We start from the raw sequence: 118,889 nt of genomic DNA on the forward strand, positions 1-118,889 counted from the left end.
CCATCATTCCATGTTGTCAACAAGAACGCAGGCCTTTTGAATAGACGCTGCTGATGCTGCTGCTCCTTCCTCTAGTGGCCAATGACAAGGCTTCTTCAAAGGTGAGGCTTATTTTTAGCCACCTTCACATCTGCAGCCGGTGGATAATAAGCAGCAGACAGGGGCGCAACAAAGCACAACATGAAGTCTGATAGGTTAAGAGGGTTTGAAGAAGCAAACAGGGGGCCTCTGCAGACAATCTGTGCCTTTAAAGAGAAAGAGATTTGACTGTGCTGAGGTATTTCCCGATAGGATTTATGGCTACTGTGCATTCTGTGTGTACTCTGGATGTATAGCTCCATATGAAGAATGAGTGACTGTTGGTAGAAGTGTCTCATGGGTAAAGGAAATGTTCTTTGAAGCAGCTGTGAAATGAAAAGGCTCGCTTATAGGATTCTTGTTATCAGATCAGAAATGCACATTTACCAATTATCCTTCTCAGCCTCGCCTCTGGAGATAAACTGTCAGAAAATATGTCAGATGTCAGGAAATGAGGAGGAGAATGAATCATAGGAATGGAAGTTATCAGCGGGATCTTATTACAGTGGGATGACGGCTCACAGCGGTGGTGTGGGGAGAGGAGATAGAGGCACAAATGGCAGCAGTGCCTCAGCTGGGTTCAGCCCGCCTGCTGAAACCCAGGGTGCAACACCATCACCAGACTCATCATTTAGCCCTGACTCTCATCTCACTCCATTCCAATGATGACTTCATCCCCATTACGTGAGTGTGCATAGGAAACAATTCACCAATCCATTGATTGTGCCGTCAGTGGATCCATTACAGAGCGTGTCCGTATACATTTTACTTAGACCGCCAATTCGACTGATATGCAAATGAGGGCGGCGTGACAGGGGGTCATTAAATCTTGGCGATTACGCACAGAAGTAATGGGAGGACATAATGATCCGGTGAAATGTCGTACAGATGGAGGGAGAGTGGGAAGACGGAGGAGAACTCAGAGTGACACGTTTTCTGAAAATAAAGGAATCACAAACTGTAACCTCTGATTCCATTGATTGGCTCTCTATTGATTTTTGCATCCATCCTATTGATTGTGAGTGGGTTCGCTGCTTTCCTTCCACTTTGTGTCGTCATATACTTTATTAGTGCCTTAATTCTCTAGATTGTAAACATGAAGCAAGGCATTGATGGTTTGAATGTTAAATGAATTGCAGCAGCTCAGATGGAAAGCACATCACATCACTGTTGGTAGATAAATAGTCAGATTTGTCAGACACAGCTGTTGTAAGTATTAACCTTACAATAATGGCTGCGTTCCATTTCCATGTTCCAGTGCCAGCACCCGGGCATTGTGCATGCTGGGGCGCTGGCACACGTAAACAGAATGGAGCCATCTGCTAAGTGTCAAAGTGTCGTCCTGTGAGAAAGGTGAGTTTGCGTTTAACCACTGCATGCAACCAAAGTGGATTTAATTCAGACCTTCAGATTTCCCCCTGTAATGTCTTTCTTCTGTCTGACATATCAAGGTCCCTCAGTGTGCCTCCCGCCGCTTTTACAGCCTCCCTGACGTGCTGGCAACAGGCCTGTTAACCCTTCATTAATCTCTCTCCCTGGCTTTTATCCCCACTTTCATGTTGATGTTTATCCCATTATTGTGGGTGCTTGACAATCGACAATCTCTCAGTAATGTAATCCAGAATCAAGATTACTAATGTGTTTGTGTGTCCTATCACATGCCTGTGTAGTGTCTTTGTGTTGTGTATCAATTGTGTGCATATTTTGACAGTGATTCCACACTGACACCATGTGGTTGCCATGGAGGAAGGGATTCATTTATGGTGGAGATGTGAGAGAGAATTGATGAGACAAAAAGATGATTGGGTAGTATTTTTAGTTTTTATTTCCTCCCATTTTTGCTGCATAGAGCCAGTGATTTTAAAAACACAACATTGTACACTACTGCCCTCTACTGCTCTAAATGATAGAATACATTGTTTGCTTCTAAAGTGATGCGCCAACCATTTTTCGAAATCCCATCTACCTTCTTCTTTAGGAAATTAATAATAATGCTAATCTTACTACATTATGTATAATACAACAAAACAAACATGTATTTTATTGATACAGACGATAGCCAGTGGAAGTCGGCGTAGTTTCGTGTTTGGCCAGCAGAGGGCACGCTGGAGCCCCTGAATGCGGCCGGAAATGACTTGCATGGAGCGAACAGCTGTGGGCGTTGTTTCAATCTTTACTCCAGAGTTTCGCTGGGTGTTGCCTCCCTGCCTGTCTGTCTGTCTTACAACTTAGGAATTTCACCCGGGGTGTCGCTGAGTTACAGAGACGAACCGGATCATTCCTATCAAACTAACCGTTAAAACTTCCCTCTCGGTTTTTTAGTCTTCTTCGCTTTGTTTTCACACCGCGTCCAGGAGACACGGGACCGGTTTGTTTGAGCTAATAACGTCGGCTAAGCTAAGCTAAGCTAAGTGAGCTGCTTGTAAACGTTTTCAGAGGCGTCCAATGCAGGCCATCAAGTGTGTGGTGGTGGGGGACGGGTGAGTTTGCCGACTTTATCATATTCCATATCTCGTAATGAAACAATGACGATACATAATCAAAGTTAAGCCTCTTCTTCGGCCCGTGTAGCAACAGTTGGCTAGCGGCTAACAAAGTTGAGCTAAAATGCTCCGCAGCGTAAAGCTCCTTGTTTTTATGACGTCCAAAGTAACTACAGCTGATAAACTTTACACTTAATTACAGCCCGGTGATGTCGGACAATTACGGCACTAGTTTTAATCTGCGGTATATAAAAAAGTGTATTTAGAATGAAGTTTGAATCCGTTTTATTTTACTTTAATTTATCCAGGGTTTCCCCCTTGAGTGTGTATGTGATGACGTATTTGTTTACACATTTAGTCCCCAAAGTGAAATTTTTATTTATTTTTAATTGACATTTTATATCAGTTTAAATTGGGCCTCATATAGTGTTAAATGGATGAGGTCATCGTCACCTTTGACTGGCAGGAACCCGGATGTGTTACCTGATAGATGAGTTGATCAGTAATCCGATCTCACTACGATTGCCAACCATCCATCCATTTTCGTAACGATTATTATTTCAATATTGTTTGGAATTATAGAAAAGAAGGGAGACTTTTGTGAGAAGCACATATTCTGTATTTCTCCTTTATAAATGACTAACATGACATCAGGAGCTTTAAAAGGGTAAAGATAGTTTGTAAACATTGAGGCCAGACTTTGTGTTTTTGTTGTTTAGAGGCATTTCATTCTATAATGTGTGTTATTGTCAGTCGCAACAAAGTCAGTATTTTAATTACTAGTCTTGCTTCAATTCCACTGTAGAATATAACTGTTGTCACGGCGATGATGCATGCAAATGAAGGAGTCTCCCTCCAGCTCAGTCATTGTGTTTTCCCTGTTAAACTTGTCCGTCTTTGTCTTCCTTTGTCCTCCCCTCTCCTCTCCTCAGGGCTGTGGGTAAAACATGCCTGCTCATCAGCTACACAACCAATGCCTTCCCCGGGGAGTACATCCCCACCGTGTAAGTCACACACGCATTTTGAAGCGACGCAGGTCCCCTCCCTTTCTTCACACACACACACACACACACACACACCCACACACACCTTCAGCCTGAGTGCTTCACATCTGCAGCGTAACATGAAGCCAAAGCCTCTGGCCAGCAAATCCTCCTGCATCTCTGAATACATTATTGAATTGCGTTGTTGCTCTTGTCTTGTTAAACTCTGTCATCTTTTTCCTCTGATTCAATGGAGGAAAATCTCTGTCTTCTTTTGGCTTCACACACACACACACTCACCCACCCCCAAACCGAGACAGGCTTCACTTCACAAGCTCCCTTTCCCCCCTGCAGCTTTGACAACTACTCTGCCAATGTGATGGTGGACGGCAAACCAGTGAACCTGGGCCTGTGGGACACAGCGGGACAGGAGGACTACGACCGTCTCAGGCCGCTGTCTTACCCTCAGACGGTACGCCAGCCTCACCTGTGTAGTTTGAAGGTTTTGCTCTTGTCTCTCATCGCCTCTTATAACAACATAATCGGTTGATGTAATGGAACCAGCTGGGTTGGTCGGACACAAACGGAGCTCGCTGCATTGAGCCATAAGAGACGCACACACACACCCACAAAGAACAACAGCTGGACTCAGACGGCTGTAGTGTGTAGACTGTTGTTGTGAACAATGTTTACACAAGCAGCATTTGCCCCCATCGCCCCGCCGCTGCTCTCAATTTGTCCGCGCTGAATCTTGAGTTGAGCGTGTGTGTGTGTGTGTGTGTGTGTGTGTGTGTGTGTGTGTGTGTGTGTGTGTGTGTGTGTGTGTGTGTGTGTGTGTGTGTGTGTGTGTGTGTGTGTGTGTGTGTGTGTGTGTGTCCGTCCTCAGCTAAGAGTAGAGCCTCGTCTCCACGGTACCTATACACTGTCTGGAGGACGTGAATGGGCCCTCTTGTTCGGCCCTGCGCTTCCACAACACACAGGCTTTTGTGCCGGACACACAGAGGGGAACAGAACTCAATCAGTCCTCACTCCTCACATACGGGGGTCTATTAATCCACACACATTTATTCTATACTGTCTGGTTAAAGATGATGATGTGTTTTTAAATGTCTGTGTCTTATGTAACGGTGTGTTCTCTACGCTCCCAGGACGTCTTCCTGATCTGCTTCTCTCTGGTCAGTCCCGCCTCCTTTGAAAACGTCCGAGCCAAGGTGAGAACTTCATATTGACCCTGATGTGGCAGAGCAGCTTCCTGACCTTCTTAGAGGTCTGGAGGCTTCAGAGCTAAATCTGAAACGCCAGAGCCCAGCTGCTCGTTCCCGCCCTCTGATCTGTCCCTCTGTCCTCGTCCCCCCCCTCCAGTGGTACCCTGAGGTGAGACACCACTGCCCCAACACGCCCATCATCCTGGTGGGCACCAAGCTGGATCTGAGAGACGACAAGGACACCATAGAGAAGCTGAAGGAGAAGAAGCTCTCCCCCATCATCTACCCGCAGGGCCTGGCCATGGCCAAGGAGATCGGTCAGTCCAGCAGTCCACCGCCATGAACGCATCGTGGTTTGAGGTGCAGATTTCCCGTTTGACCCCCCTGATCCCATTTCTCCCTCCCCTCAGGCTCAGTGAAGTACCTGGAGTGCTCAGCTCTGACGCAGCGCGGCCTCAAGACGGTGTTTGACGAAGCCATCCGGGCGGTCCTGTGCCCCCCGCCCGTCAAGAAGAGGAAGAGGAAGTGCACGCTGTTGTAAATGTGTCAGAAGCGCGGGCGAGTAGAGGAAGAGAGCGCGCGGTCAGAGGCTCATCTTCTCAGAAGGACGGGAACGGAGACGGTGACGGCAGAATTTGGGGATTTGGGGTTTTTACTTAGAATGGAGAGGATTTTATAAACGCATGTGCATCCACGTCACTCCTCTCCTCTCCCATATCGTGAAGTAGTCGTACTTGAAGGCTTATTTTATCATAGAATGATCCAAGATGTAACTCTATAAGCGACGGGGCTCCTCCGTGCTGCGTGCGCTTCTTCCTCGCTCCCCTCAGAGATTCTTGATGACTTTGATGAAGTTTATGTTTTGGCAGATTAAATGACGGACCCCCTTTATTTTGTTTACATCGGGACTCGACTGCAGCATCGCCAAACCCCCCTCCCCCTCCCCCGCCACGTCGAGTCATAACTCTATAGTCACTAAACATGTTGTTGATTTGTCAGCAGGTTTGTTTTTATTCCCCTGTATACACTACCAGCATTTGTTACTTTTGAAGAAAGAAAAAAACGGTTTTGATTGTTTGTGATGAACTCTAAATGACGGATAAAGAAGTGTTTGCAGCTGCTGAAAGGTGTGAGGGCGACTCTCAGGAGTGGAAGAACATAGGCAAGTGAAGGACAGGGCGGCGTTTTGATGTCTGGCGAGGGGAAAGTGCACCTCAAACTCGGTTGCTGACACAAAATCCTCCTCATGACGTTCTAGGTTCAGACTCAGTTTCCCCCCTGAAAAGCATCAGATCATGTAAACTCAGCGTAGTATCTCTATTAAATGTAGTATCTGCTCCATATCTCCTGTAATGCACCATGGCAGACAAGATAATGGCTTTATTCCTTCATATTCCTGCACGTCTCGTCCTCTAAACAGTATTCCAAGGTGAACGGTTTGGTCCACAGACGCTTTCAAGCCTCCAACGTTTCAATCCTCCGCCTCACGGTTTCCACGGCCACAGATCTAATACAGCCGATGCGTCTTTACTCTCCAGCGTCGCCTCGTCACGATCGCTGTTCAGGTCGGATCCATTCACGTCAGTCCACACACACACTTACACACTAACCTGGGTCTGAGTCGTTCAGTCTGACATCATCTGTTACTGTTGTGGCGCTCTGACGTTGTACATTCTGATCTTCTTCGCTGTTTCCCCCCTAAGTACACTATGTTTTGAAATGAGCAGTGATCAAAATGCTTGTGTGGTCTGGAGTGTCTCTCTGGCACAAAGGAAGTACAATTGGATTTATTTTCTTGCTAAATGTAGTTTTTAATTTGCTTAATTTTTAATAAAGCAAATAAATTCATTTTAAGTGACCTGGCGTTCTTCTTATCCTCTCTCTAAGCACATAGAGGCAGCAGTGTGAGGCTCTGTGGCTCTGCTGCTTTACTACATCCATGTCTTCTTCATGTCTGGGTGGCTTTGGACTCCCACTGATCCAGCACCAGCTTAGCAGAAACTGCATCCTGAATTCCCATTCCTGTCGGTGCAAAATCAAGAGATTGTTACAGGTACAAACATGGCAACCATGACAACATGAAACAGTCCAGCTTACCAAGGGATTTGAACACCGTCGTCCTCTCTCTGTGCGCTGGTTTGGTTCCATTGATGACTTCTCCGAGCTCAGCGAACACCTCAGCCTGTGTGAGAATAGATGCACAGTATAGACTAGACATGTTCCAGAGGCACACACACACACTCCCATCATCGTCGGTTACACTGACCCCGGACAGGATGATATCACCGGACTCTGCCATCGCTCCTTCCCTGCTGTCGCCGTACACCACCGCCTCCTTCATCAAGTCGTCGTCCAGCTCCCTCCAGTCCGGCCTGCACGCCCCCACCGCTGCTCAGCCACGGGACACAAACACATCAACGATACGCTCCGTTTTCAGATTTAACATGAATTTCTCCTCTTTGCTGACCCGTGTTGGTGTGCGTGTAGAACTGCAACTTATGTGAGTATAAATTTGTGATGCTGATCCCTCTTACCAGCCACGTGTGCTCCAGGTTTGACCCAGCGACCCAACAGCACCGGCTCCGTGGCTCTGGTGACGGTCACGATCACGTCCGCTCCCCTCACCGTCTCCTCCACTGAGTCACACACCCTCACGGGGCCGCTGACCGAGAGGCCAAGCTTCTCTGCTCCCTCTCTCCTGTGGTTCCACACACGGACCTGAACAGAGGAGATCCAGCTGCTGTGTGACTGCTCGTATGTTTGTAGCAAGATCACAGAACAGATTGAGCAAGAATTGACCCCTGGGGGACACTGTAGTTAGAATTACAACCAAATGCCATAAACCTGTTTGTGGTGTGTTCATACATCAGCTGATTCCTCTGTAACTACCTCTTTAAATGAGAACATTTCAGTGAAGACGTTGTAATGACTCAGGGCCTGGCTGCCACTCCCCAAGATGGCCAAGACCTCAGCTTTGGGCGCCATCAGCAGCTACCAGGGAACCAGAGACAGGTGAAGTTACAACAGAGCAAATCTACATACCAGTGAGTACAACGGCTGTGATCATACAGTGAGGGAACAGTTACTTTAGCAGATATGGCTGAGACTGCAGCCGTCCTCATGGCTGTGACTTCATGTCCATCTATGACCTGCAGGGACACACAGGGGGGACAGACGACTTCTATGTTTGTGTTTGTTTCTTGGTTTGTTTGTATGCATTCAAGGCCTTAAAGGGGTTTGCAGCACTCACAGCTTTGACGTTGCCATGCTCCGGATCCATCACGATCACTGTTGCTTGTATGGCAGGCAGAGTTGAACCAGCATCCCTCTTGTAGAAACACACCACCTTTGTGCTCAGGACTCCTTCATGCTCCATGTACGCGGGCATCAGCAACATAAACCTGTAATGTTTAATGCAATGTGTGTGATTGATTAAGATAAGATAAGATAAGATAAGATGACATTTTATTATCCCGAGGGAAATTACTGTTACAGTACAGCATGAAAAAAACAAGACCCATAAATCAGAAATCACCCAACTAGTGCAATAATGAAAAAGTGCAAGAATGCAAGTAGATAATAAGTACAAGATAAGTACAAACAATAAGGGGGTACGAAGTACATACAATGGGGGGAACAGTACATGACAGCATTAGGACATAAATAACTAATAATACTAATTAATAACTAATAAATAATGAACTTGACTGTCGTGCACAAACACACGAACACACACACTATTACCCGTTATGCTTCTGCAGGGGGACCGCGGTGCGCACAGGCTGTACCACCTCGCCGCCCCCCCGCCTGGAGAAGGTCCCCATGGCCTCCTCCAGCCGCGGGATCAGCTCCGTGTAGCGCAGCAGACGCTTCACCTCGTCCCCCCAGATGATGACAGGAGGCGCGGCCATGATTCTGCTCCTGTTGTCTGTTTATTTTCCGGACGTGATCGGACTTTTCGAAGTTCCAACTGCTGAACTCACAGGCGCACAGGAACTCGACTGTTCCTGTGCTTTTTGGAGGAGGGCCCCAAACGCAACAAGAATTTATAATTTATTTTATTGAATTTATTATTATAATTTGATTTATTATTTGTGTGTTACGGTGTATTTCATGCATAACTACACTTAACTTACTTGTCTTGAGCCCCACCCGGACCCTCAACAATAAAACTACGCCCAATCTAACTAGCTATTATTTTATTTCAGATAATTATTATTATAAATAGATCATTATTTTTATCTCGTTAACGTTATGTTACGTTTTAATGTATAAGTAAGATTAAAAGAAAAACCTTAACGTGTTTATTTATACTTTTGTTTCCTTGTTTTGCTGCCTTATGTTAATGAGAACAACGTCCGGTGCTAAGCTTCCGGTGACGCTAGTGCGCATGTGCGACACTTCACACGTGTGGTAAACGACAGAGCCACTTGTATGCCGAAGAGTCTAGCGAGTGTTTAGCGCGATTTAACGACACTTCTACGTCTTTACAGCGACTATCTTCTTTCTGTTCCCAAACTCGACTCAAAGAGGATTATCCTCCGTGAAGCATTTCGCCGAGAGGGCAGAGACAAAAGACAAACTAGCCGCAATGGTGAGTAGCGTTACGCTAATAAACCAAAGTTAGCATGCTAGGTAGCTGTTAGCTAGCTGCTGGGGGAATTAGTTCAGGCTGCAGAGTTCGAGCCTCAAACTCCGCGTTAGTCGTGTTTGTTCGCCCTGTTGCCGTTCTAACGTTGCTAATATGTGATTTTGTCCTCTTTTTGCGGTCAGACTGAACCCCAGGTGAACCCGAAGGCCTACCCGCTGGCCGACGCCACGCTGACCAAGACGATCCTGGATCTCGTGCAGCAAGCCGCCAACTACAAGCAGCTGAGGAAGGGAGCCAACGAAGGTGAGACACTGTACCACTACAAGGGGTTAATGGGATATGGAGATTGATCGTGTACATAGAGTAATGACTTAGTTAAATCAAGAGTTAAACTGTTGTAAAAGTTTATATGGATACACGTGACTGCTGCAACCAGAACACAGGCGGATTACAGATCAGTGCTCACTACAGAATCTCAATATGTTTGTATTGAAAGCCGCAAACATACCAAGCAATGTCTTGTAACTTTCTTACTGCAAACATTGGTTTTCTGGTCAGATTAAACATAGAATACTCAGGAGTTGTCATGGTGATCTGCTTAAACATTTGTGAGAAAGTTGTGTAATACAAACAGTATTGTAACACTCTAATCTGTTTCGCCCTCAGCCACTAAGACTTTAAACAGAGGCATCTCTGAGTTCATTGTGATGGCTGCTGACGCTGAGCCGCTGGAGATCATCCTCCACCTGCCGCTGCTGTGCGAGGACAAGAACGTCCCGTATGTCTTTGTCCGCTCCAAGCAGGCCCTGGGCCGGGCCTGCGGGGTGTCTCGCCCCGTCATCGCTACCTCGGTCACCATCAAGGACGGATCTCAGCTCAAACCTCAGATCCAGTCCGTCCAGATGTCCATTGAGAGACTTCTCGTGTGATTTCTTTTTGTTTTGTGTCACCGTGCGTAACAATCTGCTTGTTGAATGGGGAAGACCAACTTCAGAGTGAAGATATTCCCCCCTCTGTTTGATTTAAAAAGTTGTGCACGAAATGGAAATACAATTCTATTTTTTTTTTCCTTTTGTTACCTTTTGAGGACCTGAGTCCAAGTCAACATTCAAGTTTGCATAGTTATAAGCTGATTTTTAATAAAAACAATTTAATTTTAAAGTGTCTTCATCCTTTTCCTTGAATTCAGAGAGCTGTGTTTTGAGGTGTTTGGTCTCTTAACTAGGGCTGGGGCGGCGCTTGTGTAAGTATTTTATTTGTTACGCTATCAAAAACATATATCTGGACGCAGTCAGCAGAGGTCTGTGTTTGTAATGGTCTATTCAATCACATTCTGATCTTCCAACAAACATCCCCCCGACACAGGGGAAACTATTTTAGGGGCCAAAACTGTTTCCTGTGTTTGAGTATTCTATCAAATACACATGTAAATAAAAACCCACTTCAACATTAAGCTTCTACTGTGTGTCATGTATTGACACATTCAATACTTATATATAGTATAATAAATGATTTAACAATGGATATTCTACTTTGTTGATCTCCGTTTTCAGTTCTGTGGTTATTTAGCTGAGTCAGTTTCGCCCTCATACCAGCAGAGGGCGCTCGCTCTCACACAGCGGTACCATCGCGAGCAAGAACGAGGCTGGCTGAACCCGCGGTGAATTGTGGGTAGGACACAGAGCAGCAGCCATATTGCTCCAGCGTCCTGGCTGAAGGAGAGAACGGAGATGAAGGGGATCCGGGGAATTGGTCAGTTATCGGTAAGGACTCCGTTTAACACAACTAACGCACTGTTATCTACCGGAGCGAGAGAAGCGTCTCCCGGGCCCGGTTTGACCCTGAGAGTGTGGCAGCGGGCGTGAGACGTTCAGGGTCACGAGCCTGAGGCAAGAACCGGACAACAGCAACACCGGAGCCTTCAAGCCCTACAGACCTGCATTAGACCCGTAAACCCTCAGTCAGACCCTCTAAACCCGCACACGGGCCGCTGAAACCAACTAACCTGTTTACGTGCTTACAGTTAACCTAAGTGAGAGAGTGAGGCTGTGAATGTGTGTGTGAAGCTTTCCAATGTTGTCGATGATGTTTGATGGATCGTTGTGTATGTACCTGATCAGTCAGTGTGACGTCACACTAATGTTCACGTGTGTGTTTTTGTCAGAGGAGACTCTACGCCGCCCAGGCTGCCCGCACGGCCGAGCATCAGCATGTCGGGTTTCATCCGCAGGAAGTGCAGGTCTGTGATCGTTGACGTCTCATTCCTACTGTTGCCATGTTGTTTGCAATGGAATTGTGAAGGAGTGTGTGCTTATACACTTGTGTTGTGTGTCCTCCAGGTGACCAAGCTGCCCAGTGGACTGGTCATCGCCTCCCTGGAGAACTACTCCCCTGCCTCCAAGATCGGGGTGTTCATCAAGTCAGGCTGTCGCTATGAGACCCCTGACAACCAGGGGGTGACCCACCTGCTCCGCCTGGCCTCCAACCTGGTATGACATCATCACACAGGCCCATGTGTGATTCGTCTCTACTGTTTGGCTTCATAATGCGTGTTAGGGACGTGATTGACTTGCTGGCCGTTGACTGAGAGTTTGTGTGTTGCCTAGACAACTAAAGGAGCTTCAGCTTTCAAGATCTGTCATGGTGTGGAGGCAGTGGGAGGCAGCCTGAGGTGAGCAGAAGCCAAGGAAGTTAACATGGAGAGAGTAAAGCCATGCCTGCCTGTTCTTACCTAGGGGTGTGTGTGTGTGCGTGCTTCTCCCTGCAGTGTGACGTCAACCAGAGAGAACATGATCTACACAGTGGACTGCCTGAGAGACTACATGTGAGTCCATGGAGGGTAGATCTGTCATTTCTTTGAGAAAAACCTTCCGTCTGTATCTCTGACTCTGTTTCCCCTCCCTCTCCTCTCCTGTCTGTCTCTCTGCAGCGACACGGTGATGGAGTATCTGATCAACGTCACCACCGCTCCAGAGTTCCGGCCCTGGGAGGTGTCAGACCTCACGCCCCGGGTGAAGATGGACAAGGCTCAGGCGGCACAGAGCACTCAGATCGGTCAGCCATCACACACACACACACACACGCACACGCACACACACACACACACACACAGATTTCTGACCCGTTTACCAAAGGTTTGAGTTTGAGTTGACTTCTCTCTCTCTCCCTCTCTTCTCTCTCTCTCTCTCTCTCCCTCCCTCCATCCCTCTCTTCTCCAGGCGTGGTTGAAGCTCTGCATGCAGCAGCCTATAAGAACGTCCTGGGTAACTCCCTCTACTGTCCGGACCACATGGTCGGCCACATCCAGTCCCAGCATGTGAGCGCTCTGTCAGCACCTCACTCTTTATCTGATGATGTCATTACGCTCCATTAAACTCGTTTCTGCTCTCCAGCTGCAGCAGTTTGTCCAGAATAACTTTACGAGTGCGAGAATGGCTCTGGTTGGCCTCGGTGAGTGGCATGACATCATGAATGAATGAAGTTAAAAGCCGTTACCCACATAACTCAGGCTCACACAGTGAATCCTCTCCCTGCTCCCTCCAGGTGTGGATCACGATGTGCTCAAGCAGGTGGGCGAGCAGTTCCTCAACATCCGCAGCGGCTCAGGGACCACAGGGGCCGGGGCTCAGTATCGTGGAGGTGAGTGGTGCAGTCAAACTCCAGATCCAACCACTTCCTGTCAACCCCCTGTACGCCCAGCTGAGTTTCCTCCTCTTCCTCCTCAGGTGAGGTCCGCCTGCAGAGCACCTCCAGTGTGGTTCACTCTGCGGTGGTGAGCCAGGCAGCGACGGCGGGCAGCGGCGAGGCTGTGGCCTTCAGCGTGCTGCAGCATCTGCTGGGCGCCGGCCCGCACATCAAGAGGGGCTCCAACTCTACCAACAAACTGGTACAGGGTGTCGCCAAGGCAACCGCTGACCCCTTTGACGTGAGTAGTCGGCGGTGGCATTTGTTTGATGTCATGATTGTGTGTGTGTATTTGAGCTCCACATTGTTTTCACTTTGTCCTCTGCAGGTCAGCGCTTTCAATGTGGGATACTCTGACTCCGGCCTGTTTGGGATCTACACCATCTCCCAGGCTGGAGATGCTGGAGATGTAAGTATCATCAGCGCCCCCTCCTCTCCCCTCCCCCACCCGAGGGTCCTGAGCCAAGCCCACACCCGTACCTGTTCCCTGCTGCTCTCTTCATGTGTGTTTTCTGTCCTTGCAGGTGATCAGAGCTGCTATCGGAGAGGTGAAGGCTGTGGCTGATGGAGCAGTGACAGCCGCAGACCTCACTCAGGCCAAGTAAGAGACGCACGCACGCACGCACCATGTCTTTATTGTCAGTCAGTATCAATGCACAGGCAGCATGCACTGCCCTCCTGTGGCACAAAAGGTGTACAACACTTAATTAGAGACAAGACTGCAAGGCTTTTAGTGTAATTTCATCTCACCTTCCTTCTTCCTACTTCACCTTAGTACTTAGCAGCTCCCAGCCAATGATGAGCTCCTCTTTGTTCCCTGCAGGGCCCAGCTGACAGCTCATCTCCTGATGTCCCAGGAGACCTCAGAGGGTTTTCTGGACGCCTTGGGCACTCAGGCCCTGGCCGACGGCGCCTTCTGCTCCGCCGAGGAGATCTCTAAAAGCATCGACAACGTCTCCCTCACCGACGTCTCCAACGTAAGAATTTAGATCCTCTGCCCAGGTTTGGTCCACGCCTCGGTGTGTGTCCCAGTTAATGATGACGCTCTCTCTCTTTCTCTCTCTCTCTCTCTCTCTCTCTCTCTTTCTCTCTCTCTTGTGGCTGCTTTGTAATTCCAGGCCGCAAAGACGTTCATGTTGGGCAAGAAGACGATGGCGTCCAGCGGCAACCTCTCACACACACCCTTTGTCGACGAGATCTAACGTCCTTCCCCCTTGTCGCCTCGTATTCAACACGACTGCCATAAGAATGAAAGTAGATACTTCTCTGAGTTTAGGGAGAAGTGAGGTCATCGCCTGTCGTAACTCCGCTCTGAAACTCGTCTCCATGCTTGTTTAGGTATTCCTTGGTGCTGCCGTGTATTTTCAGGTGATGTCTCCCTCCTTGTGCATGGCAGGGTCATAGGTCCACATGAACTGTATAGCTGATGTAAAATAATGAATAAATTCTATCTACCTGACAGAGCTGCGTCGGGTCTGTTGTCTCAGTCTGGATGCCATTAAAATGTGAGTTTGCGCTCTAATTGCAGTGAGTTGAGTCTTTGTAGGTCAGAATGTGTAAATGTAAATGTGTGTATGCTGCACAGAGTGGGAGTCCAACTGTTTACCCAACTCCTTTACATAATTTCAATTTGCATAATCTGTGGTCAAAGGTAGCGGCGATGTGGGTTGATCGCGGATTTTCTCGCGAGATTTGACCAAAGCACACCAAGACGCGAGCAGAGTGGGGCAGAGCTGAACTGAGCTGAGGGAAGAATCAGCATCGCTCTGCACGGACAGGAGGGGCGACCGAAAGGCGTTTAGAGGCGGAATCGAGCCTTTTGAAGCTCCGGGGGGAGCGGGTTTGCCGTGAGCATGGGCGGCGGTTTGGCTGGTAGTTCGCCCAGCAGAGACGGGAAGCTTCGTTATGGAGGCAGAGAGCCGAGGAGAGCAGCGCACAGCCAGGAGAGCAAACTGCTGAAGGCTTGAATTCGCTTTTTGCTCCGCTGGGAAATTAATCCGCGATTACGGCAACACACGCACGCACACACAGCGATTTCTGTGGCTCGACCTGCCAGGATGGGGCGCTGCACCGGGGGGTAAGCTGATCCATGAGCCCGGGCGGCGGTCCTCTCTTCCTGGGCTGGAGCAGCAGCAGCGAGTCGGGCTGCTGGACTCTTTAAAGGGCTTGTTGTTCTCTTTTGTTACTCTCACCTGGGGCTCTAAAGCGATGATAAAAGTGGAGCACGCCGACCGCATCGCTGCAAGGATGTGCCCGGTGACGGGACGCGAGCCGCGGGTTTAGCCAACCGAGCCACCAGGGGGGACTTTCTGGATGTCCTGCGTCCCCGTTCGTGAAGGTGAGATCTCGGCTCGGACCCTCGGAGCTCCGTCATGGATAAACTGACTGTGATCTCAGGATGCCTCTTCCTCGCCGCGGACATCTTCGCCATCGCCAGCATTGCCAACCCGGACTGGATCAACACGGGAGAGTCTGCCGGTACGTTGACATCTTGGATTTCACTGTAAATAAACCATAATATTCCTCCAGCTAAACATAAACACCGTTACCTAGGTGATGATGCAGTTTGACTTTGTTGTGTAGATTTAAAGTTTAATTTGTCAAACTTATGGAAACAGGTGAGGAAAGCACCGGAAAATAATAATTCAACAAGCGAACTTTGTTACATTATTTACATGTTTGAACCGCAACAAGCCGTTAAATATATTAATTATATCAAGTAAATCATGTGTTTTGATGCTCCAAAGTAAGACAATACTACCAAGAAGAGCTGTCCCTGAATGCATCATTGTTAAAAGTCTTATTTCTTGACTAGTTACCGCAATCTGAGACTTGTGACTGCAGAGCAACACTGACCTCTGATCAGACACACAGGGGCTGAAAGGGTTAAACCATTTAGAAGAGTATCAAGTTCTCATATGGGATGAAGATGGGTCTAAGATGAAGGCTAATGAATGCATCATCTGCCTCACTCCGGTCTGCTGCTGCTGCTGTCCATCTCTGTCCTCCAGGGACGTCCTCGTTAGAAGTGCATGCTGGGAAACGATGGGAACAATAAGTGAAGAGTCTCTGGATCTGTACGACTCAGTGAGGAGAGGAGAGGCCGTGCAGGAGCCTGAGGAGCGTCCACGCGTCTGTTTACCTCTAATTCAGAATCTGATCCGCAGATGCAGCGTGTGTGTGTGTGTGTGTTCCTCATTGATTGCAGTTGCCGAGACACATTGCAGAAAGGGAAGTAGTGAGTGGGTGTGGCTGCAGCTGGGACACTTCTTCATGTTACACAGGATCTCAGAAAGCTTCTCCATTGTTCACGGGGCTGAAAGCATCACACACATCACACCGGTGGTCCAGGTGAAGATGGAGCCTGCACACACAAAGCTGCAGAAACACTTTAGTGTCTTTACAATCCTGTGTTAGGTTGATTCACGTGAACAGAACTTTAACTCCACCAGAGACCCCTAAGCCTGTGAGATTGAAGGGGCAGTGTGCTGTGATGTCACATGCAAAGTCCAGAAGCTAAACACTAACAGAGAGACTAACGATCTCGCTGCGTTGAGGCTTCTGCTCTCCAGGTCCTCTCAGGAGAAGATGCTGGGAAACCATGGCATGGACGCCTTTTGTCAGCCGTGAATGAGCCTGATAATGATAATGATTAGCTGGGGGGGTGGAAGTGTTTGTTAGTGATGTCGTGGGAGAGAGAGAGAGGAACACTGTCATCAAGTGTGTGTGTGTGTGTGTAAGTGTAAGTGATGGATGGAGTGGAGTGCAGGAATTTGTCAGATATTTTTTGGAATATCAGTAAACTCCAAAGTTCTGCGTTGCTTGACAGAATAACTGGCTTTTCTCTGGTGAACTGGTTTTCCTCTGCTGATCTTCCTCTCCCCCCCCCCCCTCTCTCTCTCTCTCTGTGTGTGTGAGATAAAAAGCAGCGGTATTGACTTTGTTCCCCACCCTGTCCTCTGAAAGCACATGTTGAAAGGGAACAGGATATCCTGTGTGTTGAAGGGGGACAGGGGGTCAGGCTGCAGGAGGATGTGGTGGAGGGTCCACGGCCCCTTAAGCTCCGCCCCCTCCCCCTGCCATCATTAAGTCTCGTTATATCTGCGGCTGTACCACGGCAGCGCTTATATAATCCCTCCAGCGGAGTGAGTACGCGTTCACACAGCCGTGATGAAATATGGAAATGCATTTGTTGCTGCTGGCCGGCTCTCTAAGCTTTGTGTTAAATGTTTAATGAGTCCATCTGAACCTGAGGAAGCATTAAGGACTCATCAGTGTCTGTAACATGAACACGGCTCCAGATTCTGCTGTCACAACAGTCAGCAGGTTTGATTTCAGGCCCCCAAAATGATCTGCTCCTGTTGGTGTAGGAGCCCGGCGGCTTGTTTCCATGACGGCAGGGGTCCTCGCTATCAGACGACCTCTGTGTCACCTGGGAGGTCGTTACGGCACCCCGGGCCAAAGTATCGCCAAGTGTACGCGGTTGTTATGAGCCGAGCGAGCTCATTAAAGACGTAAACACACTTGCTGATGCCGCGAGCTTATTAGTGTGTGTGTGTGTGTGATACCAAAGAGCAAAGTTAAAGTTCTATCACTCACATCCCTCTGAAATATATATCCTGCCCGTCTGAATCCTGTAACTCCCTCTTGGATCTGTTAAAGCCCGACCCGGAGCAGAGTTCAGGTCAGCAGCTCCACTTCAGTACTCCAGGTAACCATGGAAACGGCGCTTCTGCTTCCTGCTACATTCACGTAAAACGCATCTCATCTCTTATTTTTATGTGTGAGAACACGTTGGAGTATGTAACTGTCCACAGCAGCATCACTGTGACTCCGCCTCCTCCTGACCTCTCTCTCTCTCTCTCTCTCTCTCTCTCTCTCAGGTTCCGTGACCGTCGGCCTGGTCCGGCAGTGTCAGACCATCCACGGCCGCGACCGGATCTGCATCCCGCCCCAGCTGCCCCCAGAGTGGATCACCACGCTCTTCTTCATCATCCTGGGCATCATCTCCCTCACCGTCACCTGTGGCCTGCTGGTGATGTCACACTGGCGGCGGGAGGCCACGCGATACGCCCGCTGGATCGCCTTCATGGGCAGTAGGTCACGTTTCATTCTCTACCAAAATAAAATTACAATTTCATTTCAAATTAAAGCGTTTTCAAACATCAGGACGCCGCTCTGAGTGCACTAACGACCTCCATCTTGGCTGTAGAGCTCTGATTGATACTCAACAAACAAGAGGGAGAGGAGACGGAGTTTGTGTGTTGAGAGGAGCAGAGCAGCCGAGCTATTTACGGCTCTAAATATAGAAAAGCAGTGAGCCAGCTCCCACTGGAGGCTATTATTGCTTTCAAGGACACTTTGTCCACACACGGCGACCAGATTGAGGCAAATAACGGCAGCGAGCAGATGACGGTGAAGCGGTGAATGTTGTTTCTTTGTGAGTCGGAGCCTTTTGGCGCACACAGACCCTCACACGGATCCCCAGGGACCTGTGGAGCTGTGAGAAGCCTATGGAAGCTTCAAAACATGAAATGAGAAGTTTAGTTAGCTACAAACGCAGGCACTGTTTTCCAAAGACATGTCCACGGATTTAACTCCCTTTAATGCTGGAACCAACTGTTTGTGTTGTCCTGTCTGTCTGTCCTCTTCGTCACAGTGGTCCTCCTCTGCATGGCGGCGCTCATCTTCCCCATCGGCTTCTACATCAGCGAGGTCGGCGGGCAGCCGTATAAACTCCCCAACAACACGGTGGTGGGCTCCTCCTACGTGCTCTTCGTCCTCTCCATATTCTTCACCATAGTTGGCCTGCTGTTTGCCGGGAAGGTGTGTCTGCCCGGCTGACGTTCCCAAATCTCCCCCCTCTCTCCTGGTGAGCACCAGTTGGAAGTGTCGGCGAATCATCCAAGGAGAACACTGAAACCGGTGAATCGTCACGGTGCCCAGGTTTTGGCGTGTGTGTGGCCTCCGTCCGCCCATCTTCCTCCGTCCCAAATGGGAGAAGACGAGGAGGATCGTCCTCAAAGTGCACATGGACATCAGGAATTCCAAAGGGTATAAAGATGATGAACTCCTGTCCTCACACACACACTTAAGCTCCTCCCCCCGACTGCCACACCTGCAGCAGTTACACACTTTATTTATTTGTTTAATCGTACTTTTTTTAAAATTCAAACGATAATGTATCTATGTGTTTCCGCGCTGCCGCTACAGTGTGTGTGTGTGTGTGTGTGTGTGTGTGTGTGTGTGTGTGTGTGTGTGTGTGTGTGTGTGTGTGTGTGTGTGTGTGTGTGTGTGTGTGTGTGTGTGTGTGTGTGTGTGTGTGTGTGTGTGTGTGTGTGTGTGTGTGTGTGTGTTGGATCACTTTTTGCCTTAAGGAGAGGGATTCAGTTTCAACAACACACGCCGGGCTCAGCTTTTACCAACGGACCATCCTCCTCCTCATTGTCATCATCACGCGCTGTTGGTTAATAAGTATTAAACAAACGGGAGAATTTCTAATCGACATCGTCTCAGACTGATGATCTGAGCTGTAGGATGACGCTGAATCCGGAACCAAAACTTTCAACCCGACTTAAACACAAAAGCGACACATGTATATGCACGTCCAAACTGCGATTACGGCAAAACACCCATTACTGAAGGAGTCCTGTCGACGCCGCAAAGCGACGCGAATGTGTCAGACTCTTTACTCAGGCATGTAAACACAATCCGTTTCATTCAGTCCATGTGTTTGCATAAGTCGCATCTTTTGCCTTAATTGCAGTATTTAGTGCGTGTAAATGTGTGTGTGTATAATTGAACGATGTAGTGAATGTATTACTTCACCTTTATGGAGCTTTTTGTTGTTATTGTTGTTGTTTATACACTGTATCCAAATGACTTAAGTTAGTTTTCTATGTTCAGGCCGTTTTTGCTGACGTCATGCGCGCGTCACGTGATGCACATGGACGAGCGTGAATATATCATCTCATTAAAATCTCGATCACACGGTGTCTCGCAGATGTGTTTGTACAGCGACGCCTCACCACGGATCACGCCAAAAAGGTGGTTTAGTCTTAAAAAGCTTCAAAACAAGGCCAGTTTCTTTGTTTGAGTTAACTCAAAAGCGAGATATGGAAGATTGAAATCCCACTCGATTTCATCCTGCCAGTATAAGCTGAGAAAATGTTTAGGTTGCCATAGAAACATGTTTGACCAGTATTTTATCTGTTTCTCTCTATACAAACATATCGGCGCAGACGGTAGAAGTCTGTGTGTGTGTGTTTGTTTAAAGGTCGAGTCCCGTTCGCTCCATTCAACCAGCGTCTGACCTTCTAACCTGCGTCGCCCCGACATAAGAGAGACTATTTTAGGAGCCAAAGCGTTTTCACCGTGAGTGCACCCTGGTGTGTCCTTGATGCCTTTTCTTTGCTTTCAGAGAGAGAGAGAGAGAGAAAGAGATAGAGATAGAGAGGCAGGAGAATCTTTTGTTGCATGTTCTCACTTTGAAGCAAATCAGTAAGTCCATCTGAAATACTTTGTTGTACAGGAGGAGCACTAGCCCTTCAGCTGTGTCCTTGGCCAAGCTATGGGCCGTTGAATAAATTTAAAGTTTGATATGGGGCAGCTCTGACCTCATGACCCTGCCCCTCTGGGCTCCTGCCCTTCTAGGCCCCTGCCCCTCTGGCTGACTTTAAACCCACAAATTCAATTCCTAAAATGTTGCACTTACTGTCACATTTGCTCTTGATCATGAATGTTGTCCTAACGCTACTTGATTCAGTCCCTATGCTTCAGTATGTCCCCGATGTGGACTCCTCTGGTCCTATTGATCTGAACTGCTAGCTTTGATTCTGGGTGGTCCAAACGATTTGGTCCGTGGTTACACTGTCGTTTTGGGAAATCGGACCAAAAATTAAATTTGCCCGAAACTTACACAAGATGATACTCGTGTCCTGTAGATGCTGATTTTGAAATCTGAAATTTTATTGCAGACATGCTGCCACCCAATGGCGGTTTTAACATTTTTGGGGCAGCCATCAAATGATTTGATCTTCCTAGAGCTCTAGCCCTTTCCTTTGCCAAGTTATGGGCTTTTTACAGAAATGACCAATATGGTCCATGGTTACACTGGTATTTTGTGAGAATTTGAGTAAAAACTTACAGCAATGCACCCTCCTACCATCTAGATGCTGTGTTTGAAATCCTAGGACTCTTTCCTTTGTCAAGTTATGTGCTTTAAACAACATCTGTCCATCTGACTCACCAGAGCACCGACCCAACGGCTCTGATGTTGGGTCGGTGCTCTGACAGCCTGGTCTGGGACTCACAACCTTGCGGTCATGAGGCAACAGTTTGACTTTTTGACTGGAACTCAACATAGTCCTAATCTATGTGGTAGCAAGTTATCCCCAAAAAATTATTAGAAATCTGAGTGGTTTGAGGAACATTAGGTTAATGAAAACTGGCTTTAAAATTGACAAATATAATGTAAAGTTATGATTTAATAAATAATTTCTTCGCTTGAAACAAGCTGTGTATTCTCACAAACCACCACAAGATGTCACCCTGCCTGGTGTAGATGGAGAGTACTGCTAATGACTGCTCTACATTAGGCTCCTCCCATAAACAGGAGTGAAACCAAGATCACTGCGCCACAACTCAGCCAAGGAGGAGGTTCGACCTCAGTTTAGAGTTTGAAGTTCTACTTTATCAAAACATAGCAGTACTCTCTCTCTCTCTCTCTTGCTCTACACCAGGAAAAGGAGCCATCTTGTGGTGATTTGTGAGAATACACACGCTTGTTTCAAATTAACAAATGATTTATTCAATCACAACTTTACATTATATGCGTCCATTTTAAAGCCAGTTTACGTGAACCTTACAGTCCTCACACAACTGAGATCACTAAAGAATATATTGATATTTTGCTACCACGTAGATTTGAGCTATTATTGTTTTTTTTTAAATCCCATATCTTGGTTAATTGAAGAGCTAGAGCTCCAAACTTTTCAAACGCAGCATCTACATCAGCGGTCCCAACCCTTTTTGCGCCACGGACCGGTTTACTTCAGAAAATATTTTCACGGACCGGTGTTTAAGGTGTTGCGGATAAATACGACAAAATAAAATGATACGACCGGCATTTAAATATAATAATAAACGGGAATCCAATGTGTACTCGCAACTCTATCAGCAGCGTTCTCGTAACATCGCGCCAACAACATAACATGAGTAACATCCTCTCTGCCCCCTAACGCTCTCTGGTCGCTATGGTAACGTTTAAACATGCCTTAAACATAAGATACACCACAAAAACAAATGTAAAGTGCATGAAAAATACAACTTACCATAACGCTGAATCAGTGGGAGCCCTGAGCCTGTTTCTCTGTAAACAGACGGTCCCATCCAGGGCTAATGGGAGACACTGACACCCAGGCCCGGCCCTGGGCATGGGCGAACCGGGCGGTCGGCAGGGCGCCAAACTGCAATCCACATAAAGTACATTTAAATAAATATGTTAATAATTATTTTGACTTCTGGTCTGAATCTGTGAGTGTGAGATCATGACCTGTCGCCCTGAACCTGACCCGCTGTTTACAGTGAAAGGTGGGGGCAGGGGTAGCGGCCTGGCTGCATTGTGCGTCTACAACTAGAATAAGATGACTTTATGATGCACAACTTCACTACATAATCAGAGCTAAACCCAGGTGTGTTCTGATACATGCCCAACAGCAAAAACGTGATGTCCGTGATTTAAGCCGGCAACGGACGTTCCCGGCGCCCGCGCAAAACTGGTTCCGGGTTAAATATCGTCCAGACCCACTAATTATGTCGGACAGTGATCACGGTGGCCGGAAATACTCTAAAGGCAAAAACGTATTGTCCGTGATTTTCACCGGCAAGCGTGCCGGCAACGGACGTTTCCGGCGCGTGAGTGACCATGGTTGACCATTTCCATAACACCTAAAAGGAGGACATTATGCGGCATATCAATAAATTACCATGGTGTACATAGGACTCTGTTGTACTCTCATTTACAATATAATTTTGTGCGGTTTGAAGATGTTTGTCTAGCTGAATAGGAAAAAATATCAATGAAAAGTCCAAAAGTGTTTATTCACAGTATTTGAATTTATTCAATACATTGTGGTGTTCAAAAACTGACCACTGAGATGAATCTTTTGTGCCACAAAGCATAACATGTGTCGACTCAAATGTAAAAAACAAATAACAGGTCACATATAAAATAATAAAAAAATGCTTTTTTGAAAAGCATAAATAACCTTTGATGTTAACAACAAAGGAGATTGTAAAGAAAACAACATTAACATTCAACTGCTCAAAAAGTATAGCATTTCCAAAGTGCTTCAGTCATTTGGGGACTTGTCTTCAGTGTCTTCATCTGTATGTGTGTGTGTGTGTGTGTGTGTGTGTGTGTGTGTGTGTGCGCGCGCGTGTGTGTCAGTATTTGGGTCTCTTCACATGTAGCAGCTCAGGAGACAACAGCACCTCTGTCATCGTGGCTTCCAAGCCCCCACTGCCCCTCGGCCTGTTTATATCCTGCAGGGACTGGTACAAATAGCAAAGTAGCAAGAATACTGTTATCAACCTTCAAAAATCTGTATTGTTTTCAACCCAATAAATATGAATATTTCATGTAGCCCCTCAGTGAAATCATAAGACTTGTGTACTCACCAAAATAGTTGATTGTCTATCTGCAATACTTCTGTTCTTTCCTGGCTGCATCCAAGAGTTTTTTTTGTTTCCAATGAACTTCTTGTACACCTCTGTGCAGTAATAAGTGAAATTGACACACACTTGCGGAGCCTTGTTTACGTTTTTAACCAATGATATAGCGGATATTTATCTGACACCGCTCTTAGCCAATCAGCGGATCCGACATTGCGGGCAAGTGGACGCCGATACGGGTCCGTTTCGCGGGTCCGCTTCGGAAGCCGCGATACCTCCGCGGCGAACCCGTGGAGTCTTTTTGCTGTGTGGGTAGTGCCTAAAAAAGGAGGACAAATACGCGTCCGGCTTGGCATTGAAGCACATCAAGCACATATATGAACTTATAAACACCGCCGGACGCCGGACAGGGCATTGAAAAGCCGGACTGTCCGGCCTAGAGCCGGACGTCTGGCCACCCTAGCGTAGCGCGCATCATCCCCACAGTGTTGGCGCTATTGAAAGGTGGATGTCACGCACGCTTGTGTTGTTGTCAGACATAAAAAAAACTTTCATAATGAAAAGGTCAAAGCCCTCGGGTGCTGCTCTTAGAAAGCGACGAAAGGAGGAGGAGGAAAAACGGGCCCAAGGTGTGTCAATGTCAGTCATTGTCTTAAATAACAATTTAACGTGAAAATGCTTGTAACTTGTTGAATGATTGAATAAATCATTTGTTAATTTGAAACAAGCGGTGTATTCTCACAAACCACCACAAGATGGCCCCTTTCCTGTTGTAGAGCGAGAGAGATAGTGTACTGCTATGTTTTGATAAAGTAGAACTTCAAACTCTAAGCAGAGGTCGAACCTCCTCCTTGGCTGAGTTGTGGCGCAGTGATCTTGTTGTCACTCCTGTTTATGGGAGGAGCCTAATGTTTGGAAGTCAAGCTGTCTTGGTTTACAGTCGAATCCTACTTCCACCACTAGGGGGCGGTGTCTCCATGTGAGAGCAGGTAATCAGCAGGTGTAACCAGTGAACGAGAGAAAGCCGTGTTGTTGTTGTGTCGCTATCAGGTCGGTGTTGTGTTTGTGGTTCATATATGTGCTTGATGTGATACAAGATGTTACTGCGGTCTACAAACAACAGACAGGAAGTCAGGTGTTTATGTTCCTGCTGAAAGCTCAGAGCCGTTTAGCCTTCATGGCGACGCACCGTTACTGAGCCGTTATGGTGTGTGTGCGCCCCTGTGCGCGTGTGTGTGTGTTGTCTGGATGTGTGCTGCATTTATCAAGCTTTGGTATCTTAAGTGAATTCATCGCTCGATCCTAAGTGGAGCTGAAGTCCAATCTCCATTTTAACGCTTCATGTTTTTGAGATGTGAACACGTAGTTGAGATCCAAACAAGACATTACCATATACATTAAGTCGATTGAATAAATAAAAATATCCTTATAAAGTTATTTCTTTGTTCGCTTTTTCATTTCGGCCCCTGATGTCAATATATTGCGTTGACCTTGCATTTGTGCGCCCTCCGGTGGTTGAATTTGAGAAGACAATCATTTTCATTTTGGCCCCTGTTGTCAATGTACTATACTGAATTGACCTTGCATTGTCTCATGAGTGTGCGTGTGCGGATGGATTACTCATGGGTAAGAACTGTCCCAGCTGAATCAAAATGGGCTTCATATAGTTTCCACATTGTTCCACATCTTCTTTATTCTTGCTGTGTTTTAACCTGGAGTTGGGTCTGATCTGTAAACCGGCATCCTTCATGGCGGGCATCTGTGATGAGCGAGGCCAGGAGCTGATCTACGTCGGCCTGCCCATCACGGAGATCTTAAAGGAGGAGATGGGTCTGGGCGGCTTGCTGGGCCTCCTCTGGTTCCAGCGCAGGGACTGATCTGTCACAGGGTCAAATCCCTAAGCAGCACTCTGCACTGACTGTCGTCCTCCATAAGTGACGACCGCCATATTATTTACATCTGCATTAAAACTAAACACAAAGTGCTGCTGTCACCTAAAGTTTCCTACCGTTTCCGTCCTGTCTGTACGCAGATAAACAACCCGGACACGCGAGTGCAGATCCCGAAGGACTTTGTAAAGCAGCACTTCACCTGGGCTTTATTCTTGAGTAGCTGCAGCTCATCTGGTGTGAAGCGGGGTTTTCTGCAGTGACAGCAACCAAAAGAAAGTTTGACAGAGTAGACTGGACATAAGCAAAACACTCCGGGTGTCAGTGTCTCCCATTAGCCCTGGATGGGACCGTCTGGTTACAGACAAACAGGCTCGAGGCTCCCATTGATTCAGCGTTATGGTGAGTTGTACTTTTCATGCACTTTACATTTGATTTTGTGGTGTATCTTATGTTTAAGGCATGTTTAAATGTTACCATAGCGACCAGAGAGCGTTAGGGGGCAGAGAGAATCTTACTCATGTTATGTTCTTGGCGCGCTGTTACGAGAACAATGCTAATAAAGTTGAGAGTACACATTGGATTCCCGTTTATTATTATATTTAAATGCCGGTCGTATCATTTTATTTTGTCGTATTAATCCGCCACACCTTAAACACCGGTCCGTGAAAATATTGTCTGATATTAAACCGGTCCATGGCGCAAAAAGGCTTGGGACCGCTGATGTAGATGCTGCGTTTGAAAAATTTGGAGCTCTAGCTCTTAAATTAACCAAGATATGGGATTTAAAAAAAACAATAATAGCTCAAATCTACGTGGAAGCAAAATATCAATATATTCTTTAGTGATCTCAGTTGTGTGAGGACTGTAAGGTTCACGTAAACTGGCTTTAAAATGGACAAATATAATGTAAAGTTGTGATTAAATAAATCATTTGTTAATTTGAAACAAGCGTGTGTATTCTCACAAATCACCACAAGATGGCTCCTTTTCCTGGTGTAGAGCGAGAGAGAGAGTACTGCTATGTTTTGATAAAGTAGAACTTCAAACTCTAAGCGGAAGTTAAACCTCCTCCTTGGCTGAGTTGTGGCGCAGTGATCTTGGTTTCACTCCTGTTTATGGGAGGAGCCTAATGTAGAGAAGTCAGGATGTCTTGGTTTTAAGTCGAATCCTGCTTTCGCCACTAGGGGGCGGTGTCTCCATGTGAGAGCAGGTAATCAGCAGGTGAAACCAGCGAACGAGAGAAAGCCGTGTTGTTGTTGTGTCGCTACCAGGTCGGTGTTGTGTTTATAGTTCATATATGTGCTCGATGTGCTACAAGATGTTACTGCACTCTACAAACAACAGGCGAGAGGTCAGGTGTATATGTTCCTGCTGAAAGCTCAGAGCCGTTTAGCCTTCGTGGCGAAGCACCGGTATTGAGCCATTACGGTGTGTGTGTGCGTGTTAAATCCATGCTACGGAGGGGTACAGTAGTGTGTGTGTATGCAGTAGTGACTGTTTGTTGTGTGAATGTTTGTATACGTGTGTATGTGTGCCTGTGTAAGTGTGTGTGTGTATGCGTGTGCTGTTTTAAATGTTTGCTGTATTTCTCAAGCTGTGGTATTTGGATGCTGCGTTTGAAAATTTTAGAGCTCTAGCTCTTAAACTGACCAAGATACGAGCTTTTTAAAAACAAATGATTTGGTCCATGGTTACACTGTCGCTCTGGAAAACTGGACCAAAAACGAAATTTTCCCCAAACTTACGGAAAATGATCCTCGTGTCCTGTAGAAGCTGCGTTTGAAAATTTTAAGTATTTGTTATTATATATATTATATTACACTTAGACTAACGACTTTACTTTAATCTTACTGCTAATTTATTTGAAATATGTTCAATAAGTAAATATATAAATGACTTTTTGAGATGTGAACACATATCGACTTATACGCTAAGTCGATTGAATAACTAAAAATATCCTGTTTAAGTCATTTAAGGAAAATGGGACCAAACTTTTTTTTTTTTTTTTTTTTTTTTGTGATGTCAGCTCCAAATCAAAGAGACAAAAGAAACAAATTGAGGCTTCTAAGATTGGGTGGGCGGTGGCTCATTGATAAGGCACGCGTCTGGGAACCAGGCACACGCTCCGGTGCTGGTTCGCCTCCAACCTCGGTCCCTCACTCTCCAGCTGGTAGCTGGAGAGTTGCCTGTTACCCTCCGGTCCAGAGCCTGTTACCTTCCGGTCCCCGCGCCCACCTAGGCACGGAATCTACTGCACTCAGTCAGTCTGTCAGTGAGAGTGACAGACACATAGCGAGAGACTGATAGTCATAGTAGAACACGTCACGTAGATTTAGGGACACACAGTGTGTCGCTCGGGCTGCGTGGCAGGCACAGTTCTTGTGTCTGGCACCAGAACGAGTGATGCACTGTGATAGAACATATAGGAACACATAGGTACTGACACACAGACAGGCAGGCAGGGTGCGGAAGAGGAGGTGCTTTTAAATAAACCCACTAAGTGTGTCACTGAGAAATATAAATAGCAGAAAAAACTTGTGAAAATTTTTTTTTTTTAGCTCAGAGGGTTAAGCTGATGGTTGGTGATCACAAGGTTGGGAGTTCCCAGTTACCGGAAGGTAACAGGCTCCGGACCGGAGGGTAACAGGCAACTCTCCAGCTACCAGCTGGAGTGTGAAGGACCGAGGTTGGAGGCGAACCAGCACCGGAGCGTGTGCCTGGTTCCCAGACGCGTGCCTTATCAATGAGCCACCGCCCACCCAATCTTAGAAGCCTCAATTTTTTCTTTTGTCTCTTTGATTTGGAAGTGACATCACAAAAAAAAAAAAAAAGAAAGTTTGGTCCCATTTTCCTAAATTACTTCATATATGACTTAAACAGGATATTTTTAGTTATTCAGTCGACTTAGCATATATGGTCTTGTTTGGATCTCAACTACGTGTTCACATCTCAAAAAGTCATTTATATATTTACTTATTGAACATATTTCAAAGAAATTAGCAGTAAGATTAAAATAAAAATTTAGTTTTTGGTCCAGTTTTCCAGAGCGACAGTGTAACCATGGACCAAATCAGTTGTTTTTAAAAAGCCCGTATCTTGGTCAGTTTAAGAGCTAGAGCTCTAAAATTTTCAAACGCAGCATCCGAATACCACAGCTTGAGAAATGCAGCAAACAACAGCACACGCATACACGCATACACACACACACATGCACGCGTACACAGGCACACGTATACAAACATTCACACTGCATACACACACACACTTCTGTACCCCTCCCTAACATGGATTTAACACGCACACACACACCGTAATGGCTCAATACCGGTGCGTCGCCACGAAGGCTAAACGGCTCTGACCTTTCAGCAGGAACATATACACCTGACTTCCTGCCTGTTGTTTGTAGAGTGCAGTAACATCTTGCAGCACATCAAGCACATATATGAACTTATTAACACAACACCGACCTGGTAGCGACACAACAACCACACGGCTTTCTCTCGTTCGCTGGTTTCACCTGCTTGATTACCTGCTCTCACATGGAGACACCGCCCCTAGTGGCGAAAGCAGGATTCGACTTTAAACCAAGATTCGACTTACAACCAAGAAATCCTGACTTCTCTACATTAGGCTCCTCCCATAAACAGGAGTGAAACCAAGATCACTGCGCCACAACTCAGCCAAGGAGGAGGTTCGACCCCAGCTAAGAGTTTGAAGTTCTACTTTATCAAAAAATATTAGCAGTACTCTCTCTCTCTCTCTACACCAGGAAAAGGAGCCATCTTGTGGTGATTTGTGAGAATACACACGCTTGTTTCAAATTAACAAATGATTTATTTAATCACAACATTACATTATATTTGTCCATTTTAAAGCCAGTTTACGTGAACCTTACAGTCCTCACACAACTGAGATCACTTAAGAATATATTGATATTTTGCTACCACGTAGATTTGAGCTATTATTTTTTTTAAAAGCCCATATCTTGGTTAATTTAGGAGCTAGAGCTCCAAACTTTTCAAACGCAGCATCTACATCAGCGGGCCCCAACCCTTTGTGCGCCACGGACCGGTTTAATATCAGACAATGTTTTCACGGACCGGCGTTTAAGGTGTGGCGGATAAATACGACAAAATAAAATGATACGACCGGCATTTAAATATAATAATAAACGGGAATCCAATGTGTACTCGCAACTCTATCAGCAGCGTTCTCGTAACGTCGCGCCAACAACATAACATGAGTAACATCCTCTCTGCTCCCTAACGCTCTCTGGTCGCTATGGTAACGTTTAAACATGCCTTAAACATAAGATACACCACAAAATCAAATGTAAAGTGCATGAAAAATAAATCTCACCATAACGCTGAATCAGTGGGAGCCCTGAGCCTGTTTCTCTGTAAACAGACGGTCCCATCCAGGGCTAATGGGAGACACTGACACCCAGGCCCGGCCCTGGGCATGGGCGAACCGGGCGGTCGGCAGGGCGCCAAACTGCAATCCACATAAAGTACATTTAAATAAATATGTTAATAATTATTTTGACTTCTGGTCTGAATCTGTGAGTGTGAGATCATGACCTGTCGCCCTGAACCTGACCCGCCGTTTACAGTGAAAGGTGGGGGGAGGGGTAGCGGCCTGGCTGCATTGTGCGTCTACAACTAGAATAAGATGACTTTATGATGCACAACTTCACTACATAATCAGAGCTAAACCCAGGTGTGTTCTGATACATGCCTAAAAGCAAAAACGTGATGTCCGTGATTTAAGCCGGCAACGGACGTTCCCGGCGCCCGCGCAAAACTGGGTCCGGGTTAAATATCGTCCAGACCCACTAATTATGTCGGACAGTGATCACGGTGGCCGGAAATACTCTAAAGGCAAAAACGTGTTGTCCGTGATTTTCACCGGCAAGCGTGCCGGCAACGGACGTTTCCGGCGCCCGCAAAACTGGTTCCGGGTTCCTGGCAGGAACCCGGAACCAGTTTTGCACGTGAGTGACCATGGTTGACCATTTCCATAACACCTAAAAGGAGGACATTATGCGGCATATCAATAAATTACCATGGTGTACATAGGACTCTGGTATACACTCATTTACAATATAATTTTGTGCGGTTTGAAGATGTTTGTCTAGCTGAATAGGAAAAAATATCAATGAAAAGTCCAAAAGTGTTTATTCACAGTATTTGAATTTATTCAATACATTGTGGTGTTCAAAAACTGACCACTGAGATGAATCTTTTGTGCCACAAAGCATAACATGTGTCGACTCAAATGTAAAAAACAAATAACAGGTCACATATAAAATAATAAAAAAATGCTTTTTTGAAAAGCATAAATAACCTTTGATGTTAACAACAAAGGAGATTGTAAAGAAAACAACATTAACATTCAACTGCTCAAAAAGTATAGCATTTCCAAAGTGCTTCAGTCATTTGGGGACTTGTCTTCAGTGTCTTCATCTGTATGTGTGTGTGTGTGTGTGTGTGTGTGTGTGTGTGTGTGTGTGTGTGTGCGCGCGCGTGTGTGTCAGTATTTGGGTCTCTTCACATGTAGCAGCTCAGGAGACAACAGCACCTCTGTCATCATGGCTTCCAAGCCCCCACTGCCCCTCGGCCTTTTTATATCCTGCAGGGACTGGTACAAATAGCAAATTAGCAAGAATACTGTTATCAACCTTCAAAAATCTGTATTGTTTTCAACCCAATAAATATGAATATTTCATGTAACCCCTCAGTGAAATCATAAGACTTGTGTACTCACCAAAATAGTTGATTGTCTATCTGCAATACTTCTGTTCTTTCCTGGCTGCATCCAAGAGTTTTTTTTGTTTCCAATGAACTTCTTGTACACCTCTGTGCAGTAATAAGTGAAATTGACACACACTTGCGGAGCCTTGTTTACGTTTTTAACCAATGATATAGCGGATATTTATCTGACACCGCTCTTAGCCAATCACCGGATCCGACATTGCGGGCAAGTGGACGCCGATACGGGTCCGTTTCGCGGGTCCGCTTCGGAAGCCGCGATACCTCCGCGGCGAACCCGTGGAGTCTTTTTGCTGTGTGGGTAGTGCCTAAAAAAGGAGGACAAATACGCGTCCGGCTTGGCATTGAAGCACATCAAGCACATATATGAACTTATAAACACCGCCGGACGCCGGACAGGGCATTGAAAAGCCGGACTGTCCGGCCTAGAGCCGGACGTCTGGCCACCCTAGCGTAGCGCGCATCATCCCCACAGTGTTGGCGCTATTGAAAGGTGGATGTCACGCACGCTTGTGTTGTTGTCAGACATAAAAAAAACTTTCATAATGAAAAGGTCAAAGCCCTCGGGTGCTGCTCTTAGAAAGCGACGAAAGGAGGAGGAGGAAAAACGGGCCCAAGGTAGAGGTATGTCAGTCATTGTCTTAAATAACAATTTAACGTGAAAATGCTTGTAACTTGTTGAATGATTGAATAAATCATTTGTTAATTTGAAACAAGCGGTGTATTCTCACAAACCACCACAAGATGGCCCCTTTCCTGTTGTAGAGCGAGAGAGATAGTGTACTGCTATGTTTTGATAAAGTAGAACTTCAAACTCTAAGCAGAGGTCGAACCTCCTCCTTGGCTGAGATGTGGCGCAGTGATCTTGTTGTCACTCCTGTTTATGGGAGGAGCCTAATGTTTGGAAGTCAAGCTGTCTTGGTTTACAGTCGAATCCTACTTCCACCACTAGGGGGCGGTGTCTCCATGTGAGAGCAGGTAATCAGCAGGTGTAACCAGTGAACGAGAGAAAGCCGTGTTGTTGTTGTGTCGCTATCAGGTCGGTGTTGTGTTTGTAGTTCATATATGTGCTTGATGTGCTACAAGATGTTACTGCGGTCTACAAACAACAGACAGGAAGTCAGGTGTTTATGTTCCTGCTGAAAGCTCAGAGCCGTTTAGCCTTCATGGCGACGCACCGTTACTGAGCCGTTATGGTGTGTGTGCGCCCCTGTGCGCGTGTGTGTGTGTTGTCTGGATGTGTGCTGCATTTATCAAGCTTTGGTATCTTAAGTGAATTCATCGCTCGATCCTAAGTGGAGCTGAAGTCCAATCTCCATTTTAACGCTTCATGTTTTTGAGATGTGAACACGTAGTTGAGATCCAAACAAGCCATTACCATATACATTAAGTCGATTGAATAAATAAAAATATCCTTATAAAGTTATTTCTTTGTTCGCTTTTTCATTTCGGCCCCTGATGTCAATATATTGCGTTGACCTTGCATTTGTGCGCCCTCCGGTGGTTGAATTTGAGAAGACAATCATTTTCATTTTGGCCCCTGTTGTCAATGTACTATACTGAATTGACCTTGCATTGTCTCATGAGTGTGCGTGTGCGGATGGATTACTCATGGGTAAGAACTGTCCCAGCTGAATCAAAATGGGCTTCATATAGTTTCCACATTGTTCCACATCTTCTTTATTCTTGCTGTGTTTTAACCTGGAGTTGGGTCTGATCTGTAAACCGGCATCCTTCATGGCGGGCATCTGTGATGAGCGAGGCCAGGAGCTGATCTACGTCGGCCTGCCCATCACGGAGATCTTAAAGGAGGAGATGGGTCTGGGCGGCTTGCTGGGCCTCCTCTGGTTCCAGCGCAGGGACTGATCTGTCACAGGGTCAAATCCCTAAGCAGCACTCTGCACTGACTGTCGTCCTCCATAAGTGACGACCGCCATATTATTTACATCTGCATTAAAACTAAACACAAAGTGCTGCTGTCACCTAAAGTTTCCTACCGTTTCCGTCCTGTCTGTACGCAGATAAACAACCCGGACACGCGAGTGCAGATCCCGAAGGACTTTGTAAAGCAGCACTTCACCTGGGCTTTATTCTTGAGTAGCTGCAGCTCATCTGGTGTGAAGCGGGGTTTTCTGCAGTGACAGCAACCAAAAGAAAGTTTGACAGAGTAGACTGGACATAAGCAAAACACTCCGGGTGTCAGTGTCTCCCATTAGCCCTGGATGGGACCGTCTGGTTACAGACAAACAGGCTCGAGGCTCCCATTGATTCAGCGTTATGGTGAGTTGTACTTTTCATGCACTTTACATTTGATTTTGTGGTGTATCTTATGTTTAAGGCATGTTTAAATGTTACCATAGCGACCAGAGAGCGTTAGGGGGCAGAGAGGATCTTACTCATGTTATGTTCTTGGCGCGCTGTTACGAGAACAATGCTAATAAAGTTGAGAGTACACATTGGATTCCCGTTTATTATTATATTTAAATGCCGGTCGTATCATTTTATTTTGTCGTATTTATCCGCCACACCTTAAACACCGGTCCGTGAAAATATTGTCTGATATTAAACCGGTCCATGGCGCAAAAAGGCTTGGGACCGCTGATGTAGATGCTGCGTTTGAAAAATTTGGAGCTCTAGCTCTTAAATTAACCAAGATATGGGATTTAAAAAAAACAATAATAGCTCAAATCTACGTGGAAGCAAAATATCAATATATTCTTTAGTGATCTCAGTTGTGTGAGGACTGTAAGGTTCACGTAAACTGGCTTTAAAATGGACAAATATAATGTAAAGTTGTGATTAAATAAATCATTTGTTAATTTGAAACAAGCGTGTGTATTCTCACAAATCACCACAAGATGGCTCCTTTTCCTGGTGTAGAGCGAGAGAGAGAGTACTGCTATGTTTTGATAAAGTAGAACTTCAAACTCTTAGCGGAAGTTAAACTTCCTCCTTGGCTGAGTTGTGGCGCAGTGATCTTGGTTTCACTCCTGTTTATGGGAGGAGCCTAATGTAGAGAAGTCAGGATGTCTTGGTTTTAAGTCGAATCCTGCTTTCGCCACTAGGGGGCGGTGTCTCCATGTGAGAGCAGGTAATCAGCAGGTAATCAGCAGGTGAAACCAGCGAACGAGAGAAAGCCGTGTTGTTGTTGTGTCGCTACCAGGTCGGTGTTGTGTTTATAGTTCATATATGTGCTCGATGTGCTACAAGATGTTACTGCACTCTACAAACAACAGGCGAGAGGTCAGGTGTATATGTTCCTGCTGAAAGCTCAGAGCCGTTTAGCCTTCGTGGCGAAGCACCGGTATTGAGCCATTACGGTGTGTGTGTGCGTGTTAAATCCATGCTACGGAGGGGTACAGTAGTGTGTGTGTATGCAGTAGTGACTGTTTGTTGTGTGAATGTTTGTATACGTGTGTATGTGTGCCTGTGTAAGTGTGTGTGTGTATGCGTGTGCTGTTTTAAATGTTTGCTGTATTTCTCAAGCTGTGGTATTTGGATGCTGCGTTTGAAAATTTTAGAGCTCTAGCTCTCAAACTGACCAAGATACGAGCTTTTTAAAAACAAATGATTTGGTCCATGGTTACACTGTCGCTCTGGAAAACTGGACCAAAAACGAAATTTTCCCCAAACTTACGGAAAATGATCCTCGTGTCCTGTAGAAGCTGCCTTTGAAAATTTTGAGTATTTGTTATTATATATATTATATTACACTTAGACTAACGACTTTACTTTAATCTTACTGCTAATTTATTTGAAATATGTTCAATAAGTAAATATATAAATGACTTTTTGAGATGTGAACACATATCGACTTATACGCTAAGTCGATTGAATAACTAAAAATATCCTGTTTAAGTCATTTAAGGAAAATGGGACCAAACTTTTTTTTTTTTTTTTTTTTTTTTGTGATGTCAGCTCCAAATCAAAGAGACAAAAGAAACAAATTGAGGCTTCTAAGATTGGGTGGGCGGTGGCTCATTGATAAGGCACGCGTCTGGGAACCAGGCACACGCTCCGGTGCTGGTTCGCCTCCAACCTCGGTCCCTCACTCTCCAGCTGGTAGCTGGAGAGTTGCCTGTTACCCTCCGGTCCAGAGCCTGTTACCTTCCGGTCCCCGCGCCCACCTAGGCACGGAATCTACTGCACTCAGTCAGTCTGTCAGTGAGAGTGACAGACACATAGCGAGAGACTGATAGTCATAGTAGAACACGTCACGTAGATTTAGGGACACACAGTGTGTCGCTCGGGCTGCGTGGCAGGCACAGTTCTTGTGTCTGGCACCAGAACGAGTGATGCACTGTGATAGAACATATAGGAACACATAGGTACTGACACACAGACAGGCAGGCAGGGTGCGGAAGAGGAGGTGCTTTTAAATAAACCCACTAAGTGTGTCACTGAGAAATATAAATAGCAGAAAAAACTTGTGAAAATTTTTTTTTTTTTAGCTTAGAGGGTTAAGCTGATGGTTGGTGATCACAAGGTTGGGTGTTCGAGTCCCAGTTACCGGAAGGTAACAGGCTCCGGACCGGAGGGTAACAGGCAACTCTCCAGCTACCAGCTGGAGTGTGAAGGACCGAGGTTGGAGGCGAACCAGCACCGGAGCGTGTGCCTGGTTCCCAGACGCGTGCCTTATCAATGAGCCACCGCCCACCCAACCGTAGAAGCCTCAAATTTTTCTTTTGTCTCTTTGATTTGGAAGTGACATCACAAAAAAAAAAAAAAAGAAAGTTTGGTCCCATTTTCCTAAATTACTTCATATATGACTTAAACAGGATATTTTTAGTTATTCAGTCGACTTAGCATATATGGTCTTGTTTGGATCTCAACTACGTGTTCACATCTCAAAAAGTCATTTATATATTTACTTATTGAACATATTTCAAAGAAATTAGCAGTAAGATTAAAATAAAAATTTAGTTTTTGGTCCAGTTTTCCAGAGCGACAGTGTAACCATGGACCAAATCAGTTGTTTTTAAAAAGCCCGTATCTTGGTCAGTTTAAGAGCTAGAGCTCTAAAATTTTCAAACGCAGCATCCGAATACCACAGCTTGAGAAATGCAGCAAACAACAGCACACGCATACACGCATACACACACACACATGCACGCGTACACAGGCACACGTATACAAACATTCACACTGCATACACACACACACTTCTGTACCCCTCCCTAACATGGATTTAACACGCACACACACACCGTAATGGCTCAATACCGGTGCGTCGCCACGAAGGCTAAACGGCTCTGACCTTTCAGCAGGAACATATACACCTGACTTCCTGCCTGTTGTTTGTAGAGTGCAGTAACATCTTGCAGCACATCAAGCACATATATGAACTTATTAACACAACACCGACCTGGTAGCGACACAACAACCACACGGCTTTCTCTCGTTCGCTGGTTTCACCTGCTTGATTACCTGCTCTCACATGGAGACACCGCCCCTAGTGGCGAAAGCAGGATTCGACTTTAAACCAAGATTCGACTTACAACCAAGAAATCCTGACTTCTCTACATTAGGCTCCTCCCATAAACAGGAGTGAAACCAAGATCACTGCGCCACAACTCAGCCAAGGAGGAGGTTCGACCTCAGCTAAGAGTTTGAAGTTCTACTTTATCAAAAAATATTAGCAGTACTCTCTCTCTCTCTCTACACCAGGAAAAGGAGCCATCTTGTGGTGATTTGTGAGAATACACACGCTTGTTTCAAATTAACAAATGATTTATTTAATCACAACATTACATTATATTTGTCCATTTTAAAGCCAGTTTACGTGAACCTTACAGTCCTCACACAACTGAGATCACTTAAGAATATATTGATATTTTGCTACCACGTAGATTTGAGCTATTATTTTTTTTAAAAGCCCATATCTTGGTTAATTTAGGAGCTAGAGCTCCAAACTTTTCAAACGCAGCATCTACATCAGCGGGCCCCAACCCTTTGTGCGCCACGGACCGGTTTAATATCAGACAATGTTTTCACGGACCGGCGTTTAAGGTGTGGCGGATAAATACGACAAAATAAAATGATACGACCGGCATTTAAATATAATAATAAACGGGAATCCAATGTGTACTCGCAACTCTATCAGCAGCGTTCTCGTAACGTCGCGCCAACAACATAACATGAGTAACATCCTCTCTGCTCCCTAACGCTCTCTGGTCGCTATGGTAACGTTTAAACATGCCTTAAACATAAGATACACCACAAAATCAAATGTAAAGTGCATGAAAAATAAATCTCACCATAACGCTGAATCAGTGGGAGCCCTGAGCCTGTTTCTCTGTAAACAGACGGTCCCATCCAGGGCTAATGGGAGACACTGACACCCAGGCCCGGCCCTGGGCATGGGCGAACCGGGCGGTCGGCAGGGCGCCAAACTGCAATCCACATAAAGTACATTTAAATAAATATGTTAATAATTATTTTGACTTCTGGTCTGAATCTGTGAGTGTGAGATCATGACCTGTCGCCCTGAACCTGACCCGCCGTTTACAGTGAAAGGTGGGGGGAGGGGTAGCGGCCTGGCTGCATTGTGCGTCTACAACTAGAATAAGATGACTTTATGATGCAAAACTTCACTACATAATCAGAGCTAAACCCAGGTGTGTTCTGATACATGCCTAAAAGCAAAAACGTGATGTCCGTGATTTAAGCCGGCAACGGACGTTCCCGGCGCCCGCGCAAAACTGGGTCCGGGTTAAATATCGTCCAGACCCACTAATTATGTCGGACAGTGATCACGGTGGCCGGAAATACTCTAAAGGCAAAAACGTGTTGTCCGTGATTTTCACCGGCAAGCGTGCCGGCAACGGACGTTTCCGGCGCCCGCAAAACTGGTTCCGGGTTCCTGGCAGGAACCCGGAACCAGTTTTGCACGTGAGTGACCATGGTTGACCATTTCCATAACACCTAAAAGGAGGACATTATGCGGCATATCAATAAATTACCATGGTGTACATAGGACTCTGGTATACACTCATTTACAATATAATTTTGTGCGGTTTGAAGATGTTTGTCTAGCTGAATAGGAAAAAATATCAATGAAAAGTCCAAAAGTGTTTATTCACAGTATTTGAATTTATTCAATACATTGTGGTGTTCAAAAACTGACCACTGAGATGAATCTTTTGTGCCACAAAGCATAACATGTGTCGACTCAAATGTAAAAAACAAATAACAGGTCACATATAAAATAATAAAAAAATGCTTTTTTGAAAAGCATAAATAACCTTTGATGTTAACAACAAAGGAGATTGTAAAGAAAACAACATTAACATTCAACTGCTCAAAAAGTATAGCATTTCCAAAGTGCTTCAGTCATTTGGGGACTTGTCTTCAGTGTCTTCATCTGTATGTGTGTGTGTGTGTGTGTGTGTGTGTGTGTGTGTGTGTGCGCGCGCGTGTGTGTCAGTATTTGGGTCTCTTCACATGTAGCAGCTCAGGAGACAACAGCACCTCTGTCATCATGGCTTCCAAGCCCCCACTGCCCCTCGGCCTGTTTATATCCTGCAGGGACTGGTACAAATAGCAAATTAGCAAGAATACTGTTATCAACCTTCAAAAATCTGTATTGTTTTCAACCCAATAAATATGAATATTTCATGTAACCCCTCAGTGAAATCATAAGACTAGTGTACTCACCAAAATAGTTGATTGTCTATCTGCAATACTTCTGTTCTTTCCTGGCTGCATCCAAGAGTTTTTTTTGTTTCCAATGAACTTCTTGTACACCTCTGTGCAGTAATAAGTGAAATTGACACACACTTGCGGAGCCTTGTTTACGTTTTGAACCAATGATATAGCGGATATTTATCTGACACCGCTCTTAGCCAATCACCGGATCCGACATTGCGGGCAAGTGGACGCCGATACGGGTCCGTTTCGCGGGTCCGCTTCGGAAGCCGCGATACCTCCGCGGCGAACCCGTGGAGTCTTTTTGCTGTGTGGGTAGTGCCTAAAAAAGGAGGACAAATACGCGTCCGGCTTGGCATTGAAGCACATCAAGCACATATATGAACTTATAAACACCGCCGGACGCCGGACAGGGCATTGAAAAGCCGGATTGTCCGGCCTAGAGCCGGACGTCTGGCCACCCTAGCGTAGCGCGCATCATCCCCACAGTGTTGGCGCTATTGAAAGGTGGATGTCACGCACGCTTGTGTTGTTGTCAGACATAAAAAAAACTTTCATAATGAAAAGGTCAAAGCCCTCGGGTGCTGCTCTTAGAAAGCGACGAAAGGAGGAGGAGGAAAAACGGGCCCAAGGTAGAGGTATGTCAGTCATTGTCTTAAATAACAATTTAACGTGAAAATGCTTGTAACTTGTTGAATGATTGAATAAATCATTTGTTAATTTGAAACAAGCGGTGTATTCTCACAAACCACCACAAGATGGCCCCTTTCCTGTTGTAGAGCGAGAGAGATAGTGTACTGCTATGTTTTGATAAAGTAGAACTTCAAACTCTAAGCAGAGGTCGAACCTCCTCCTTGGCTGAGATGTGGCGCAGTGATCTTGTTGTCACTCCTGTTTATGGGAGGAGCCTAATGTTTGGAAGTCAAGCTGTCTTGGTTTACAGTCGAATCCTACTTCCACCACTAGGGGGCGGTGTCTCCATGTGAGAGCAGGTAATCAGCAGGTGTAACCAGTGAACGAGAGAAAGCCGTGTTGTTGTTGTGTCGCTATCAGGTCGGTGTTGTGTTTGTAGTTCATATATGTGCTTGATGTGCTACAAGATGTTACTGCGGTCTACAAACAACAGACAGGAAGTCAGGTGTTTATGTTCCTGCTGAAAGCTCAGAGCCGTTTAGCCTTCATGGCGACGCACCGTTACTGAGCCGTTATGGTGTGTGTGCGCCCCTGTGCGCGTGTGTGTGTGTTGTCTGGATGTGTGCTGCATTTATCAAGCTTTGGTATCTTAAGTGAATTCATCGCTCGATCCTAAGTGGAGCTGAAGTCCAATCTCCATTTTAACGCTTCATGTTTTTGAGATGTGAACACGTAGTTGAGATCCAAACAAGACATTACCATATACATTAAGTCGATTGAATAAATAAAAATATCCTTATAAAGTTATTTCTTTGTTCGCTTTTTCATTTCGGCCCCTGATGTCAATATATTGCGTTGACCTTGCATTTGTGCGCCCTCCGGTGGTTGAATTTGAGAAGACAATCATTTTCATTTTGGCCCCCGTGTCAATGTACTATACTGAATTGACCTTGCATTGTCTCATGAGTGTGCGTGTGCGGATGGATTACTCATGGGTAAGAACTGTCCCAGCTGAATCAAAATGGGCTTCATATAGTTTCCACATTGTTCCACATCTTCTTTATTCTTGCTGTGTTTTAACCTGGAGTTGGGTCTGATCTGTAAACCGGCATCCTTCATGGCGGGCATCTGTGAGGCCAGGAGCTGATCTACGTCGGCCTGCCCATCACGGAGATCTTAAAGGAGGAGATGGGTCTGGGCGGCTTGCTGGGCCTCCTCTGGTTCCAGCGCAGGGACTGATCTGTCACAGGGTCAAATCCCTAAGCAGCACTCTGCACTGACTGTCGTCCTCCATAAGTGACGACCACCATATTATTTACACCTGCATTAAAACTAAACACAAAGTGCTGCTGTCACCTAAAGTTTCCTTCCGTTTCCGTCCTGTCTGTACGCAGATAAACAACCCGGACACGCGAGTGCAGATCCCGAAGGACTTTGTAAAGCAGCACTTCACCTGGGCTTTATTCTTGAGTAGCTGCAGCTCATCTGGTGTGAAGCGGGGTTTTCTGCAGTGACAGCAACCAAAAGAAAGTTTGACAGAGTAGACTGGACATAAGCAAAACACTCCGGGTGTCAGTGTCTCCCATTAGCCCTGGATGGGACCGTCTGGTTACAGACAAACAGGCTCGAGGCTCCCATTGATTCAGCGTTATGGTGAGTTGTACTTTTCATGCACTTAACATTTGATTTTGTGGTGTATCTTATGTTTAAGGCATGTTTAAATGTTACCATAGCGACCAGAGAGCGTTAGGGGGCAGAGAGGATCTTACTCATGTTATGTTCTTGGCGCGCTGTTACGAGAACAATGCTAATAAAGTTGAGAGTACACATTGGATTCCCGTTTATTATTATATTTAAATGCCGGTCGTATCATTTTATTTTGTCGTATTAATCCGCCACACCTTAAACACCGGTCCGTGAAAATATTGTCTGATATTAAACCGGTCCATGGCGCAAAAAGGCTTGGGACCGCTGATGTAGATGCTGCGTTTGAAAAATTTGGAGCTCTAGCTCTTAAATTAACCAAGATATGGGATTTAAAAAAAACAATAATAGCTCAAATCTACGTGGAAGCAAAATATCAATATATTCTTAAGTGATCTCAGTTGTGTGAGGACTGTAAGGTTCACGTAAACTGGCTTTAAAATGGACAAATATAATGTAATGTTGTGATTAAATAAATCATTTGTTAATTTGAAACAAGCGTGTGTATTCTCACAAATCACCACAAGATGGCTCCTTTTCCTGGTGTAGAGCGAGAGAGAGAGTACTGCTATGTTTTGATAAAGTAGAACTTCAAACTCTAAGCGGAAGTTAAACCTCCTCCTTGGCTGAGTTGTGGCGCAGTGATCTTGGTTTCACTCCTGTTTATGGGAGGAGCCTAATGTAGAGAAGTCAGGATGTCTTGGTTTTAAGTCGAATCCTGCTTTCGCCACTAGGGGGCGGTGTCTCCATGTGAGAGCAGGTAATCAGCAGGTGAAACCAGCGAACGAGAGAAAGCCGTGTTGTTGTTGTGTCGCTACCAGGTCGGTGTTGTGTTTATAGTTCATATATGTGCTCGATGTGCTACAAGATGTTACTGCACTCTACAAACAACAGGCGAGAGGTCAGGTGTATATGTTCCTGCTGAAAGCTAAGAGCCGTTTAGCCTTCGTGGCGAAGCACCGGTATTGAGCCATTACGGTGTGTGTGTGCGTGTTAAATCCATGCTACGGAGGGGTACAGTAGTGTGTGTGTATGCAGTAGTGACTGTTTGTTGTGTGAATGTTTGTATACGTGTGTATGTGTGCCTGTGTAAGTGTGTGTGTGTATGCGTGTGCTGTTTTAAATGTTTGCTGTATTTCTCAAGCTGTGGTATTTGGATGCTGCGTTTGAAAATTTTAGAGCTCTAGCTCTTAAACTGACCAAGATACGAGCTTTTTAAAAACAAATGATTTGGTCCATGGTTACACTGTCGCTCTGGAAAACTGGACCAAAAACGAAATTTTCCCCAAACTTACGGAAAATGATCCTCGTGTCCTGTAGAAGCTGCGTTTGAAAATTTTAAGTATTTGTTATTATATATATTATATTACACTTAGACTAACGACTTTACTTTAATCTTACTGCTAATTTATTTGAAATATGTTCAATAAGTAAATATATAAATGACTTTTTGAGATGTGAACACATATCGACTTATACGCTAAGTCGATTGAATAACTAAAAATATCCTGTTTAAGTCATTTAAGGAAAATGGGACCAAACTTTTTTTTTTTTTTTTTTTTTTTTGTGATGTCAGCTCCAAATCAAAGAGACAAAAGAAACAAATTGAGGCTTCTAAGATTGGGTGGGCGGTGGCTCATTGATAAGGCACGCGTCTGGGAACCAGGCACACGCTCCGGTGCTGGTTCGCCTCCAACCTCGGTCCCTCACTCTCCAGCTGGTAGCTGGAGAGTTGCCTGTTACCCTCCGGTCCAGAGCCTGTTACCTTCCGGTCCCCGCGCCCACCTAGGCACGGAATCTACTGCACTCAGTCAGTCTGTCAGTGAGAGTGACAGACACATAGCGAGAGACTGATAGTCATAGTAGAACACGTCACGTAGATTTAGGGACACACAGTGTGTCGCTCGGGCTGCGTGGCAGGCACAGTTCTTGTGTCTGGCACCAGAACGAGTGATGCACTGTGATAGAACATATAGGAACACATAGGTACTGACACACAGACAGGCAGGCAGGGTGCGGAAGAGGAGGTGCTTTTAAATAAACCCACTAAGTGTGTCACTGAGAAATATAAATAGCAGAAAAAACTTGTGAAAATTTTTTTTTTTTTAGCTCAGAGGGTTAAGCTGATGGTTGGTGATCACAAGGTTGGGAGTTCGAGTCCCAGTTACCGGAAGGTAACAGGCTCCGGACCGGAGGGTAACAGGCAACTCTCCAGCTACCAGCTGGAGTGTGAAGGACCGAGGTTGGAGGCGAACCAGCACCGGAGCGTGTGCCTGGTTCCCAGACGCGTGCCTTATCAATGAGCCACCGCCCACCCAACCGTAGAAGCCTCAAATTTTTCTTTTGTCTCTTTGATTTGGAAGTGACATCACAAAAAAAAAAAAAAAGAAAGTTTGGTCCCATTTTCCTAAATTACTTCATATATGACTTAAACAGGATATTTTTAGTTATTCAGTCGACTTAGCATATATGGTCTTGTTTGGATCTCAACTACGTGTTCACATCTCAAAAAGTCATTTATATATTTACTTATTGAACATATTTCAAAGAAATTAGCAGTAAGATTAAAATAAAAATTTAGTTTTTGGTCCAGTTTTCCAGAGCGACAGTGTAACCATGGACCAAATCAGTTGTTTTTAAAAAGCCCGTATCTTGGTCAGTTTAAGAGCTAGAGCTCTAAAATTTTCAAACGCAGCATCCGAATACCACAGCTTGAGAAATGCAGCAAACAACAGCACACGCATACACGCATACACACACACACACACATGCACGCGTACACAGGCACACGTATACAAACATTCACACTGCATACACACACACACTTCTGTACCCCTCCCTAACATGGATTTAACACGCACACACACACCGTAATGGCTCAATACCGGTGCGTCGCCACGAAGGCTAAACGGCTCTGACCTTTCAGCAGGAACATATACACCTGACTTCCTGCCTGTTGTTTGTAGAGTGCAGTAACATCTTGCAGCACATCAAGCACATATATGAACTTATTAACACAACACCGACCTGGTAGCGACACAACAACCACACGGCTTTCTCTCGTTCGCTGGTTTCACCTGCTTGATTACCTGCTCTCACATGGAGACACCGCCCCTAGTGGCGAAAGCAGGATTCGACTTTAAACCAAGATTCGACTTACAACCAAGAAATCCTGACTTCTCTACATTAGGCTCCTCCCATAAACAGGAGTGAAACCAAGATCACTGCGCCACAACTCAGCCAAGGAGGAGGTTCGACCTCAGCTAAGAGTTTGAAGTTCTACTTTATCAAAAAATATTAGCAGTACTCTCTCTCTCTCTCTACACCAGGAAAAGGAGCCATCTTGTGGTGATTTGTGAGAATACACACGCTTGTTTCAAATTAACAAATGATTTATTTAATCACAACATTACATTATATTTGTCCATTTTAAAGCCAGTTTACGTGAACCTTACAGTCCTCACACAACTGAGATCACTTAAGAATATATTGATATTTTGCTACCACGTAGATTTGAGCTATTATTTTTTTTAAAAGCCCATATCTTGGTTAATTTAGGAGCTAGAGCTCCAAACTTTTCAAACGCAGCATCTACATCAGCGGGCCCCAACCCTTTGTGCGCCACGGACCGGTTTAATATCAGACAATGTTTTCACGGACCGGCGTTTAAGGTGTGGCGGATAAATACGACAAAATAAAATGATACGACCGGCATTTAAATATAATAATAAACGGGAATCCAATGTGTACTCGCAACTCTATCAGCAGCGTTCTCGTAACGTCGCGCCAACAACATAACATGAGTAACATCCTCTCTGCTCCCTAACGCTCTCTGGTCGCTATGGTAACGTTTAAACATGCCTTAAACATAAGATACACCACAAAATCAAATGTAAAGTGCATGAAAAATAAATCTCACCATAACGCTGAATCAGTGGGAGCCCTGAGCCTGTTTCTCTGTAAACAGACGGTCCCATCCAGGGCTAATGGGAGACACTGACACCCAGGCCCGGCCCTGGGCATGGGCGAACCGGGCGGTCGGCAGGGCGCCAAACTGCAATCCACATAAAGTACATTTAAATAAATATGTTAATAATTATTTTGACTTCTGGTCTGAATCTGTGAGTGTGAGATCATGACCTGTCGCCCTGAACCTGACCCGCCGTTTACAGTGAAAGGTGGGGGGAGGGGTAGCGGCCTGGCTGCATTGTGCGTCTACAACTAGAATAAGATGACTTTATGATGCACAACTTCACTACATAATCAGAGCTAAACCCAGGTGTGTTCTGATACATGCCTAAAAGCAAAAACGTGATGTCCGTGATTTAAGCCGGCAACGGACGTTCCCGGCGCCCGCGCAAAACTGGGTCCGGGTTAAATATCGTCCAGACCCACTAATTATGTCGGACAGTGATCACGGTGGCCGGAAATACTCTAAAGGCAAAAACGTGTTGTCCGTGATTTTCACCGGCAAGCGTGCCGGCAACGGACGTTTCCGGCGCCCGCAAAACTGGTTCCGGGTTCCTGGCAGGAACCCGGAACCAGTTTTGCACGTGAGTGACCATGGTTGACCATTTCCATAACACCTAAAAGGAGGACATTATGCGGCATATCAATAAATTACCATGGTGTACATAGGACTCTGGTATACACTCATTTACAATATAATTTTGTGCGGTTTGAAGATGTTTGTCTAGCTGAATAGGAAAAAATATCAATGAAAAGTCCAAAAGTGTTTATTCACAGTATTTGAATTTATTCAATACATTGTGGTGTTCAAAAACTGACCACTGAGATGAATCTTTTGTGCCACAAAGCATAACATGTGTCGACTCAAATGTAAAAAACAAATAACAGGTCACATATAAAATAATAAAAAAATGCTTTTTTGAAAAGCATAAATAACCTTTGATGTTAACAACAAAGGAGATTGTAAAGAAAACAACATTAACATTCAACTGCTCAAAAAGTATAGCATTTCCAAAGTGCTTCAGTCATTTGGGGACTTGTCTTCAGTGTCTTCATCTGTATGTGTGTGTGTGTGTGTGTGTGTGTGTGTGTGTGTGTGTGTGTGTGTGTGCGCGCGCGTGTGTGTCAGTATTTGGGTCTCTTCACATGTAGCAGCTCAGGAGACAACAGCACCTCTGTCATCATGGCTTCCAAGCCCCCACTGCCCCTCGGCCTTTTTATATCCTGCAGGGACTGGTACAAATAGCAAATTAGCAAGAATACTGTTATCAACCTTCAAAAATCTGTATTGTTTTCAACCCAATAAATATGAATATTTCATGTAACCCCTCAGTGAAATCATAAGACTTGTGTACTCACCAAAATAGTTGATTGTCTATCTGCAATACTTCTGTTCTTTCCTGGCTGCATCCAAGAGTTTTTTTTGTTTCCAATGAACTTCTTGTACACCTCTGTGCAGTAATAAGTGAAATTGACACACACTTGCGGAGCCTTGTTTACGTTTTTAACCAATGATATAGCGGATATTTATCTGACACCGCTCTTAGCCAATCACCGGATCCGACATTGCGGGCAAGTGGACGCCGATACGGGTCCGTTTCGCGGGTCCGCTTCGGAAGCCGCGATACCTCCGCGGCGAACCCGTGGAGTCTTTTTGCTGTGTGGGTAGTGCCTAAAAAAGGAGGACAAATACGCGTCCGGCTTGGCATTGAAGCACATCAAGCACATATATGAACTTATAAACACCGCCGGACGCCGGACAGGGCATTGAAAAGCCGGACTGTCCGGCCTAGAGCCGGACGTCTGGCCACCCTAGCGTAGCGCGCATCATCCCCACAGTGTTGGCGCTATTGAAAGGTGGATGTCACGCACGCTTGTGTTGTTGTCAGACATAAAAAAAACTTTCATAATGAAAAGGTCAAAGCCCTCGGGTGCTGCTCTTAGAAAGCGACGAAAGGAGGAGGAGGAAAAACGGGCCCAAGGTAGAGGTATGTCAGTCATTGTCTTAAATAACAATTTAACGTGAAAATGCTTGTAACTTGTTGAATGATTGAATAAATCATTTGTTAATTTGAAACAAGCGGTGTATTCTCACAAACCACCACAAGATGGCCCCTTTCCTGTTGTAGAGCGAGAGAGATAGTGTACTGCTATGTTTTGATAAAGTAGAACTTCACACTCTAAGCAGAGGTCGAACCTCCTCCTTGGCTGAGATGTGGCGCAGTGATCTTGTTGTCACTCCTGTTTATGGGAGGAGCCTAATGTTTGGAAGTCAAGCTGTCTTGGTTTACAGTCGAATCCTACTTCCACCACTAGGGGGCGGTGTCTCCATGTGAGAGCAGGTAATCAGCAGGTGTAACCAGTGAACGAGAGAAAGCCGTGTTGTTGTTGTGTCGCTATCAGGTCGGTGTTGTGTTTGTAGTTCATATATGTGCTTGATGTGCTGCAAGATGTTACTGCGGTCTACAAACAACAGACAGGAAGTCAGGTGTTTATGTTCCTGCTGAAAGCTCAGAGCCGTTTAGCCTTCATGGCGACGCACCGTTACTGAGCCGTTATGGTGTGTGTGCGCCCCTGTGCGCGTGTGTGTGTGTTGTCTGGATGTGTGCTGCATTTATCAAGCTTTGGTATCTTAAGTGAATTCATCGCTCGATCCTAAGTGGAGCTGAAGTCCAATCTCCATTTTAACGCTTCATGTTTTTGAGATGTGAACACGTAGTTGAGATCCAAACAAGCCATTACCATATACATTAAGTCGATTGAATAAATAAAAATATCCTTATAAAGTTATTTCTTTGTTCGCTTTTTCATTTCGGCCCCTGATGTCAATATATTGCGTTGACCTTGCATTTGTGCGCCCTCCGGTGGTTGAATTTGAGAAGACAATCATTTTCATTTTGGCCCCTGTTGTCAATGTACTATACTGAATTGACCTTGCATTGTCTCATGAGTGTGCGTGTGCGGATGGATTACTCATGGGTAAGAACTGTCCCAGCTGAATCAAAATGGGCTTCATATAGTTTCCACATTGTTCCACATCTTCTTTATTCTTGCTGTGTTTTAACCTGGAGTTGGGTCTGATCTGTAAACCGGCATCCTTCATGGCGGGCATCTGTGATGAGCGAGGCCAGGAGCTGATCTACGTCGGCCTGCCCATCACGGAGATCTTAAAGGAGGAGATGGGTCTGGGCGGCTTGCTGGGCCTCCTCTGGTTCCAGCGCAGGGACTGATCTGTCACAGGGTCAAATCCCTAAGCAGCACTCTGCACTGACTGTCGTCCTCCATAAGTGACGACCGCCATATTATTTACATCTGCATTAAAACTAAACACAAAGTGCTGCTGTCACCTAAAGTCTCCTTCCGTTTCCGTCCTGTCTGTACGCAGATAAACAACCCGGACACGCGAGTGCAGATCCCGAAGGACTTTGTAAAGCAGCACTTCACCTGGGCTTTATTCTTGAGTAGCTGCAGCTCATCTGGTGTGAAGCGGGGTTTTCTGCAGTGACAGCAACCAAAAGAAAGTTTGACAGAGTAGACTGGACATAAGCAAAACACTCCGGGTGTCAGTGTCTCCCATTAGCCCTGGATGGGACCGTCTGGTTACAGACAAACAGGCTCGAGGCTCCCATTGATTCAGCGTTATGGTGAGTTGTACTTTTCATGCACTTTACATTTGATTTTGTGGTGTATCTTATGTTTAAGGCATGTTTAAATGTTACCATAGCGACCAGAGAGCGTTAGGGGGCAGAGAGGATCTTACTCATGTTATGTTCTTGGCGCGCTGTTACGAGAACAATGCTAATAAAGTTGAGAGTACACATTGGATTCCCGTTTATTATTATATTTAAATGCCGGTCGTATCATTTTATTTTGTCGTATTAATCCGCCACACCTTAAACACCGGTCCGTGAAAATATTGTCTGATATTAAACCGGTCCATGGCGCAAAAAGGCTTGGGACCGCTGATGTAGATGCTGCGTTTGAAAAATTTGGAGCTCTAGCTCTTAAATTAACCAAGATATGGGATTTAAAAAAAACACTAATAGCTCAAATCTACGTGGAAGCAAAATATCAATATATTCTTTAGTGATCTCAGTTGTGTGAGGACTGTAAGGTTCACGTAAACTGGCTTTAAAATGGACAAATATAATGTAAAGTTGTGATTAAATAAATCATTTGTTAATTTGAAACAAGCGTGTGTATTCTCACAAATCACCACAAGATGGCTCCTTTTCCTGGTGTAGAGCGAGAGAGAGAGAGAGAGAGTACTGCTATGTTTTGATAAAGTAGAACTTCATACTCTAAGCGGAAGTTAAACCTCCTCCTTGGCTGAGTTGTGGCGCAGTGATCTTGGTTTCACTCCTGTTTATGGGAGGAGCCTAATGTAGAGAAGTCAGGATGTCTTGGTTTTAAGTCGAATCCTGCTTTCGCCACTAGGGGGCGGTGTCTCCATGTGAGAGCAGGTAATCAGCAGGTGAAACCAGCGAACGAGAGAAAGCCGTGTTGTTGTTGTGTCGCTACCAGGTCGGTGTTGTGTTTATAGTTCATATATGTGCTCGATGTGCTACAAGATGTTACTGCACTCTACAAACAACAGGCGAGAGGTCAGGTGTATATGTTCCTGCTGAAAGCTCAGAGCCGTTTAGCCTTCGTGGCGACGCACCGGTATTGAGCCATTACGGTGTGTGTGTGCGTGTTAAATCCATGCTACGGAGGGGTACAGTAGTGTGTGTGTATGCAGTAGTGACTGTTTGTTGTGTGAATGTTTGTATACGTGTGTATGTGTGCCTGTGTAAGTGTGTGTGTGTATGCGTGTGCTGTTTTAAATGTTTGCTGTATTTCTCAAGCTGTGGTATTTGGATGCTGCGTTTGAAAATTTTAGAGCTCTAGCTCTTAAACTGACCAAGATACGAGCTTTTTAAAAACAAATAATTTGGTCCATGGTTACACTGTCGCTCTGGAAAACTGGACCAAAAACGAAATTTTCCCCAAACTTACGGAAAATGATCCTCGTGTCCTGTAGAAGCTGCGTTTGAAAATTTTAAGTATTTGTTATTATATATATTATATTACACTTAGACTAACGACTTTACTTTAATCTTACTGCTAATTTATTTGAAATATGTTCAATAAGTAAATATATAAATGACTTTTTGAGATGTGAACACATATCGACTTATACGCTAAGTCGATTGAATAACTAAAAATATCCTGTTTAAGTCATTTAAGGAAAATGGGACCAAACTTTTTTTTTTTTTTTTTTTTTTGTGATGTCAGCTCCAAATCAAAGAGACAAAAGAAACAAATTGAGGCTTCTAAGATTGGGTGGGCGGTGGCTCATTGATAAGGCACGCGTCTGGGAACCAGGCACACGCTCCGGTGCTGGTTCGCCTCCAACCTCGGTCCCTCACTCTCCAGCTGGTAGCTGGAGAGTTGCCTGTTACCCTCCGGTCCAGAGCCTGTTACCTTCCGGTCCCCGCGCCCACCTAGGCACGGAATCTACTGCACTCAGTCAGTCTGTCAGTGAGAGTGACAGACACATAGCGAGAGACTGATAGTCATAGTAGAACACGTCACGTAGATTTAGGGACACACAGTGTGTCGCTCGGGCTGCGTGGCAGGCACAGTTCTTGTGTCTGGCACCAGAACGAGTGATGCACTGTGATAGAACATATAGGAACACATAGGTACTGACACACAGACAGGCAGGCAGGGTGCGGAAGAGGAGGTGCTTTTAAATAAACCCACTAAGTGTGTCACTGAGAAATATAGATAGCAGAAAAAACTCGTGAAAATTTTTTTTTTTTAGCTCAGCTGGTTAAGCTGATGGTTGGTGATCACAAGGTTGGGGGTTCGAGTCCCAGTTACCGGAAGGTAACAGGCAACTCTCCAGCTACCAGCTGGAGTGTGAAGGACCGAGGTTGGAGGCGAACCAGCACTGGAGCGTGTGCCTGGTTCCCAGACGCGTGCCATATCAATGAGCCACCGCCCACCCAACCGTAGAAGCCTCAAATTTTTCTTTTGTCTCTTTGATTTGGAAGTGACATCACAAAAAAAAAAAAAGAAAGAAAGTTTGGTCCCATTTTCCTAAATTACTTCATATATGACTTAAACAGGATATTTTTAGTTATTCAGTCGACTTAGCATATATGGTAATGTCTTGTTTGGATCTCAACTACGTGTTCACATCTCAAAAAGTCATTTATATATTTACTTATTGAACATATTTCAAAGCAGTAAGCAGTAAGATTAAAATAAAAATTTAGTTTTTGGTCCAGTTTTCCAGACCGACAGTGTAACCATGGACCAAATCAGTTGTTTTTAAAAAGCCCGTATCTTGGTCAGTTTAAGAGCTAGAGCTCTAAAATTTTCAAACGCAGCATCCGAATACCACAGCTTGAGAAATGCAGCAAACAACAGCACACGCATACACGCACACACATGCACGCGTACACAGGCACACGTATACAAACATTCACACTGCATACACACACACTTCTGTACCCCTCCCTAACATGGATTTAACACGCACACACACACCGTAATGGCTCAATACCGGTGCGTCGCCACGAAGGCTAAACGGCTCTGACCTTTCAGCAGGAACATAAACACCTGACTTCCTGCCTGTTGTTTGTAGAGCGCAGTAACATCTTGTAGCACATCAAGCACATATATGAACTTATAAACACAACACCGACCTGGTAGCGACACAACAACCACACGGCTTTCTCTCGTTCGCTGGTTTCACCTGCTTGATTACCTGCTCTCACATGGAGACACCGCCCCCTAGTGGCGAAAGCAGGATTCGACTTAAAACCAAGATTCGACTTAAAACCAAGACATCCTGACTTCTCTACATTAGGCTCCTCCCATAAACAGGAGTGAAACCAAGATCACTGCGCCACAACTCAGTCAAGGAGGAGGTTCGACCTCAGCTAAGAGTTTGAAGTTCTACTTTATCAAAAAATATTAGCAGTACTCTCTCTCTCTCTACCAGGAAAAGGAGCCATCTTGTGGTGATTTGTGAGAATACACACGCTTGTTTCAAATTAACAAATGATTTATTTAATCACAACATTACATTATATTTGTCCATTTTAAAGCCAGTTTACGTGAACCTTACAGCAACTTAGTTTCTCACCACAAAGGGAGAGCACTTGGTCAGCGGTCAGAGTAACTTTCATCTCTACGCTGTGTCGTATCAAAGGTATTTGGAGGACTGTACACTTATATTATTCACATTTAAGACACGCTTGTTTCACCTGTTTATTTCCTGGTCTGAAATGGCGACAACGCCCCCTACTGGCGAAAGCAGCTGGCTGAAATGTGATTTTTAAACATAAAACAAGTATTTCAAATCACAAAATGCCAATGCAATGCTTGTTTGTAACACATTTATACACACACACCGTGCCCATCTCATATCTGCTTCTTGACTCATTCGTCTTGCATGTATTGTAATGATTAAATCAATGTATGTGGAGGATCAGGAAGGAAGGTGCTGTGAGGCGATCTAGTTTGTCTCCCTGACCTTACTGGAGGACACTCAGCTGGAGGCATCCAGGTTGAAGAGGTTCAAGCAGGACTATTGACATTCAGTTGACACATGTGGTTGTATTAAAGGATTTAAACAACTCCAGGTGGGAGATATGCCCAGGGACTATGGTTAAAGGTCAGGTCCTCCCAAAAGACACAGACTGAAAATACTTAAATGTAGTAATGTAAACCTTGGGATCATTACTTAATACGTAATCATGAGATCAGCGACTACATTATACCTCTGTACTCTTACTGTTCAAATGACTACACGCCCTTCTCCTGTTCAATAAATACACAAGCCCACTGTTGCTAACTCCTCAGTAAGGAAAGTCGCTATAAGTTGTCCTAAAAGTCGCCAAATGACACACTCACCTAATTTGCACAATTGGCTGGTTGGGTGTAATTGTAATGGACGCTGGAGGAGAGAAGGTGGACAGTAACTGCAGAAACGATACGTCAGTCTCCAAAACACCAGAGGTCTCCAAAAGTCTCCAATAACACCAGAAAAAGTCGCTAGTCGCTGTCTAAAAAAAAAAAAAAAAGAGTCGCAAAGTGGATTTAGAAAGCCGCCAGATTTGACAAGAAAGTCGCTTAAGTGGCAACACTGCTCAACACGTTTGTCTGTTTACAATTTCGGGACGCATGGAACGTGCACCCGTGTAAGATTCCGTCGGCAACACCGTTGGTGACTATGGTTCCTACCTGGTCACAGCAGCTCCTCATTTTAGCCAGAAGTGACATCACAGTTTTCGTTTTGAAAATAAAAATGGTAGTGCTCCTCTCTCGTTAAGATTTAACATACGTATTTAATATACAGCGGTGTCAGGTTTTACAGACATTAGGGGTCAGTTGCACTTATGATATTGAACACCAGGGGGAGAGCTTGTGTGTTATCTCATCGCTTTCGTATATCACGACACAGTTTACAGCTAACCTCTGAATTTATAGATTACCATTATTTGACAGATCCTTATTTTAGAAGCTCAGGATGACTCACTGGCAAAAATGTACTGTCAATGATTGTATGTAATGTATGTCAATCACTATGCCAGAATGCAGGATAGTGCAAGTGTGATAGTACAGAATGCACAGCATGCGCAGAAACACACATTTGTGTCGGCTAGCACATCTAAAACAAACTGTGTAACCATGGATCAAATCGTTTGTTTTTATAAAAAAGCCCATATCTTGGTGAATTTAACATCTAGAGCTTATTAATAATAATAATTTCTTATTCCCACATTTTCAACAGCAATTAAATCTGAATAGAGGGTCGATTATATATGATGACGTAATTATTATGGAAAGGCAATACTTTAATTTACTGCAGTGATCACAACATTAAATTAAAAATCGTTTGAGAACTCGCCCATGTTCTCTGCTGTTCCTTCCTCGCCACATGGCGAAGTAGCTGGTGTGGATGAGGGTTGATCTGTAAATTCTGTGCCAAACACACACACACCTAAATAGAATCGACTTGGAGTCTAGTGATGAATTGACTTGAAAACGCCAACAAAACAACAGAAATTTGTTGTTTAAACAAATGTTATGCTAGCCAACAATAGCACCAAGCATCTCGAACGGGGAGAGTTCATTAGAACTTTATCTTTATAACTTCTTCTTACTACACGGTTTACAACAGGGGCCAAAATGAAAAAGCTTGTCTTCTCAAGTTCAACCACCAGAGGGCGCACAAATACAAGTTCAACACGGTATATTGACAACAGGGGCCAAAATGAAAAAGCTTGTCTTCTCAAGTTCAACCACCAGAGGGCGCACAAATGCAAGTTCTACACGGTGTAACGACAACACGGTCTAAAATGAAAAAGATTGTCTTCTCAAGTTCAACCACCGGGAGGCGCAAAATGCAAGGTCAATACAGTATATTGAGCCAAAGACTGTTTTTTAGGTTGTGGTATGTAACCCTACGAGTTTTTCACAAATTTCAAAAAGTGCGAAAGCAGGCTATTGAATAGAATAGAACAGCGTTTATTTTCATTGTACATGATAATACAACGAAAGGCATTTGTGCTGTGCTTGAATCTTTGAACAGTGATAAATAAACAGCAATAAACTATAAATAAACAACTATAAATAAATAATAAACAACAATAAATAAACAACACACAGTTCCATTCATACATTAAAACATAAGTGGTCCCAATAGCTCAATTTGTCTCATATGACATGTCTGACAACACCATGACATCATGACATCATAAGACATCATATGACATCACATGACATCACATGATATCACGACATCCCACATGACATCATGACATTCCATATGACACCATGACATCACAACATCACATGACATCACATGATATCATAGCTGAAGATGACCATAGCTCAAGATGCCCAATATGTCCAAGATGCCCAATATGTCCTTATATGTACCAATATTGCAATTGACTTTTGGGGTACTAACTTGTCTAATGTTTGATTTTGTTTAGTTCACTTATGGCCCTTACAAAGAAGCTGTTCTTCAGTCTGGTGGTGCGCGTGTTCAGTGATCTGTATCGCCTTCCAGAGGGAAACAGACAGAACAGGGAGTTACAAGGGTGGGATGCATCTTTCAGGATGGTGTTGGCCCTGTGGAGACAACGTGTCTTAAAAATGTCCTCCAGAGAAGGCAGGGGAAGTCCAATTATTTTTCCTGCTGTTTTAAAAGTCCTTTTGAGTTTTTGGCGATCTGCCTCGGTGCAGTTTGCATACCAAGCTGTCAGACAGTATGTTAGGACGCTTTCCATACAGCATTGGTAGAAGGCCCTGAGCAGCTCTGCAGACAGGTGGTTCTTCTTCAGTGTGCGGAGGAAATAAAGTCGCTGCTGCACCTTTTTGACAAGGGCCGAGGTGTCCACAGTCCAATTAAGGTCTTCACTGATGTAAGTCCCCAGGAACTTGAAGCAGCGAACCCTCTCCACCTCCTCTCCCCTGATGACAAGAGGATGTGGTCCTCATGGTGTCTCCTGAAGTCAATGAGTTATTTTGTCTTTTTAATGGTCAGTGTGAGGTTGCTGTCCATGCACCAGTCTGCCAGCTTGTCTATTTCCTCATGGTAGTGGGTTTCATTCAAAATTCATTCCTCCTTAGCTTAGAGAGTAGAGCTGATAGTTGGTGATCACAAGGTTGTAAGTTCAAGTCCCAACCTTCACACATCAAATAGAGACAAAGTCACACATGCAGGCTTTTCACAGAAAGAGGAGCCAAACTCCAGAAGCTCTCTGACCTCCTGGGAGTATAGACTTGAAGATGTTTGGCCTCTCATCTGCAGGGTTTGGTCCAGGTCCTCGGTTGTGGGACCTTGAAGCAGCTGCTGGTGACAGAGAAACAAGAATAAAAGATAGAAATATGAGATCAACATAATGATCATTCATTCTTCCTAATCTCCTTTTTCCTCTTCAGGCATCCCAACATGCTGCCCAGTGCTTTGTTAGAAGATGACGTAATGATAATGGACCCGGTCAGAACACAGTGACTCATACAAAACTCTAATGTTCATCAGATTAATGTCCCACACACATGGACCTAAACATGAAGCATTACCATGGAGATTAGACTTCAGCTCCACTTAGGATCGAGCGATGAATTCACTTGGAAATACCAAAGCAGCAAACATCCAGAAATCTGATGTGGAAACATTTAAAACACACACACACACACACACACACAGACAAACATTCACACAACAAACAGTCACACATACTCACCAAACCCCATCCATCACCCCCGCACACGCCCCAACCCCAACCCCACACCGATTCCTTGTGAGGAGGGGGTTTCTGGGACTGTTCCACCGTTTTCACCTTATAAACCAATCACATTTTTTATGTGCCCCCTGCTGGTGAAAGCAGGATTCGACTTTAAACCAAGACGAATTCAATTCATGAAATGTTGCGTTCATGTCACATTTGCTCTTGATCTCGAATGTTGTCCTAACGGTACCTCATTCAGTCCTTTGTATGCTTCAGTCTGTCCCCGGTGTGGACTCGGACTCCTGTAGATCTGGCAAATGTCATTTTTGGTCCAATTGAATGAATTAAAAGGCTAGAGCTCTTACATTTGAAAACACAGATCTACAGGACACCATGATTGTTTTCTGTAAGTTTGGGGCAAATTACATTTTTGGTCCAATTTTCCAAAATGACGGTGTAACCATGGACCAAATTGTTCGATTGTGTGAAAAGCCCATATCTTGGACAAGGAAAGAGCTAGAGCAGGGCTGTCCAACTCAGTGAACAGTCCTCAAAGTCCTTGTGTCACTCCCCTCCCCGACAGGAAACGAGCTCAGCTCAGTTGTGCTCTGGGTGGCCTGCTGTTGTAGTGCACTGCAGGTCCTTGTAGGCAGGAGAATCTAAAGAGTCTCAGAAGCGTCCACTGCCTACAAGGACCTGCAGCAGCAGTTGTGCCAGACTTTCATGAATCAGAAGCATGAGCGTCTGGCACAACTGGACAGACTCTGTGGAGTCTACTGGCTACAAGGGCCTTCTGTGCACTACTACAGTCCAGCTGCTCAAGTCTGAATCCCCATCAAATACAAATTATTTACATTTAAGTTTCCGAATAAACACATCAACAATTTTATTTTGAATTGTTCAATGAATTTAGGCGAATGAGAGGGGAAACATCTTTAAGTCTTTTTTTTTTACACATGCAATGTTTAATATAACACACAATTCCACAATTCATACTCATTCAATACAAATGAAAGTATATACAGTCCACAACAAAAAGACAAATGTGTGCAGTGTGTGTATGCACGTCTAACCTTTACTTGTAACTAAAGTCCATTCGCCTCTCCTTCTAGACAAACATCTCTATGACTTTGGTGTAAAAGTCCTCTCTATCTTCTTTTAGTTTTAAAAGTCTCTCTGTAATAGAGTTTACTGCCAGGGATGACTTTGTTTAGGTACCCACAATGCCATTCGTCTGTAACACCTGAAGAAGAACAATAGCAGAACAAGCCTGCGTGCTTACACACACACGCGCCCCCTTCAGGGAGGGAGAGGTACTGTCTCAATTTTAATAATCACATACAAAAATATACGTTAGAAAACAAATATAAAATTAGCATACATGAATACAACAGACGTGCAGCCAACAGAAGACAGACACTCATATAGAGATGTATTAATGTATACTTTAATGTAGTATGAGTATGTACATTCAAAGCCAATACTGGTGACCCAACATTTTATCCTTTGATGTGTCCAACGACCACATTTGCAGTGGCGCCATTAGCTGGCCCCTCCAAAATAAAATAAGTTCCATCAATGAAAATCCAACAATTCAACTATTCACAGTCCATGCATTGGAGTAGAAAGACAAAAGTGCATAAAGAAAAGCTCAGTTTGCTTCACTCCGATTTACTCTGATGTGCTGCCGAACATAGAGAGCATTTGAGCAGCTTGGGGACTGAGTTGGGGAATTGTGTCGGGGAGGAAACAGAGTCATATTTTGACTTTGAGCATTACTTGAGTTCAATCAGCTCCATTTGGCGGTTGGTTGGTGCGCGTTCCACGGCAACTTACATTTCTGGGCTTCAAAGTCGACAAATCGCCGGGCAAACTCGGCGCGTTACTCGGCAACACGGAGGTAGAGATCTGCTCTTTCAAGGTTTGGCAGCACGGAAATTGGCCTAAGTTTCCTTGCAGCATTCGAGTGTCCCACAGGCACAACTTGGTTTGAAAAGCCCCGCCCCTGAAGCTGCAGGTAGCACAGAGATGGGTCGTGATGTCACACAGAACGCACTCGCAGAGCATTCTGGGATGTGTAGTATTAGATATTATCTAGCGGGCCAAATATAATCACACTGCGACCCTGAGGTTGACACCCAACCCTGCTCTAGCTCTCAAATTCAACAAGATATGGGCTTTTTAAGAGAACAAACGATTTGGTCAATGTCACTGTCATTTTAGGAAATTGGACGTAAACTTAAATTTGCCCAATCTTATAGAATATGATCCCCATGTCCTGTAGATGCTGTTTGAAATTTAATTTGAGTTTTAGTGTCAGAGACAAGCATTCGTCGTTTTATGGTGTAAAATTAAAACTGCTATACACAAACTAGTCATGGTGAGAAATGTGTTTGCAGCAGTTAAGTGCTTCAGTAGCACAACTCTCCCTTCATAGACGCCAAACACGCTCCAATCTTCCCAACATTCATCATCTTGCCATGCTGTAATAAAAATAAAATAAATGATACGCAAACAAATTTTTGTAGTAAGGTTGAAAACTTTATTTTTTTGGTCATTGTTATTTTTTTATTTTTTTTGTCTTGTCCATTTTTTTATTTATACTTTCCTATTGGAGAGAAGAAGGGCAAGGGTGGTTGTAACTACTGGATCAAGTTTTTAAAAAACTGCTAAAAGTCCTCTCTCCTCTTCAAATTGCTCCTTTCATGCTGTGTGATCTGTGTGTGATACATGCACTGCATTGATGGCATCACAATCCTATGAAAGTTTTTATTTCCCATTTGTTTCATGGTAAAATCCCACAAGGCTAAAAACGTGATGCTGGAAGTGTCTACTGCACTCGTCACCTGTTGTCCCCCTCTCCAACCGATCTATGCAGCGTGACTCCTTGCTTCTCCAAAAGAGGAAGTTGGAGAGGAGAGCAGGACGCAGCTGGGGTTGGACGACGCTTCCGCTTGTCTGCCATCGGCAACATCATTCATACGTTATAAGATCCTCCTCGTCTCAGGCTGAAACGGAGGCGGTACTGATGAAAACATCACAGCAAGAAGAATAAGGTGCTGAGTGACTTTAATGTCCTCTTCTCTCCATCCTGGCAGTCTTTGTGTGAGTCACGTTTAGTCTGGGCCTCACATCCAGGAGGCAACATGGATGATTCAGAGGATGGGGTGGTGGCTCAGGATGTCAGTTTCCAGTAGGGTGGAATGAAGCAGGGTGTGTTTGTACCTGCATTGCTGTCGGAGATGAAGAAAATGTTGATCCTTCAGCAGAAATACTATTTACTGAGACCCAACCACAGTTTGACATGGAAAGTGTGATAAATTCATATTTTTATTACATTATGACTCATACCTTGTGCATGTCCTATGTAGAAGTGTTGGTGTGGCCCTTGTTGAGGTCCATGCTGAGGGTGCTGGGGCACTGAGCCGGGCCCTTGCTGGGGCGGTGGTTGCAACATGACTAACTGGGGCTGACCGTGGCTTCCAGAGTGGTGGGGACCTGACATGGCGCCCTGCACGTGGGCCTGAGAGGACGGCAGACGGACAAACCAAAGTTAGATGAGAAATAAAGACGCATCAGACCTACAATGATTAGTGCTTAGTACCTCATGACTTGTTGTGTAGGTCAACAAATGCTCACATTACTTGCGTGAGAAGGAATGTTCACAGTACAGCAGGAGATGCACAAGAGGAAACATACCTGCGCTAATTGTCCCAGTGGGTATGTGGGTGGGATGCCCTGGTGGCTGTGGATGCTGTAGCCCTGGATGGGGTAGGAGCCCTGAGGAGACGTGTGGCCTGGTGGCATGTTGGGCGGGGTGGGTGCAGACAGGGGACCGGAGTGGTACAAGGACTGGGGCTGTGGGCCTGACTGGGCATTCTGCGGAGGAGATGTTACCATTAGACATTTCAAATGGACCATTAAAGGATCACAAAAGGTCCCGGATAACTTGGGAAACCCAAGCTGTCGTTTCAGGTCATCTTACTTGTCCGGGGCTTGGTGTGGCATGCTGGGGTGGGGGCTGGTTCCCTGTTGGGGTGCTTGAGGGCTGAGGCTGATGAACTGCACCTGAGTGATGGGAGAAGGACTGTGGAGCTGCAGAGAAAGGACAGACAGCTTAGTCAAGGTCACCTACCACCCTTCATTGGGGATCTGAGACAAGGTGTTGAGATGTTCCACAAAGTATGGGAGCAGTGAGTGACATTCCACCTTGGTGCTACCCACCATATATGCCTTGCTGTTGGGCCTGCTGTCCATCTCCCTGTGAAGGGAACTGGGGGCCTCCTGGCGGTCCCAGGGCCTGTGGGTGGGGTCCACCGCCTTGACTGATCATCCTGGCTCCACTCTGAAGCATGGAGTACACCTGCAGGCGGGAGAGTGGAAACTTTATGAATGTTAAATGTGAATTTTAATTGTATTTGTTGAATTACTGTTAAATGTTTGCACTCCTCTCTAAATAATGAGCAGGAGTTACATTTTGGCATATTGTTATACATAATGAATCATGAAGGTACCTGTCCAGGGTAGGGTGCCATCGCCTGAATGACCTGCTGCTGACCGTACTGCTGTGGGTTGTACTGAAGGTAGGACTGAGGGTAGGGGGATGCGACCAGAGGGGCTCCAGCTGCTGATGCTGCAGCTTGCAGCATTTGAGGAGCTGAGGTACCATGGTCGGAGCGTGGGGCCACCACTGAACCTGGGTGAGCAAAAGGTGACCGGTGAGATCTTAGGGTCACAATCCTGAAGCTTCAACCTCTTCAAGCACAGCACATTTACCTTTGGTCCTTTGGTATTTTCCCTGGCTAACTGTAGACATTGTGTACTGGTACAGTGGAGGAGGCTGGCAAGAGACGCAGAGTCAGAACAGGTGTAAGATAACGCTCTCTCACAAGAGGGTTTCAGATGAAACATTAATGTGGATGGTCAGTCTGGGTGTGGATGTACATGTACCTGCACAGAGTGGATCTGAGAGACATAGGAGAGGTAGGGGGCGTTGTAGAGTGGTCCCTGTCCACCTGGGTGTGGAAGGACCACCGGGCTTGGAGGCGTGGGTCGAGGTGGTGTGGGCGCAGTGTTGGGCTTCGACTGAGTAACAACACAACCAAATGTAGATAAAACTGCACGACAATTACCAAGGAAGATTGAAAGGTATTCTAAGGTCTTACCATAGGCATCTGTGGCTTGATAGGATTGAACTCTTTAGCATTGGGGTTTAGCGTTGACTTCTTAACTTGGCTAGAAACACAGAAACACAAAAACGTTGAGATATCCAGATCACCGGGACAGGAATGTGTAGGAATATTTTCATTTTTTTTATGACAAAAATCTGTCATCATATTTGACTTACTCGGCAACAACCTCCGGCTCTGCTGACTCGGGCCTAACTTCCTCGCTTCCCGGGGTCCTGGCCGGCTGAGGGGCAGCTGGTGACTGCCTGTCTGAAGCCGGTCCTGTGGTGGCAGATACTGTGGCCCCGGTTGCAGCAGTGGTTGAATCTTCGACAGGCGCTGGAGAAGAGCGCGGCTGAGGCTGGGAAGGGCCGGGAGCCTGAGTTTGGGATTTGGGCTCTGAGACGGGATGAGCGTCTGATGAAGGTCTGGCAGCAATGGGCTGGTTGGCCTCACCGGAGGCAGGAGGGGTTGCTGCTGCTGGAGAGCTTGGAGAGCTCGAGCTGCCTCCACTAGGCTGGAGCTAGAGAGAAGGAAAGAACAAAGTAGAGTCCATGTGATGAGGTCCTCAACAAACAGGATTTTGTGTATTCCAGTAAGGAATTCAAATGCCATTTCCATTTTTATGAGGTAGTCAAACTGAAAAAGGCCAGAACACAGAAGACTCAGGCCTTTCCTTTGGTCACAGATTTAATCTCTTCATGCTTCATGGAGAGGAAACTGAACTCTTACCCTGAATTCCTTGCCAAATTTACGTAGCTCCTCAATCTGTGTCCTTTGCTGAACTGAGGAAGCTGGCAGAGCAGAGAGGAAACAAAGGTTATAACATTTCAAGAAACACAGGGGATAACAGACACGGCACAACTATTCACTTTAGCTCTACGATGAGGTATAAAAAAAAAAGTATTTTGAGGATTTCTTCAGCCACACACACCTTTAGTATTTTTGCCTTCCTCTGTGGTGCTGGCGCTCTCAGCCGCGTGTTCTTTTGCAGCTTCTTTTGCAAGGATCTCATTCACTGTAACGACAAAACACACAAAACTAATGGCTGAGTATATCTTGTAAGAGTATAGCTTCATCTGTTTTCAGCATCAAGACCAACACAAGATAAAAGGAGGGACAGTACCGTCAACAGGGAAGAGAGGCGCGGGGCCAGACGTCTTCTGGGGAGGCAGAGGGGCAGATGTGTCCAAATAAGGTGTGTCCTGGGAAGAACCTGATTTTGGAGAGCGAGTGGCTGCAATGCACAAGGCAACAATGCCACAAGACTTATTCATCAAGAAAACAGGAAGGAATTTCAAAAAAAAAACCAAAAAGCTGGATTTGAGGACAGATTCCTTACCTGTGTGTGAGTTTGGAGTGCGGGCTGTTCTGCTTGACTGAGGAGGTCTTTGGGCTTTGGGAGATGTTCTAGTAGAGACTGATAGGGATGGGAAAAGACAGATCTTACACCCTTTCAAATGGATACTGGTTGAGCAACATGCCACAGTTTTTGGTAAAGTAACATTTCTGACAGTATTCGGCTCACCTCCATTAACAGGCCTGCCAGCATCAGACAGCGAGTGTGGGAGCGAGTGGGAATGGGGGACAGCGTGTCCATGTGGGCCGGGGGGACTGGCCGGGGAGGGAGCAGCAGAAGCAGACGCTGCAGTTGCTGGTCCCCCGGGAGAGGCAGGAGTGTATGTGCTTGCGGGGCCAGAGCCAGGTGCTGGGCTGGGGCTTCCCTGAGGGTGGTGGGGAGCATAGGCACCGCCGCGGCTCGACAGGGGGCTGCCTCGCTCTGAGGGAGTGACCCCGGGCTGGGGTCCGGAGGCAGATGGCAGTGATGGTCTGGGGGAGGAGGAGGATGGCGGGTTGGACCGGTAGCCTCCACTTAGGCGACTGTGAGGTGGGGGTCCACCAGAGCCTCTCTCTGCCCGCTCCCGTTCCCGGTTTATCTCTCTCTGGCGCTGAGGTAATGGAATGTACTTGCCTTCCCTGACAGAGGAAGAAGGAGGACATGTTACAGATCAAAAAAGAAAATCTGTCCAAGTAATAACAATGACTTGAATGCAGCATGCAACAAACAACAAAAGACAATTCACCAAGACAAAATTATCTCACACACATCTCAAGTTGCAGGAGTTAGATAACCGACAGGGTGGAGTGTGGATTTCACAAAATGAGGTTACGGTCATTTTTATTCACATTTCCATTCACATTTCATACAATGCGCGCCCATCTCACCTGTTGCCGGCTCCAGGACTGTCCCGGCCCCTCTCACGCTCTCTGTCGCGGGGGCTCTCGCGGCCCCTCTCCCGGTCAACTCCCTCCCGCACCACAGAACTGTACTTGTCCTCCTCGCTCTTGCCCTCGTCGTTTTCCAGGTTAACCCGATGGCGATACTGCGGACTGGACTCGATCTCGCTGGCCAGACGAGCGGCGCGTGCCTCCCTTTGCCTGTAGTTGTCTGAAGTTCCCTTCTCCAGTGGCACGCTGAACAGCAAAAGTTGGGGAAAAGAACAAGATGAAGAGGTGACAGAACCAATTGTCCAGCCCGTTGTTTCATTCAACACTCTTCTCAAAGACAGTGGGTCCATATGAAGACTTACGTGTACATGGAGAGACTGGAGTCATATGTTGATGTGATTCCATATTTCATTTCATTGTACCGGAACATCTCATTGGCATCCCAGCCGTTGGACTGAGGAAGAAGAAAAACAAGGATATGAGTTTGTATAAGACATGTAGTGTGTAACGCATGGATAAATAAGAGACTGAATATTTAAAAATGTACAAATAAAAATACATCACTGGCCGATCAATGTTTCTGTGTGTCACACTGACTTACTGCATCGTTTTCCAGATCATAACTCTCTCCATTGCTGTCACCTCCCTCCCATCTCTGCAACACCTTCTCCTTGTGTTCTCCATTCACGCGGGTGGAGCTGATGCCGGAGTCTGTGAACGTGTCTAAAAGACAGAGATACATTGTCAGACAGCGCTTGGTTCTCTAACCATCCGTGCATACATTTGAGCTTTTATGACACATTTGTCCGCCCCTACACACTCATGTCGCTTCTTGCGTCAATCGATACATCAGGATGTCATTGAAGTCTCTTGATTGTGTCAACTGTGTTGTCATTTATGACATCATTATAGGGGTTGGTGTTCCATTCATGATGTCACCAACCAGTGACATAAGCCACGATGTCATCATGGGGGGTGCTAGGGAGGTTGATGTCTCCCACTAATATAATTTGGTAATGCAAATAACACAAACGTACGCACACACTCCAATTATAGTAGTTATAATACAATATAAGAAGATAAAAGTAGGATGAGCTCTTAAACAAATTACACAGCCCTCTTCCCTTCTTCACACAAGACTCAACATTCACATGTGTGTACCTCTGGTGGCATAGTTGAGGTCAACATCTCTGCAGACCATAGTAACCAAGTCTGATGGGCTGAAGATCATGGTATCAGTGATCTCCTCTTTCCGAGGTAGAGCTGAGCCGTCCTCCTCGGTGCGTTTGTGAACTGCGTCCACTGCCAACTCGCACTGAAGACAAAAGGCAGGAAGCAAAATGTTCAGAACGCTGCTAACAAACATTGAACAACCCATGAAAATGTCTTACCAACGTTTACTTCGACAGCTTCATTAATTGTTAGACAATTGAACAGACAAGATTTGTGATTCTTACTCTGGAGCTGAGAGTCTTGAATATGCCCTGAAATGCGTTGCCATTCTTCACCCTTACGTCACAGGTAGATCCCTAAGAGAGAAAAGCGTCTTCTTTACAAAATGGGTTTTAACAGGAAGCACAGACTGTGGATAAATAATACTTCAACAAATAGTAAAACATTTGCGGATCAAGATTGCCGGATAAAGTCAGCTTTTTGTGACAGTGTGTGCCTCACCAGCGCCACATCATGTAGAAGAGTACATCAGGGTTTGTGATCTCCAGCTAATTGTATGACTGAATGCTGCTGTAACCTCACACAGGAGGCTTTAGGATTTTTTTAACGTTAGATCAGCCTATATCACTTGTCATGGGTTGGCGTTGCAATGGCGTTGCAATCCATGAGTTTAAGGCCATACTATAGAGAATAATAAGCACTTAATAGTGTGAGAAAGACAATGATTACAATCCACGTGACTTACCACAACAGCTGTAAGGAAATGAAGCATTCTAGCATTGTTGTACACACCCTCAAACACCTGATGGAAAAGAGGTTCCACAAAAAATGCTATGAAGCCATTTCAAAAATAATACACCACACTAGCACGATATTTTAACAAACATGACTTGCTAATCACTGTATAGCAGTAAGTAAAAGTATAAGGACTGAATCCACTGTAAGGTCGGGAAGAGTAGGGCGACTGCATGAAAAACTGTAAATTCTGCAATCCCATCTGAGAATAAATAACCTTAAACAAAGTACGGGACCATAGATGTTTCTGATTTGCCATTCAAGCAGTGTGCACTACGTGTTGTGTGATGGCTTTCCAACTTTTCCAAATCATGATACTCACGGGAGTTGACTGGAATGGTGGCTTTGCAGAATTTCGATTCCTGGAAGAAACAAGACCAGTAACCCAGTTAGAACATGTTTACCTCCTCCAAACTAATAGGTGTTGCTTCTTACTCAAAGCAGCATTACTCACATTCCACATTTTAGATATTGGAGGTCAGGAAGATGACCTCAGTAGTTTGAGGTTCTATACAGCCCTCTCACCAATTTGAGCGAAAATAACCACACAAATTCATTCATTCACTCATTTTCATTTACTGAAATGCTACACAGCTCTGTGTTATTGCAGGATTTGTGCCCCATACGCTGTTCCACGTAAATGGAATGATATTACTGCTCAGCATACACCGACACAAAATAAAGACCGACAAATATTCAGAACGCACATTCATTTAAAAAAGAGCGCTTGTAACATTGCCATAGCTTTAGAAATCTACAGTGTTACGTGAGTACACGCTATCGACAAGATTCTGATTTTTTTGAAACTAATATCGTATTCATAAATGATTAGGCCTTTGATAGGGTCACGTTAGTTTGTATCACGTGCATGATTAATTGTTCGTTTGTTTCCCCAAACTAAAGGCCTACCACGATTTTTTTGTCGTCGAGTTCAATGTGTGCGCCCTGATTGGTTACAACTTCATGTCCATCTCGCCAAAGGCAACCCAATTGGACTAGAAAGAAGCTACATTTAAGTAACGCCCACTCATGCACACAGCGCTTTAACCGGTAGGCCTCGGGACCTCGGGACAATCCCCGGACTGTCCTGCAAAGAAAGCCCCAGACTACTCACCTCCCAGCCTGTGTCCTGTTACCGCTGTTGATCCCGCTGGCCGGGGAAGACATCCCGGCAGGGCCCGAAGTTCCGTTTGACGCTTTTCGTCCGCCCGGTCCGGACTGCTGTGGTTGCTTCAGCATTGCGAAGCACAAGGCTGTACTAACTATAAGCTAACTTATAAACACCGATAGCCTCTGATGTCGCTGCTTTAAAAGCGACCTATCTTTAGCTAAATCACCTGTTCCGAAGAGCGCAGAGCCGGTCTAACCCCAATGCCGGCTATTGTGGCTAAGCTTACTAGCTGGATACCAGTCGCTTGTGGCCTACACACTAAAAAGGCAAGAGACTTCGCCGGTCTAATTAACCGTAGCGTCAAACGTAGCCAATATTCCTCCGCACCTATGCCGAGTATGTGAAAGTAAACTTACGCAAATTAATCGAACCTCCGTTTGGTTAGCAACGGCTAGTTAGCATTCGTTAGCATTAGCTCTGATCCTCAAGCTCACTTCGGGTGCTTTCCCTCCGGGATTTACTTCTCTTCTCTCTGCTGTTACGACTCAGCTCCGGCACCGACGACCCTTCCGACAAAATCGAGGTCTTAGCGTAGCTTGTCAGGAGCTTTTAAAAGGTAAAATTATCAGGTTTCGGGCTGAAAACCTGCCGCGGTTGGTCAACACCACCTCTCGGTTGGCTCTCTTGACTCAATCCGCGCGCGGCTGACTGGAAACCGGCTGGAAGGGAAAGGGGGAGGGGGCGTTGACGTGCGCGTGCGCCTTTGACCTACTAGTGCGCGCGCTCACGTGGCGCTTTGACGTCTTAATAAATGTCTAATTACAAATCAATGTTTACTTGCTTTTGAAATAAAGCCGAGTGGAGGGTTTACACTGTACACGTGGCAGCCACCGTAACCACACAAACTGCATTTTTGTTTCCTTTTATGCACAATGTACTGCATTTAATCTCATTACGTCTGATGTGTTTAAGGTCTTGAGTGACTGAGTTGCTGCTGTTCTTTTCATTTGATTCGTTCAGCATAACAAAAGCCCGCGAATGATTCAATCTACTTGATTAGAAACCATCAGTGCGTGTATACACAGGATAATACGGCTCTATGATGACAAACAGCATGGCAGCCTCCGGAAGGAGCGTTTGTCCTTTCTAGACGAGTTGTAATTTCACATGGATCTATCTGATTAATAAACTACGTTAGTCTCTTGTCCAAGAAACTGGTGAGTAACGTTTTAGTACGCACAAGACTCTGTTTAAACATTAGACAATGCTTTTGTACACACGAGACGAGTTAAATAGACTATGATCTACTTGAGAACGTGCGACCGCTGGCATTATCTATCCTATTTTACTTTCTTGGGGGTGAGGGAATCATCAAACATACAGATGTAAAGCTCATGAAACATGCTGGCCTCAAATAAGTCCCGGGCTAATTAACGGTTGCACTGTGATGTCCACACTTGTCACCATTCATTCTGTCATTTTACAGGTGTGTGTGTCTCAAATGCTGTCTAAGAAGCTTCCCCCCCTGCAAAGCGTCCTCTTGTTGGTTTCTAGGAGTGCCAGTAACCTTGCCAGACACAAGTATGATGTCATTGTGGTTGGTGGGGGCCACGCAGGGACAGAGGCAGCCGCTGCAGCCGCCAGAGTTGGAGCTGAAACCCTCCTGGTCACCCAGAAAATACACACCATTGGTGAGACCAAAGGCTTTTGTGATACAGACAACGCACTCCATCTCGCATCTTACTCAAATTGCAATCAATCTCACCACATTCCTCTGCTGTAGGTGCCCTGTCCTGTAACCCATCTATGGGGGGAGTAGGGAAGGGCCAGCTTGTGAAGGAGGTAGATGCTTTGGATGGGCTGTGCGGGCGAGCAGCGGACTCGGCGGGGATTTATTTTTCCATCTTGAATCGTAGCAAAGGCCCTGCTGTGTGGGGTCCAAGGGCCCAGCTGGATCGCCAGCGCTACCGGGAATTCATCCAGGTATCACACACTCAGATGTAGAATAATGAGTTTGAATTTTCCCCTTCTGACTTCATTAAGTTGCTTGTCCTTCTGTCTGTCTGTCTGTCTCTCAGTTGGAGCTGCTGTCAACCCCCAGGCTGACGGTGTTGGAAGGATCCGTGGAGGAGCTGCTGATAACTGAACCAAACCCAGATGAGGCCGGACAACACAGAATCACTGGGATACGTTTGGGTTGGTAGGATTTTTCTTTTACAGAGTTTTATTTTGAAGGACTTGGGTTGAAAGATACTCTAGCAAGCCTTTATGCATTTACACTTCCTTCATCATCTATACATCATCAGCAAACGGAAGCCAGTCGATATCAGCCGACTCTGTGGTGATTACTACGGGCACTTTCCTGTCCGGCTCCCTCTTCATGGGCCAAACCACTTCCCCCGGGGGTCGTATGGGAGATGCTCCGTCAGGCACTGGACTGTCCCAAACTCTAAGCGAGAGGTTGGGGCTCAGGATGGGTAGGCTAAGGACCGGCACACCGCCCAGGATTGAGAAAGATTCAGTGGACTTCTCCCTGGCTCAGCTTCTTCCTCCTGACGAACACCCCACCCCATTCAGCTTCCTTAATACCCACGTACGCTGCAAGGTTAGGACACATTTGAGCTTGTCACACAATAAACGAAGACTTATTCTATATACTTCTTCATGAGTTGATGAATGTCGGTCTGTAGCCTGAAGAGCAGCTGCCCTGTCACCTGACGTATACGACCCCCGGTGTAGAGAGAGTGGTGAGGGAGAGCATTCACCTCAACTGCCATATACAGCAAGATGCTAAGGGCCCCAGGTACACACACACACACACACACACACACACACACACCCACCCACCGACCCACACACACACACACACACACACACACACACACACACACCCACCCACACCCACACCCACACCCACACACACACACAAACACACAAACAGTCGGTGTATCTGTGATGTAATAGTTGTAGTAATGACGCTGTGGGGAGTATACACTGTTTATGCCACCTCTTTCAGATACTGCCCCTCCATCGAATCACGAGTCCTGCGGTTCCCAGGACGACAGCATCAGGTGTGGCTTGAGCCTGAGGGGGTGACCTCTGACCTTTTGTATCCCCAGGGTCTGTCCATGACCATGCCCCCCGACGTGCAGCTCCGCCTCCTCAGAGAAATCCCACCGCTGCACAGAGCAGAGATCCGCGTACCTGGTAACTTATCAGACGAGATATTAATCAGAAATATGATCAACACTCGGCTCCAGACACATTTAATTACAATCCCTTGATGGTGTCACCTAAGATAGTGTTGAATGTTGTTTGGTCTTTTGGGTTTGTCCAGGTTACGGTGTGCAGTACGACTTTGTGTGCCCCACTCAGCTGAGTCCTGCTCTTCAGGTGAAAAGCACCCAAGGGCTCTTTCTGGCTGGGCAAATCAACGGGACAACAGGCTACGAAGAGGCGGCCGCACAGGTAGCTGTTTTAATTATACTAAACTAACTAACTAAAAATTAAACTTTGTTTTTCCCAACAGGATGAGTCGTTTTCTGTCTTACAGGTAATACTGGTAGTAGTTTCTGTGAATGTGAGTCGGGGGATGGGAGGGGCTAAATTCCTATTGACTTGCAAACATTTTGGAAGCTGCTTTGAATTCTAATTTGGTTAACAATGGACCCCCACTGTTCTGGGACTGTTGGGAGTTTCCTCTGTCTCTGTGTTGAGGTTTGCATGTATTCACCTTTACAATGATGGGATTTGCATTTCGGAGCATTTGTTTTCCAGGCTTGAGCAGTCTAACAGCTTGCGTTCTGAAGATTTAATGCAATCTTATGTTTGTCCAGACAGATTTCACACATCGTGCTCTCCTAATAAACAACACAAACACCAGATTGCCTTACAGATTCTCTGATATGATGCAGGAATTGTTGGAAACCTGAGGAGCGTTCTTTTCTTTTTCCCTTTCCCTCTTGGCAGGGCTTGTGGGCGGGGGTGAACGCCGCTCGCCAGGCGCTCTGCATGCCTCCAGCGGCGCTCTCTCGAACAGAAAGTTACATCGGAGTTCTGGTTGACGATCTGGTGAGTCGAGGCGTCACGGAGCCCTACCGCATGTTCACCAGCCGGGCAGAGTTTCGCGCCTCCCTGAGGCCTGACAACGCTGACCTCCGCCTCACTCTGAAAGGTTGGTACCTTTTGGCTGAATGTGTTATTAAGACATTTGACTTAAAACTGGTCTCACTCGGGTAACTTCAGCCGTCACAACAGTTTGTTAAGCTTTAGAGAGATCATAAATCCTGCTCTCCTCCTGTTGTCTTTTACTTTCTGTCCTCTCACAAGCTTTCTCCTCCGACAGGGTTTGAGGAGGTCGGATGTGTGTCCTCCACACGCTACCAAGAGGCCGTGAGAGTGCGGGACAGTCTTCACGATGCACTCTCAGCGCTTCAGTCTCTGGCTCTGTCCAATAGCAAATGGACAGAAATACTGGGAGACATTGGCATAAGTGAGAGGAAGACGAACGTCGCCCTGACGTAAGTGATGGACACATAACAAGACAAGTGTCAGGGCTTCAAACGTTTTGACTTTTCATCTAAGGATACAGTCAGAAGTACATCTGCTGTTAATTTGAGATCCTGTGTGGCTTCTTGTCTTTCAGCGGGATGGATCTGCTGCGGTACAACGAGGTGACCTTTGAAATGTTGGCAACCTTCTTCCCAGAACGTCTTTCAGCCTACATGGAATTTGCCCAAAGACTTAAAATAGAGGGTAGAGACACAGATTACACTGACATGATACTACTACTTCAGCATACTACTGTTTCTCTAAAAACAAATGTCTCCCGATTGTCACTCAGCTGTGTACAAGCCGCACTGTGACCTGCAGAGGAAAGAGATAGAGAGGATTCAGAGGGAGGAGAACATGTCTCTCCCACAGGACATAGACTACATGTCCCTGCCTGTGTCTCTGTCTCTGGAAGTCAGAGAGATTCTAGACAGAGTTCGACCAAGCACAGTGAGTCTGAAAATACAGAATGTGCTGTAATGCAAAATGAATCCAATGCGGCAATGAAACAGCCTTGTACTGTAATGACAAAGCCCCTTTCACATCTGTTAATGTCTCCCTTCTTCTAGCTGGGCGCCGCTACACGTTTACAAGGTATGACGCCTGCTGCGATACTCCATCTCCTCAGATACGTACGCCAAACGGAGCGACAGGAGAGAAGAACGCACAGAACCCGACCTGAGCAGAAGGAGGAGAGAGAAGGGGAGTTGTGTGCTAGAAATGTGTCTCTACCTCAGTGAAATGATGACTCATCAAACAGCTTGTAACAAATGTTTGTATTCTGAAAATGTACAAAAAATAAATTATGCTATTTCAGTGTCCTATTTACATTTACAGTTTTTACTGAATAAAAGAAATGTTATAACTTTAATACGCTGCGTAGAAAGCAATTACTTCTAAACAACATTTCTCTAAAATGAGGAAGAAAAGGTTTGAAATCAAAAGGAGAATTCTAATACTGTGATCAGAATGAACAGCACAGCGCTCAGCGTGAGTTTGTTACTTTGGCTCCTATTGATAACACCATAGTCGAGCTCATCAGCTCCTCGGGCGAAGAACCCAAATGGAAGCTTCCAGTGAGGCTGTGGCGAACCTCGAGGGGGTTGTGGGTAAACTGTAGTGTCTGCAAATATCACTTCAGTCGTCAGAGTGAGTGGAGACGACAGAGGACACTGGAAATGAAAGAAGGAGAGAGGCGGCGTTTACACGAAATGACACGTGACACATACGCCTTTTGATTGTGTTTCTGAAAAACAAACAAACATCTTGGCACGTACCTTGACCTTCTGACAGCGGAAAACATATTTGGCCCCTAGGATGTAGTTCTGGGGATGATCCAGCAGGCCCTGGCGAGCCCACAACACTTGGACAGAGAGGGAGTGCGGGAGAAAGCAGCCAGAGTCACAAGTTTCCTGAGAGAGGGACAGAAAGAAGCAAGAGAGACAAGGCTATAAATTCAAACTTCGGCTCTTACTTTTATACAATTTAGTGAACAACGTTTGCAGCATTTGCTTCCTGATCTGTTTGTCCTGTCCAGGCTGAGGAAAGCAGAGAGAGTTTGGGTCGTCTGGGTCCCGGTCGTTGAGCCAAACGGGGCCACAAAGGACTTCATTGTTATTCAAGTTTGATGGTGTTCAAGTCAACAATGTCTCACACACGCTGCACCAAGGAAGACAGCACTTACTATGTGTGAATGTGTAAGGTCAGAGGTCAGAGCTATGCATGTATATACTTCCTGATTGGGCCTTACCTGTGAGCTGACGGGACATTCCTGTGTGATGACTCGTGTCCAGTCTGGTTGGGAGGCAGAGTTCATTGCGATCAGGTCCGGAGTAGCAAGGCCCTGCAATATCCCCTGAATTTGGGAACGCAGGTCTAAGCAGTCAGTAGATTGGGACCTGGATCAGCACGGACAGGGACGGACGCGTGGATAAAAGGGAACACACTTTGCCACTGCGTCATCATAATGAAACGCTCATTTTCACAGAAAGCTCACCTGAATGTACAGCCGGTGTTGATGTTGTGTGTGAAGAGGATGGGTGCTCGCGTGCTGGGGTCAGAGGAACACTCGCCGCCCAGTGACACCCCCATGATGGTCAGCTGATTCACCGTTAAGGAGCCACGACACACGGATCGACACAAAGCCAGCAGCCGGTAGAATGAGCCTGTGCTAAACGGGAAGTTCCACAGGATGAAGGCTTGTTTTGTAAGGATACTGGCTTCACTGCTTCATCAAAGCGACCCATGGCCGGTGAGCCCACTATAAGTCCGACTGCAGGAAACGGTCCTTGAACAGGACTGGGCGTCGTGTGCTGCAAAAGAGGAAGTGGCATTGATTAAATTCAAACAAAGTGTTCTGTGATAATATTTGAGAAACCGCGTCTTCCACTGGCTACCTGGAATTGAAAAGAGTGTGTTTGCGACAGTAACTGATTCAGCATCACGTCAGCTAAGACCACGTTCACTGTTGCGTACGCCAGTTCCCCTCTGCTTGTGTATCCGATGACAAACTCCACCTTCGGGAGAAACCGAAAGGAAGGATGTGAGTGAGATGCAAGTGATGTGATTCAGAACCTGGAGATGAAGAAATGTTAGAAATCTCCTCCACTCACATGTTTCACCACATTGCTGCAGGAGTCTGCTTGTCCACTTGGTGAAGGCCAGTCGGACTGTGCAGCCACCGCAATCTGAAATAAAGTGTTTGTACAGCTTTGACATTTACCTTTTAATTCATCCGACACACAAGTTGACTGCTCATGGACTTCAGTAGGAGTGTGTGTGTGTGTGTGTGTGTGTGTGTGTGTGTGTGTGTGATCAGGGGAAGTCGTATCAGCGACTCTTACCAGGAAATCTGATACTTGTGCAGTCTCCGCTATAGGAATCTGCAATGAAAAGATCCACATTAGACGATCTGTGGCAGGATTCACACCAGGGCATGCATGGACCACAGGGAGACACACTGACCTTGATCAGACTAAGGTCAGACACGTAGGAGCGGGCGTTGAGGCTTGGGTCAGAAGTGCAGGACTGGAGGGTCACCGTGCGGGTACAGGACGACGACACAGACCTCATGAACTCTGAGGGAAGAGGGAAAGAGAATTTAGAGGGAAGTGAAAAGCGTGACGTAAAGGGGGCTCATCAGATTCTGAGGGACTCCCTGGGGGCCCTGATCTGTGAGATTCTGAACTCACGAGCGGGGTTGCGGTCAACGCAGGATTTGGAAGCTGCCCCCGGTGACGGCTGACGAAGGACGCCACGCACAGACAGATTGGAGAAATACGTCAGGATGACATCGTCAACCTACAGGAAATTGAGAGTGTTAGCAGATATGACTATACGAGCAGATAGACTTTTAGCACAGCGTTTCTGTTTTTGTTACCCTGTAGAAATTTCTGGTGTGGACGCTGGCAGCTGTAAGACCTGGAGATGAGAAGTTGAAGGAGGACCCTAGAGTCGGGTACTGCACAGCTGGGACAGGTTGGGCTGCTACAGCTTTCTCTGCAGAGAGGGGTCGGAAAGAATACAGATGTTCTAGATGTCATACTTGTATTTTAACATAATTATAAACATGAGAAAGGCAGATTTACCTTCAGGACGAACACAGAATAAGGAGTCTGTGACGGTGACGAGAGATGGATTCACGTTGGCTCTGAACATCAGCCATTTGTCTATACAAGCTCCTGATCTATAAGGCAAAGTTCACACTGAGGTTCAGTACTTCAACCGTCCACGCTGGAGCAGGAGAGCATAAGAAGAAGAAGAACACTCACAGCACTTTCTCTGAACATCCAGTGAAGACAGCGTCCAAATCAGCAATACCACAGTCCCCAATGTCACAACAGCAGCCGATGTCACAGAAACCTGGGGTTAAATCGCAGAGACAACCTGAAGAGACAAGTATTAGATTAGTCAGGATGTTGCTTTGGTTGTTTTGATGTAGGATTTACTATTATGGGGTGCACAGGTGGCACGCGAGGACAGCAGCAAGGAGTTTGAATGCTCAAGTCACTAACAAACAACACTCAATGGATGGAAAGAATGAGTGTGTGTTGTACCCTGGGGAGTTGACAAGGGAGGGACTGTAGCTGTAGTGGGAGCTTCAGATGCCGGCAGAGCGGTGGTTATCGGGACTATAGACCCGGGCAGAGCGCTGGTTTCCGTGGTTACACTGAATGGCAGAGCTGTGGTTATCGGGACTGCAGACCCGGGCAGAGCGGTGGTTTCCGTGGTTACACTGACGGGCAGAGCTGTGGTTATCGGGACTGCAGACCCGGGCAGAGCGCTGGTTTCCGTGGTTACAGTGACGGGCAGAGCTGTGGTTATCGGGACTGTAGACCCGGGCAGAGGGGTGGTTTCCGTGGTTGTAGTGACCGGCAGAGCGGTGGTTTCAGATGGAGGCACTGTGCTGGACTTGTCAGAGGGGCCGCGGCTGTCCGGGTCCGGAGCAGGGTCCTCCGACCTGGGCGCCTCTACATCCCCGGAGTTCTCTTGGACGGTCACATTCAGCTCTGGAGCGGCTCCGTCCTTCGGTCCACGTGCTGCGTGGGCCAAACGTCCAAACAGGACGAGAAGTACGCAAAGAGCCCGACACGGCAGGCGAAGCTTCATCTCCTCAGCGCAGACATGCCTAACAGACGTTAGCTAGCTACGTTCAATGAAGCTATTTGACAACAAAACTCTGTGTTGTCGCAAGCTTGCCGTTTCTAAGGAAGTTACCACAGCGACTTCCGTTTCTAGGCTATTACCGTAAAGCACGCAAAGAAACGCACTCATAAACACAGAGGTTAACGCAGTTCACTCTAAAGTCAGGGGCGGTGTAAACGGCTCGTCGTAACGTGGTTCGATTTGTGACACTTCTATGTGATAAACCACCCGGAGAACAAAAACGAAACTGCGACCTATTCGAATTTCAAATCGACATAACACCTCTAGATGGCAATGTTCCGCCATTTTAATCCGACTCCTAAAGAAAACGTGGATAACTCGGATTTGGAAAATATCTCAACAGTGCCCCCAGAGGCGCCTTGTCTTTTGCTATGAACTTATTATTTGCAACTCTTCCTCAACTCAACTTGTTTTTTATAGATGTGCTAAAGCAAAAGAGGATTCAGTTAAGGACTAAAGTTGAAATTTATTGTTCAGAGCTTTAAAGAACTAGAGAAGACACAGCAGGGCCAAAAGGAATAAAGTCTACTCTCTTGATTTCTCTACTCTACATACAGTCGTTTGTTAGAGCTGCTGTTTCTCTAATCAAGTAAAGGTCATAGGTCATATTTAAATACAGTGCAGTTGAGCACACCAGCTTTGGGTTTAGAGCACAAAAGCTTCACAATAGTTGACATAGTTATGTTTAGGTTTAGATTAGTGGTGGCTATGGTTTTCCTGTGTTTTTGTTGCTACCTCTCATTACAGAGGAGCACGCACAGGTGTAAGTAATTTAAGTGTAATCTTGGGTTGCGATGATGTGAAGATGAAGGAAGGAAGGATCTCCGCTGACACTGCCCAAGGCTTAAGCCGTTTACCTTCTATGTTATTAACTCACTTCACTCACTTGTCCAATTTAGACTGGCCTGAGGTACACTTCTCCTTTGTCCATTGTCAGCTGTACGGCCTTCCCTAGTAGAATGAATATACGTTCTTATTGAGATGCTAGATCACAGCAAAATACACCACATATTGTAATTAAAGATGTCCCTGTACCATTCAGTTTGCCAGGAAACCAGACAGGAAACCAGACAATTACCAGACACAGGAAACCAGACAATTACAAAACTCTGATCCAAACTGTCGTGCTGCCATTAATAAGGTTATCAACCCACACCTGTTTGTTATTTGTTAAACTAGTCCCTGTTATAAAGGGTCTCATGAAATTTCATAACCTGATATAAATAAAAAATAAAGATTTGAATGTCCCCTGGTACCTGATTGGTGAATGAATAACAAATGAGCATGAATACATCAAACACATGAAACTATTCTCTGCACATCTGTCAGGTCTGTTCGTGCCGATTGCTTTGTAATAAAAAACATCTCATGAAAATCTTTGCATGCAATCGTCAATCTATAACCAAACAACACGACCTGCTGCCAAGTCTGCTGATTCACACCCTCTGAGAATCCTGCTTAGTCACCACTGTAATACCTTTTGTATTGTTCCACTGCAAATAATGTCTCACAAACCACGCCTCTATTTGTGCACGAATTATAATTTGGATTTTGGAGAAGAAGGACCAAACTATCAACCCAACTTTCTCGACTCATCATCACTGCAACATCAGATTAGTGTTTGAAACTGCTCTTATATTCCTTAACCGCTTCATTCTTTCACTTTTAATGTTAATAAAACACCTCTGTAATAAACAGTAACAGAGGTGGTTTAACAGGTGGACTTTGTGTGTTTGTAATAATCCAGAATAAACTTGTTGTAGAGGCTATACATTCACTGCACTGTTCAATAGGTCACTGCACGTCACTATCAGTGTTAATATTTGTTTGAATATGTCTGGCTGGCTAATGATTGCGCACATTTGCAAGTCAGTGCCTCTAATGGAGCTGCAGTATGCATTTTCACCCTATATACAATCAAGCATGTACAGTTTCCTCTCTGCAAATTGGAATTACAACATGGAGCTCTTTGTCAAACTGCTATTATTATTTCTTTTTATGTTATTGACTTTGGTTCAAAGTTCTTTCTGAGCTATCTTCCACCATTATTTCAACAAATACTGTGCCAGATCAGATTAGACAGTATCAACAAACAGACCAGGCCTCAGCCATAGAGACGCGTTGGAGTAAACAAATGTAGTTTTATACTCAGCTGGAGTGTTTTTATGGGTGTAGCGCTTCAAGTTCCGTGTCTCAGATGATCACGTGTTGATTAATCTTTTCTGTGGTATGTGGACCTCTTGTAAGTCCCTCCCTGTTTCTTACCCCAAAATGTCGGACTGAGCAGTGAGATTGTGAGCAAAAGTGGAACTGGGAGAGTTATGTAAGTGCACTTTAGTGTGGAGTCAGTCAGTCAGACACAGACAGCTGGACAGAGTGCAGAGTGAAGGACTGGGAGATCAGGAGGGAGAAAGTCTACGCACACATCATCTTCTGTTCAGATAAAGAAGAATAGAGGATAGTGTGATCGCTGTGATTGAAGGAGGGAGGACATGAAGTTCTAGAGATCTGCATAAAAGTTGTATACGCGGTGTGAAAAGAGTAAAGCAGCGAGAAAGAGCGACGATCAGCTGAGAGGCGCGGCTAAAGAAGGAGGCGAGGAGGAATCAGCCCATCAACCTTGGTCCTTCAGTGGAAGTGTGAAGCTCTTCGGGTCCAGTCATGTCACAGGTGAAGACTCTGAGCTATGGCGAGTCCATCGAGAAAGCCGGAGACACGCTGTCTCGCTTCCCTCTGATCCCAATCAGAGGAACTCCTCTCATGTCCCTCATCGCCGAGAACTTTGACTCCATCTGGGCTTTCCGTCCGGACCCCACAGACCTCCTCATCGCCACCTACCCCAAAGCAGGTACAGGCAGGGGCGGAGACTGACGTCGTCTTCTTCTTCTTTTTCTCACTCCAGGGGTTGCAAGTTGGAAGATTGAGCTGGTTAAGAAACAATTTGTTCTATTTATTTCAACTTCACTGTTATATTTGTGGTTGTGTGTAAGGGACCACGTGGACCCAGGAGATAGTGGACCTGCTTTATCACAATGGAGATGCTGAGATGTGCAAGAGAGCCCCCACACCTACGCGCAGTCCATTCCTGGAGATCTTCTCCCCAAAGCCCATCCCCTCAGGTGTGTGTGTGCGTGCGTGCGTGCGTGCGTGCGTGCGTGTGTGTGTGTTTGTGTGTGTTAATCTAATAATTAAAATGTATAATATTTCAATTTATAACATTTCAACAAGAATAAACATTATTTAAATATCTTGAAAATGTATTGTAACTAAATGTCTTTTATAGAATAATGTGATAAATGTCATGAATTGATTATTTTAAAAGGAAATAATGCACTTGGATACAGATATGTCACTGACTGATGCATTCATTGAAATGTACCTCACAGGTCTGGACCTTTTAGAGACGATGGATCCCCCGAGAATGATCAAGACTCATTTACCAATCCAGCTGGTGCCACCTGGGTTTTGGGAAAACAAGTGCAAGGTAAGACACTACAACAAAGCCTGAGGTTACTGCAGGTGTGCCATGAACTGGATATCTGATCAGCACCTGTAAATCCATCCTCTGTGTGTCTCCCTGGTCGCGTGTGTAAAGGTTATCTACGTGGCACGCAATGCAAAGGACAACCTAGTGAGCTACTACCATTTCGACCGCATGAACAAAACCCAGCCGGAGCCCGGACCCTGGGAGGGCTACATCCCCAAGTTCATGAGAGGAGAGCGTAAGTACAACATTCCTGAGTGTCATCTTACCACAAGGGAAGTATTGTTTCCGCAGAGCAGAACCAAACAGAAGAGACACCTCGAGACAACAACAGCCTTAATGTTCAACTGTGACGTTAAACATCGTTACACAAACTCCTCAACCACCTCCAGGGAACCTGAATTCAAAGGGAGGCCGTTTGTCAAGAGTGTTGTATCTACTTCTATCTTGACTTAATCCATAGAGACCCATAAAACATTATCAGATGTCATAAAGAGTCATAAATGTAAGTTAATCAACCAATCAACCAAACTACTCCTGCACAGCTGATGCCAACGTGCCCCCATGCACCCCCAAACAGGAGACATAACAATTTAAGGTGGTTTTATGGAATCCTATCAGGAAGTAAGTGACTGAGGTGTCCATGGTGTGACTGTTGTCTCTACAGTGGCGTGGGGCTCCTGGTATGGCCATGTGAAAGGTTACTGGGAGGAGAGAGAGAAGAGGAACATTCTTTACATCTTCTATGAAGACATGAAGGAGGTGAGGATGTTCCATGTAGTTTGTATGCCCCCCACCCCTCCCACTCTCTCTCTCTTTCTTTCCCCCTTTATCTACCGTCACTTTTATTCCCACAGAATCCTCGGCGAGAAGTGGAGCGTATCATGCGGTACCTGAACTTGTCTCTCCCTGACGAGGCCATCAGCCGCATTGTGGAGCTCACGACCTTTAAGAGCATGAAGGAGAACCCCATGGCCAACTACAGTTGCATCCCCAATGTCATCTTTGACCATTCAGTCTCTCCATTCATGCGAAAAGGTATTCACCTCCGCCTAGTCTTTGGCAGAAAAACATGGTCAGCACTTTAAGCCAAACAGGGTCAAGGTCAAGGACAAACGCAACAGGTCTCCTCTTTGTGTGACACAAAGAGGAGACCCCTACATTTATTACACTTCCATCAGATTGTATCAGATTCAGACATTTACGATCATCCAACCCGAGTCCAGTGGCGCCCCCTAGCTTCAGTCTGTAGAGACTACATGGACTTTATGGCCCACAGATGCAAGGGAATGTAGTGTGATTATTTCCTCAGCATACGTTAAAGAGTACTTTGGATTGTAAAATGTCTTTTCCACCTCTTGTGTTTTCTAGGTGAAGTGGGTGATTGGCAAAACAGTTTCACCGCCGAACAGTCACAGCTGTTTGATGAAGACTATGAAAAGCAAATGAAGGGGGCCAACATACCATTCAGGACCCTTATCTAACAGGGCTAGGTCTCTCCTCTGCTCTCCTCTGTGACCCAAAGACCCAACAAACTAATCCACGAAAGGCCGAGACGCTGTGAAGAAAAATCAAATCTGAGTCCGACTCACTTTTCCCCCCATGACCGAATGTCGATTTTTGTGTACATATACGACAAAAAAGTACAATAAAGATGTTCTGCACAATACAAATGCATGGGTTCATAATCATCACTTTATTGCAGCTTATCACGTAAACAATATATAAGACCAAAAGTGTTGTGAGTGATTTGGATGTGCCCATTTATGTCATGAGCCCTCCGACAAGAGTCCGCTGACCGCATTGGAGCCTATAGAGAACGCTGGCAGCTGGAGGCATGTGGCTTTTCTGCCCATATGGAGTCATTTTGCAACCCTACACCGCACTGTACAGAGTCTACCCGGCACGAAGCAGGGAGGCTGCACGGGACGCCAGCAACAAAGACTAGAATAAGAGTAATGAGCTGGAAAAGTCACAATCATATGAAAATGGACAGAGGACACAAAAACACAACAGCTGAGAATATCCAAGTTTAACAAAAAAATCTCCTTTAATACATACTTTATTTCTTAGAATAAAATCTTAAATATTTGAATCTTTTCTTCACAGGGATTCTTCCCGCCATTCCAATCCAATCTCCTTCCGTATATAGAGGCTATTTTACCTGGATTTTTTTGATATGTTTTATTGTTTTTTTTGTAATTTTCCTTTATTTTTCTCTCCTCTCTCTCTCTCTTCTATCAGTTGGTATACTAGAGCTCCTCTCTTTGGTGGTGATCTTCTCTCTCACTCGCAGCTCCTCTGCGCCAAAGATCCTCTTCCTCTACATCCCTAAATAACCTAGTGGATGGAAAAACGTGATCAGTCAGAGCGGGGAATTGATTCCGTGCACAGCGTCGACAGTAGAAACAGAGGCCAAATTGAATGGAACTGTACTTCAACTACCTGTACCAGCAAATCCAGGTACATTAAACATGCTTAAACATTTTCCTCTCATCTGCAAAGGCCAGTATGCTAAAGACTTAAACACTTAAATATTCCAGTTCCATGGAGTTTATCTCTTGACATTCAGTACGATCAATTTCTTGTCTATAGACAGATTATCAGTCTCAAAACATTCTAGTAACTCTTTCACATTGGCCCTTTAAGTAAACTTCAAATACAAGAAGGGACAAAGACAATATCAAGCTGATCTCCACCAGACGAGACTCTGATCCAAGTTCTACCAGAGACAAAGACCAAAACACAAACCAGGACCAGTTGGACTCACGAGTCAAACGCACAACAGGAAACGTCATTCACTGCATTGTCAACATGAAGACATCACTGCAGGGAAACGAGCGGACAAGTACGCTCTCCGAAAAGAGACTGACGCACTCCAACAAGTAGACAAAATGATAGATACACACAAACACGTTGGAATACCTTGATTTAGTTACAGTCTAATGATGGTGGGTGGACTGAGATTAGTCTGTAAATGAAAGAAAGTAGGGAAGTGTGTTAATGAGGGATGGAGAGAAGTAGTCATGGGAAAGATTAGATGTCATTAGGACGGATCATTAACTCAAGATGAGTACATAACTTAACATAACAAGTTAAGTTATGAATGAATTAAAAATGGATGATTCAACATGAAATGGCATTGAAGTTTTGGAAGTTTGGATGTCGGCGAGGGTACTTACACTCAATGTAGTTACGGGCGACGAACTTCAGCACCTCATCAATCAGGATGACGGGGAAGGAAAGCTTCAGCACCATGAGCCACTGCTCGACGTTCAAGTGGGTCAACTTGAAGATCATCTGAGGGAGAGAACACAGGGCTGAGAACGTGCAGCTGACAGAGAGGGAACATGGCCCTGCTGGAGTTTGACAAAAGTCCAGCAGGGACAGGAAAGTGTATGAGTGTAGAGAGCACAGGAGGCAGACGTACGGGCAGAGGGTCAACATAGATGATCATGAAGTGGAGGGACATGGAGAGGGTCATGGCAGACAGCAGCCAGAAGTTGACCCATGGGGGCATGCGGATCAGAGACTGGTTCTCAGACAAGCTGGGGAAGGATGAAGAAGCAGGATCAGTCTCAGCTTATATACATTGAGGTGTCAGATTTTGTTTTATTTTGCTAGGAATGTTTTTAGAAAGAAGATTTCGATTCCGACCTGTTGAGGGCGTTGCACATCTCAATGGTGACCAGCACGGACAGGGCCATGGTCATGGGAGGAGCGGCCTCAAAGATCTGGCACTCCAGGCCGGCAAAGTCCTCGTTCTCATCGTGGCACTGCATGAAGTGGGACTGTGGGGGAGAGAGAGAAACAGAGAGAGACGCGGTGTGTGAGTGCTCGTGTTTGTAAGGAAGAGAGAGGGAAGAGGAGGAGGAGGAGAGGAGAAACACTCACCAGCTGGTAGTAGGAAACACCGGGGCCGGTGGGATCATACATGAACCACCAGGCAGCACCACCAACGGTAGCGGCACCGACGTATCCTATCAACGAGAGGAAACGGTGTGTATGAGTGTGTGTGTGTGATTAGTTAAAAATCAATCACATTACAAGAGCCGCCATGGAAGCTTCAACAAAGTCTCACATACCGCCAATAGCCATGTATCTGAAGAACAGCCAGCCAGAGATCAGGGGCTCCTTGGGGGAACGTGGGGGCTTGCCCATGATGTCCAGGTCGGGGGGGTTGAAGCCCAGGGCGGTGGCGGGCAGACCGTCAGTCACAAGGTTGACCCACAGCAGCTGGACGGGGATCAGAGCTTCTGGCAGACCCAGAGCAGCGGTCAGGAAGATACTGAGGAGAGGAAAGGCAAAGGTGAGCCAGACGGACAAACCAAAGTCTGTGGCGGCGATTGTGAGTGGAATCGTAGTGCGTGTGTGTGTTTGTTCACTCACCAGACGACCTCACCGACGTTGGAGGAGATGAGGTAGCGGATGAACTGCTTCATGTTGTTGTAGATAGCTCTGCCCTCCTCAACAGCAGCCACAATGGAAGAGAAGTTGTCGTCAGCCAGGACCATCTCAGAGGCAGACTTGGCAACGGCGGTGCCAGAGCCCATAGCGATGCCGATCTCGGCCTTCTTCAGGGCAGGGGCATCGTTCACACCATCACCAGTCTGGGGTGAGAGACACGGAAGCGTAAGTTAGACAGACACCTATGTTTTGGAGACATAACGAAGAGGGGAAAAGGGAACAGACGACCCTGCAGAGCTCTTACCATGGCAGTAATATCATCAAAACCTTGCAGGAACTCAACGATCTTGGACTTGTGGGCTGGCTCCACACGGGCAAAGCAGCTAGCTCTGTGAACAGCCTCAGCCTGCTCGTGGGAGGGCAGGTCGTCAAACTCGCGTCCGGTGTAGGCCTTGCCGGTAACATCCTGTTCCTCGGTGAAGATGCCAATACGACGGCAGATAGCGATGGCGGTTCCCTTGTTGTCACCTGAAAGAAGGAGAGGTGGCGGGGAGGTTCAGAGGAGAGCTGCAGGCCAATCCTACGGCCGGATCAGAACCGAACACTTTCCCCTCCGCTCATACTGACCAGTGATCATGATGACACGGATTCCAGCAGCTCTGCACAGCTCGATGGAGCCGGTGACCTCCTTACGGGGGGGATCCAGCATACCCACGCAGCCAACAAAGGTCATGTCAGTCTGGGGAGGGAGAGAGAGAGGAGAGAAGCGCGTCAGTCTCATCCATCTACAGGTGTGGCCTCATTCAAAGCGCCACGCAGGCGTTCGGCTCTCACCTCATAATCGATAAACTTGGTTGAGTCCTCGAGGTTCATCTCCTCCACCTTCAGTGGGGAGTCACGGGTGGCCAGAGCCAGACAACGCAGGGTGTCGCGGCCGGTACCCCAGTCCCTGATCACAGACAGGATCTTCTCCTTGATGGCGTTGGTCAGGGGGACGCGGGTGGTTCCAACACGGACGTATGTGCACCTGTCAATCACACCCTCTGGGGCGCCCTGTGGGAGACACCAGGTGGAGAGAACACACTTTAAACCTGACGCACAACGACGGGTCTCATTTTAGCAGCACAGTCAAAAGGAGCAGAAGGAGGAGCAGAGAGGAAGATTACCTTCACAAACATCTTGGCACCACCGTCTCCTTTGCCGGGGGTGCAGTACACAGACATGGACTTCCTGTCACGGGAGAACTCCAGGGTGAAGTTCTTCCTCATGAGCTGCTTGACGACCTGTTGGATGGAGAAGAAAAGAAGTTTTGACGGTGAGAGGAGAATTAAAGCTGAATTAAAGATGAAAATAAAACTGAAAAACAGGGAGAGGAAACGTACGACGCAGCAGGCGTTGGCTCTCTCAATCTTGGACAGGTTCTTCACGTTGCTGTTGAACACGTTCATCTTCTCAACCAGGCAGCACAGAGCGGTCTCAGTGGCCTCACCGACCTTCTCATAGATCTTCTTAGACTGAAGTAAAAAAGAGGAAGAGGGGGGGAAAAGCGGTTAGAGCTGTGAAACCAGAGAGAGAAGATGAGATCTCCAACCGTTCAGACGCAAAGATCTGAAATGTTCTTACCTCGTTGTAATCCAGAGAAGAGTCATTGCACAGAGCGCAGATGGTGGAGAGCTCAACCAGGCCGTCATAGGTGCTGCAGTTGGTCTTGGCACCACCCTGGGAACTGGAAGAGAGAAGAAGAAATGAGGAAATGAATGAGAGGAGCGTTGGTTTGGAACGTTGGACGTTCGGTCGTCTAAAGCCAACTTACACTTCTCCCTCAGGGGTGTACTTGGAGCCGGAGATGTCGAAGGCATCAAGGTCAACGTGGTCGCCATCGACGTTCTTGACGATGAACATCTGCGGGCGAAACAACAACACAGAGAGTTGTCAGTGTGTCCCTGTATGATGTCATCTTTCAGTAAAGCCTGTGTGACGCTGTTGACCTCACCTTGGTCACACACATCTGGTTGGTGGTGAGGGTGCCGGTCTTGTCGGAGCAGATGACAGAGGTGCAGCCCAGGGTTTCCACAGAGGGCAGGCTTCTGACAATGGCGTTCTTCTTGGCCATACGGCGGGTGCCCAGGGCCAGACAGGTGGTGATGACAGCGGGCAGACCTGGGACGCATCAGGGAGAGTTAGGATTATGATGGAGAAGACAGACAGTGTTTGTCCCTAACGGTTTTGTCACCCTTGTCCTTCGCTCACCTTCAGGGATGGCGGCCACAGCCAGAGCCACGGCAATCTTGAAGTAGTAGACAGCGCCACGGATCCATGAGCCTCCGTGGACGGGGTCGTTGAAGTGGCCAATGTTGATGGCCCAGACGGCAACGCAGATCAGGGAGATGACCTTGGACAGCTGCTCGCCGAACTCGTCCAGCTTGGCCTGCAGAGGAGTCTTCTCCTGCTCGGTGGCGGCCATCTGGTCACGGATTTTACCGATCTCAGTGGACACTCCGGTAGCGATGGCGACGCCGATGGCCTTGCCAGCGGCGATATTGGTGCCCTGCGGAGAGCAGAGGAAGGAAGGGTCATGAAGGAAGGAGCTAAGGAGAGGACAAAGTGATGAAGGAGGGCTGCAAAGTTGACAAGACCCTTAGGGGGACACTTACAGAGAAAAGCATGTTCTTCTTGTCCTGGTTGACAGCTCTCATGTCGGGCACGGCTTCAGTGTGCTTGATCACACTGACAGACTCACCTGAGAGAGAGAGAGAGCGAGAGAAAGAGAGAGAGAGAACAGATAATCAGTCAAAAACGCCCCAAAGGACACAACACAGAAACACACAAATCACACACACACACACACACACACAGAGACAGAGACACACAGTTTTGTTTGAACCTTACCGGTGAGGATGGACTGATCCACACGCAGGGTGGTGGAAATGATGGCAATGATCCTGATGTCAGCGGGGACTTTGTCACCAACTATGGAGAACAACAGACACATTGTTGAAATGAATCCTTATTGTTCCTACAAAAAGGCATTAAAACACATTGATATTTGCCAAGAAGACGCCTTTATTAAACATCAATATAAGAAGGCAGATGGACGATCTTATATGTGCTCAGCTCTCTGCAGGCCATTTTAAGTCTCACTCTAAGAAATCCCCCAACATGTCTAAATAGAGGAAAAGGTGTGTGTGTGTGTGTGTGTGAGAGGAGGGGCGGGGGGGGAGTGACAGGTGTACTCTGACAAATGGACATAAGTTGCCCTTAGCAGGGGGGGGAGGTGGAGGAGGAGGAGGAGGAGGAGGGGGGGGGGGGGGGGGGGGGGCAGGTGCTGCTGAGGGTATTTATATTCATGTTTCTGTTTTCCCTCAGTCAGCATGTTCTCACAGCCGTGCTACTCCATCGTCCCTCACTGTCATTGCCTTAAAAAGGACAAGGACAAGGAGGCTTCCCCCCCCCCCCCACACACACACACACATCAGCAGTGTCTCCTGTATAACAGTACATGGTTGTCTCTAAGTGTCTGCTTACCGGACACCTCGACCATGTCTCCGGGGACGATCTCCCTGGCCTTGATCCTCTGCACACTCTTTCTGTCAGAACGGTAAACCTTGCCCATCTCAGGCTCGTACTCCTTAAGAGCCTCGATGGCGCTCTCGGCATTGCGCTCCTATGTCACACACACAGAGGACACAACCGAAATCAGTACAAGTCATAACGTTCAAACACACTGCAGCAGAAATGTACGGCGCTCAGCTTTGTGGGCAGATTCATAAGATTAGACGCATTGTTCAACATTATGTCATTGTGGCCTACTGCAACTATCAATACACTTACACCAATCACACACTGATACACCCCATCAACCATCATGGCCGACTGAGTTGATATGCACGATTCCAATTTAGGAGAAAGATGTGACGGGTGTGTGTGAAGGTATTTCCGTATCTATAATGTTATATGTAGGTGAACCTGAGTGTGTGTAGAGTGTGTAGTCTGACACACACCCAGATTCCTTTTGATGTTGGGCTCTATTACAGTTTTTTAATGAGAAAGACAGACGATGGGGTCGAAATCCAACCCTTGGCAGCGACAGAGTGCAGCGCGGAGCATTCAGCTGCGATCCAGGCGGCGTTCCCTCGCTGGCTAACGTCTGACAGCAGTGCCAAGTGCTTAACGGCGTGCATGCATGAGGGGGGGCGGAGCTTAGAGAATCAGCTGCTGTCAAAACAGACGTCTCAGTCAAAACACAAACTGAGACACTGCAAGGATTCAATTGAATATTGTGTTTTTTCTCAGAGGGCGAGAGACGATTCTGCATGATCAGGAACTAAAGAAGGAACTTATGTAAAGTGTTGTAATGGAGTAATGGCTGAGCGGAATGCAGCCGGGGCTCAGTGAGGCTTCGGTTTTACCTGCATTGGATTTCAAATACCATTGCTCAGTTAACATTGGGCGAGTGTTGTAACCGCAACATCACCGACTATTCTGGGCGTCCAGTTGTAAAAGTGATAGCCTTCCGATTGAGCAACCGCATGTGTGGGTAGAAAACAAGGTAGTAACTCGAAACCCCTGTTCATTCCCTGTCACCGTGGCGACGGATCTGTTGCCTATTGCTTAACACGGCGAGGCCTCTTCACTGACCTGCCACACTCCGACGACGGCATTGGCGATCAGGATGAGAAGGATGACGAAGGGCTCCACGAAGGCGGTGACGGTCTCCTCACCTTCCTCAAACCAGGCCAGCACCTGAGGACAGAGGGAGAAGAGCGGCGGGTTAGAAGGGAAAACGCTCCGACATCGCTGGATTTTACCTTTGAAACTTGTGCATATGAGACAGGAGGATGATAGAAGGGTTTAGTTTAGCAGGATTTAAATATTCTGGATCTCCTCATTTAACCCTGAACAGCTTTGCACTCACGGTGTCATAATGTGATTACACAATTGTTATTAATTTGATCTCAATGTCCCATAACCACCACCCACCCCCCCCCCCCCCTCCAAGCCCCCTCAAGCTCAAAGAGACTTCAACCGTCTCCACCGCTTCCAGTGGAGGCTCCTCGTTCCTTCCTTCAGTCCTGACCTTTCCCGAAGGATTCAGTTTCTGCCCTCAGCTTGGGTCTTTCTTAAAATAAACCCTTACCCCTCGGCCCCCCTATACTTCCCTGACCCCCCGTCTCTCACTCGCTCCTCAATATTCGCCTTCTAAGGCCATCGTGACAGCTGCCCGAAAGGGGTGGAAAGCTGGGGATGGGAATTAATACACCTCCTACAAGCCCTCACAATATGTCTCCCCCCCTGGCCCCCCACCTCCTCCCAAGTTCTCCTCCTTAAAAATACATGGGGGAGGGGGGAGGGGGGAGTGGAGCAGGCTAAGAAGTTGACTGATAAAGTGAGAAGTAATGAGTCGATGAGTTTGTGCAGCAGGTTTGCTATATTTTAAAGTGGAGAGCAGTGGAGACGGAGATTACTACAATGTGGCAACGAGGTGGCAACAACAAGGAGACATGCGTTTAGGGTACAAACAGAACATAAACCATGAAGTGTTCGTGCTCAGTCACAAATCAGATGAAACGTCTCCAGACTACAAGGAGGAGCGTGGCTCAGTGTGAGGAGGGCGTCTGCTGGATGCCAGGGGGGGATTTGCTGCTGCTATTATGTCGGCTACAAATCAAACTACTATTGCTTAGGTTCAAATCAATGTGACAGGAGTGAGTAAATACTATTACAGGCACTTTGTTTACTTACAAATGAGATGCAGGCAGCCAGCAGCAGAATCCTGACGAGCAGATCCTCAAACTGCTCCACAACCAGATCCCAGATGCTCTTACCTGTGTGTGTGTGAGAGAGAGAGAGAGAGAAAGAGAGAGAGAGAGGGGGAGGAATCATTAGATAATAGTCAGATCAAACAAATATGATCACTGAAACATGTGAGTAAGTGAGTAAGTGTGTGTGTGTGTGTGTGTGTGTGTGAGTGTGTGTGTGTGTGTGTGTGTGTGTGTGTATGCTTTGCTCAGACCACATCAGCCATCAGTCATGATACCATCATGACTGATGGCTGATGTGGTCTGATAATGAGCCGGATCATGTTGGATCCTGGTCATGACTCGCAGCTTTCCCAGACATTTCACAATTGAAATGTTGCCGGTGTGTTTTTATTACCCCCCCCCCCCCACACACACACACTTAGATTTATATGCTGTGGACAAGGGGCCAGGTCAGAGGTCACTGCACCCGACAGGCACCGGGGCTCCATTTGACACCATTTTTTTTTTTTCAATGTAAGTGTGACTGGTTGAACACTTACCCTCCTCAGCTGGCAGCTCTGGAGGTGGACAGCACGGTGGAGGAGAGAGGAGAGAGGAGAGAGAGGAAGAAACAAGAGAAAAGGAAAGTTAGTGGAAACAATTCAATGTCGTCAAGGCAACAAGAAAACACATGAAAGCAGATATAGACTTGATAGATCTGCAGCCTTTTAAAGTCCCTATGTTGAGTCTGTTTCAAAGTTCAATCCTCAACCAGTCAATACCTGAAATTTAAACGCAATCAAACCATTGACCGATTATTACCAATTTGTACTAAAGAGTTAATCGTAAATGTGTATTGATCAGCGTGTCAGGTGACAGCAGTGCGCAGGCAAAATGTCGCAATCGCACCATGGCAACTTGGGTTTCAAATGTGCCATTCCACCGATTATTGATTAGCGATCGCATTCCCGTTCGCTTCGCCGTAACCCATGTAAGGACCTCCCCCTTTGTCACCCCGGCCTAAAATTATCCGCCTCTCCTGTTAACGCCCGCCCCATATATCACCCAGGAAGCTTCTTGAGCCATCACCTGTCTCTCTCGCTCTCCAGCCATCTTCTTTTGCTATCTTTAAATAGCTCTTCAAAGCCCTCAAAGTCTCTGCTTCTCAATGTCTCTGCATTTCTACCAGCTGTTGCAACTCCTCTCTAAAAAAGCCGCCCGTGCAAAAATCTCAACCCAACCCCGAGTCAGCGCTGTCACTGGAAACTCAGAACTGTGTTAAGTCCCTGCCAGACACTCTGCGTTAAACTCTACCGATCATTGTGTGTGTAAACACTCAGAGCTCTTTCTTTTTTTTAAACTGTGCAGCGAGCAAAGATCTAGTCTATCAGCTACTTTGAGTGGATTTCCTCCATCAGTTGGCCTCCAAACCCCCCGCCGCCCCATCTCCGCCGCCCACACTCTCACCATTGTAGCCATACTTGTCCAGGTTCTTCTTGAACTGGTCGGGAGTGAGACCGGACACCTCGTTCACCCCGAAGTAACTCAGGCATTCTGCCGAACTCTTGGCGTGTGCGTTCTCCATCCTTGTGGGATAGAGGGAATGGGCTTCTAACCGTGGCTTATCCGCGCTCTCTTACTTCTTCTGCAGCTTTTACCCTTGGTCCACCACCCTATCCTAAAAGTGTGGCACCCTGCTGTTCAGGAGTGCTGGTCTGACAGAAAGAGCGAATTAGCACAAACATGTTCCCGGTTTTATACCAGCAAGGAGCCCGGGATTGGTAGACACCCCCATTGACACACGCCTCCAAATTCCAGCATGGGAGACATGGGGGTGTGTGGGGGTGAGGGGAGGGGGGGGGGGGTGAGGTGGTGGACTTGGACAGGAACTAAGGGCAAGGTTTGGATTTGGAAAGGAGGTAGGCTGGATGGTGGTGTTGCACAGGCTGGGGAGGGGAGGGGGGAGGTGGGGGGTACCGTGGATGAAAATGAGATCTGTTTTTGGAACATGCATGGTCAGTGGAATAAGAAGAAGGGAGAAGGTGAGAGAGTGAGACAGGAGATCATCCAGAGTGGAGGAGGAGGGGGGACTTTGAGTGACGGCTCAACTGGTTTCTGCTGAGGAAGGTGGCCAGGCCGCAGAGAGAGAGAGACACACACACGCACACACACACACACACAGGCCGAAGATGGGACAAGGAAAAAGATGGATGAAGGTTAACTCAGTGCAAACACTAATTTTAGACGAAAATGTTACGTTATGCAAGCCGGTGCATGGACTCATTAAGTTAACGAGAGAAATTCCCCCGGTGCAGGGAGGCAGAGCTGCAGCATCGCCTGCTGCTGCCGCCGCTGGACGGCCTAGGCTGTGATAGGAGACATTTAGCAGAGACAGACACGGAGACAATACATGTTGAGAAACCCGGTTGAATAAGACGGTGCGGGGGAAGGGAGGAGGGGGAGAGAGAGAGAAGGGGAATGAGAGAAGAAAGAGGAAATAGAATCTGTGGCTGAGGAATGAATGCAGTGAAGGGAGGGGGACGGGACGGGGACGGGGCCGGGAATGCCAAGAGGACAGCCAGCTCCGTCACACTATCCGTCCACAGAGGAGAAACCCCGACCGCAGATACGGGGGGGATCAGGTTTTATTTCTCTTTTTTTATGAGGAAGGGATACAGCACTGCGAGGGCGAGCTGAGTAGTCGTGCGACAGTTGATCCGGACGCGTAGGTGCGGCCCAGCGGCACAATGGCCTCTTGTGGTGGAGGCCGGACTGCTGAGGTGTTTGATTGGCGGAGACAAGCCGTCGTCAACGTTTGGCGGCTTTGGGACGCAACTAAAATGTAAAGATTGAGGGATGGAGCTGAATCTATTTTTTCCTCTGAATGTTACGCAAAAGTTCTTCAAAATTTTAAGAAAACCAATCAAATCAATACACAGCACATTCACCACTCAGCAGATCTGGGATCCAGTCAGTCATGATGTTGGGCTACAGTCAGCTGATTTATTACTTGTTTTAAGAGCCATAAACAGCAGTAAACAGGCCGCTGGGTGGTGCATGCACTGGAATCCAAGCTGCTCGAGCTAATCAATAACCTGACAGGAGGAGCAGTGGACACACACATGCCGCTGCTATTTACTGCATATGGGTTTTCACCTCCCAACTGTCAGATCAATGTTAATCATTCTGTTCCAGTGTTGAGTTATTTAATGGTTTGGTCATTTTGGCCACAGGTGACTCGGCTTCTTTCCTTACTTCTCTCGTGTTTCTTTGTGAAATTCACATCCGTTGGGTCATTCGTTGGCTCTAAAATTAACCCTGACGCCCCCCTCTGCTAATGGATAGCCGTGACTTGCTCAAGGACACTCCAGCAGAGTGAATGCTTTAAGTCGTAGAGGCTTTAACTCAGGTCCTCCCAGCTGTCCTCCGGTCTCGCTATTCACCAGGACACGAGACACCAAATCATTAACAAAGGCAAGAGACCAACTGAGCCACCAGAGCAAATTGTTAAGTTTGACTTTGTAATTAATCAAAACATACTCAAGAGGACAACAAAGGCTTTAAATTCATTATCAGATGGGTTTGCAAAGGACAGACTAAACTCACCCCCCCCCCCCGCCCCTTCAAACCAGCTCACAGGTCATAGGTCACATCTTGGGATCTCATGAAACCAAATCTGAACATCGGTCCAAATATCAATAATCAAAACCAAATCAGCAAAGCCAGAAACGGAAGAAGCACAGATCCAACCTAAGTGTGTGAGGCAAAGGGACTAGAGACCTAAGGAGGGCGCTGTGCTGCACTTTCCTCAATTTGCTGAAGCTTGAAACCTTTATTGAGAAAGTGGGAATCATTTGCAAAGTCACAGCGAGCAAAGACGATCCAGACGAGTTTCCCATTTGAACACTTTGAGCAGCAGTAACAGCCAAAGCAAATAAAAACTAAAACTTAAAAATGTACACTTTTCTAACTGTTGTGTTTGATACACACACACACACACACACACACGTGGCCGTAGCTCATGTGTGTGTGTGTGTATCAAACAGGAGGACAAAGGCTCTCAGATGATTGAGGTGTTCCTGCTCACTCCACAGTCACATTACTAAAAAGGGAAGTGGTCTCCTGTGCTGGAGGTTTGCAGGGGCCCATCAGCTGCTGACACACACACAGACCCCCCCCCCCCTGCCCACCCTCCTCCTTTGTGCACCTAAAAGGGTCTCGCCTTTTTGGTGCACAAAGGTCAATTCTGTCCTTATCAAACTGTGGCGTACAGTGAATCAGCCACCATGCAGAAAATGAAAGAATGCAAAATCTGCAGAGCTCTATTGGCTGCATGCAGAGTGGAGAAGTATTAAAAAAAAGTCTGCAGGTGTATGTAGGGAATGCAATAAGACCGACTGGAATACTGACGATTACTTTTGCAACTATAATCAAAGAGAGTGACGGGGAGGAATGTAATGATCGGTCATTATTATGTAAGCACACAGGATCCTTCATGTAACTCTGGACTCTACACTTGGATATCTACACCCAATCCCAAAGAGTCTCTGCGTGCGTCGTGATCTACGCCGGCCAAGGCTAAATATAAATCAGCGCCCGGCCTCCGCAAGTCAGAAACGCACTTGGCATCCACTCTGTATTCATTTACTTTGTGTCTTCGACGATATTTAACGCCAATATTTTTACACTTCTTTAGCTCTGCCCGGCGTCCCCACCCATCTGCTTCGCCCACCCTCTTCCCCGGGCCTCAGCTGTTGTGCAGCCGTTCTGACCTCTGAGATTTGGGGGGGCTGTGATAGGGGTCGGCCTGTCAGTGTCTCCCTCAGGGCAGAGCAGTGACATTTAACTCAATATCCCAGAAGGATTGGGTTTCTCCCTCCTCGTCCCCTCTCCATCTTCTGTCTCTGTCTATTGGTGATGTGTCAGTAACCAGTGTGTGCAGCGAGTACTACAGTGTCACCCATGCAGACTGGGGCACCCATCAGCCCCCCCCCCCCCCCCCCCCCCCGCCACCTCCACTTACTGCTACTCTGAGCGTGGCACGCCCTTGTACCAGGGGCTGAGGGATATCACCATGTGCCGGCCTTTAACCTCCGAACCCAATACTTGTTTCCAGTTCTGTACAAGTGTTAAGTACGGCGGTGGTGCAGCTGTACCCAGCAGCTAACTTATGTAACTAAGTCTGTCCATGCTGACTGGTGAGACACGAGCAAAGTGAGAGGGACGGAGCGACACGGTAGATATTTGTCACTTGAAGAAGTGGAGCCGGGGCAGACAGATACATTTCTTGAAGAAGGTTATTGTCATTAACAGTTCATTCTGAGGATTGCACCTTTAATGCTGTCCGGCTCAGTATCATCGTTAAACCGATAAAAATCCGAATTCCAGAAGTTATTTCTAGATTATTAACGAATCAGCTCACAGATATTTAACCTTTAAACCCTCATCTTTCATTGGAATATCTTGCAAAATGCATTCAAATTCCGTGGCAGCTTCTTTTAAATGTAAATCTGCTTCGGAATTCCGCTTTGGAAAAACCTCACAGATCCAGAACCTTCAAAGTGAATCAAACAAACCCGGTGCAGTATTGACAGTGATGATGTAATTAGTAGTGGCCGGTAAGAGGAATGAATAAAGCAGTTCCAGCGTTGGTGTTATCTGGTGCTTGTTACAGCATTAGCTAATAGTAAGAATAGAAGTGGCAGCTGAGTCTCTGAATCCAGAATTCCTCCGGAGTTATAAATAGAGCAGGTGACACTATGCCGCTCGCCGTGGCACCGCGACAGCTTTGTGGCGTTTTTATTTCAGAATGCAGGAGCTATAATTCCGGCTCGTAAGTCTCACTTTCATCTATAGGGAAAGTAGGGAGAGGTGGATGTTTTGGGGCACGTTTGAGTCGGCGGCGTCACCGGGGCGTACGTGTGATACAGCGGGTGGAAAAGTTCTAGGTTGTTCACACCATTCCACACACTTAGGACTACACTATATGTGCCGCAGAGCAGCCAAAGGGAAAAGGAGACATGCCAGTTGACGCAACGCAGCTCAAATGTTTATTATCTGTCCTGGCACTGCATTTATGGAGGTTTTGTGTCGAGACTTTGGTGAAATTAGGCAACATCATCCAGTGATCTGAGATAGTCACGTAATCAAGCTGCGACTGAACTGCCTGCCTGTGTAACACAAGTGTCTTCAAGCAGTTACATGAGTGAAGTAGATAATCTGAGATGATATTTGAACCAACGCATTTATTTGACTTGATTTTGAATTATTTTAATGATTTAAGGTGAAATTGCTTCCCCCCGAGAACAAGGTCGCGTTGGAGTTCTCACGATTCACTGAGCGGCACAAAAATAAGAAACACAATCCAGTAGAAGCCATGCACGACCAATTTAGACCGCATAGCCGCTGACAAATTATGACAACCAAGGTACAAGCATGTGACTAAGTGTTCCGCGCCAACGTCACATATTAAGCTTTGAGGATTCAACACTTAAGGCCTCGGAAAATCCATGGGCGGCCTAACAGACGCAAGAGCAGCACGAGATTTAGAGAGCGTCTGTTCTTCAAGACATATCTCACTATTTGAAGTATGAGTTCATGTTTTACTTGAACCTCTGACGTTATTGGACATTAGTATTAAGCTGCAGATATTCTAAAAGGGGCTTCAAAAGAAGAAGAAACGCACACCGATATCTCCATTCCGAGAACAAATGACGTCAAGTGAAGTCCCTCAGCGTTACAGTTCACCTCTCACCTTCAGCGTGTAGAAAAGAAGGCAAAATGGTGGACATGGCATCTTAAAAGAGGGCGTTGTTGACAGGAAGATGAATGAATGCAAAGGAGTCTGAGAAATGCCTAAGAAAGAAATAGGATCCTTTTTGATAAATATAGAATAGGGAGCATAAAAGAGGGGTCCAGTTCTCAACACGTTTCCTGCATAGCAACAAAGGATCAATGCTGCTCGCCTTGGAAATGTGGACATTTAAACTGGTGGTGTTATTTTAAAATGGAGTTTATTCACAAAATTGCATATTACTGCAGCTATAGATTAAAATAGTTTGTCATACACACACACAGACTACTAATTGTTCTCCCTCCCAATGTAAAATGGTCTGGTCATATTTTAATACCAAACCTTTCATTACCTTCTCATTCCTGACGGTCATGTGCCTCCTTCCAAATGGAGGCCATTAGGAGCTCAACAGCGCCGCCTTGTGGATGACAGCTATAACGCGCCTACGCCACCAGAAACAGGATCATTTACTATAAAGTCAGATCACATTCAATTTGTGAATGGTGAACACAAGTATTACAATTACCTGCTAGCTGATGAGGTCATGCATCACTCGTCAGCGTGGAACAAGTCAGAACGCCTGGCACTCTACGATGCCACAGACAACGGCTAAATTACAACATGCATCTGCAGCAGAATAGAGAGTAACGACTTAAATCAGGTCAAACAGGCGAACAAAGGCTAAGACAAGTCAGCAGAAATGTGCTTAAAGACAAACAAAACACACCGAATCTTAAAATGTACAAGCAGGGGACCGATCACAGACACTTGGTTACAGTAAGAACAACAAACGGACTACACAAGTCAGATTCTCGCTTTATTGGTCAACTTGATGAAAGACTACAAAAACGAATTCACAAAAAATCTCTTTCAAGTAATCAAATCTGTACAAACCTAAACTGTATGGGGTTTTTACAGCTCTGGCTCATATGAATCTGAAGAGTCGTGTGCATGTGTGCGCGTAGGCGGGCGCTCGCTCGCGTGGAGACGTGGTGAGAGGACGCTTCCTGTTCCCGGGGACACGCACGTCGATAAGCAGGATGAGGGGAAGTGCGGCCGCGTACACGCACGCATGCACACGCACACCTGTTTTGGAGATTTTACAGTACAGAGGACAGGGAAAACAAAATACTCCCCCCCCTCCACGAGTACACACACACCACCTGCTGGCAGGGGCTTGCTGCTAAGATCCATCAGGCCAGCAATCTCCCAAACCCTGTTTTTTTCAGTCACAATTACTGTACAGACAGACACTGTGGTTTCAACCTTTCCACGGGAAGAGTGGCAAGAGAGAGGGAAAAGTATAAATCTCTAATATTCGCACACAAAATGTACACGTGCACACATGACTTTAATGCTCACTGGCAGTCAGACGAGTGTGGTTGTTGTTGTTGTTGTTGTTGTTGTCTGCGCACGCACGCACTCACTCAGACATAATTCGTAACATTAAATGTTTTAAGAAGTACAGATAAAAAAAGGAAAAAAGCCCTGGGTATAGGTTTGATTTCTGGCTGTTTGGTGAAAGAAAGGACAAAGAGAGGTAGAGAGGGCAGGAGGGGCTGGGTGGAGGCCGAGGGCGAGCGACGGGTGTCATTTCTTAGCTTTCCTTGGGGGGGTGACCGGGCGACCAGAGCCCATGCCGCCCCCGCCGCCATAGAACAGCTTCTTGTCTGCAGGTTTGAGAATCTATGAGTGAGAAAGAGAGAGAGAGAGGGGAAAACATGAGAAAAAGGCAATAATGAGAGGGGGGAGGTGACGGTCTCCGGGTTCTGGCCGGGCGCTCACCTGGAATGAGCACATGAGGGTCTCGTCCACGCTCATCATGGCTCCAGCGTTGTCAAACTCGCCGCAGTAGTTTGGGGCAGAGAAGAGCGTCACCAGCTGCCTCTTTGCAAAGAACTCGTATCCGTCCTCAACCACCTGCCGGGCAAACACACAGATTAGCACCGCACGGACCAGAATAAAGCAAACATCTCGCCCAGCACCCTTAGGACCTCTGGTAACATGCACTGACCTGATGGGCCCGACAAATTAGGTCCATGTCGTGTTTGTGGAGGAACTTTGTGACCACGTCTGCGCCGAAGGTGAAGGAGACGCCGCGGTCGTTTTCCCCCCAGCCCAGCACGTCCTTGTCGGGGTCAGCCCACAGCAGGTCGCAGAGGAGGCCCTGGTCAGGCACATCAGTAGGACGCATGACCCTCCGCACCTGCTCCATAGACTGGAGGTCTGGTGACAGGCCTGGGAAACGAGACAGTGTGCAGAACAATCATCATCATCATCATCATCATCATCATCATCAGGTGTCTCCGCCGCATTTAGAAGCCAAAATATCCAAATTGTAAACAGGAAGAGGGGACTGTACATAGACAGTCTGATAACTATCCCTCTCTACTTCAGCAGGCATGTTTGTCTTTGGTTGGTCATGATTTCCATACATCAAAGACCGGGCGACTGCACTGCTTTCTGCCGCCGCTGCCACTCCTCTTGTTTCCACTGTAAACACGACGGTCGCTGTCTTTGTGTACTGCAGGGTTTCTGCCAGTCACCTTTGTGCTGACCTGCCCACCTTTTTCCGGGTTGCTATTGCATTCTCGCCGTGTGACCATGGCAACCAGGAGCCACACAGAGGAAAGAGACAAAGGGGGCAAATCTTCATGTCCAAAGGTGGATTACCTCACAGGGGCCAATAAAGCCTGTTTATGATATTAGTTTGCTAATCCCAGTATCGTTAACAAGGCCTGTTGCTGGATAACGGCAGACGCGGAAACGCAGTGGTCGCCATGACAGCGGGGTCAGAGGCCGACGCCTCAATGTGTACGACCGGCATTTCTAGGCTGCAGACTGTTCACTGTGCAAGTGGCTTTAATGTTGCTACTGAGCAGTTATGTGGCTAATCTGGCTCCATTAACACTTTAAATAATATGAGCTTAAACTCAACAAGACCTTTTTCTGCACTGTAAATGTATCTGACTGAACTTTACCGACACGTTTGAGTCAAACCTAAAAACAACTTCATTATGCCATCAATTAAGTGGGACCAGAATTAAGATGCAGGTCTGTTAATTTGATGAATCTATTCAAAAAGAACAAATTAAGATTCCGCACGGTCCTGCAGGCCTTCAACCAGCCAGTCGACAGCTACAATGGAGCAGAGTGAGAGCTTGTGTGTTTGCTCTGGATGAGAGCCAAATAAACAGATGGGAATACCTCCATGGCAACAGAAGATCTTCTCGTCAACAATGGCTGCGACGGGCAAACAGTTGAAGCAGTCGGTGAAGGTCTTCCATAGCTTTATGTTGTATCGCCTCTTACCTGCGGGGAAAACAAAGCTCATTACTTGGAATCAATCTCATCAGGAGACTAACACAGGCCTGGTTGAACACTTTCCCCTGGCTGTGTGACTGTCAGAGGAGAGCCTGAACCCAAAACCTTTAGCTAAATACAGAAATACACACAGATATAAACCCCGGTGAGTGTAGAAGTTAGTGTGGCAATGTTTCCCCGTCTGGTGACTTACACTCATCATAGAAGCCATATATTCTGTTTATGGAGGCACACTCATGGTTTCCCCTCAGCAGAAAGAAGTTCTCTGGGTATTTGATCTTGTAGGCCAACAGCAGGCAGATGGTCTCCAAGGACTGCTTCCCTCTGTCCACGTAGTCCCCGAGGAACAGGTAGTTGCTCTCTGGAGGGAAGCCGCCGTACTCAAAGAGCCGCAGCAGGTCGTAGTATTGACCGTGGACGTCACCTGGTGAGACAGCATGGCAGCGGCGATCAAAATACAACAGTGTGTGTGTGTGTGTGTGTGTATGTGCACAACAAGGGAAAGATTGAGACCTGCATGGAGGCACAACAACATGAACTGGACCCGAAGATCCGCCCGGGCCCATATGTTTCTTTCAAATGCAAACGCTGCACTTCTGATGCTGCTTAACTCGTTCTTGCGGGCGATGAGAAAAACGCTCCTCCATCTTAGAGCTGTGTATCAGTGGCATCAGCACTGTGACAACAAGGTGGGGCAACACCCAGGGGAGCGGAAGAGCAAAACAGCACTGTGCTGACTGTGTTTTCACTTTAAGGCCTTCAGATTTGCAGCCATGTAGCAAGGTCACTGCGCTGCGTAAATACTTTCCTCGGGATCTGACCTCAATATTGTTCTAAACTTAGACTTTGGGTGTAGTTATCATTTAAAGCTCACCGTGCATTGTATGGTAAATACACACACCATCATGAACAACACTCCAGCTAACAGTGGGTCTTACAACTGAAGACCACAACTAAGGCTCACCACAAATCTTCAGGGGCGCCTCGAGCTCCAGCAGGATGGGCTGGCTGAGGAAGATCTCCCGAGACTTGAGGCAGAGCCCACGGATCTCATTCTCTGTCAGCTGAACGTTCTTGCCAGGTCTGGAGCCTTTCACTGCGAGGAGGAAAATGGGAAAGAGAGAGAGAGAAAAGATTTCAGCTTTCGTGGAAATCAGGGTTGAACTGTGCATTTCTCCAAATAATCTCGAGGAGACGAAGATATCAAACGTGTGATGCTGAGTCATAACAGCCTGTTAGGATTTTATAAAGCCTTCTAGCGCTTTCACAGCTTTGGTGAAGACTGACAGGCTGCTGTGATGCTTCTCATGACTTCACAGAGACAGAGAATACTGGAACAAAGCTTTAGGGCGGCACAGCTCGTTTGGTGGAACATTGGGGACATGTTCAATCAATCAGAAGCCCTGCATGCACTTATACTTCATCAAAATGTGAAAATTAAAGGGAAATATACATAAATGGAGACATTAAACGTGAACCAACTACACAAAATGTCACCAGATGGCCCGAGTTCCATTTTAGGAATAACACGCCGGGCTGTTATCTGAACTAAAATCTGTTTCAGGGTGGATTTCACTTTGAACACAAAGTACAGACCAACGAATTTAGAGCAAAATGGCCGAGTATGAGCACGGTGAGTGAACCTGCTCCGGGGAGTGCAAAACGAAGGAAACAACCGCGGTTAACTTCTGCCATTTCAGAGTGTGTGTGGCTCGTTTGGTTCGCCCCGCTGTGTTACGTAACAAACGCAGCAATTTAGTTGTGTTTATTAAATTATTTTGAGGAGGGAAATGCAGGGAAAATGACGCCTGTGGCCAAAACAAAACCAAGGGTCAACAAACATCCTCCGCGCCGCGTTCAGGGTCGTGGTTCGCAGCAAGCAAGAGGAGGCAGATGAACTCTGTTACCGTCAATTAGCCAAGTTAGCTGAAAATGGCTACCAGGGGTATAAAAGAAGCGACTTACCTTCCAAGAGACGCTGTATGATGGAGTCGATGTTCAGTTTATCGGCTTCTGCCATACTATTACTCTGTTCTGGTACGTTTCAATCAACCGCTGAGAATTCGCGATGTTTTTAAATAATTTTAAATGGCTTCCGACTACTTGAGCGTCAATTAGCTGCTATCGTTAGCCGAGCTAGCTTGCTAACCTTGGAGCAGAATTTGGCAACCTCAAAATCTGAGGCCGGGCGTCGAATTGTCAAAAACGTGGCGATGAGTGTTTCGAAAACCCGCATCAGTCAACGGTTTTCCATCAAATGGCCGAATTTACGTGCGAATATGTTGGTTTCTCGTCACTCAAACTGTGTTTCGCCTGTAGCTGCTACCACCATGCCATCGACAAAAAAAGAGCCTAGCTAGCTGCGTTAGCTCAAATCGGGCGGAAGTCACTCAAATGTTTCACGTTGCCATTGGTCAGTTTTGTAAATGGGCGGGATTTAAGGGCAGAGTCATTCCGCGGATTGGCTCTTTCAAATGCCCGTCAGTATTTACTTCTCTAGAACAGTAACGATCAATAAGGCGACCATTCTCCACTCTGTGCCACAACAACGTTGATTATTTGTCCGGCACCTCAATACGGAGCGTATCTGCTCATATTGAACCAAATAACCATGTTTCCGTCGTGCTTTGTCTGTTGCGCATTAAAGCGACTCCCACGGAAGTGACCACAGATGGGCGTGACCACTACGTATTTTGCATGACGCAATGTCTCAGCGCGCGACATCCCGAGCCGTGCTATTCATTGTAAAGTAAAGAAATGTCTTAGTTAAATTACTTATTTCTGAATCAACATGAGTCTAGTTCACTTTCACTTGTTTATTATACGGAAATAACATCTGATCACAGAACCGCGGCCATGAAGTTGGTCCATAAAGACATCGAGAAAGATAATGCCGGGTGAGTGATCCACGTTAGCCAGCAAGCTAATGAGCACGTTACTTTACAGCTGACTGTACATGTGTCAACTTTTCCTGAGTGTGCTGTATGTTAATCTGTAGCAGAAGAGTTGGATTGGTGTTAAAGCAGTGCAGTCTGTGTGATTAATGTGTAATTACAAAAAAAAGTTTGTGATCATAGTACATAGCTGTGATCATAGTACATAGCTGCTGTATCATTATTTGTTTATACCCCATCGTTACTGGATCCATATGGGTTCTTCGTGATCATTACATTACATCACATTCCAAGCTATTTTACACAACGGCCATAAATGCTATCTACACTCAAAGTCTGTGGTAACGTCATGACTCGTGTTTTATATACCTGTGTGCAGTCAGGTGACTCTGGTGCCAGAGGAGGCAGAGGACATGTGGCACACCTACAACCTTCTGCAAGTAGGGGACAGTCTGAGAGCCTCCACCATTAGGTAACTTCTTATCAGACTCTCCCTGCACGGGAGACTGTGGATTGTTTACAACAGCTGTTCCTCAGAATTCCTTCTTTCTATATCCTATATTCACTGTTTTTCTGCCCGGGCACATATAAACAAAGTGTCGTCACAGTCACAACAAGCATCCCTTTCTCTCTATCCAGGAAGGTGCAAACAGAGTCAGCCACTGGTAGTGTGGGCAGCTCCAGAGTGAGGACCACGCTGACCTTATGTGTGGAGACCATCGACTTTGACTCCCAGGCCTGCAAGCTGAGAGTGAAGGGCACCAACTTAGAGGAGAACCAGTATGTCAAGGTCTGAGATCACTAAGCATTTCTTGATGATTTAGTGCAGTAAAATAATATAATTAGGGAACAAATACTTGAAATTAAGATGCCGGCAGTTACAGATAAAGTACATGCAGCCCTTATAGTGAGTTCATTCTGTTCCATGCGATAGTCATTTAATGTCGGAGAATTTTTTGTTTTTGTCACTCATCAGATGGGGGCTTACCATACCATTGAGCTGGAACTCAACAGGAAGTTCACTCTGGCTAAAAAGAGCTGGGACAGTGTTGTGCTGGAAAGGATTGGTAAGCAGCAGATGGGTTAATGTAACAAACCTCAGCACTGACACGTAGACTCACGCTTGTGCTCTGAGAAAACACAGAACTTTGTCTCTTCCTGTCAAACAAATAACTGTGAAGAGAGCAAATATGGCTAAAACAACACATGGAGTCCAAATGTCAGAAACGATTCACAGATGTGGCAGAGTGACCGTCATGCAGCGAAACGGTGGCAGCTGTGTTTGACAAAGCTTTGGGAGTATTTACATAAAAAGACGTAGTCCCCTGGTGGACAGCTGATCCATATTTCCTCCTCCTCCTCTCATCTGCCCCCCAGAGCAGGCGTGCGACGCGGCCCAGAAGGCAGACGTGGCGGCCGTGGTGATGCAGGAGGGCCTCGCCAACTTGGTGCTGGTGACTCCTGCCATGACTCTGCTCCGCGCCAAGGTTGAGGTCACGATCCCTCGCAAAAGGAGGGGCAGCTGCACCCAGCACGAGAAGGTAGACTCACCACTTATTTCTATCCTAACTCAGAGTAATGAAGAGTTACGCCTTTGCGATTGAATGTTCTTGTCAAGTATTGAGACCTTCATAACGTCCTCTTTTCTGTGCGTGCAGGCACTGGAGAGGTTCTACGAGGCTGTAATGCAGGCAATTCTTCGCCACATCAATTTCGACGGTAGGGGTTCCTTATAGATGTCGCACTTCCACACACACACACACCCACTTGTTCCTGTTGCCTTACTGTGAGCTTTCCTGGTAGCCCCAAGTCTAACTTCCTGTATCTCTTTGCCTCTTACTAGTGGTGAAGTGTATGCTGGTGGGCAGTCCAGGATTTGTGAAAGACCAGTTCATGACCTACCTCTATAAAGAGGCGGTGCGGCAGGACAACAAGGTCCTGCTGGAGAATCGGCCCAAATTCGTCATGGTCCACTCCTCATCAGGTCACAAGTACTCCCTCAAAGGTACGAGCTGGCGGGCGATGAGGAGTAAACAATCAGAGCGTGTTCTTCTGCAAAATGAAAGTCAGTGAGATGTTTAATGTTTTGCAGAAATCCTGGCTGATCCCACCGTCACAAGCAGACTGTCTGACACAAAGGTGATTACTCGTCATATTCTGCTTCTACTGGTCTACGGGTGTGGTCATGACATAACACCGTCTAGACTGAACGAGTGTGTAAAGTGTTTTTGTGTGTGTGTAACATGTAGGCAGCAGGAGAAGTTAGAGTCCTAGAGGAGTTCTACAAGATGCTCCAGCATGAACCCGACAGAGCCTTCTACGGGTGAGCGACGGACCAGCACACCTCACACACACACAATTCCGTGTGTCCAAACTCATCAGACAGAAACAAAGCTACTGATTATCAATAACCTTTGTATTCTCTCCCTGATAGATTGGCTCATGTGGAGAAAGCTGCTGAAGCCCTGGCAGTGGACACGCTATTGATAAGTGATAAGCTGTTCAGGTTTGTACAGACTCAGCTATGTTACAATCTATGTGGGTGGTGCAGTGCTCAGTTAAGTGTGTGTTAATGTGACTTTCTGTGTGTTTGTATAAATGCAGACATCAGGAAGTCGCCACCAGGAGCCGTTACGTACGCTTGGTGGACAGCGTGAAAGATAATGGCGGCAACGTCAGGTACAGCATACGTCTGCAACTTCATGTACACACAGAGAGGATTTAGCTCGTTAACAGCACAGAGAAATGAATAATGAATGAGTTAACATGTATACGTGCAAGTTGCTTCCAGGATGTAGAGCAGCAGGGTTCTCATCACATTTCTCTGTCTCTTTCATTCAGAATATTCTCAAGTCTTCACGTCTCTGGCGAACGTAAGTAACTTTTCTTCTTTTATAATAATAATGTTTGTGTTAAGTCAGTAAACCTGGAGCAGAGTGTAGGCTTCATCAATTTGCCCTTGACCGTCTCTCTCCAAACCTCTAACCTCACCAGAGCTGACTCAGCTGTGTGGGGTGGCGGCCATCTTGCGGTTTCCCATCGCCGACCTATCAGAGCCCGAGGACGACAGCAGCTCAGATGAAGACTAATCTGAAAGAAACCAACCAGGAGGCTCTAACCTAAGCAGAGCAGCAGAGACGACAGCGGTTGTGACGCAGCGACACACAGCAATAGAACACACGCAGGGCCGGGCGTGATGGCCACGCCCCCTCAGAGCTCAGCCACACACCTATTTTTACTTAATTTGACGAGGTCGTGCTTTTGGTTGGAAGGTTGCAGTGATGCCAATGGAAACGATGTCATTTATGTTGCCAAATCTACATTAAAACAGGTTCTGTTATGAGTGACACTGAACAATAACGCTAGAACATAAAGAATAACTGCTGGGTAAGTGTGTGTGTGTGTGTGTGTATATATATATTTCTTGCAAATAAACAACAAAAGCATTCATTCATGTCCCCTCATGTTGTCCCATGCACCCCCATCATGCATAAATCAAACACATATAAAAAATATATAATTTATTACATGATTGAATGTTTATATGTACATAAAATATATACACAAAATAACAAACTACTATATTTGCCAAACTAAGCTCAAGTATGTTCAGGATTTTCTTTTAAATGATGATGTCGTCACATTGGAGTTCCACAGTTACATCAGTGCACATTCCTCTCATTCTTCCCTGGAAAATAGTTAAATAATAAACTTCTCCCTTGTCGAGGTTTAATTAGAATAAATACAATCTCAGTGTCAGCAGCCCAAACTAAAGTGCATTTAAAACATTTTCCTTTTGCTGCCTTGTTACACCCTAGGTCTCCTATCAAATCAGTGAATGTGTGTGTGTGATTCACCTCACTCTATAGGACACTGGTAGGTTTTAATCCAGGCTAAATCCTCCACTGTTCCCCAGTGCAGGTAGATAATGGAGCAGATGACCATGACATGCATTATCTGGTGGCTGTTCCCCCAGTTATCAAACAGGCCCGGGCTGAAGCGCTCAGGGATCTGGATGATGTTGACCAAACCCCCTAACACAGCCAGCGAGTCCATGGTGACAAAGAGGCGCAGAGAGTTTGGGCTGCCCACTCCGCTGCCGTACACTCTAAACAGGAAGAGGCTGAAGCGGAACAGAGCCTGCCAGACGAAGGCCTGCAGGCGCAGGACATTGGTGCGAGCCGTGGTGGCGCAGTAGATGCCGTAGGCCGAAACCAGGATGTAGCCCAGCAGGGCGGCCTGCCGCACGGCCGGATAGCAGAGGAGGGTGATGTGGATGATGGGAAGTGCCCCTAGTAACGAGAGGGAACTTTGAGCAAACGGCATTGTCATTGACATATTGTAATTGTGGTTTCCTGTTTCGGTAACAGGAATGGAAATTGTTGGTCAGACTGTAGGCTGGAAGTATTTGCATCCTCACTGCTTCAGTATTCTAAAGCAGAAATACTCATTGTGCAGTGACACATGTGGGCAAAAGAGTTTCAATTGGTTTTATTGGATGTTTCCCCATGCAGCAAACCGCCAGGGGGCGCCCAAGTAACACCGGTGGCACACGTTACAGTTTGAAAACCACTACTTCAAATTAGAAACTGGTAGAACAGATTTTGGTCTGCAGATACAAGATTCTTAACCAACAACTAACCCAACCTTTATTTACTGCATTTGAGACTCAAACAAACAAACGTACCCAGGGTGTTGACGAGGCAGACCCCAAACATGTCCAGGGAGAGCAGCGTGTCGTAGATGTGCTCGCCCCCAACGTGATTCATGAAGACATGATAAAGCACCGAGCCCACGGTGGGGCAGAGGCAGGCCAGGTAGTGGACCACGCAGAGCCAGGAGCTCTCCACCTCCATCCATGGGATACTGAAAGGTAGCAGCACCAGGAAAAGAAAGAAGGGGATGCCTGCAGAGGAAAGAGGAGGAAGAGGAGGAGGATCAGCCACAAATGGAGACAAATTCTACTCAGATCTGCAAAATCAATACAGCTCAAAGGTCAATTGTGGTTAGGAGGGTTATGCATTGATGGTTTGAGTCAAACTTCCTCATCAAAGCAGGTACAATGACAATTTATGTAGAACAATGAGGAATTTCACTGGTTCCTCTCTGCTGACCGTTCCACTACGTGCACACAAACGGGAGGCGAGGAACTCCCGCTGCTAATATCCTCATAGTAAGAGCGTTAGTGTTAATGAACTTATGGGATAGCTGAGGAGAAGAGGGGAGCATGAAGAAAATGGCATTGGAAGTTCAAGACTGTGTGGGTTTTCGCTCATGCGCAGCTCCATTTCCACTTTCACAGCTTTCAGTCACGCAGGGCTCAGGTAGAAAGTCTCAAACCAGAACCACAACTCAAAAAATCATCCGTGTGGTCGTTTCTTTAAAGCCTTTCTCAAGACGTACACTAATTACTTATGAGCTGAAGAGACTCTCACACACACACACACACACACACACACACACACACACACACACACACACTTAAAGGCCTGGTTAAGTGCAGGATATTTCCAGGACAGGGATTCCCAGGGCAGATTATGGCTAATACCCAATATCCTCGGTGTCATTACACATACGTAGGCTTGTAACTGGCCGCAAGTGAGAGTAGTGGACATCTGTGACCTGTTTTGTATGCAAACCTCACGTACAGTGTGTGTGAGGAGGGTGAAGTGGTTCCAGAGACTTCTTATAACTAAGAAATAGGGATCAATCTGATGCATTACAAAGGTTGGCAAGGATGAATAAACTGACTCTGTAATGAAGTATAAAACATTTGTGGACTCACCATGTGTGTAGATGTTCCCCAGCTCATTGTGCATGTAGAAGAGGCTCCTGAGGCAATCCTGAGCTGTGGCCACCGGCCGGTAGCCCGTCAGGACAAACTTGTTGAACTGAAGGTGTGCAGGAGTCTTTGGGAAGTCCAGCAGCCGTGGCCCATGGTAAACAACCATAGCGACTTCCTACAAGCCCAACGCCCCCCTGAAAGCTTACATTGGTAAGGAAACACGCTTTCCTCACAGTTACATGCTAACTGAGGCCGCACACGGGACTCCTCTCACACGGCACTTGCAGCAGGGAATTCTGGTCCTTGAGCCCCATCATTGGACAGGTGTAATTGCGGGCGAGCGACCTGTTGAGCTGGCCGTGTGGCATGGTTTCTTTATGACCAATCAGCAAAGGGCTCTTATTCTTAGGGCTAAAGCTGGGGTAATCCTCACAAAACACCATGAGCACAGCTGAAGCGGCTCCTTGTCATGGTTGGTGACTGACTTTCACCTCAGCTTGGGGGTAAACACACATTTCAGCTGTGTGGATTCTGTGTGCTCCTTAATGTCTGTATTGTTAACTGCCTGTATGTTCCTCTGCTCCTCGCACTCAAACAATGCTGCAGTCTGGATAATCTGCAGATTAGAGCACCTAAAGCGGTATAAGGGAATAGAGAAGTACCTCGTGTGGACGCTGTAATGCCTTAAGCTGATTTGCACTCTGACACATGTATTTGCCATATTTTAATCATACAAAAACACACACACCACAAACACGATTCTTTCATGGTTTTAATCAAACAAACACTGTACAAAAATCGAAAGGTTCACGCCAGAGGTAGTTAAAACCCTTTCCTGTGAAAAATAAATTATTTTCAGTTGATAGCATCCAGGCAAACCTGACTGACTGAACCAGAACACTGATCGAATGCAGAAGACAAACTCTCAAACGGTTTGGTGACCAATAAGTGCAGGACAGAGAGGTATACATCAGTTACATTAATACATCATACACAATCAAATAGAAATGTTACGAACAATCAAGGTGTTATATCTCTAGAAATACTAACAAACACAAAAACAGTGATTGTCTGGATTATAAGATTTTAAAACATTATATAAAATTAGGAGATAATGTAGGATAATGTACAGAGGCGACAAAAAGGGATCTTAAGCTTGTGATGGTCACGTGGCTCAACCTGTGTGAGAGGAAGAATGGGGAGAACAGAGGTCAGTGGGATGGTTGTTGCCTTCTTGTAATTCTATATTTTATCTCATTTTTGTTTAACACTGCAATTGCTTTGTAAATAACAGTAATCCTGATTCTTACCTTGATAACCACTGTTCCCAAAGAAGCCATTCAAGTCATATTTGCTGTCCTTTCCACCTATAATCACATAAAGCAAAATGTTAGGTTAGTTAGTTGGATTACTTGTAACTTATCACACTAAATACCGTCTGTGTCATAGACAGGATGCTTGGTGTTGTTGTGCTCTGAGGCCTCCACTTGCCTCGTGGGTGAAAATGCAGTTTGAGATGCTGCTGAATGTGAATCTGACGCGGCAGCTGCTGCGTCTGCAGGCCGTCGGGTTGCTCGAACATCAGGGGCGTGGCCTGCGTCTGGGCGGCCGGGCCGGGGGCCAGGTCCAGGCTGGCGGTGCCCACGGGGTCGGGCAGATCCTGGCCGTCCGCTACCTGCGGCGTATCGGGCAGGAAAGAGGCGTCGGGGACGTAGGCCGAAGGATGAGCCAGGGCGGGGCTGAGGGTCTGGGCCGCAGGAAATGCAACGACTGGGGAGCGACAGGTGAAGAAGGGAGAAGAGAGTGAGCTTTCTTTAATGTCATTCATTTCAGTTTACTGTGTAGGTTAATGGAGGTCCTCGTTACCTTCAGGCTGCATGTGTCCATTTATGTAACCGGCGTTTTCTGAAATTGCAACAGAGCGACATTGGCTGCATGCAGACGAGGCGCACAAATCTCAAACTACTCCTCTCCAACACAACGACACATACAAACACACACTGCACTCACCGTATCGTGCGTCGGCCGTCCCCTCCCCTTCAACTGTAATCGCTGGAGCCTTTTCCTCACCTTTGACAAAGAGGTTAGAGGACAATGAATCAAACAAAAGGTAAGGCATAGGTTTCTGCAGAGAATCAAACACACACACACACACACACACACACACACACACACACACACACACACACACACACACACACACACACACACACACACACACACACACACACACACACACACACACACACACACACACACACACCGTGGGATGTTCCAGCTGTTTCTGGGTCGACAGGCAGGGGCTCGTAAGGTAAAGCAGCCGTGTCTGTTTAAGGCAGAGGAGGAAGATGATTGACACTGTTGTATGTTTTTAACTGGACAGATCAATGAAGAGGACAAATTACCAATTTCTCCTACAGGTCCAGATTCAAGAGGCTGTGATTTGTAAGCTCCCTGGTCAACTGTGGAGAGAATAACGAAACATAACTGAGGGAGCTAGATTGGGTGACTGATGGGGAAAATAAGAAGGACTGGAAATCAAAGACGAGCAGGACGCACCGTATGCTCCAGCAGGAATTCCTTGACCCCCAAATCCAAGACCTTGTGGCGCATACGGAGCTCCGCCTCCACCTTCACAATCAGCAGCCACACATAAGACAATTAGTTAACTAGTTAATAAGCTCAACCAAATAAAGAATGAATGTTTGGAAGATGGCTGCCACGTTTGCCAAATCTCACCGTATTTGCCTGGTAATTTTCCATTTTGTCCGAGTCCGACCTGTTCAGGCTCATAAGGTGACCCAGCCACTCCTGGAGAAAACAAACGCACCTCAGTAACAGAATCAGAATGCTCAAATGTGGGTATGAAACTGAATTCAGCCTTTCATCCGACCGTATTTGCCTTCAGGGCCGAGTCCAAGGGTCTGAGCTTCATAAGGCATCCGTCCATAACCTTTAGACAAGCAGGAGGAAGAGGGTGAGCTGACAGAATGGAACCAAAGAGGAAAAAACTGGGGGAGTTGAGAATTCACCATATTTGCCAGCTGATTTTTCGTTCGTGCCGAGACCACCATGGGGAATTTCACCATAACCTGAGGAGGAATAGAGAGTAAGTAAACTGGAGGAATTGACACACCGGACTAACCCATTATCAAAAAGGAAGAAGTCCTATCACTCACCATATCCTCCACCAGCACCAGGACCGCCTGAAAATATATCAAATTTTTAGCAATCACCATTTTCCATGTAAACCTATCAAACCCTGTGTTATGTTATTGGAATATACCACCTCATTCTATTCTCACCGTATTTTCCATGTGGTTTCCCTTCACCTGCAGGTCCATAGGGACTCCCACCATACCCTGGACAAAGTGAGACAATCCGTTGACATTGGCCATGCAGCTTACACGTAAAGTCCACATAAAGAGACAGAGCCTAGCACGTACCGTACGTTCCTGCAGCGGGAGGTCCGAAACCCAGCGGGTGGCCGCCAAACTGCAGCCCCCCAATACCTGAATCAGAGCCAGAGAACAGAACAAATAGATAAATACATTCATAATAGTTGATAATGAATTTGTTTTGCAAATCAAAGTGAAGGACCAGCTTCTTGTACACGTTGTTGCGGTGAAATTGCTAACAGAGACTCACCGTATTTAGCTTGAGACTTCTCAGTGTTCATCCCGAGGGTCTGGCCCCCAAAAGGCAAAGTGCCCATCCCACCGTACATGCTGCCCAGTTTCCCATTAGGGCCCAAGGCAGCAGCCTGAGGATCCACCTGACTTGTTCCTAAGAATAGAAAATCATGATTTAGATTGAATAAGTCACAGCTTGTGTCCATCTCTGTACATCAAAAGGATACAAAACATGTTTAATAAACCGTTCTAGTGCCTAAAATCCTGATATGGTCTTACCATCCAGTCCAGCAGGAACTATTGGAGCCCCATTGTAAGGCATCTGTCTGGCTCCACCTGTCCAAGCAGCAAGCGGCACAATGACAGATTATGATCAATTCAACACCAGCCAATGGAAAATAATGAAAATAATATTAATAGTATGGTTATGGTGGAAAGAAATGTGGCTGTAAGTTGGATCATCTCCTTTCTAATCGATTTCCCCTCACCAGCATGGACGCCTTGGCCGAGATCTGTCAGAGGAAAGAGAAAGGTTTAAGTTTGAATTCACAGGGTTTTTTATCTGAAGTTACGTGAAGCTGCTTACTGGCGTAGTCGGGTTGCACACCAGCGCCGTAGCCATTTCCATAACCTGCACACAAGAGAGAGCACAGGCGAGATCAGCCCACAGCAGGATTATCTAAACCCATGACCTGCAGGCCTAATGCAGGAATAATGTCAAAGAATGCTGAATGGGCGTCTATACTGTACATCACACTGACAATATGCACACTAACTCTGGGGCCCACCTGGTTTAGGTTTGCCTGCTTCAGCCTGGCCTGCATTATCTGAAGAAATGCATTACATAATCACATAAAAGCAAACTTATGGCGCATTAAAACATTGCAGAATTAATTTTCTTTGTATCTCAATTCAGTTTGATGAAGTTACGACTCTCACCCTTTGAATGTGCGCCGCCGCCGTAGGCATTTCCGTTTCCATATCCTGCTCCAAGGTAGGCGCCCTGTCCATAAACTGAGACCAGACAGAGAGATTCGTCTTAAGGATTCCTCCAAAATAATAATAATTATTCGCCTCTGAACTTTGCCATCTAACTAACTTAACTAATGCCTTATATGTTGTCCTTTGCTGCCCTCATGTGTCGCAACAAGAGAAGATCAAGCAACATAACGCGTCTGAGGATGATTGTGGTCAAACCAGGTTGAGGTTTGAATTGATTGAGTTCTAAGAAATGTGACAATGGCTGTGGGAAAGGACAGACTGACGCCATAAACTATAGGAGGGAAAAGAGAAGAATAAAATGTCTCACTGGGTTGCTGAGGTTTCCCTGCATAAGGATTTCCAAAACCTGAACAGATCAAAATAAAAGCTGGTCATCAGTCATCAGTATTGACCAAGCACATCATATTCACTGCACGGTTATGCTGAGAGTAAATCTTACCGGCTCCATATCCATTTCCGAGTCCAGGGACTCCGGGGACAAATCCTCCAACTCCAGCACCGTAACCTTTGGAAACAAAAACATTTTTTTGCACATTTTAGTGTCGTAGTCTTCATGGATCATGCATCAGAACACGAGACCTCATCCCAAACTTCAACACAATGTTATTAGCTGAGACTTCACAAGGTTCTCCACCTGGTTTGGGCGCTCTACCTGCTCCTCCGTTTGGATATCCTCCCGCTCCTGCACCGTATCCTGACCAAACACAACACCACACCATCAGGCCTGCAGTAAACTAAACCCATCGGCACCAAAATACTCCACTTAAGATGCAAATGACTATCTATTTGCCAAAGCCTAATCACAAAAACACATTTTAAATACATAAAGAATGACTGACATTTACTGGGAATCCATGGAAAAATAGGATTCAAATTGTTCATATGCAATTAGAGTGAAGTGTGTGAGTACCTTTGGTGTGAGTGCCAGCGGCGGCCCCAGCTCCTGCATTATAACCTTAAATTAAGAGAAAACTCATTGGTGAATGTCTCTCTCATATTTAAATCAAATGGAATATCCTGAACAGGGAAAACTAACGACAGTAACAATTTTCTGTCAGTTTACCAGGTCTTGGTATTTTCATCCACTGGCCATTTGGCACTCCTGATGGCCCACAATCTACAATACAAAACTGTGTTACAAGCACAACGCAAGACAGCCAAAGACACAGACCAAATGAGTGTTACTCTCATTTACATTCTAGTTCTCTACTATTTTGACAATCAAAACTCCTATTCTCTGGAAAAGTCAGCAATAGGATAATAAACCATAATGCAATTAAAAAGGCAGTTGAAGTGGAACTATTTACCAGGTTTAGCTCCCTGTCCCTTGGCTCCTCCTCCATTCCCTATGGGTTAGAAGAACAGATCAGCAGGTCAGAGCTTAAATAGAAATGCCGCCCCTCCCTCCATCTTCTCATCAGAAATCAGCGGACACGATCTGTTCTGTAAGTCGGCTCATGCTCGTCCTGCTCCAAATGCAAAACGACATGCAAATGACAAACAACAGGAGACATTAGTGATCACCAGAGGAAACGCCCAAGGAAGCATGCAGCAGAGAAACACCATCATGAACACTGGCTGGGATACACTCTCAATACGCGTCTATAAATACTAAAAGCCAATCAAATCCTATTTCCTGGGTCAAAGTATAATCGGAGCGAACTTCAGATTGAATCCCAGCCGTTGGTCGAACATCAATCACAAAGGATTTCATTATTTACACGTGCAAAACGGATAGAAACACGAGTTAACACACACACACACACACGTATCAACATTTAGTTTACCAGTACTCCCAACTGCAGATTCATGTGCCCCAGTTTTCCCTGTTTGGTGACCTTTGACCCCGGGCTGTTCAGGTGCCGCCTCTGGCTGACTCCCGACGGGCACAACCTCGGCTTCCCCTTTACTCACCGTCTGTTCCACTGCCACCGTTTCAGGGGCAGCCGTGGCCTTGGGGGGGCCGCCCGTTTCGGGGGCAACAGTGCTGCCCCCCCCAAAAGCCACGTCAGCCTCTGCACCTGTTTGCCCAGGTACTGCACTTCCAGTCATATAACCTAGAGGCCATAAATTCCATGGTCATTTATGGCTTATTTTCCCCATATGAATGCAAATCATCACGGCTGAAGAAGAACTCAAAGGGCACATTGAAGGGTCTAATTGTAGACGGTACACATTTTGGTCAGATCCACTATATAATGTGAGGAAAATCCCAACTATTCCGTGTGAGCACTTGCCTTGAGGAATGACCGGTGCCGGCTCAGATGCGGGTCCAGATGTTTCTGTCTTCAGACTCTTGCCCTGTGGAGTGGCAGGTGCTGGTCCAGGTGTGGACAGAGGTGCAGGTTTGGGGTCGTTGCCTTGAGGATCCACCGGTGATCCGTCTGATGTGACCTGCGACTCAGTTGTTTTGTAGCTTTTCCCTTGTGGTGTGGCTGCGGTGAGCTTTTGATATTTGTCTTGCGTCACCGTGACGATGATACCCGTGGGCTCAGCAGCAACAGGCGCTGCAGCTTGCGTTGGTGCCGGGGTGGCGGCCTGTGCGTCTAGGTCTGCTGGCTGCTGCGGCACTGCACCAAGTAGCTCAGGAGGAAGAACTCCACCTTTCAGGCCCTTTTCATTTGCTGCGCCTGCACCTTTTACAGAGCCATTAGGTATCAAGCCGTTACCTGAGAACAAAAACACACATGTGTAAAAATCACCATGAAATCACCATCTCAATCATCAAACAGCCCGTTTTCCTCTGTTCCTTGCCAGATCGTTAAATTAGAATATCATAGTCCCCTTCCCCATGATTACGTGTCTGACTGAACCAGACTGAGAGATGATGGAAAGGCTCAGCAGGTGATTTGAGTTAATGAAAGTGAGACACCCTGAGGATACAGGATTGAACTTTCCATGAGCTGTAAACTAGAATCATCCAAACTAAAACAAATAAGGACTTGAAATATTTAACTTTGTGAATAATGAATCTATAATATATGAGAGTTTAACTTTTTGAATAGAATTAGTGAAATAAATGAACTTTTCCACAATATTCTAATTCATTGAGATGCACCTTTATATACTGTAAACATTTACCTGCATTGGCAAATTTAACCAGCTGTCCATTAGGAACACCAGCAGGGCCACCATAGCCTGTGAATCATACATATTTTCATATCAAATTGACATATTGGGGCTCCATAAATGAAGGAAAAGTGCTTTAAAGTGCGCTGGGACTTTGGTTTCAACTGCTCATTACATTGTTTCCCTCCTCTATTAATTTGTGATGACTTTTGCTTCAATTTGGATGAATTCAATACATACCAGTGCCGCCTGTTTTAGCTCCTTGACCAGGTGACACAGCCCCAACACCTTTGGTTGTTTGAGGTGTTCCTTGGTTTGGAACTCCATATCCTACAAAGGATGATATCATGAGAGGTTATATGGACATGTTTCCACACACAAAGAACACATGGATTTCCTCAATTCATCAAAAATTATCCTGATGTTCATTCATTTTAGAGATGAATCTATTTCAGCATTTCTGGGACTTACCATTGGGTTTACTTCCATATCCACCAAGTACTCCACCATTTCTACCTCCATGACCTTGATACAAAGTGTAAGAAGAAGTAAGGAAGGCTGGTATTCACAAAACAATGTATTAAAAAGGCTATAAACTGCATGGCAACAGAACATCACCATTTCGTTTGGCTCCGTATGCTTTGGGAACACCACCAGTGCCGAAACCTCAGGGAAAAATATCAGCGTACACAACTGTATTATCACACTTCACACAGGAAGCAAATGGACACTTTTCTGGGATTTTTATCAGTTACCATTGGGTTTAGCTCCGTATCCGTTGAGAGCAGGCGCTGTTCCATAACCTGGTGATCAAATACATACAGTATGGCATTACAGATTCATCCAAACTGCTCATATTCTGTGCTTGCATCTGCATTTTTGTAGCGTGCCTGCAGTCATTACCTGGTTGGGGTTTATTTGCAGCTCCACCGGTCTGTCCGTACACTATAAAACATCCGCAAAACGACTATTACTCATATTTACTCAGGATGAAATGATAGCTGTCGGATGAATTCAGAAATGAATTCAAAACAACCGTGACATTCTTAGCATTGGGTTTTGCACCATAACCATTTGGAATATTGCCATAGCCTGGAAATAAATAATAAATAATAAAATAACCGAACCCGTCTTCACTCATTTAATGTTTATAAAAACATTCCTTAAACCAATGTTTGCAACCGCATACAAAATATCTGACTGGCTTTGCATTTTCAACAAATCACCTGGTCTGACTGGTTTGGCTGCTCCCCCATTCGGATATCCATAACCTGGGCCCAAAGAAAAGTATTAGAAAACTGGACAACAATAAGAACAATAATTAACGCCAAACATAATATTAATAGAGCTTGAACCATTGGGCCTGGCTCTGTTCCCATTAGGGGCTCTGGCTCCAGCGTAGCCATTGGGTTTAGCACGTTGGTTAGGCACCCCAGCTGCAGCACCGTAGCCTGAAGAAGATCATCAAAAAGCAATACTAAGGTTATAAAGTCATGGAGACACCATATTCGAACATATGAGATGTTATGGTGGTAACCTTACCTGGTTTTGGTCCCTTCATTCCTCCATTTCCATACTGAGCTCCCAGACCTAAAGCAGGCCTTCCATAACCACCATTGTAACCTGGACAATATGTGATAGAAAGATATAAAGGTGTAATAGTGACTGTAAATATGGAAATTTGAGATTCTTGATTTGTTAATTCATCAAAGGTGCAGCGTGATGTGTCACTCGCCTCCCATGGGTTGAGCTCCGTAACCATTATGGCCATTACTGCTGTATACTGGGAAAACAAACAAAGACATTACCGCCAGTGTAACAGCCGCCATCACAACACCAAGTTCATAGCATGGGACTCACCTTTCCCTTGGTTCCTTGCAAGCTGAGGTATTCCCAGACCTCCAGAAATTCCCACTCCTGGCCCTTAAAATCAGTTAAAAAAGGTTGTGCAGATAAATAAGTATTGTGTGTGTTATTGATGCTGTTGTTGTTGTTTCCTGGGTGTGAAGATGCCTGAGGAGGAGTTACCTGCCCCGTAAGGTAGCCGGCCATATCCTTTCATGGATTTACTTCCTGCGCCCCCTCGGCCTTGTGATACACACAGAGACACATTCAGGTTACAGCATAAACATAAGTGTGAGAATATACAGTACTTCAGGATCTCGTTGGGCTTTCCTCTGTTGCCATTAGACGCACCAGATACAACACTTTGACCTAAAACAAATCCTCATCATTTCACCTTTTTATTTGCTTAGTCTTAGTGTTTTGTTTACTTCGATATGTACAGTGGTGTGTGGGCAGTTCATGGCGGGTCAGGTCACTTTAAAGTATAGGACCAAAGGCCTCCAGACTAGTGATGGGAAGTTCGTCTCTTTTCAGAGAGCCGACTCTTTTGACTCGGCTCCCATAGAAGAGCCGGCTCTTTCGGCTCCCAAACGGCTCCCAAAATTGTTATCATCTGTAGCCTCATATGTTACCCTAACTCGGCAAATATGAATGGTTTGTGGGTTGT

At 46.1% G+C, this 118,889-nt stretch overlaps 14 protein-coding genes across 16 annotated transcripts; 7 read left to right on the top strand and 7 right to left on the bottom strand.

Annotated features, from left to right (window-relative positions):
- Positions 1 to 2,251: 2,251 nt before the first annotated feature.
- On the top strand, positions 2,252 to 6,597 carry LOC143001836 (ras-related C3 botulinum toxin substrate 1). 2 transcript variants are annotated; one of them, XM_076151665.1, is made up of 6 exons: positions 2,252 to 2,558; positions 3,494 to 3,565; positions 3,899 to 4,016; positions 4,693 to 4,755; positions 4,907 to 5,070; positions 5,160 to 6,597. In XM_076151665.1, exons 1-6 carry the CDS (start codon positions 2,524 to 2,526, stop codon positions 5,218 to 5,220), a joined length of 513 nt encoding a protein of 170 aa, XP_076007780.1. In that variant the 5' UTR covers positions 2,252 to 2,523; the 3' UTR covers positions 5,221 to 6,597. The 2 variants fall into 2 exon arrangements, with proteins under 2 accessions (XP_076007780.1, XP_076007779.1); XM_076151664.1 differs by having other exon boundaries at positions 4,907 to 5,066.
- On the bottom strand, positions 6,536 to 8,775 carry crym (crystallin, mu). Its single transcript, XM_076151663.1, has 8 exons — positions 8,494 to 8,775; positions 8,000 to 8,150; positions 7,836 to 7,898; positions 7,639 to 7,740; positions 7,284 to 7,467; positions 7,016 to 7,137; positions 6,847 to 6,931; positions 6,536 to 6,771 (listed from the first exon to the last, which is right to left on the bottom strand). The coding sequence occupies exons 1-8, from the start codon at positions 8,658 to 8,660 to the stop codon at positions 6,698 to 6,700; spliced, it is 948 nt and encodes a 315-aa protein (XP_076007778.1). The 5' UTR covers positions 8,661 to 8,775; the 3' UTR covers positions 6,536 to 6,697.
- Positions 8,776 to 9,130: 355 nt separating this feature from the next.
- On the top strand, positions 9,131 to 10,501 carry snu13b (SNU13 homolog, small nuclear ribonucleoprotein b (U4/U6.U5)). The gene is made up of 3 exons (XM_076151666.1): positions 9,131 to 9,343; positions 9,523 to 9,643; positions 10,007 to 10,501. Exons 1-3 carry the CDS (start codon positions 9,341 to 9,343, stop codon positions 10,267 to 10,269), a joined length of 387 nt encoding a protein of 128 aa, XP_076007781.1. The 5' UTR covers positions 9,131 to 9,340; the 3' UTR covers positions 10,270 to 10,501.
- A 489-nt stretch (positions 10,502 to 10,990) lies between these two features.
- On the top strand, positions 10,991 to 14,546 carry uqcrc2b (ubiquinol-cytochrome c reductase core protein 2b). The gene is made up of 14 exons (XM_076152267.1): positions 10,991 to 11,103; positions 11,505 to 11,579; positions 11,680 to 11,829; positions 11,947 to 12,011; positions 12,108 to 12,164; positions 12,270 to 12,394; positions 12,559 to 12,656; positions 12,733 to 12,790; positions 12,884 to 12,979; positions 13,066 to 13,265; positions 13,353 to 13,433; positions 13,549 to 13,625; positions 13,848 to 14,001; positions 14,143 to 14,546. Exons 1-14 carry the CDS (start codon positions 11,071 to 11,073, stop codon positions 14,224 to 14,226), a joined length of 1,353 nt encoding a protein of 450 aa, XP_076008382.1. The 5' UTR covers positions 10,991 to 11,070; the 3' UTR covers positions 14,227 to 14,546.
- Positions 14,547 to 14,726: 180 nt separating this feature from the next.
- Positions 14,727 to 20,101, top strand: LOC143002165 (uncharacterized protein C16orf52 homolog A-like). Its single transcript, XM_076152130.1, has 3 exons — positions 14,727 to 15,502; positions 17,908 to 18,120; positions 18,684 to 20,101. The coding sequence occupies exons 1-3, from the start codon at positions 15,397 to 15,399 to the stop codon at positions 18,866 to 18,868; spliced, it is 504 nt and encodes a 167-aa protein (XP_076008245.1). The 5' UTR covers positions 14,727 to 15,396; the 3' UTR covers positions 18,869 to 20,101.
- Positions 20,102 to 59,087: 38,986 nt separating this feature from the next.
- On the bottom strand, positions 59,088 to 67,750 carry LOC143002082 (ataxin-2-like protein). 2 transcript variants are annotated; one of them, XM_076152026.1, is made up of 23 exons: positions 67,034 to 67,750; positions 66,242 to 66,281; positions 65,870 to 65,926; positions 65,409 to 65,480; positions 65,113 to 65,266; positions 64,553 to 64,674; positions 64,314 to 64,405; positions 63,949 to 64,197; positions 63,251 to 63,699; positions 63,065 to 63,142; positions 62,849 to 62,959; positions 62,657 to 62,740; positions 62,455 to 62,516; positions 61,902 to 62,245; positions 61,720 to 61,789; positions 61,505 to 61,639; positions 61,331 to 61,394; positions 61,069 to 61,250; positions 60,779 to 60,917; positions 60,540 to 60,649; positions 60,254 to 60,433; positions 59,906 to 60,077; positions 59,088 to 59,787 (listed from the first exon to the last, which is right to left on the bottom strand). In XM_076152026.1, the coding sequence occupies exons 1-23, from the start codon at positions 67,156 to 67,158 to the stop codon at positions 59,738 to 59,740; spliced, it is 3,141 nt and encodes a 1,046-aa protein (XP_076008141.1). In that variant the 5' UTR covers positions 67,159 to 67,750; the 3' UTR covers positions 59,088 to 59,737. The 2 variants fall into 2 exon arrangements, with proteins under 2 accessions (XP_076008141.1, XP_076008140.1); XM_076152025.1 differs by having other exon boundaries at positions 60,779 to 60,938.
- Positions 67,751 to 68,139: 389 nt separating this feature from the next.
- Positions 68,140 to 72,446, top strand: mto1 (mitochondrial tRNA translation optimization 1). Its single transcript, XM_076152027.1, has 13 exons — positions 68,140 to 68,249; positions 68,517 to 68,721; positions 68,814 to 69,013; positions 69,109 to 69,226; positions 69,337 to 69,635; positions 69,721 to 69,833; positions 70,047 to 70,237; positions 70,368 to 70,498; positions 71,000 to 71,204; positions 71,376 to 71,550; positions 71,676 to 71,785; positions 71,874 to 72,031; positions 72,151 to 72,446. Exons 2-13 carry the CDS (start codon positions 68,532 to 68,534, stop codon positions 72,319 to 72,321), a joined length of 2,061 nt encoding a protein of 686 aa, XP_076008142.1. The 5' UTR covers positions 68,140 to 68,249; positions 68,517 to 68,531; the 3' UTR covers positions 72,322 to 72,446.
- A 53-nt stretch (positions 72,447 to 72,499) lies between these two features.
- LOC143002084 (tectonic-3-like) lies at positions 72,500 to 77,109 on the bottom strand. The gene is made up of 14 exons (XM_076152028.1): positions 75,637 to 77,109; positions 75,352 to 75,466; positions 75,169 to 75,266; positions 74,961 to 75,079; positions 74,773 to 74,881; positions 74,546 to 74,658; positions 74,425 to 74,463; positions 74,194 to 74,268; positions 73,978 to 74,097; positions 73,798 to 73,893; positions 73,578 to 73,681; positions 73,332 to 73,479; positions 72,859 to 72,993; positions 72,500 to 72,753 (listed from the first exon to the last, which is right to left on the bottom strand). Exons 1-14 carry the CDS (start codon positions 76,187 to 76,189, stop codon positions 72,520 to 72,522), a joined length of 2,058 nt encoding a protein of 685 aa, XP_076008143.1. The 5' UTR covers positions 76,190 to 77,109; the 3' UTR covers positions 72,500 to 72,519.
- A 1,315-nt stretch (positions 77,110 to 78,424) lies between these two features.
- On the top strand, positions 78,425 to 81,403 carry sult1st6 (sulfotransferase family 1, cytosolic sulfotransferase 6). The gene is made up of 7 exons (XM_076152029.1): positions 78,425 to 79,094; positions 79,237 to 79,365; positions 79,633 to 79,730; positions 79,842 to 79,968; positions 80,398 to 80,492; positions 80,588 to 80,768; positions 81,102 to 81,403. The coding sequence occupies exons 1-7, from the start codon at positions 78,908 to 78,910 to the stop codon at positions 81,212 to 81,214; spliced, it is 930 nt and encodes a 309-aa protein (XP_076008144.1). The 5' UTR covers positions 78,425 to 78,907; the 3' UTR covers positions 81,215 to 81,403.
- Positions 81,404 to 81,692: 289 nt separating this feature from the next.
- On the bottom strand, positions 81,693 to 91,587 carry atp2a1l (ATPase sarcoplasmic/endoplasmic reticulum Ca2+ transporting 1, like). The gene is made up of 23 exons (XM_076152031.1): positions 91,346 to 91,587; positions 90,439 to 90,456; positions 89,880 to 89,962; positions 88,776 to 88,880; positions 87,663 to 87,801; positions 87,027 to 87,107; positions 86,792 to 86,877; positions 86,388 to 86,685; positions 86,131 to 86,297; positions 85,951 to 86,039; positions 85,761 to 85,863; positions 85,520 to 85,651; positions 85,304 to 85,420; positions 84,972 to 85,190; positions 84,765 to 84,876; positions 84,442 to 84,665; positions 84,120 to 84,340; positions 83,816 to 84,018; positions 83,625 to 83,710; positions 83,388 to 83,521; positions 83,161 to 83,278; positions 82,913 to 83,030; positions 81,693 to 82,070 (listed from the first exon to the last, which is right to left on the bottom strand). The coding sequence occupies exons 1-23, from the start codon at positions 91,461 to 91,463 to the stop codon at positions 82,054 to 82,056; spliced, it is 2,988 nt and encodes a 995-aa protein (XP_076008146.1). The 5' UTR covers positions 91,464 to 91,587; the 3' UTR covers positions 81,693 to 82,053.
- A 5,888-nt stretch (positions 91,588 to 97,475) lies between these two features.
- LOC143001938 (serine/threonine-protein phosphatase PP1-gamma catalytic subunit B-like) lies at positions 97,476 to 102,347 on the bottom strand. Its single transcript, XM_076151793.1, has 7 exons — positions 101,961 to 102,347; positions 100,960 to 101,091; positions 100,189 to 100,419; positions 99,879 to 99,983; positions 98,686 to 98,909; positions 98,457 to 98,591; positions 97,476 to 98,357 (listed from the first exon to the last, which is right to left on the bottom strand). Exons 1-7 carry the CDS (start codon positions 102,013 to 102,015, stop codon positions 98,262 to 98,264), a joined length of 978 nt encoding a protein of 325 aa, XP_076007908.1. The 5' UTR covers positions 102,016 to 102,347; the 3' UTR covers positions 97,476 to 98,261.
- Positions 102,348 to 102,625: 278 nt separating this feature from the next.
- pelo (pelota mRNA surveillance and ribosome rescue factor) lies at positions 102,626 to 106,339 on the top strand. Its single transcript, XM_076151792.1, has 13 exons — positions 102,626 to 102,892; positions 103,269 to 103,361; positions 103,529 to 103,679; positions 103,866 to 103,956; positions 104,267 to 104,430; positions 104,548 to 104,608; positions 104,733 to 104,894; positions 104,982 to 105,028; positions 105,139 to 105,212; positions 105,324 to 105,395; positions 105,494 to 105,568; positions 105,731 to 105,762; positions 105,884 to 106,339. The coding sequence occupies exons 1-13, from the start codon at positions 102,852 to 102,854 to the stop codon at positions 105,976 to 105,978; spliced, it is 1,158 nt and encodes a 385-aa protein (XP_076007907.1). The 5' UTR covers positions 102,626 to 102,851; the 3' UTR covers positions 105,979 to 106,339.
- A 408-nt stretch (positions 106,340 to 106,747) lies between these two features.
- Positions 106,748 to 108,840, bottom strand: paqr4b (progestin and adipoQ receptor family member IVb). The gene is made up of 3 exons (XM_076152296.1): positions 108,675 to 108,840; positions 107,577 to 107,795; positions 106,748 to 107,181 (listed from the first exon to the last, which is right to left on the bottom strand). The coding sequence occupies exons 1-3, from the start codon at positions 108,838 to 108,840 to the stop codon at positions 106,748 to 106,750; spliced, it is 819 nt and encodes a 272-aa protein (XP_076008411.1).
- A 601-nt stretch (positions 108,841 to 109,441) lies between these two features.
- LOC143002062 (uncharacterized) lies at positions 109,442 to 117,325 on the bottom strand. The gene is made up of 34 exons (XM_076151999.1): positions 117,281 to 117,325; positions 117,133 to 117,180; positions 116,996 to 117,043; positions 116,849 to 116,902; positions 116,618 to 116,707; positions 116,390 to 116,446; positions 115,546 to 115,977; positions 115,096 to 115,365; positions 114,616 to 114,654; positions 114,372 to 114,425; positions 114,219 to 114,263; positions 113,943 to 114,002; positions 113,748 to 113,813; positions 113,616 to 113,654; positions 113,246 to 113,320; positions 113,095 to 113,133; positions 112,893 to 112,937; positions 112,781 to 112,818; positions 112,586 to 112,643; positions 112,323 to 112,460; positions 112,121 to 112,186; positions 111,980 to 112,036; positions 111,854 to 111,880; positions 111,707 to 111,766; positions 111,568 to 111,627; positions 111,414 to 111,485; positions 111,234 to 111,305; positions 111,080 to 111,136; positions 110,938 to 111,000; positions 110,685 to 110,744; positions 110,541 to 110,579; positions 110,166 to 110,444; positions 109,985 to 110,041; positions 109,442 to 109,853 (listed from the first exon to the last, which is right to left on the bottom strand). Exons 8-34 carry the CDS (start codon positions 115,358 to 115,360, stop codon positions 109,849 to 109,851), a joined length of 1,935 nt encoding a protein of 644 aa, XP_076008114.1. The 5' UTR covers positions 115,361 to 115,365; positions 115,546 to 115,977; positions 116,390 to 116,446; positions 116,618 to 116,707; positions 116,849 to 116,902; positions 116,996 to 117,043; positions 117,133 to 117,180; positions 117,281 to 117,325; the 3' UTR covers positions 109,442 to 109,848.
- Between the last annotated feature and the right edge of the window lie 1,564 nt (positions 117,326 to 118,889).

This window comes from Genypterus blacodes, unplaced genomic scaffold (assembly GCF_046128005.1).
Source record: "Genypterus blacodes isolate CSIRO-AG114 ecotype Tasmania unplaced genomic scaffold, CSIRO-AGI_Gbla_v1 ptg000055l_1, whole genome shotgun sequence".
Classification (NCBI taxonomy): Eukaryota; Metazoa; Chordata; class Actinopteri; order Ophidiiformes; family Ophidiidae; genus Genypterus; species Genypterus blacodes.

Coding starts and splice junctions, on each gene's coding strand:
- LOC143001836 (XM_076151664.1), top strand. CDS start 2,524: ATGCAGGCCATCAAGTGTGTGGTGGTGGGGGACGG. Junction 2,559..3,493: donor TGTGTGGTGGTGGGGGACGG/GTGAGTTTGCCG, acceptor TCCTCTCCTCAG/GGCTGTGGGTAAAACATGCC. Junction 4,017..4,692: donor CGCTGTCTTACCCTCAGACG/GTACGCCAGCCT, acceptor CTACGCTCCCAG/GACGTCTTCCTGATCTGCTT.
- crym (XM_076151663.1), bottom strand. CDS start 8,660: ATGGCCGCGCCTCCTGTCATCATCTGGGGGGACGAGGTGAAGCGTCTG. Junction 8,151..8,493: donor CCCCTGCAGAAGCATAACGG/GTAATAGTGTGT, acceptor TAAACATTACAG/GTTTATGTTGCTGATGCCCG. Junction 6,932..7,015: donor GTGATATCATCCTGTCCGGG/GTCAGTGTAACC, acceptor ATTCTCACACAG/GCTGAGGTGTTCGCTGAGCT.
- snu13b (XM_076151666.1), top strand. Junction 9,644..10,006: donor GAGGAAGGGAGCCAACGAAG/GTGAGACACTGT, acceptor TTTCGCCCTCAG/CCACTAAGACTTTAAACAGA.
- uqcrc2b (XM_076152267.1), top strand. CDS start 11,071: ATGAAGGGGATCCGGGGAATTGGTCAGTTATCG. Junction 13,434..13,548: donor AGGCTGGAGATGCTGGAGAT/GTAAGTATCATC, acceptor CTGTCCTTGCAG/GTGATCAGAGCTGCTATCGG. Junction 14,002..14,142: donor CCCTCACCGACGTCTCCAAC/GTAAGAATTTAG, acceptor TTGTAATTCCAG/GCCGCAAAGACGTTCATGTT.
- LOC143002165 (XM_076152130.1), top strand. CDS start 15,397: ATGGATAAACTGACTGTGATCTCAGGATGCCTCTTCCTCGCCGCGGAC. Junction 15,503..17,907: donor CAACACGGGAGAGTCTGCCG/GTACGTTGACAT, acceptor TCTCTCTCTCAG/GTTCCGTGACCGTCGGCCTG. Junction 18,121..18,683: donor CTGGATCGCCTTCATGGGCA/GTAGGTCACGTT, acceptor TCTTCGTCACAG/TGGTCCTCCTCTGCATGGCG.
- LOC143002082 (XM_076152025.1), bottom strand. CDS start 67,158: ATGCTGAAGCAACCACAGCAGTCCGGACCGGGCGGACGAAAAGCGTCA. Junction 66,282..67,033: donor AACAGGACACAGGCTGGGAG/GTGAGTAGTCTG, acceptor TGTTTCTTCCAG/GAATCGAAATTCTGCAAAGC. Junction 62,246..62,454: donor AATTTGGCAAGGAATTCAGG/GTAAGAGTTCAG, acceptor CCTTCTCTCTAG/CTCCAGCCTAGTGGAGGCAG.
- mto1 (XM_076152027.1), top strand. CDS start 68,532: ATGCTGTCTAAGAAGCTTCCCCCCCTGCAAAGCGTCCTCTTGTTGGTT. Junction 69,014..69,108: donor GCTACCGGGAATTCATCCAG/GTATCACACACT, acceptor TCTGTCTCTCAG/TTGGAGCTGCTGTCAACCCC. Junction 71,551..71,675: donor AAGACGAACGTCGCCCTGAC/GTAAGTGATGGA, acceptor CTTGTCTTTCAG/CGGGATGGATCTGCTGCGGT.
- LOC143002084 (XM_076152028.1), bottom strand. CDS start 76,189: ATGAAGCTTCGCCTGCCGTGTCGGGCTCTTTGCGTACTTCTCGTCCTG. Junction 74,269..74,424: donor CACAAGTATCAGATTTCCTG/GTAAGAGTCGCT, acceptor ACTTTATTTCAG/ATTGCGGTGGCTGCACAGTC. Junction 73,480..73,577: donor AACACCGGCTGTACATTCAG/GTGAGCTTTCTG, acceptor GTGCTGATCCAG/GTCCCAATCTACTGACTGCT.
- sult1st6 (XM_076152029.1), top strand. CDS start 78,908: ATGTCACAGGTGAAGACTCTGAGCTATGGCGAGTCCATCGAGAAAGCC. Junction 79,366..79,632: donor CCCAAAGCCCATCCCCTCAG/GTGTGTGTGTGC, acceptor TGTACCTCACAG/GTCTGGACCTTTTAGAGACG. Junction 80,493..80,587: donor TCTATGAAGACATGAAGGAG/GTGAGGATGTTC, acceptor TTATTCCCACAG/AATCCTCGGCGAGAAGTGGA.
- atp2a1l (XM_076152031.1), bottom strand. CDS start 91,463: ATGGAGAACGCACACGCCAAGAGTTCGGCAGAATGCCTGAGTTACTTC. Junction 88,881..89,879: donor TGGCTGCCTGCATCTCATTT/GTAAGTAAACAA, acceptor CTCTGTCCTCAG/GTGCTGGCCTGGTTTGAGGA. Junction 84,666..84,764: donor CCGTGTCATCATGATCACTG/GTCAGTATGAGC, acceptor TCCTTCTTTCAG/GTGACAACAAGGGAACCGCC.
- LOC143001938 (XM_076151793.1), bottom strand. CDS start 102,015: ATGGCAGAAGCCGATAAACTGAACATCGACTCCATCATACAGCGTCTC. Junction 101,092..101,960: donor CATACAGCGTCTCTTGGAAG/GTAAGTCGCTTC, acceptor TCCTCCTCGCAG/TGAAAGGCTCCAGACCTGGC. Junction 98,910..99,878: donor GATCTTCTGTTGCCATGGAG/GTATTCCCATCT, acceptor CTCGTTTCCCAG/GCCTGTCACCAGACCTCCAG.
- pelo (XM_076151792.1), top strand. CDS start 102,852: ATGAAGTTGGTCCATAAAGACATCGAGAAAGATAATGCCGG. Junction 102,893..103,268: donor ATCGAGAAAGATAATGCCGG/GTGAGTGATCCA, acceptor ACCTGTGTGCAG/TCAGGTGACTCTGGTGCCAG. Junction 103,957..104,266: donor TGTTGTGCTGGAAAGGATTG/GTAAGCAGCAGA, acceptor TCTGCCCCCCAG/AGCAGGCGTGCGACGCGGCC.
- paqr4b (XM_076152296.1), bottom strand. CDS start 108,840: ATGGTTGTTTACCATGGGCCACGGCTGCTGGACTTCCCAAAGACTCCT. Junction 107,796..108,674: donor GGGGAACATCTACACACATG/GTGAGTCCACAA, acceptor TTTCCTCTGCAG/GCATCCCCTTCTTTCTTTTC. Junction 107,182..107,576: donor CTGCCTCGTCAACACCCTGG/GTACGTTTGTTT, acceptor TCTCGTTACTAG/GGGCACTTCCCATCATCCAC.
- LOC143002062 (XM_076151999.1), bottom strand. CDS start 115,360: ATGACTGGAAGTGCAGTACCTGGGCAAACAGGTGCAGAGGCTGACGTG. Junction 114,426..114,615: donor GGGACAGGGAGCTAAACCTG/GTAAATAGTTCC, acceptor TTTGTATTGTAG/ATTGTGGGCCATCAGGAGTG. Junction 110,580..110,684: donor GACGGCCGACGCACGATACG/GTGAGTGCAGTG, acceptor TTGCAATTTCAG/AAAACGCCGGTTACATAAAT.